The sequence below is a fragment of the Aythya marila genome, assembly GCF_965140915.1.
Source record: "Aythya marila genome assembly, chromosome: 1".
In the NCBI taxonomy this organism is placed as follows: domain Eukaryota; kingdom Metazoa; phylum Chordata; class Aves; order Anseriformes; family Anatidae; genus Aythya; species Aythya marila.
The window spans coordinates 91,374,943-91,497,916 of record NC_139042.1 but is presented as its reverse complement, the minus strand read 5'-3'; the positions used below and the strand labels follow the sequence as shown (position 1 = coordinate 91,497,916).

Below are 122,974 nucleotides of genomic sequence, written 5' to 3'. Positions count from 1 at the left end.
TTTACTGCTCTGGGGCCAAATTTTACTTTGCACCTGCTCCCCAAAATGAGCAAATTTGACAAAATCAGCTTCCTGTGCACACACAAGCTGTCCTCCCTCTGCCCCAACTTCACCCAAGGATGCTGTGTGTGGTTCTCTCTCATGCCACTGCAGAACACAGTGCTAATGGTGCAGAGCAGGAAAAAAATTAGGACTCTGAAGTGGAGGGCTCCTGCCTCAAAATTTGCTTCTAGGCTTATCCTGATGGCTCTCTGGGCCTCTTCTTCAGACTTCATTACTGTGGTAATACTTCCATTTTGCCACCTAGGGAAGACCTGCCTAAGGTAAGCTTGCAAGGGAATCTGATTTCTAATTAATATTGCATTTTAATTTAATAACTAATAGCTTTTGACATGCTAATTTTGAAATGAGCTTTCCCTTGATGAATTTAGAGAAGAGTATTTAAATGATGGTGTAACTCAATTTAAGAGTTCTTCCTTCCCTTTTCTCATCAATTTTTAATTATACCTTGGACCTGTGAGCTCTTCCCCAGGCTGGTGTGATGGACAAACAGAAGTATTTATTGCCTGGAAAATCAAATTAAAAATTTTACAGTCTAGCTCATAACAACTTCACCTGTCCTCTTTAGAATCTCATCCTAAGCAGGAGGATAAGTGAAGAGGAGGAGTAACAACACACAATTACTCTGTTAGGATATGTGTGTAAAGATGTAATTAGTTGGTAAATGCTTGTTTTATGAATGCCTCAGTATGTTTTCTGAAGTGACTTCTAGATATGACAACACACCTACTTCCCTAACAGTTTGTTGGGTGAAAATAGGTGTTTGTTGGGCATATCTGTGAATATGCACTGGATAAAAGGGTTGTCTTATGTCCTGTCTGTACAGTAGGCAACTGAAGGAGTATGGGTGCACGGACCACAGCATACAGCTGTTAACACAGCTTCAGCAGCAGTGGATTACCTCCAGAGCTACAAAATGGGAGTGCTCTGGCTGTGACACAGGTTGGATAAATCACGGTCTCGTTAAGCCTCCACTGCAGGTCACGACAGGTTGCCTGTGTCTGACAATGCAGTCATCTTTCTCACAATGATACCAAAGCCCCTGTACTCCAGTTGTGCATGGGAACATCCCCCCATGGTGTCTTTCCTTTTTCCAAAGTACAGGCAGTGTTCAAATTTTTATCTTTCTCAGCTTCTAATTCCTCTCAGGGTAGTTCAACTTTCCTACCAAAGTCCAAAAACTACTTTGGGGTGTGGCTGCCCTGGGACTCTGCCTTGGACTCTCTCCCATTCATATTGATGGCATAAATGAGAAGGAAATTCCTCATACAAGCCTCTTCTCTCATGGGCTAGGATAATTGCTTTCCATTTTCAGGTAGCAACATCTGGCTGATCTGCAGTAGGTGCTATGACTGCACACTCGGCAGGGCTGGTTAGTATGAAAAAGGGGACTGCTGAGGTTCAGAGGCAGGTAATGCAGACAAGTGGCACCACAAAATGCTGGGGAGTGTGGCAGGTGCTATTGCTTTGGATCTGGATGTTCAAGACCAGTTAAGTAGCTCTGGGGCCTCCCTGGTGGCAGCTGAAGTGCTTCTGTTTTGCAGCTTGGGCCCAAGACTGATGTCCTGAGAAATCGATGAGGTTTGAAGGCCTTCTCCTTGTGCTGCCAGCTGACCTTGTTTCTGCCTGGGGAGACAGAGTGCTGACTGAAAAGTTGTTTGGATTTCAGCAGAGCTGTAAAAGGCTGTAAGATCATTGCAGTATTGCTGGTTAGTTTCTAAATAAGTGTGAGCAACTCAGGAAACATACAAATGATGTGCTGGGGTGAGGGAAAGAAGGCAAGTTTAAGGGTGGCCCAACTGCAGACATGACTGGGTTGAATCACAGAATCACAGAATCACAGAATTTTCTAGGTTGGAAGAGACCTCAAGGTCATCGAGTCCAACCTCCAACCTAACGCTAACAGCCCTCCACTAAACCATATCCCTAAGCTCTACATCTAAGCGTCTTTTGGAGACTTCCAGGGATGGTGACTCCACCACTTCCCTGGGCAGCCTGTTCCAATGCCTCACAACCCTTTCAGTGAAGAAGTTCTTCCTAACATCTAACCTAAAACTCCCCTGGCTCAACTTAAGCCCATTCCCCCTTGTCCTGTCACCAGGCACGTGGGAGAACAGACCAACCCCCACCTCGCTACAGCCTCCCTTGAGGTACCTATAAAGAGCGATAAGGTCGCCCCTGAGCCTCCTCTTCTCCAGGCTGAACAAGCCCAGCTCCCTCAGCCGCTCCTCGTAGGACTTGTTCTCCAGGCCCCTCACCAGCTTTGTCGCCCTTCTCTGCACCCGCTCAAGCACCTCGATGTCCTTCTTGTAGCAAGGGGCCCAAAACTGAACACAGTACTCGAGGTGCGGCCTCACCAGAGCTGAGTACAGGGGGACGATCACCTCCCTAGCCCTGCTGGTCACGCTGTTCCTGATACAAGCCAGGATGCCGTTGGCCTTCTTGGCCACCTGAGCACACTGCTGGCTCATATTCAGCCGACGAATTCCTCTGATCTTCAGAATTAGCTTGCAGTAAAAGACATCCTGTCTACTCTTTCCTCTTCTTTCACTTCCTTCATGTGGTATAGAGGGAGAAGCGCATTTGTTTGCACCATTGGACATCTATCATTATCCTCCCAAACATAATTTGAACTTCTTCTTCTTTACTGAGGTGGATGAGTGTACTTGTAACATCCTCAGCATTTGATCTGTGAATTCAAATGCTGTTCTCCTTATGCCTGCAAGGTGAAGCTGCCTCTGATAACTCAAACTTGCTGCCTTTTTGTAGCATCTTCCCCTGATGAGCTATTTTTGAGAGCTATTCAAAGCAAGCTCCTTGGGAGAAGAGGAAGGCTTGTCACAAGGAGTGCTAGAAAGAGAAACTTTGCCAGGAAAGGAGATTCAAGTTTCTTTGAGTCCCACTAAGTGAAGACTGATATTGAAAAGATTATAATGATTATGGCAGAGAAATAGCATGGTACTCATCCTCCCTTTCAGGCTAGGCAGCATCTCCCTCTCCTTGCTCCAGCTGCTCTGCCCTGGCTTGCTGGCCATTTTTTTTTGTAGAGCTCCTTTCTTAAATTACTTTTCTTTCCTTTTCCCTTCACTTCTCCAGGCTATAACTTTTCCCACACCACCTCGGAGGTATGTCATGTCACGTACCACTTCCACCTTGTCTCTCTGGTTTGTCTTGGAGGTCACTTAGGAGTTCCCCAGCAAGGACACCTGCAGCTCTTCACCAATTACTATCACTTCCCCATACCTTCATAACTCTCTGGTGATGTGTAGGTAGTTCACACAACACTTTATTTTCTGCAGCTGAAAATCAGACAGACATCTGAGGAGGGAATGAGAATGCTCTTGAATAGAGCTGGTACGGAAATGGATTCCCCATACTGCTTTGTAGCTATTAAATTTCAGTCAACAACTCTTTCTCAACAATGTGAAATACAAAGTCAAAGTTATGTTTGTTATCTATAGCTAAAGACTTGTGGCTGACACTAATTTAAAAAGACAAGATGCTTTTTAAAGTTTTAATTTTGAAAAAGGCTTTTTAAAGTGTTAATTTTGAAAAAGAATTCACTTTACTGGATAATAAAAGAATTTTCCCAAATGTCAAAATCTTAAAATTTTTCTTCTATGCTTTTGCAGGTGAATTTGTAAAATCAGTTAAATGAAAACACTTACCTATTGAAAACTGACTCAGTTAAAAATAACTTGCTGACTGTATGCAGAAGTGTTTTAGTGGCCATGACCCAGAGATGACAAAAAGTTAAGAATGACTCCAGCATCAATTTTTAATTGCTTTTATATAAAAATCCATTAATCATAGAGTGAATCCACCGTGTTTTTCTCTCTTGTAGTACAATGGTGCAAAAAGCCATTGCTAAGCTGATATCAACTGGGCCTATCAGTGGCTTCTGGTTTCAATGATATCTTAACCTTAAAACCTCAAAGTCTAGGCAAAGAAATACAAGCACTTTAAGTGCAGAAGCATGACTTCAGTTAGCTATTTAACGGGGCAGACACATTGTGTCTCATTTTTACGGTCATTTGTTTAATGGGAATTGTCCTGGTTTCAGTTAAACCATGACAGAATGATCTGAAAAATGTCCCTAAAGATGATGCCCATTGACAGGATTTGTATTTGCAAGAATGTGGTTCATGGGTGGGCCACCAGACTACATGTTTTGGTGTCACCACTTTGACAAAGTTGACAAGAAAGCATAAAAGTAGACATTTGCTTCTGACTCTTTGAGTAGCTCCTTCTTTACTTTGGGGTAGGGCTTCTTTTAGCACTTGTATAAACCTTAGTTACAGTTAATAAGTAAACCTTTTAATCCCAAACACTGTACAGAATGAATTAGAAGAGCAACTGCAGTCTATCTCACTGGAAGTCCACAAACTTCACTATTTATTTTTCCCAAAACTTTCATTACCTAAGCTGTCAGAGGAAAATGTGAGAAATCCCTACAAACAGGGATTCCTGTTCTAACTCAGTCATTTGAAAAAAATCCCTTAAACTTTTCCCATAGGTAGAAGTTGGTGCTCATCTTGAAGAAGGAGGCTTTCTATAAAAATACCCTCTGATTTTTGTTGCCAGACCTTACTATTGTCCGGATAATGATAAATTTAGACATTGTAATATTCATTCTGCCTGTGAAGCATCTCTTCTGAGTCAGAAGGGGTTTTACATTTTTGGTAACATACCAAATGTGTAAGCTATCTCCTAACATTTCATGGAAATCCCAGAACTGTTCATCCGCCTACAAGCTTCTGTTTTAAATGGTGGTGATAACAAGTCAAAGCCAAGGTATTGTTGTACGGATATCCCTGGCATAATCCTACACTAAGCTGTCTCAGGAGAACCAGCCCAACCTGTTGAATGACTGGATGTTGTAAAAACAAGGGAAGTTTGGCATGGTTTAACTGGTACTAATTTTTGTGCCTACATTGAAGAGTTCTGGGAAGACATCTTCAAGACCATTTGCGCAATTAAATAAAAGTCAAATCAAAAAGTTGGCAAAATGAATATCTAAACCATTTAATGGCATGGTCAGCAGGCAAAACTCAAGTAGAAGAAGAAAAAGTGCTTTCAGCTTCCAGGGTGGCTGCTGTTCTGAGACTGATTCAGCATCAGTCTGCCTGTAGGAGGTAGTAAGTGATTTTCTTCTGTCCTTTTTTGTCTTTTCCCTTCACCTACTAAGCTGTCTTTATTTTGACCTGTGATTATTGTCAGGTTTATTCTTCTTATTTTCTTGCCCTGTCCTGCTGTGGTTGGGGTGATGAGTGAGTCGCTGAGTAGCTGCTCTGCTGCTGGCCAGGGTCAACCCACCGCATGAAATGGAAAGAAATGTTACAGCGGGGCTAGATGTAGAGAATAAAGATGTGCTTTTTCTTGAAATATCATTATTTGGAGGTCACCAAATGGGATCAGCGGGATATGTGGATTAGAGGGAACAAGGGATTTTATGCTCATGCTTTACTGTCACTGCTATCAAATCCTGGGATCCTAGGATCTACCATGATACTCCTGAGCCTTCGTTATCTTAAAGGCTGTCAGGCAATCAGTCAAAACTGGAGAAATAGAATCCAATTACACTGCTGTTTTGTCTCTATCCTAACCAAAACCTGGCACAAGCATTTTATTTTCCTCCTCTCACACCCTTGCCTGCTGTGGATAATTTTCTTTCCTCAACACCGTTCTCTGTCTGCTTGTCTTCTTTCTCTCTGCCCCTGCCCAAAATAGGGCAGTTGATATAATCTTCACATGCAGCAGGAAGATTATAAAACACGGGTTCCCCCGTATAATGGACTTTCCATCAAAACATAAGGGAATTGGGGATATAATTTAGCTGCTTTCCTTCCTTTTTTCCTGCGTATTTGAAAGACTTTCAACAAGAATTGTCCCAGTAGGGCCCCGAAGACTGACATCATGTTTTAGCATTTAGTGTTGTAACAATGGGCCAGGGTTTAATTAACCTCCTAGCCCTTGGGGAGACCTGAAACAGAAGATCCAGTTCCTCACAAAACCACTGCTGCTTCTCCTGCAGTTATTGAGCTCATTAATCTTCTCTGATATTGTACTTAGGCCTACAGCTATATTTTATTTTGGTCAACTTAAAGTGCTAAATATTTTAGAGAGATAATGAAATTCCTTGTCCTGCCTTGCAGAAACCATCATTTAAACAAACCAGTAAGAGAAAAAGAGCTGAGAGGAAAACGAGGAAATGGAAATTCAGGAACAGAAAGAGGGGTCAAATATGTTGACTTCCTGCATTTATTTGTCACCTGTGACATGTGGGTTTGCATTTCAAAACATATAGAGCAGGACAGAAGGGAACAAAGAGAAACTTAACCCTTTAATTGTTCACATTAACCACCACACGATATACATATATAGCACGTCTTAAACCAGCTCCTTACTCTGACACAACCCCATCTTTCAAGTCAGACTTCATCCCTCCTCCAGGAGGAAGAGGTCCCAAAAGTCACAGACACTGCCCGTGAAACATCGAGCCTGACACAAGCCATACAGCATGAGTCATGTTATACTGACGGGACTGCCTGATGGCAGTGACTCTCGGCTGTATAAATCTTTTACTCATCAGTAAGAGCAAATATTACAGCGGAACACTAACAATTGCAGCCATGAAAACTTTTGATGAAGACAATTTTAAATTCTGTATAGCACCCTATAAATACCGCTCAGAGTGAAGAGAAATCAGGGGAAAGTGACCTGGCTTCAAGATCAGCACAGATATACAAAGTAAAAGTAGAAAAAATCAACATCAGCTATTGCTTTTGAAACAGTTAATACTTTAACTGCAGTAAAGGAAAGTTAGCATGAAGAGCACAAAATGCATTTTTCAAAATGACAGGTGAGTCCTTTGTTTGGAGAGGGAGAGGGAACTCATTTTTCCAAGTTTACTTGATCCTGCTGGTGTGTTCTCAGGCACCCTGAGCCCTGGTCCTATAAGCATCCATCTAAGGGAGTCACGGCCCCCCTTCAGACCACACACTGCAGGTGCCCTTGTGTAGAAAGCTGGCTGTTGAGTAAGGAGGGAAGGAAGAGATGGTGCACATTGCTGCTTGTACCAGCCTAAAATACAGACCAAGCTGAGATGCACACAGGTTTGGAAAACAGAAGTCTCTTCTTGGTCTGGAAACGTGTGGAGCTTTTTCATCCATTCAGACAGATGTCTCCTAGATTAATCTATTCCATTACAACACACCTCAACATCAAATCCTTCACAGTAGTGACCTCCTTGGTCACCGAGCCTATTGCTGTAACAGACATGATAATACTCATACTTAGGAGAAGCATTCACAAAAACCCTGGCTGGCTACAAACTGCCCCAAGTTCAGCTTCTCCTCTCACGGATTCATCATTTAAAGGGCTGATATAATTCAGCTCCACTAATTTGATTAGGGAAAGTTTCAGGCACCTGATGCCCAACAACCTGAGACGATGAAGAGAATTTGCTGACTGCTTTGCTAAAGACCACACCAAAGAATGTTTTTGTATGTGAATATAATTCTTTCTTGCCAAGCAAGGTTGAAAAATTGGAGAGGACTGTAGCGTCGTGATGGCCTGGTATGATTTTTTCGGGGGCACAAAACCAATATTCACTTGAAACATGCATGATTTCCAGTAGAGACAGCATTTTGGATGCTGTTGATATAAAGGAAAGTGGAAAAGGAAAAAAAAAATTGCGATTCAAGTGACCTCTCTTTCCCTTTCTGAAAAGCAAAATCCCATCCATTCATTTCAAAATGTAAGGTAAAAGCACAATGTTGTTGAAATTTCAATTTCCAAATGCTTTTTCTCTGTACACTTTGCTGTAAAAGATGTATTTTTTCCCCATCACAGATCAGTCAAATTTACTCTTCAAACGTTTTTTTTGGTGATTAACATTTGAGATTAGAGCCAACAGTTATTTTCTGTAGTCTTCTAGATCTTCTTTTCTATTCTTGTGTCTCTTTTTTTTTTTTTTTTTTTTTTTTTTTTAATGGAGTGCAAGAGAAGGGAAGAGACAAAGTTGTGGGAATAAACCACAAGTGCAGCTGTATTTCACTTCACTTATCAAAAACATCTAGCAAGGCTCAGACATTTCCTTTGGTTTAATGGAAGCATCTATACTGCAACTACAAAAACTAAAGAGGAGCTTTATTATCTGTGAATTTTTGTGGTGATTAAACCTGTAATCCCACTGACCAACCGAATTCAGCTCTAATTTCTGAGAAAGGGGATGAGCACTCTACACTGATGGGCGGTTGTTGGAAGAGATTCCTACTTATTTAACCAAAATTTGCCTGTTTTCATACCTACGTTATGTCTGTGCAGGATCGCCAATTTGACAGATACATGAAGTGAGTTAAAGTTGATTGGAATGAATTCATCATTTTCTAAATGTGCATATAATTGTTTCTTTTCTGTTTCAGTGAATCACATATTTGCCATGTATTTATTAGTGATTCTGCAAAATGATACATAAATGCTGTCATTTTTTAAAGAAGATTGTTGGGTTATGGTGCCATGATACAGCTTGATTCTCAGTACATGCACACACAAGGTAATTACAAAATATTTATGTCCAGCTGCTCACTTAAACATGAAGATCAGATATAACATTTTATTATGCTGTACAAGATTTTTAAAATTTTGGACTTATAAATAATTTTGTATTTGACTGCATGAAGGAAACAAGTCTTGTTATAACTCAAGTGAAACAGAAGTTCTGGGCAAAAGCTGATAAAAATATTCAAAGATTTGGAAATGATCATTAACAAGACAGTGTACTAGAGATAAAACTGACCGTATACACCTGCTGTATGGGACAAAACCTGTTACATGGATGCTGTAATTACTTTTAAAACAACATTACTAGCCAAGCAAACAGAGTTAAGGTTGTGCTGAAAGAAAAACCTAAACAATGTGCCTTCTGTACATACTCAAAGCACCTTTGCACAATGTCACTGTGCAGTACACACTTATGAGTAATACACTGGTATTTATAGCACTACCTTAGATTGCATTTAGCTTTTACACGTGTATGGAGTGTTTTTCATTTTTTTACCCTTTATGGCAGGCTACTTCGTAGCGTGGTCTTCTGTATCGAAATTGCTTCTGTTAAAGATTGGAAGGTGTAAATTCTTTAAGTTTAGGGTTCCTGATTCAGAACTTGCATGCTTCGGAGGTGAACAGTGGCTTTATTAGAAACAAATCAGAAGAGCTGGATCTCAGCGTGCGGTACAGAAAGTCAACTTTATGAGTGCTGAAGTCGAACACAAAGAATGAGACCCAGTGGAGGGGCACTAGGATGTTAACCCTACACATGCAAAAACCTACATTGTAAATACTTATGCTTTAAGGGCCGCATGTGAATGGTCCAACCACCCCGTACCACCAATGTCACCCACTAAACCATGTCCCCAAGCACCACATCCATCCTCTCCTTGAACACCCCCAGGGACGGTGACTCCACCACCTCCCTGGGCAACCCATTCCAATGCCTGACTGCTCTTTCCGAGCAGAAACACCCCCTCATTTCCAACCTAACCCCCTCATGAACCTCAGACCCCATTATCCAGAGAAAAAACCCCCCACCCGGGGTCGCACGGAGCAGCCTCCCCCCCTTCTCGCCGCCCACCGCCCCGCTCCCTGCCGGCCGGGCGGCGGCGGCGGCGCTCCCCGGAAGCGGTAATGCTCCTCGCTGCTCCAGGAAGCGGATGGGCCCTGCGCCTGCCCCTCCGGAGCGGCGGGGAACGAAGGGAAGGGAAAAGGAGGCGAAAGAAGGGGACGGAGAGCACCGGGGGGGAGCCCCGGCGGCAGCCCCCCCCCCCTCCCTCCCCGGCGGCGGCGTCTCCATGGCGGCGGGCGGGCGGGGGAGCCGCGGCTGAGGACGCCGCCCGCTCATGGACCCCGGCGCGGCGGCGGCCGCCGAGGAGGAGGAGGGCGGGGAGAAGCCGCCGGTGATCTACACCATGGAGAACAAGCCCATCGTCACCTGTGAGGGCACCGGCGGTGGTGGTTTGGGGGGTGGTTTGGGGCGGCGGCGGCGGGGGGGCGGCTGTCGGTGGCGCCTTCCTTTCTCCCCCCCCCCCCTCTCCCGCCCCGTGAGGAAAATGGCAGCGGGGAGGGGGCTGTGGGCAACCGGGGGGGTGGTGGCTTTCAAGGGGGGCTGGTGGCACTCAAAAGGGGCTGGTGGCACTCAAAGGGGGCTGGTGGCACACGAGGGGGTCGTCTGGAAGTGGGGGTCGCCCCCCGGTGCAGCGGGGCGGTGGTCGGTAAGAAGAAGTGGTGAGGGGCGTTGGGCGCTGAGGGGCATGGCCGTGAGGGAGGGATGTGGAGGTAGTAGGGCGGTCGGACCCCAGCCCTGGTCTTCAGGCAGGTGTGACAGTGCTTAGGGTGTCAGAGGGAACGAGGCTTCCTCTGCTAATGTTAAATTTAATCTGTAAATACCACGCTTTAGTTTAAGCTCAGTTTATTCAGCACGCCGCAGCGGTGAATTAGCCCTTCCAGGTGTCGCAGGTAGGCAGCCGGGACGCCTGGACCTCGGTCCTGATGGAAAACGTGAGCCCCTGCACTCCCACAGGCGTGCAGGGTGGCACACAAAGTTCACGCCAAAACAGCACGTGAACCACGGCTGCAAGGCTGCAAACGCCACGGGACGGCGAGCGGGATCGGCCAGAGAACTCTGCGCTGGTCAGAAGTAACACTGTCGGTGGCACAAGAAACCAGATGTTTGCGTTTTATCAGCAAAGCCTGCACTGGTGCAACAGACACTTGTTTCACAGTTGTGTGTTGGCTTAGCACAGAGTAAACATTATTTTTTGTGACCGACGATTAACGTCTTCAATATCGGTATTTAGAAAAATATCCAGATATATCCAAAATGTACAGAACTCCGTGTCTGTATACACAGTGTTTTCCTCAGACTCTGTTTCATAAACGTGCTCTTCTTAAACTTTCTCACTGATTTTGGATGCAGTTCCTAATCTGAAGTCAGCGATACCTCTGCTGAATGTGCAGTACTCATCTACTTCAAGACACCTTTGAAAGCCATTTCACTTCAGGTGAAAGATGGAAAAATGTGCATACTGGAAACGAAACGGATAGCTTTGCCATCCTTGTTGGTGTTATGGTACTGCTCAGGCTGTAGTGGAGAGTGTTTTAGGTTTGCTGGTTTTATATTGTATCCAGAATTGGAATTGGCGTGTGTGTGTCTTTTGTTGGAGAGGAGATGAGATGCGTATCAGTCCTTACTGATCCTGTATGATTGGAATATGTAAAATGCCATTCAGCCTGGTGAGGTACATGTAGTTTTACCTCAGGGTTGCTTTTTTTTGGGTGTTAAATGCAGGAAAGAGCTCTGGTCTCTTTGCACAAGGAAATTTTGATAATTCCAAACATTAGATTTCTTCAGTTTCAGTCAAACCCAATGATCTGCTTTTAAAAATAATTATGACTTTAACATATGACTGTATTTTGAGGTTGCAAAATATTATGCACTCATCATCAAACATTATGATGGCAACATATCTGCAAATCAGATGTAAGGTGAATGTTATATATCACGTGTGCACCTTGCTGCTGGACTACAGGCATCATTCCTGGGGCTGTGAACAACCGTGACAGTAGTGTCTTTACTGATGTGGATTGCAATGGATTGGTCCTAGTCAACTGAATTCAGGAAATAAAGCTAATTGGGTAAAAGTGCTCAGAGATGACCTCTCTGGCGAATGTAGTAAGGGTGACTTGCTATCATTTTTAAACTAAAACATTTGCTTTTAATGGTGGGAGTGCATTTTGCTTTAGCTGCTTTAATTTCCTTTCTTCTCTGTCCAGCGAAGATGACTGCTTGGAGACTATGGAATTTCGAGCAAATGCATTCAACATAAACGATTTACTTGAGGGAAAGCTTTTCTGACCATTACAGCGCTGGTGATTTATGAGGAGATGAAGTGTGGCCTTTCAGGAAAGGGATTGTTGACTCAGATTTGGTTTGTTGGAAAATACATTCAAAGCTACAATATTAGAAGCTGCTCAGCCAATACAACTTGTTTTGTTGCCCTGGTTTCACGCAGTTGAAGTTGTCCAGTGTAATTGCTCCCCCCTTAGTTAAAACTAGCCATAATTAAAAATGGTCAAAAGACCGTATAAAGGAGGAGTGAAGGTTAAGTGAGGTTGTGTCTTGGAACAGAAATACTTCCTTTTGCTACAAAACGTAGGTTAATCTCTGTCAGGTAAACATTTGTATCATGAAATGCTCCTATGAACTTTCAGGGTTTCTCAGTTATGGAGATATGAAGAGAAAGATTTGTGTTTGTTTTGTTTTTTTTTTTTTTTGTTTTTTTTGAATGAAAGTTGTTTTCAGTGCTGTGCATACAGTGATGTTTTGTAAACATGTTTTTATCTACTTGGAATAAATTTGAGAGTGCTCTGAAAGGCATGCTTCTGCGAGGAACAAACAGGCCAAGAGTTGTGCTTTCCAGCCTGAGAGTTTGTCTGTGTTGTAAAAGCAATAATTTGCTGCACTGGTACAGTCCTGAACACAGCAACCTATATAAATATATATGGGCTCTGGCCTGTAGAAAAAAAAAAAAAGGTAGCTTCCCTGTGGCTTGTATAATTCATGACAATAGCAAATGCAGTTTTTGACACTACTCTTTCCATAATAATTACGTATTTTTTTTCCTTTGGGATATGTATGGAGCTGCATTGGTTTTGTATTTAAGGTATTTGTATTGCCGAAGAATTTAGATTAATAGAAGTCAGTTCTGCAAACCAACAGCTCCTGAAGGCGTTTTCTCTAAACAAGCAGACAACCTCATTTTCTAAGTGTGGAAAAAGTAGTATGTTCACAGAAAGACTCAGTTCCTCTGTTTTTTTCCCCATTTTCTCCAAGTGGCAGCATCCCTTGTAGTGCCAGGTCGTTCCTGTCAGTTAGATCTGAGTACCACGAAGGCTCCTTGTTCTCACCGTGGCACATAACCTTGCAAACTCTGACGAGTCAGCTTTTAGCTTTCTCACTGCCGTAGAAATACTGTTTTTACCATCGTTAATTGTTTTTTATCTGAAGAGGCAAGTTGATTGTTTGCCTCTGACATCTTGAACTGAGGTGCCTTCTTTGCAATATTGACTTGGCGTAATCTTTAAGACGATGCAGAATGCTTTCCTAGGAAACATAAGCAATGCTGCTTCCTTCTCTTTGGTCATATTTTAAATTTAATTCGAAAAAGTCTTTGGAACATTTACACAGTGTTCATGCAAATATATACCAGCCAAGTGTTCTGATGGGAGAACTTGTTGTTATGTACCTGGCTTGCACTTAAGTTCTTGCACTTTGTCATTTTCCATATAAAGAGCAAGTTGAAGGCTGAAGACAATCCTGCTAAATGAAAGAATTTAATAGGATTTTCCCAGCTTTCTTACCAAGCTGTTCTTTTGCAATTATTGCCATGTAGTTGCTGAGCATTCCTTATCAGCTTGTAGCATCTGTTTTTTTTATATATATATTTATATATAGCATGTGTGTGTATTTGTTCTCAGCTGTCAATACTGCTGGTAGAAAGGACTTGATATATCTCTCCGGAGAGAATAGGGTGCATGGATTTCATCTGATCCACGTGCAGACTGTGCACATTCAAGGCAGATGCGCACAAAAGCAAAACCATCAGCAAAGCCATTGCAGGCCTGCCAGTGGAAAGTGTTTGTAAATATCTACAAGAACAGCATAAAAGGAAAGACTAATACAAGGGAAGGGGATGCGGGGGGAATTTCACATCTCTTTGGAGCGTGAGCAAATGCTTACAGGTAAAGATACTGTTCTGGACTGGAAGAGCTTGGAAGACTGGAAGAGGCAGCGTAGTCTTGTTAGCCTAAACCCCTGTTTAATAAACTTAGTGGGGCAGCAGAAAGTAAAGACACAACGTTTTACTAAAAGGAATTTCTTCTGCAGGCTACTAGTGAATGAGGTAAAATTTTTAGATTTTTGTCTTCGTGTTTCAGCATTTTGCCCTCTTTTGAAAATGAAGCCAGGCCGGGGAGCAGGACGACCTTTCAAAAACCAAACCCACCACCTTAGCACAAACAAAATCTTTCAAAACTTTAGATGGATACAGTTATAATATGCTAATGAATTATGAAAAAAAGATTCATAGCAGAGCTTTTAACCAGTGGAAAAGCGGGATCAGAAAGATTAGCTTTGAACAATAGTTGGGAATAAAAACTAAACAAACCCACTAAATTGTAGTCTTGGCACTGAGCTCTCTTGTAGGTATTCAGAGCCTTTTGTCTCGGCTGACTGGGTTTTGCGTCGGTATCAAAGAAAAATATTTGTCTGCTTCAGTCATCTGACCTCAGGAGTTTTCTTTTTACGCTGCCTGTGTAGTTAGTGGGTTGGGGTAATTTCCTCCAGAGGAAAACATCGGCTGTGGGATGTTCAGATATTGCAGTCACAAAGCCACTCAGCAGCTAAAAAAGTTTGGGATGTGTTAGAAAAAAAAATAATATTGGGGATTTGGGTGGGTTTGGGGCAGGCATCAACTAAAATATTGATGTTTTTGAGGTTTCAGTGTCAGAGAGCTGTCACACAGAGCTTCTCCGGGGAGTCTTGGTGTGGTTGGCAGGACTGTGGGGGCAGAGGGAAGGGGGATGGCTGCACTGAATTCATGTGCCAGAATGCCAGGGAGAAAGACGAGGAGGAAGGAATGGAGAAAACTTCAAACATGGGCCCAATAACATGACGTTTCCATGCATAACTTCGTGTGGTCTTGGAGTGGGGCACTCGGTCAGCTTTGCATTACGCTGCCACCCAAACAAAGGGCGTTCTGGTGCTAGTTGCCCCTCTCTGTTCTTGCTTGATGTCACCTTCAAAGGTTTTCCAAAGGCTTAGGTGTATGGCTGTGATGTGCACTGCAGGGATACGGCCTGTCCCTGGATATATAAAACCAGTGTGTGTTCTTTACTTAGTTGTGTAATGAGGTTTTCCAGCCAGCTTCACAATCCAGACTTGTCTGAGTTAGTTTGGTTCCTCTCGTGCCTGGCCTGGCCATCTGAGCAAAACACCTTGGAGCTCTGTTTGGGGGACGTCAAGTGCTTCTGGGTCATAAAAATTCTTTTAAAATTATGCTCTCTGCCTCATTGTTTGATTTAGGCTTATGGTAAAACCCTTTTCAGCCTTTGCAGTGCTTTATTTGCATGTGATTTCTGGACAGATACCTGTCTGTCTAGATTTGTTTGTGAGCTGTTGAGCTAAGAGGCAAAGGGCATGCCTTCTCGGTTTTGTGGGGTGGCAAGAGGGGACACATACATGCTGTCTCCTTTCTTCCCTTTCTCCAGGAGTGTTTCTGGCAAAGGCATATCATTGGAGCCTCAGTGCTTTCTGTTATTTTGTTAGTTAAAATAAACGTTGCTGCTTCACATACAGAACCATCCCATACTGGGAGTAGCATCAGGAGTTCCTGTGCTTTTTTTCTGTATTTTGGGGGTGAGGAGAGACAGAGAGAAGAGGCTACACATGTGCTTTTTTCTTTTTTAACATCCAGATGGAGAGTGGATTAATTGAGATACACGTACTAGAAAAGCTGACATGGGTACTCCAGAGGGTATGGATTAGCAGGACTTCCTACTCTAATCAATAAAATAAAATAAAAATCCCGTATTCAAATAAAACAGTCAAAGACTTATTAGATTTACTTAAAAAACGGAGAAGTTACAGAGTATATTTTAAAATTGTGTATAAATGTGTAATTATCAATATAAATCTATTAAACCTAATTCGATTTCTTTCTAGAAGATATTTATGAGACAAACTCAAAGAACATAATAAAACTAAAGATGCCCTCATATAATTATCTTAAGTGATAAAGGATTTTATTCCCAAGTCACCATCTCTATTGGGATATTTAGGTCTTGTTTAATTCTGGCAGTGCTCAGAGAAGAAAATCCTCTAAAAAGCTGCTGCATTTTCCTCATGGTAGGATCCCCAAATTACTTTTGTTTCCCATTCCTACCCATCCTTCCTTCTCCTTTTCAGCTGTACCTAATCACACTCTGTGCTCTGGCTGGGAGTACTTTCCCCCCATTACTGACAGTCCTTGGGGTGAGAGCTTTGTGTCAAGACCCATCCGCTGGAGCGAGCTCGCTGTGCTAAAACGGTGCTGAGGCATCCAGCCACGCGGCTCTGTATTCAGTGCGTGTGCTTTTTCTGCTTGCTTGTTTAAAGAACAACAGCAACAACAACAATCTTGAAAGCAGTTCTCCAGCTTTTTGTTCTCCAGACTTGTGGTGGCTGCTGTAATTTTGGATTCCAGGGAGCTCTTACGGTTTTGGAGTGTTTCATTCAAAATTCAGTGAGATGGAAGGGAAAATTCATGCGTGTGGGTTTTGTTTGGTTTTGGTGTGTGTGTTTTTTTTTTTAACATTTAACATTTTTGCAGCAACTACTAATGCTTCAGAGATGTACCCAGAACAGAATGAGACCTCTGCAGTGCTTCATGTCCCTTGAGCCTCGGTCACTTGGCACAACAACCCTCCAAAATAATCCTGATCTTGCAGGACTTTTGTTCTGTTACTCAGGAAGGTTGTGCTTGTGTTGCCTGCTTATTGTGATCTTCTTCCCTTTTCCCCAGAAGCAGGCAGTTCACAAATTACTGTGCATCTTGCCAACAATTATGGTCCTTTCCAAGCTGATCCTACCAACCAGTCCTGGTGTTTGCCCTGTGTCAGTACTGTGCTGGAGTTGCCCGCTGCTAACCTCATTTGTAGGGTTTGATGGAGGGCTCAAATGTGCTGAGGACAGCAGAGACAGGGTAATCTTGCACTGATGATAAAATGCATTCTTACATATATTCTTCATTCCCTCCAAACCAATACAGGAGGAAAAGCTAACTGGCTTGGAATCCAATTTAACTTTTCTTCAGCTGATAATACGATGGAGTCCTCTGTAATAGGAGGGCGCCTCAATATTATCCCTTTTGTAGCTTCTGTGTGTTACAAAAAAATATTTTTACTCCAGATGTTGCATTCCCCAACATTTTGGGGCACATATTAGATGTTTAAGTGCATACAGAAAGAGCACAGGAGCTGTGCTACGCTGTTTTCTCGTCGTCAGGCTGGAAGCTTCATGGACTATCACTTTAATTTGGTCAGCGTGCTGCTGCTAAATCACGGAGCCATATTTCACTTCCTATGGGCAGTAATGAGTTGCAAATCAATAAACAGTTCTCCACGGCCTAGCTCATAGAGATGGTGTAACTGGGTATGAGACAGCATTAGCAATATGACTAATACTTGTTTCGGTATTCATTTTAGACCTTTGTTTATGGTATTATATTAAAGATTTAGTGTGGTACGCTTAATTCAGACAAAGCGAGATGGAAGGGAAGAGTAAAGTGCTTGTTTAGAAACTTTCCAGAGACTTAAGGCTGGAGCACTAATAATAGAGTGTTTATTTGTTTATTTATTTTTAAGCTATTCTAGGAAATTGTATCACTGAATAACAGCTATTTTGGTCAGATGTTAGAAGACCTGGCTTGGCTGATTTTGTCACTTAATCAGGCTTCTTTTTATTATACAACAGGACAGAATTTAAGAATTGGTATTTGTGGGCTGCTAACAGTGTATTATGGTGGGTCCTGTGTTTTGTTCCACCTTGTGTATAAGCAGCTGCTCCAGCGGTGTTGGCATTTAATGCAGTTGTCCAAAGCCCAAGGGATTAAAGCCTGGCCCCAGATCTGCGTGTCCATGTAGGGTCAGCTCCAGGGGTTAACAGCCTTGGGTTAACAGACCTGGTGTTTCTGAGGGCAGCAACAGCAGTGGGCTGCTTCCTACTGGCAGCAGCCTCAGGGTAATGGGGGAGAGGAATCGAACCCAGTAAAGCACTAACTCTGGCTAAGGAGTTGCTTGTTTATTTTTTTTAAAGCTGGACCAGCTTTAAAATATGGGTGATACTGTCTTCCTAAGAGAGCGGTTTTCTCATTGGTATGTGGAAAACTGTAATAGGAAGGTATAACAGCATAGGTATTATCTGCCATGTTAAAGTGTTGTACTACGTTGGGAAAACATGATTTAAAGAAAAAAAGGAAAAAAAAAAACAAAAACACAACGTAGTGTTGGACTCTGGTTTCCTCATAGCAGAAAGAATTACATCTCCTTATTCAAACAAGCTATTGATAGCATAGTTTATTAATCTTTTGTGTAATTTGCACGTGATGATAAACTTATCTCTTTCGTGTTTAGGTGCTGGAGATCAGAATTTATTTACTTCCCTGTATCCTACGCTTTCTCAGCAGCTTCCGAGAGAACCCATGGAATGGAGGAGGTAAATTTACATTTGTTGTACTATTTCAGTGTGTTACTAGACTTGGGAAGGTGTGCGTGTGTGCTCTGAGAAGCTCTTACTGTAAATTGAATCAAATGTGGCAACTGCCTTGGAAAGACGAGGTAAACGTGCACCTTAGGATGATCATTTCAGCACTTCAGCTATGTTGAACTTCCCCTGAAGAAAAATAATAATAGCGCTGTGTTTCTTTTTGTTGTCATTGGTTTGTTTTGGTATGTGCCTTGATATGCTTTGGGTGTTTTGAAAGGGATGTGCTGCTCTTTTTCATGAGGATATAGGTAAAGTTTAAGTGGAACTTGATGAAACTTCATGCAAAACAGACTGGTATGGCACACTGTTCTGGTGGGAGAAAAATATTTTGGGAATTTTCCTATTTGGAATTTTCTACTTTTAGAAACTTTTAGATAGAAGAAATCTCTTAATGAAAGCTGAAAAGCTTCTAGCTCCTCTTCTTGCAAAACGGAGCATCTGTAACATTTCAAGTGATACCACATTTCAGTTAACAAACTGCAGTAAGCACAGTTTTGGGGTTTCCAATACCAGAATGTTTCAGTTCATTCCTCTTCCACAAAATAAATTTTTATTTTTGAAAATGTTCTGCAACTTAGGTCGCGTTCCCTAATTTCAGTTTTTAAACTTTGCAGGTCGTATGGCCGTGCTCCGAAGATGATTCATCTAGAATCTAACTTTGTGCAGTTTAAAGAGGAGCTACTACCCAAAGAGGGGAATAAGGCTCTTCTGACTTTTCCCTTTCTTCATATTTATTGGACAGAATGTTGTGTAAGTATTAGGAAAGCAAAATGAAAAATTGGATCCTCAGACTTAAAGTGAAATTGTTTGGCTTTCTACCTGTCCTCTCTGGTATTTTTCAGTTAATCTTCATGATATTTAAACAATTAAGTTTGCATTGCTTAAGCATGCATACCTGATATATTGGAAGCCTTGTAAACTTCAGTACTTTTTACCATAACCTGTATTTGTAGCGTTGCTTTGTGCGAAGAGGAAAGGCTTTTGAATGACCTGTGTTCAGTACTTTGGCATGAAAAAACCCAAGGTCTAACAGCATTATTGCAGTAGCACAGCACACTTGCCACGTAATGAACAAATGTGGCCCGATTATTTCAGCTATCATCTGTTCATGAGATTAAGTCTTAAAAAATATAAATCTCTATTTTACTTCATTATTTGTGGAAGCAATTAATATACATTAGCAGTCTTAACTGGTGCATTGGGCTTATGTAGCCAAGTTTTGGTATTGCGGGTGCTGCAGAGGTGGCCTCTGTGAGCAGATCGCTGCAGCTGCCCCATGTCAGAGAAGAGCCAGGTCCAGCTGGCTCCAAAAAGTACCCACTGCTTTCCCAAGCCGAGCCTGAGAGAGATGCTCCTTGGGCCTCTGGGAGAGCAGATTTAAGGAAGGGGAAAAAAATCTGCTGTGAGACAGCAGCTGGGAAAGAGGAGTGAGAACATGTGAGACAAACAGCCCCCCAGGTGAGTGCGGCAGGAGGGCAGGAGGTGCTCCAGGCAGGCAGCAGCAGTTCCCCTGCGGGCTGTGCAGGGAGAGGCCCCTGGTGGAGCAGGCTGTCCCCCTGCAGCCCATGGGTCCCACATGGAGCAGATCTCCACGCTGCAGCCCCCCCATGGGTGGAGGAGCCCCCGTGGAGCAGATGGATGTGGCCTGGAGGAGGCTGCGGCCCATGGAGAGCCCCCGCAGGAGCAGGCCCCGGGCCGGAGCTGCAGCCCGTGGGCAGTTTGCTCCTGGGGGATGAAGCTTGAGGAGCTGCTGCCTGTGGGCAGCCCCCGAAGGCTCAGCTGGGGAAGGACGGCATCCCGTGGGAGGGACCCCACGGGGAGCAGGGGCAGGGAGGGACCCTGAGGGAGTGGTGGAGACAAAATGCTAGAGACTGACCACAGCCACCACTGCCCATTCCCCTGTGCTGTGTGAGGGGAAGAAGGAAGGAGTTTTTAATTTGCTTTTAATTTCTCACTATTCTAGTCTGCTAGTGACAAGCAATAAATTATATTAATCTCCCTATGCTGAGTCTGTTTTGCCTGGAACTAATTGGTGAGCCCCTTTTCTTCATATTTTCTCCCCTTGGGGGAGTGAGAGAGCGAAGAGGTAGAGTTTAGCTGCCCATTAGTGTGAAATCACCTCAACTGGGCAGGATTTTGTAAGCCTTAATTCTGTTTCTCTGCAGTTCTGATTCTATTAGCTATATCATTATGCTTTTTCTTTTGTTGGGACAAAATTTGCTGTTTGATCTGGTGATTCACCACTTCTCATCCCAGGACACGGAAGTGTACAAAACTACAGTCAAGGATGACATCACCAAGTGGCAGAATGTTCTCAAAGCTCACAACTCAGTGGACTGGCTAATTGTAGTAGTTGAGAGTGATGCCAAGAAAAAGAACAAAACAAATATCCTTCCCCGAACCTCTATAGTAGATAAAATAAGAAATGACTTCTGCAACAAGCAAAGTGACAGGTAAGGATTCTGTTACTGGCAGTCTACTTAACCTTTAACTAGTGCCTTGATTGAATCGCTAGTGTGATTCCCTATGTAATAGTTTCCTTGCTCATTTAAGGATCTTCTCTGCTTCCATCATTTAAAGCAATAAAGGGAGGACTTTATTTTCAGTTCCTCATGGATTAGTGGTGGTTTGTAATTGGTTTCAAAAACCTTTTGAGAATACTGAGATCTCCTTAGCAGTGTGCTAAGATTTCAGAACTGCACCTTCAGAAATAATCAGCTTAAAACATCTGAAGAAACTGGATTTATTCTAAGGAAAATAATGATCAATATAATATAGAAAACTGTTTCTTGCCTTCATTAAAGTTAACAAAGATAAACAAATGTGAATGTGAAACTAACTTTGATACATAATTTCTTCCTTATTTTGAAACACTGCACTGAATATATTCTATATTTTCATTTTGTTTTAATCTCAAGAGTTAACTTTAAGTAGGAGATCTTCCCCCTAATAATGGGGAATGGCTTAAAAGGGTAGATGAAAGCACTCACTGTACCTTCGTGTGAGCTGGCAGCGATGGCATGTCAGCACGTTATAACACGCTGTACATTGGCAGTATTTTTGTTGTACCTAGACAGTATTTGGCATATTACAAGTTATTTGGGCAAATAGTTCAAAAACTCTGAATCAATTTATTGTTTTCTGTCTACTTGGTTGGCTCGGTTTAATCATTTTGCCATAGGATGTTACTTTTCTAACCAGAAATGGTGTTCTGTTTGGATGGGAGACTTTTCCTGCCTTTCAAGATGTCTTTTCCTTTTCTGATCATTATTATTAAAACTGAGTAAAGAAATGCTCCAAATAAGGCTTATTTATTTGTGAGTTACTGTCATCTGTTAAGTGCTTATTTAGAGAAAAAAAAAAAGGCAATGGAAGTTCTAACACATAGTATATGCAAAACAAATTGACAACCTGCAAGAATACACCATAGAGTTACATTTTAAAGGGCTTGAGGGCTTGGGAAAGGCTGACTATATATGGTCTAATGGATCTTGATTTCTGCCTTGCATAATCCTTGCCAGGAGTAAACATAATTATTGTTCTGCCAATTGTATTTCTCAGTAGGCTTTTTTTTTTTTCCTTTGCTAGCTACAGCATTACTTATGTTTAAGTAATTGGAATAATGTATCCATTATTTGCTTTAAAAAAAGAAAAAAAAAAAAAAAAAAAAAGTAAAGCTTTACAATACTCATTGCATGGAAAACACTTAACTCTTTTCCATAAAATGTAGCACAACCTTAAACATACATGGGAAAGTTTAAGAAACGAACAAAAAAGCAGACCACTCTGCCTCCCTACCCCTCCCAGTTTATTTTTTTCCATTGATTAAGGCTGAATTAAAAGCTCAATTTTATTCACTGCGAATCTGTCAGATGTGCACAGTATTTAACTGCATTTATCTGTGCTTTTTTTTTTAAATGTTTTATACCTCCCTCAAAATAATTTTCATCCATCTCTTTACAGATGTGTGGTACTTTCTGACCCTTTGAAAGACTCTTCCCGCTCTCAGGAATCTTGGAATGCCTTCCTGACCAAACTCAGGACATTGCTTCTCATGTCTTTTACCAAAAACCTAGGCAAGTTTGAAGATGACATGAGGACTTTGAGAGAGAAAAGGACTGAGCCAGGATGGAGTTTCTGCGAGTATTTCATGGTCCAGGTAAGAGTCCCTTTTTCTGGGAAAAAAAAAGTGCTTGAGTCCTAGTTCTAATAATGGCTTGTTGTTGTCCTTCTGGTATTTTTAATGTTCTGCTCATTCTTTGAGTCAGGAGAGCAGGGAAGATAAAGACTGGTATTAAAGCAAGATTTTTCATATTGACATGCCTGAAAAGATTGTGTGCCATGTTATAGGTAACACAAACCTGCTGCAAACAAACTTTTATGAACCTCAACAGTAGCAGATACAAATTAAAACTCTTTCTAGTTGCTGTAGCTCCTCTTGAATTTTGGATAAGCGTCCTATTACTGTGATTGTGAAAAGACAATCTTGTAATTGGTTTTAAATGTGAATATTGCTGTGCTTTCTTTGCTTAGTTCATGATCGGTATGCACTGACGTGATTTTTTGTAGAGAAGTGTCTATTTTATAGTAATCCCAAATAGAGAATGCCCTTGAAATTATTATTTTTTTTGATTTCTAAATATGTCTGCTTAAGCTGATGTAGAGAAAAGCAAGAAACTCTAATTCGATAGAACTGAAAGTCTCGATTACTTTGAATTTTCTAGTCCCTGAACAGTTTCTTTTCCTACACTAATTCTACCACGTGTTCATGTCTCCTCTGATTTCATGTGCTGCCACTTGCACGTGGTACATCTACTTCTCAGACTTTTTCTACCTACAGCTTTGGTTCCCTTTTCTGTGTACAGCTGAGCCTTTATTGATACTGCAGTGGTGTTTTCTCAGTGCAAACAAAGGAGAAGTTATTATGGGAGATGAGCGATCAGCAACTTTTTTTTTTTTTGAAACTTGAACTTTCAGTAGATGTATAAACAGTATCTTGTAGTGAATCACGATCTGGATAGAACTGAATTAACTGGCATAGCTGGATGACTGTAGCTTTCTTTGTGAACCTCATTGTGTGAAGAGGAAATGGTGCATCCACTACAGTGGCAGATTTTCTTTTGTTTGTGATTACTGGAAGGGGAAGAATGTTGGAAAAAGTGCTACTTGAAGATGCAGATGGATAGCTTGTAATGCTGTACACAACTAATTTCAGTAACAGGCTCATTGTCTTGTTTGTGTGTCAAAAGGAAGAACTGGCCTTTGTCTTTGAGATGCTGCAGCAGTTTGAGGATGCGCTAGTGCAGTATGATGAACTGGATGCCTTGTTTTCTCAGTACGTTGTCAACTTTGGGGCTGGTGGTAAGTGTCTTAAAGCAGTAAATATGTGTTAACCGTATTTATTTCTTTGCTATGCCTCTGCTAAAACAGCACAATGCCTTGGTGCCATGTGCGTACAAGGGAGATGGAGATGGTATGTTGCAGTGAAGATTCACTGGGCAGTTTATGCCCCTGTTTTGTGTTGTATGCAAACAGCTTTTTGCTTTCGGGCCTCAGAGATTAAAAACAGTTTTTAATGAAAACCTGCATTTTGCTTTTATTCTATTATCGTTATAAACAGAGCTCTGAAGCTCTGTAATTACCTAAGTATCGATCTGGCTGGGATGCAGTTACCGTTCTCACAGTTCACTGCTGAGTTACTTAATAAAGAGCTTCTAGAACAAATACATCCAGTTTTGCTTCAAATTACATGAGACATTTCTATTCAGTTTTGTAGTGATTAACAATTATGTGCTTAATCTGCACTGTGGAAGACGACCGTCTCTTCACAAAAAATTACTGTGCAAGAAATATCAACTTGTTACTGTTTTAATTAGCCAGAGTGCGTGTTGTTATATAACATCTTTAATCAGGTGTGTGTTACGAATCTGGTGAAAGTGTGGTGCAGGAGTAATTGCAGTGAAATATATTTGTTCTGGCTAAACCTGAAAGTGAGGGCACATCCATCAATGACGGCTGAGTAAGAAATGCTTAGGTGGATAAAGCTTGTTTGTTTTGAACTTCAAGTAGGATTAATCGCTGAGAAATAGATTACAAATTTATTGCCACTATACTAATAGCAAATATGTAATTGAAACAAAATGCACATGGGGTTTGAATGCTCTTAAATTCAGTTGTTGACTTAGCTATGGAATTTCTGTTGTTCTGATTTATTTTTTAACGTTAAGGCATCGTATTTATCATGGATAAGTAATTTAAGAAAGAGTAAGCAAGCTTGTGACCTCGAAGTGGGAGGGTGGAAAAAGGCTTAACAGCAGTGATTGATTCTCGGATGTTAACTTTATTTACTTAGATGGTGCAAACTGGCTGACATTTTTTTGCCAGCCAGTGAGGAGCTGGAATGGTCTAATCCTCCGAAAACCTATAGACATGGAGAAGAGAGAGCTAATTCAGAATCAAGAAGCTACTCTACTGGACTTGCGTAGTTACTTATTTTCTCGCCAGTGCACGTTGTTAATCTTCCTGCAGAGGCCATGGGAGGTTTCCCAGAGAGCACTGGAGCTTCTTCACAACTGTGTGCAAGAGCTCAAGCTATTAGAAGTGAGTCTGTGTAATATATTCCTTTACACAAATGATTTTATCCAATGATGATCTAACGAGATTGCTGAAGTTTAGGTATTGGTCACCGGAATACAGTAAGCACGGGCTGTGAGGTATCAAAATGATGCTGTAATACCAGATTGTATAACAGTGCTAGAACTTAATGTTTCATGACGCAGTTTTCTGTGGTATTAGAAGAGTGACTTTGCTTTCGCGGGCCTGATACTGTGATAGCAAGTTCCATAAGTTATCATGCTGCATTTAAAAACAGAAAATCTGCTTCAGAAATGTTGCCCTTTAAAATGACAACTTCACATGTTGTAAAACTAACTTAAAATTCCCATATATAATGTGCTTTGTGTGTTGTCGTGTTTTTGTTTGTTTGTTTTTGTTTGTTTACTTTTTTTTCTTAATAATACTAAATACAATGTATTGTATTATACAATTATTGTATTATACAATTAATAAATACAACCAGCCTTCTAAATTCCAGAAGGATAATTTCGATGTTAGTGAGATTTGATGCCTTTGGAGAAGTAGTATTTTATCTACAGAACATTTTCCTAACTGTTTTCCTTAGACTTAAATTTCCAGAAAGTTGGAAACTTCAAAGTACTAGTACCTGTTAATCCTCTCTTGCTTCTCTTTCATCCTGGTGACTACATCCAATCCAATTAACATAATCACTGTTAAGTTGTTTAGTCATTTTGGCTTCATGAACTGATTTTCGTGTGCGTGTTATTTGGGAGCTAGTAAAGAGTTGGCCTCTTTTTGCGTGTTTTTTAGAGTTAATTCTTCAAAGAGGCTCCTATGTTGTATCAAGAAAAGTATTTTGCTGGTGTATATTCTTAGCTAACTGGTGTTTATTTCTCAGTCAATTTTTTTGTTCATCTTCAGGTCTCTGTTCCTCCTGGAGCTTTGGACTGTTGGGTATTTTTGAGTTGTTTGGAAGTCTTACAAAGAATAGAAGGCTGCTGTGATAGGGCTCAAATAGATGCAAATGTTTCCCATACAGTTGGTTTATGGAGCTATGCTACTGAGAAGGTGAGCAAACAATGTGTTGTTCTTACGGCATTTCAGTTTTGAAATAAGCCATTTGTTTCTGTGGAACATAAATAAATATTTAGCTTGGAACTTTAACGTGTGGTTCTGCATATTGGTCTATTCTCTTGGGAATGTTCTGGATGAGACATCCAGGTTTATCACCCAGTTGCACCACAGGTGGATGAGGCCTGGGAAGTACTGAACATGTTCACCTCTTTGGAGAAGGGATGGAAAGGAAGAATATTTCATGTCATTAAACTTGGTCTGGCACTTACCCATCTCTCCTCCCCACCAATTCTCCCCTCCCCTGCCAGAAGTTTGATAATGATTGGCTAATTGAACTCCAAAATGAGCTCAGTCCTTCTTGACTAAGAGAAGGAACGTGTTTTTCAGTTACAACAGGAGATGCTGACCGGATCCAGATACCATTACTGTTCTAAATTGAGATTACAGCGATCTGTTTACATAGTTCATTATTTCTTCAGTATGTGACTAAGACACTAATAGCCCTTGAACTTTACTGAAGGTGTTAGCTTTGGTGACTTGGGAAAGAGGCAAATAAATAATAACTTGAAGTTTTTCAGTTGAGCAGCCCTTGTCATAGACAGGGGAAAGTCCGAAAGTTGTAAAATGTCAGTTTCAGTGCTGTTAAGCCCCTTCCCTAATCACATGAATGCCTTTTCAAGTTCCACTTACTCCATTTCTCTAAAAGAGTTAACGTCTAAAACAGTTTAAAAAGTTGTCAGGAAACTCCAGAAACTAATAAAATACTGTACTGTGATCTCGGTGGATGTTTTTGAGGATGAGTGTAAGCTTATCCTTGTTTCTATAGCCTGTAGGATGTTCTCAATTTGGTGTGATCATAGTTTGTGTATGTTTTAGTAAACTTAAGAATCTGCTGCTGATCATAGGATGTCCTTGTCTGAAGTATTACTAAACCACAGAAAGAAAATCTTACCTTAAAATGTGGTGCTTAAAAAAGGGAATGGGGAGGAATCTCAGAATGAAGGAAATAAACAGTCGTTTAAAGTGGTGTTGGGTGTATCAGACACTTCACATGTTGCTGCGTTTCTAAAGAAGATTTGTACCTGGGTTGGAAATGTTGGTGCCATTCATAGCTCTTCTAACCCAAAAGGTAAAGGGAGAAATTATAGAATAACAAATAGTGGTAAAGTGGAACAGACTGAATGAAGTTCAGCAACTAGTGAGGAAAATAAAGTGGAATTTAATGCTTTTGGTTTTCCCTTTAATGACCATCCCCATTCAAAATGTTTTACAGCAATATAACAAGCTGAGAACTTTTCGCCTGGGGGGAAAGCGGTTATTTTGGTAGCTGGTTGAGTTACACTAAATGAGATACCAAATGGCCAACGGTAAACTTCTTTATCACAGGATCCTCTCCTGGCTTCTGGTTGTCACGCATGCCAGCTGCTGTCTGGAAGGAATTTTTATGGTAGTTTTGTCACACTGTTTTAAAACAGATTAGTTGTGCTAATCTCCATTTTCAAGAAGGTTTTCTTTTTGAATACAATACTTGGGGTGAATTTGCAAGCTCATCTATCAGTGTATTGGAAACTGTGCATTTCTTGATTGTATAGTTTTCAAACTTCTGTACTGAAATACAGATTTGGCAGTAACTGCCAAACATCTCAAGCTTTTTTCATGCTTGTAGGGAAAAAGAGGATTTATTCTGATTTGGTTCTCTGCGAGCAGGGCTGTGCATGTCTATGCATGTGTTCCAATGCTGAGTCTGCAACTTATGTTATATACAACTCAGTTCTTCATAAAAATTAATTTCTACCTTAAGTGAGGATCACAGTTACCTTGTTAAAGGTTCTCTATTTTCTTCCTATGAAGCAACTTTATTATAGATTTTATAAGTGGTGTAATACGGCAGCAGTATTTTCCTTGGAAATGTCTTGTGTTGTTGGAATGGTGTGATAGAATAAAAGGCTTTTTGTATTGGTTTTATAACCCACTGAAAACAAGCATCTGGATTCTCTTACAGTTAAAATCTCTGGGTTACCTGTGTGGGCTCGTGTCAGAGAAGGGACCCAATTCAGAAGATCTTAACAGAACTGTTGATCTGTTAGCAGGATTGGGAGCAGAACGCCCTGAAACAGGTATTACCAGGAATATGCATGTGTTTTCTAATAACGGACATTGTCTTTAATGCATGGCATATAAATATATCGATAAGAATAACTTCTGGGTATCCCTATGTTTATATAAACATTGATAGAACGCTATTATATCTTACGAGGATTTATTTTACTGTGTCTAGTACTTGAAATTAACAGTGCATCTTCTTGCTGTTGCAAATGTAAGTTTTTTCCATTAATGGTCCATTTATCAGCATTTAGGTAAATATTCTGGAACAGTACTAGTTTTGGATAAAGTTTTTAATACTTTCACACAAGCATTAAAAATACTTGAAAAAGAAGTGGAAGATTCTTGATCTAATGCAAATAGATAACCTGCAACCTGAACTACAGGGTGGTATTATGGGAGTTGAAGTGATATTATTTGAGTGGCTCAACAATGAAATTTATTTACTGGTTGTGGACTACTTTTCCCTCACAAAGCTATTTCTAAAGGGAAGAAGCTTTCAGAAGTCAAAAAATGCTAGAACAATTAGTACCTTTGAAGTATTAGCTGTCAGGCTGGCACGTTACTTGCTCTTACAGTCACAATATATGTTTCTTAATTCAGCACTGTAGTACCTGTTGTGTTTATTTTAAATGGGGGCTTTATTCTTCTGGAAATGTTGGGACGTATTCGGTCTGGCAAGAACTTTTAAATTGAGCAAGCTACTTCAGAAAAAGAAAATTGTACTTCAAAGGAAAATGGTTACCAAGACCAATGCTTAAGGTATAAAAATGTCTTTAAATTACAGTATACTTCTGTCATACATTTTATAAATCCAGCATTGGAAAGTTGAGAGAATATTAGTCTTGGCAAAATACAGTGGTATTGAAATACAACTGTGCGTGTTGCAAGGTTGAATAAATGGCATGAAATACTGTGTGGAGAAGTTAGCATAGTTACTGTATTGCTGCTTGTCTTCACCAAGCTACACTAAACATCACTCGTGTTAGTGTGTGCAGCACTCATTTTTGTGAGACATCCTTTCTTGATCTTGTTTTAGAATCTAGAGACTCTAAAGTCCCTAGACTCTAAAATAAGAGTCTCTGGGAAGAAACTTATGATCTGTCTTTAAGTGTTGTTGGTGGATATTAAAATAGGCATGTATTTGTAAGTGATGTTTCCTATTCTTTTTTTCCTAAAGCCAATGCATCACAGAGCCCTTATAAGAAACTTAAAGAGGCCTTATCATCTGTAGAAGCTTTTGAAAAACACTACTTAGTAAGTACAGTCTTTGCTTATTTATATTAGGTTGGGATATTTACATTATAAACTGAATAGGGCCCAAAGTTTTAAACCTGAGATGATGGTGTTAGGAACTTGGATCTGTATTTCTGTATTTTTGGCATCAGAAGTCATTGCTTACACTCTGAACACACCAACGCTGATTTGTTTTACAACTGGAGCCCTGTATGGGACCCAGGTTTTAATTATGTAGATTAATATTTACAGTTATGAGGCTGGAGGTTATTTGTGGCTATGTATACTTAGCTATCAGAAAAAGCCAACGTCATGGCTATCCTACTCTGCTGTCTAGAATTATTTGAATCTTCCCCAGAAGAATATTACTGCGTGAATCCAACTTTCCTTCAAATGTTTTAGGCTTGCATCTTGGAATGAGTGTTACATGAATTAAGTTGTTGTTGAATTTCTTATATAAAGTATGGGACATCTGCAGATATTTCAGTTAGAGTTGACACAGTTTGAAACATTACAGTTCTCATTGCACGTTAATTTGTACATTTATTTTCTGACAGCTCCCTTATGGAGGAGCCATTGTAATGATATTTTGGATCTTTTTTTATAAAAGGTTATTAAATAAAACCCCAAACACCTGACTGTCACAAGAGTGTTTGTGGGTTTTTTGCTTGTTTGTTTTCCTTAGAAATTTCAGAGGAAAATGATTTTATAGTTACAGTACTGCCTTTAAAGTTCTCTGGGACAAAGCTGGATGAAAATTAATCATTTTTTTAATGTGAAATGCTACTCCATTTTTTACAAAGTTGTTATTTAAAGCAAGTCTTAACCAATTTGTTCTGAAGATGCCAGATTTCACATACATGCCTTGTTTCTTTGCGTCTTGTTGGATAGGTGGACCAAAACAAAGATTTCTCAGAATTGATGGCTGTGCTTATCTTTTCAGTTCCAACTTGCACCCTAAGATCTCTGCTATATTAAGCAGTATCTTCCTAATTTTAAGAAACCAAGAGGGGTCTGCAGAGGTTGCAAGTGAAAGAACTGCTTATCCTGTTTGTATTTCTGACTGTGCTTTTACACATCAGAAATTCAGATTAGTAGAGATCAGATCTACATAGAAAATCTTTTGCAGTGTTTGTTGCATAAATACATACAATTTACATGTAACTTTGTTTTGTCCATGTATTCAGTGGAGAATGAGGAATTAATTAAAATTTCCATACACAACTAAGATGACTTACTTGCATTTAAAATTTTCATGAGTTTGGAAAGTAAAATGCAGCTCTTCAGAAATGTTGAAAGCAAGAAATGATGAGCTTTTATTACCAGAAAAGGATGGTTTTGTTTCATTCAATGTCTAGTCTTACGTGACAACTTTGGAATCTTTTGTAAGACTGGCAGGTCTTCTACAAACATGTTGTCCTGTACCTTAATTTTGGGTGAATGTTACTTTTCATTTATTTAGTTTGGTGTCCAAAACCTCTCAGTTCACACTGGTTGGTTAAGGAGTGAACCGATCAAGTTTATTGTAATGTGCTGTTTTGTGTTCTTTAATGAGACCAAGAGAATGCATGGGTGATTTTTTTTCTCTCTTTGGGCTCTGGTTAAGAAACATCACAAACAGGTTAAGAAAAGTTTTGGGAAGTCCGTTTTAGGTTGTTTTTCTGCCCCATAGAATAGACACTTTCCTGCAGATACTCTATTTAAAACAAAAAAAAAACAAAACAGGTATTTGAAAGTTCTTAAGTTATCTCTTTTGATGACCAAAGTAGATCTTAATATGCTAACTGAAGGACAATGAGTTGCTGTAGAAGAGGCTGCTGGTTTGTAAATGTGGTAGGAAATGTCTTTATGTCCAGTGATGATTAGATATTGGAGAAATAATTTTGATGGTGCTATACAGCATGTTTTGATACAGGGAAAGACCTTTCTCACAAAATTTGCAGTTATTACAAGCTTAGGGCAAGTTAAGGAAAGTGGCCTGCAGACGTTGTGGCTGCATTAAAATTAAGCTTAAAGATGACTGAGAAACCTCAAGTCAGGATTGTGTAGCTTCAAGCAGAGTTCCTTTAAGGCATGCTTGGGAAAGTAACTATTCCAATTGTAGGTTAGTATTTTGCATTTAACTTGATGGCATTATCTGCAGCTTTAGTGAAAGAATCACGTATTGTACGTAGCTTTATTTATTTTTGAAGTATTAGTTGTGAGTCTTTAGAATAAACTCTAATATTTTGCTAAATGTTACACCGTGATGTATCCTGGAATGATGCATACACTATGCTCTCATGTAATAAGAGCAAAATGGGCTATAGTCCCCAAGAAACAGGTGCTTTCAAAAAACACAGGAGGATACATGTGCATTTTCTTGAGTATTTTCTCTGTTTTTGAATTGTCTCATCTTATTTTTAATATGCTTATTTTCTTCTGCAACTTATAACATGGGTATGTTGCAAACCTCTCAAAAGTGTGTCTTGGGGGCAATAAGAAATCTAAAAAGCGACTTGTTCTGGTAATTTTGTTGTAGTAACTTAGTTACTGGTTATGACTTTATGTGAAATATCAGGTAGCTGCTAAAAATACACAGCTTATAATATCTTCTTGTCTTTTAAACAGGATCTGTCCCATGCCACCATTGAAATGTACACCAATATTGGACGAATTCGCTCAGCTAAGCTTGTTGGAAAGGACTTGGCAGAGTTTTATATGTAAATGAAAGCTTGAATATAATACTTGAGGAAAATAACCTGTATTTCAAAAGGAATTTTAAAAAGTATTTTTATTGCAAACATACCCTAAATTTTGCCCTGTTTATGTTTTTTTTTTTTGGGGGGGGGGAAGGAACAGGGGAAGGCAGGGGAAAGATGAGAACGCTGGCAATCTTTTTATTTTGGACCCTAATTCTCACCTCATTTTAGTACTCGTACCTTAACTTTCCTCTGTTCTTTATCTTGATCTTCTGCTAAGGAGGAAAGGGTTAGGAGGAAGACATAACCTTGCAATTACTGTAGCCTACTTTCTAACATGATTTCTGATTTGCTTCAAAATTTACGTTCTTAAACATACACAGACACACTTATGTACATATATACTTAAAAGCCAGAAAATATGTTCTTTCAAGAGTTACCAGTTTTGTATTTGAAGGTTTTCATTACAAAATGTTTAGTTTCCCCCTCTATGAAACTTTATGATTTCATTCCTAGTTTCTAAATATATTTTCTGTGTTTATCTCTGGCTCTTCACTAGAAGACCCTTCTGTGTTGGTTTTCTGTCTTTAATCTTAAAGAATTTGGGAGTACTGATTGTTTTTTTTTTTGTTTGTTTCTTTGTTTCTCGGGTGCTTTTATCTTTGGGCATGCTTCTCATCCAGGTTCAGTAAACCAGTCTGAACTTCTTGCCAACAACAGATTCTCTTAAATTAAATTTCCTAAGTTAATTAATTTTCACCTGAGGGGATAGCATCAGATTTAAAGACTACCATGGAACTGTTATGCAGTGATAAAATGATACTTCCATTAAGGCATTTTCCTGCTCTAAAATTGTTGAGCAAGCATAATTTTAGTTACCTGTCAGAAGTCTGAAATGGCTTTATCATGAAAATACATTTATGGGAGTTACGTTTGCCTCACTTACTCTGATTTGTGATAGATTTGTGTATGAGGTCTCATTGACATTTTATGTTTAGACTCATTGCAGTTCTGCATGCTTAAATGAAAGGTAGGGCAAGACATTGAGCTAGTACTAGCAAAATGAATAGTTCTGCTGCATTTTGTTCTGCATTCGTATAGTGTATTCCCCATGACCACTTTTTAAAAAAAAATGTTTAGACAGTGGCCACAAAGACACTTGTATCACTCTGTATTCATTTGTTTATTTTTAAAGGAGGAAGAAAGGTCCACAGAAGGCAGAGGTCTATCTTCAAGGAGCACTGAAAACTTACCTGTCTGAGGGCTGGGCACTGCTTGTCACGCATACGAGAAAACAGTTAGCAGAATGTCAGAAACACCTCGGACAAATAGAAAAGTATCCTCTAAAAGACGGAGCAAAAAAATTAAGACTGGATAAAATTGTATTTCTTATCTTTCTGGTTTTGGACCTTTCTTTTTGAACTAGACTTAAACAACATAAATGTCTGTCCTTTTTTGAAAATTGTTAAATCACTTTTAAACAGTCTTATTTTCTTTTCTGCTTCTCTGCATGTGGCATTCAGAAAACCTGAGCTAGGAATATTACAGTCTTCTGCACTTACATGAGCATTTGTGTGTCCTCAGCACTCAGAAGTGCAAGGAATGCCTTATAATGTAACTTAGTATGGTAAGTGGGGCTGTAACAGCTAGCAGCTTCTCGACAGAGTAGATTGGAAAGTAAACAAAAATACTTTGGTTGTTTAATTCTAAATGTGCAGTGTAATGCAACAAGCTGGGTCTTTAACTTTCATGCTTCATTTATCTGTTGTCAAATAATGAACTTTTAATGCTCATTGATCTTTTTAGGTAGGAATTTGGGGGGAGGTTTGCACAAGTTTATAGATCTGTAAAAACTAGAGATTCTGCAATGATCTCAGATGACAGTACATCTTCCATTGTTTCTTTTCTAATGGAAACGTGGTGATGATGAAGGCAGGTCTTATACTAAAAGGGTAGAAAGGCAGTACTTGAACTGTTATTTTCAGTCAAATTTGAGAATGTAATGAAATATACTACCTCCTGTTTCCTTAACTTTGTTAGTTATCTTCAAACAAGCAGTCTTTTAGCTAGTGATAACCACTTAACAGAAGACGAACGCAAAAGCTTTTGCCAAGAAATACTAGATTTTGCCAATCAGCAAGAAGAGAATCAAGGTAAGTCTGGTTTTTAAATACATAAAACTTAAGCTGCTCTAATCTAGTCTTTCCCTAAAAGTAGACTAAAATACTTTTTCTGTTTGGGTTCATTACCTTGTGTATGACTTCAGAAGCAACATGGCTTTTTTTCCTGTAATCTTCAGAACGTTTATAAAACTTTTGAAATAATTAAGGCTATTCAGTGATGAAAGGGTAATTAAAGTTTTCATTTCATTTTGAGGCCACTTTTGTTTCACCTTGCCCATCTGTTTGTCTGCTTTGCTTTTATTTCACCTTACCTATTTGTCTGCTTTGGCAGCTCATAATTTCCCTTGTATTGTTTTTTTCAATTGCTACTTAACTTTGACTCTGCATTGCTGGCATGCAGATGACAGCTCTGTGATGATACTTTGTTTTCTGATGTTAGATTTGTTGCCACCCACTTGCAGTATTTTGACCATACTTGCAGTATTTTGACCATACCACCTTCTATTTTTATACATTCCTTTGCTTCATTAATGTCTTATCTCTGAAATTGGTCAAAATCCACGCTTTCTGTAGATCTAAGACTTCATTTTTATGCAGAAGTTTTTCTTGATGAATAGATATATCATATGCTATTATAGACATGCTTCTTAATTAAGTTTTGGTACTGCCTTCAGTGTCTTTTTTTTTTTTTCTTTTAATCTAAAAAAGTAAAAGACCCTTATCTGATAAAGCTGATGGCTCAAGGCATTAATCTGATTTGTTAGTTTATTAGGCTTGTGTTTGCTCTTTATTTATGCGCTCTGGGAATTTTGCCACTTTGTTACTGTGCTCATCTATGACAATTTATGTAGTATTGAAATGTTAAACTTCCTCTTAGATATTATCTCTTCACTTAGTTGTCTCAATAGCTTAAGGAGTAGTAAAATTGTAGTAGATGAATTATTAGAAAATAAATCCCAGCATGTTAAATCTTATTTCTATGCAAGATAAAATATGAATGTATTGGTTTGTGAAATACTGAATGAAATGAGAAGGATTTCATTGTGAAAAGTTGATCAATTTGATTCTTGGGATTTAAATTTTTGAGGGGGGGAGAATCTGTTGATCTCCAGCAACATACGAAAATAATACAATTCCTGATTTTTTGTTTTGTTTGTTTTGTGCCTTTTCAGGTCAGAAGATTATATTGCCTATGCACTCCTTTGCACAGTTAAAAACTCTGCATTTTGACCCTCCGAATGCTGTTGTCCATGTGGGTGGGAAGTTGTCTATTGAGTTGACTTTGCTGAGCCAAATGCCCATCCCTGTCCAAGTGGATCAGATTGCTATTCATGTTCACTTCAGCATTGAGAAGAATAATTACAGGAAAACAGCTGAGTGGCTCACTAAGCACAAAACCTCCAATGGTGTTATCAGCTTTCCAAATGAGGTGGTAGGATTTCCTTTGTCAAGAAACAACTTGCCAGCACTCGAGCTCTATGAAATGTATGAACGAAGTCCCTCGGATAACTCTTTGAACACAGCGGGAATCATCTGCAAAAACGTGCACATGCTACTACGAAGGCAAGAGAGCAGCAGTTCTCTGGATATGCCCTCAGGGGTGACTTTGGAAGATGGAGCTCACATGTTAAAGTGTCACAACTTGATACTGGAACCAGGGGTCAACAAAATAACGTTCAGTACTCAGGTATGCTTTTATGGTTGAGTGAACATAACGCTCATGGAAGAACTAAAAGCAGTGTTTGAGGAAGAGCAGAGTGCTAGCAAGTGGTACCTGTATTCCTGTTACAGTTTGCCATCCCCCTTGTGGCTGCCTTTTCATTGCTCTAGACCATAATTTCCCTTTAAAGAGGGCTGTTGGTTTTGTGCCAAAATGTACTGGTGACTCTCCTATTAGTAATCGTGAGTCAGCCTTCCAAAACTTAAACATCTTGATTATTGCTGCCAAAAATTAAACTGAGGAATTCATATGCAGGATAATGTGCTGTTCATCCAGTCTGCCTTTGCCGATAAGCTTATTCAGAATAACGTTAAAAATATTTTGATGGGACTGCATTTTCTAGCTTTCAATAAGTGACTGTGTGGTTAAATTTGTTTACTAGCCTGTCCTTCAGTATAGAAGGTGGTAGAATATTTTTTCATTTAGTGGATATAGTAAACATCCTACTTGCAAAAAGTATGACAAAGTTAAGCTCAGCTTCAAATATTGGAATTTAGAAGATGTCAGAATTAAAATTGCCCCATTATTTATCTTAATCATGCAATAAATGAGAAAGGACACAACATAAAGAACATCAGGAGTCTCTGTTTACTCCTGCAAATCTAGTGTCTTGTAGCACCTGCGAAAATAGGATCCCTATCTAAATGCCACCCTCAGAAACTGGCTCGCAGTCCTGTTTCTGCCGTAGAGCATTGTCGGTGAAACTCCTCCAGTTCCTCACTTACACATCCTTCTAAGCCAGATTCATACTTGGAGCAATCCATTTTTCCCTCCTTATTTTCCTCCATCAAGCTAAGTAGTCCGAGTAATTGCTGAAGTATTTAAGGATAGTAGCGCTCATCATCTCTTCACGTTTCGTTACTACTAGCGCTAGATGGCATGGTACCCAAGGCCTGCTGATTTCTACCTAGTAATCCTGGTGGTTTTGGTGTTTTGTTTGTTTATTATTTATTTTTTTTGATGGGGTGGGGATGGGTAATTTTTTTGTGGTGCGTGCATCTCTGTGGTGGGGTGCTGGTTTTCTGTGTGTTCTGTTAATTTGTTTTTAAACGCTTAATTCATTTTGTGACCTCTTACTTTTCTGCTCTGTGGTTCACTGGTTTCTTTACTGTTGTTGCTTAATGAAACGAGGAAAGGCATTTCCCTCCCAGCTTAGCTCTAGCCAGCAAAATGCTAAGCCTTCTCAAAACCAAGGCTTCACCATCTGTTTGAAGTTCCCGAGGTAGGAGCCTCTGGCCTCATTCTGTTCCTTGGTTTATCTCTAAATACCATCTCCCTCACCTCTGTAATTCTTCACAGGGAAATATTTAGTAGAGTTCAATGCTACAGTAATGAACACCAGTGTAGAGAAAGTTTGTGTCAGAAAACACAGAAATTCAGCGTAGCACCTGCATGATTAATGCGAGATAGGGAAAGAGAATGAGGAATGGAACAGCTGCTCCATAGCTGCTTGGCTTTCTGAACAGTATCTGATCTGCATACTGGAAAGGGTATGGATGCTCTGAAGAAAGGAGTTTTGCAGTCATACGTGGTATATATGCCTGCTTCTCTAGATTTGAGCTGTAGTATTTACCATGTTTTTTTTTTAAATCCCTGTGACATTTTTTGTTTCTAATTTTTGTTAGTACAGTAGTGCTTAATTGCACTACTTTTGCAGAACGAGGAATGACACTACTCCTAAGATGCAAAGGGAGAATTATTCTTTCTTTAAATTTCAAACTTATTAATGTTATGTCAATTGATAGTAATCTTCCACATGATCCATTTCAGTGTATTTCCTCCAGCTTTAAGAGATCAGAAAGCATTATTAAAGTTCCTCAGACCAGTGCGTTCATCCCATGTAGAGGTTTTAAGTATGCATGTATTACAAAAGACTTCAATCATGCTTCTCCGTTTGTAAAATAATGAAGGGATAAAATTTAGTGACTGTATTGTCTAAATGCATAGTACTGATTTTCAGCCAGGATTTGCTTTGTAGATAACTGTGTAAATGAGGTTTGAATGTTAAGTCACTGCAGCTTATCCGCATAATTCGTAATCCTACTCTTTAGATTTAATTCTACCCGGCATCAATATGCATTTTATGAGTTACACTTCGTAAAATGGCACATGGAAACATCTCCTATTCCCTAGTGGTAGTAGCTGAGAGCAAACACAATCAAGAATAAATATACTTGCAGATAATAGTGCTACAGCTTTGCTTTTTATAACGTTATGTAAAAACATGTAGAGTCACATTATACAGGGCAAGGGAAGAGTTTGAAATTAAATACGTATTACTTTTCTGTAAGCATTCATGAGCTGGGTGTGGGTGGGTGAAGTCAATAGCTTACACTGAAGGCTTGTATAAATGGTGTAGGATTTTATGAATGTTAGCCAAGTAAGTGCTTTACTACTTGGTAAATATAATTTCAGTGCTTAAATGAATTTTAATGTATGTGGCATGGGGAGGGGAGTAAGGAGAGGAGCAAAAACCATTCCCAAATAACAATTTGACAACGTAGCTACTGTGTTAGCTGTTCTGATTCCTGGTACATGTTATGTTTTCTCTTGACTCAGCCAGCATTCTGCAACTTATATCTTCATGAGGGAAAAGGTGCACCTTTTGTGAAAATCTTGGCACTTGGAGAGTGATTCTGTTGGTTTGTTTGTAATTTACAAATGCTGATAGAAATGAGCTCAAAAAATACTTGTCCTTAGTAGAGGACAAGTTTGTTCTAGAAGTGCTTCCTAAGCTGAAAATGCCAATCATATGTTTTCTTCAAAGGCCAAGGAACCTGGTACGTACACGCTCAGGCAACTGTGCACTTCAGTGGGAAAAGTACAGTTTGTCCTTCTTCACATTTATCCAATTGTGCAGTATGATGTATATTCTCAGGAGCCCCAGCTAAAAGTGGAACCATTGACTGGTAGGTACAAGTGTTACGCTGCAGTTGTTTCATTAAATTCTGTTATACTCTCATTGGAACTAGACTAACTGTTTTGTCTTGATTTTTTTATTTTATTTTCAGAATTATATTGCTTTACTCTTAGTTCTGAGCTAGCAGTCTGAAATTAAATCTCATTTTTCAAACTATCGATCAAGTATGATGTCAGTGATGGCTAGTTTCTCAACAACTAATTTCAGAACTTGGCTCAAATTTGAACATGTAATGCCACTTAGATATTAGGTTTGATTTGAGTTCCCATGTGGATTAGGAGAACTGAATAGTTAATTTTTTTAATTGACTGAACAGATCGGTTAGTTCTGTGATGCTGCAGCCTCTGGTATTTAAGAAGTACATCGTAAGAATTGGGTTTCTCTGCTGGAGACAATATAAAGTTATTAGAATTAATACTGAATTTCATCCATTGGTTTCATGGATGGCTGAGCATTACTTGTTGTAGACTTTATTTTAGTTTATAAGCTGAAGTTAATAGTGATTTTATTTTCAGGCTATTAACTGAGGCAATTGAGTTAATATGCATTTGCACTATCATCTCAGTTACAGGGGTTGCAATATGTGGTGAGGGAAGGACAGGCATATTGGGGAGATGGGAATTACTGAAATTAGCTACTGATGAAATTTGATAGTTCTGATTCAGATATTTGAGTCTGTGGGTGTGCTGGCATTTTTATCTTGATTATTTAAATGTAGCCTGTGTGTATGACTGGCACCATAGATGCAAAAATATAAAGCTGTTTACAACCTGGAGAACTTTGCAAAAAGCTTAGTACATTCTTTGGGATTGTATCTTTTACTGAATTCTGTGCTGCCATAGCTAAGTGTTATATAAGTCAGCTAATCAAAACCTAGGCCAGACACACAGCATGGAGAAACAGGTGGTTTCAATTTGAGTGACCAAACCCACTCTGTTTTGGATGGCTTAACACTGTATAACACAAAACCCCAAACTTTTAAATTACCCAAAAATGTGTGACAAATTGCTTGGATGTGTTACTAGCAAATGTTACGAGTGCATTGTAACCATCTCCTAATGAGTTCTGGAATCTATTAACAATTTCTGCTTTCTTCTTCAGATAGCCTTTTGGCTGGTATTCCACAGAAGGTGAAATTCACAGTGACTACTGGTCATTACAGCATGAAGAATGGGGATGCTCTGCAACTCAGTAACGCTGATGCCATGCCTATTCTGTACCATCCCGAGAGCAAGGCAGTGATCTATTCCAACACCAGGGGTAAGTGATAAAGTAAAAACCTTTAAATAGCGGAAAATTTAGATACCCTGAAGTAAAGCTTTAAGAACAATTACACTGATTTTCAGTAGGTGTTATTAAGATCGATTATAGTGACTTGCAACTCAGTATTTCAGTGCAGAAAAGTCTTAAACTTCCACCCTCAAAGTAGTACTATGAACTTTTCAGCAAGTATAGCTGGATAACTTTTTCTTTCATAGATGAAATTCAGTAGGCATAGAGAAATAGCTGCATCCTTTATGATTTCCAAATGTGTTGTGGTGAGCTTATACTATGTAGGCTGTGCAGACATCACATTTTTATTGGGAAGTAATCTAAGTTTTTACTTAGTGCTCTGTGTAAACGAAACATTTTCTTTAGCCAGTGTACATTTAAACACACGACATCAAAGGTTTTGTTTTTCTCTCCTGAACTTGGATGCTGTTTTGTCTCCTTGGTTGCTCAAATACAAATAACTTTTACGTGAATGAGGAGAATGGTCTTAAGAGACATAACAAAATTAAGGTGAAAATAGGCTAGACAGATGCACCCTGTGTGTAGTGTTAAACATCCATGATGACTGCTGACTAAGAATACTGATGTGTGTGTTTTCAGTAAATTGTAAGTTTGTTTGAGATAAAAATGGAGTATGAGACTAAGCAGGTGCAGTACTGTGTGAAAACTTAAGTGTGTGTCATACAATAGACTCAGGTAGCTCTTTAGCTAATTGGAAGCTTGTTACCAAACCGTCCTCTTAGTTCTTTCTTGAGCATTGGAAGGGACTGACACACAGAAAGTGGTGGTTACTGTCCTGCAGTTTGAGAAGGATACGGCATTGCAATTGATAAGTTGAGAACAGCAGTGGCATTTAAGATGTGTGGATTATAGTTAATATGAGAAGGGTACTAGGGAGCTACATAACATAGTTTCTCCTTGTTTCTGAAAACATGAAGGTCTTGCTAGGAAATGGTTGTGGTACCATGTATTTTTATTAACAGAAACCAGCCTACAAAGCTAACTTTTCTTAATTACAACTTAAAATGAAAGTCAGGAAGGGATGAATGTCTTAAAATCACTTTTCTCCCCATTCTACACAACTACAGAGAAGATCTCAGAATCTTCATTAAAGATTCAGTCTTCTGAAAAGATTACAAGCATCAGTTTGCCAGTGGCTCCTGCATATCATGTGATCGAATTTGAACTAGAAGTCATGTATTTACCATCAGCCACAGAATCTGCAGTGGAGAGAGAAAATGCTACGAATAAAGAAGTTCACAGAAAAAACAAAGAGAAGCAGAAACAGGACAACTGTATGGCTACTGTTGATCAAAAAGTAAGATGACATTTAGCACTTTCATTATGAAATCTTCTTGATCACAGGGGCATGAACTCCACAAAATATGAGTGGTGGTAGCGGCAGGAAAAACTGCCTGCATTTAACTAACTTTCCCTTATAACATTTAGAATGATTTTTGTATTTACATTATAAATGTAAAGAATATATAAGCAGAAATAGACCCTGTTTACTGTGTGCCCAGCTGTTGCCATTGTTTGTACTCTGAGTTTTAATGTTCTGATAGTCTCAGTTTTTATAGGATGAACGATACTTGTGTCTTCAGGAAAGGTAGCATGGTGGTCTTTAAATCCTCCCTTCTGGCTCATGGAAAAGATATTTCTTCCACTTGCAAATCGTATATCCTTGTATGTGAATAGCAGGGTAAAAAGGAATAGCTACAGACTAGCATTACTAAAACGTAATGTGACAAAAGATACTTTTTTGCCCTCTCCTTCCCTGCATATACAAATATGTTCCTAAAAGTACATGCTTTAGAGTTGGAAGAATGGCAGCCTAACTTCAAGACAAACTCATGAGTTAAGTATGCTGCTTAAAGTTGAAACATACTCATTTAATACATTTTCAAATATTTTAAGCTTATATTTTAATAAAGTACTATAAAGATATTTCACTTATAGTTCTTACAGCAATATAATTAATATTGACCTTTTACCAGATTATTGTATTAAGATGCTATTAATATTGTCTCTGTTCTTTATCTTTTCTTTCTTCTATGCTATATCTATGCTATATATCTACTGAATATATGAGTTTCCACAGGAAAAGCTTCTTCAAGATTTCATACCCTGGTCAGGGAAATAAAAAAAAAAAAAAAAAGCAAGAGACAATTTTTCTCAGATTAGCTCTTAACATGCTGATTTTTTTTAATTTTTTCCCCTTCTGAATGCATTAGATGTAGACACTTGCTGAGCAAAGATTTGTTTTGAAATGAGGAGAAACATCAAATCGTTTTATCAAAGACCATTACAAATAAAAACTTTGTTCCCTTTTTCCTTTAGGTAACCATTGATTGTCCTTGGTCAATTTACTCCACTATTATTGCATTAACATTCTGCATACCTTTTAATGCCAAGCATTCCTTACTGTCAGCTGGCAAACGGTAATGTACTCATTAAATATTTATTGTTTCTTCTTAGAAAACAGAGTTGGAGTTTCATAAGTAATATTTATAGCTGGTCTTTTTTTTTTTAATTGGGCTTCTGTTCTGCACAGCTTTGCACCGAATGTTTGCATATTTTCTCTAGTGCTCTGTCATAACAATTTAATCAGTTTTCAGTTATTTCAGTTGTATGGTTTCAGTTACTCTGGAAATAAGACCAAAAGAAAAACCAAGCTAGCTAAATTCCGTGTAGTTATTTGGTTTTATTTAATAAGACAGAGGGTGTTTTACAGCCTCATTTCTACAGGTTAATAAATACTGAAAAAAGACTGCAAGAAAGAAATATACCTGCATTTATGTTTTTGTATGAACTGTGCACTTCGACAGCAATTTTATGGACAAGTACTCTTTTAAGTGTAAATATTCAAATATGGTAGCAAATTGAACAAACTGACATGTTTTTCAGGAAGTATGTTCAAGTCTGCATACAGAATTTGTCAGAACTCAGTTTCCAGCTTTCAGACAACAGCCTAAAAAATTCTGCTGACTGTACAGATTTGCAGCTGGTACCTCTGAACCCTGATTCTCAACAGGTATGGATTCTCTTCGTTTGTGAGCTTGTGGCAGGAGGGTTAGATGAAACTTCTTGCTAGTAATACTAGTGCTTCTAAACACAGTTTTTCTAGTAAGGCTGATAATTGATGTTTGGTCAGATCTTTGTGGTCGTATAAGTAATTCTGATACTTAAAGTTGCTTTGGGAGGCACTTAGATCTGCCAGATTGAATCACACATCTTAGATCTGTCAGATTGAATTGTAAAAGATAAAATAGATTTTTAGGTAAGTTTTCAGACTAGTCCATTTGCTTCTTACAAAAGCAAATATCTCTTTGAAATTTTTCATCCCTGTATGAACATGGCTAAATTGCTCATTGTTGTTGACTAGGAAAAGGATGTGCAGACGTGCTTAATATCTTTATTAAATATGACTTAAGTAAGTGTGAAAAATACTATATTAGTGTTCCCTCTTGAAACGTTGATTCTGACAGTGAAACATTTCTCTGCTTTTAACAATGCACATATAATTAAAAGATTTCATTAGTAGTTATTTTGGTTGCATATATTTTCTGTTTTACTGTATACTAACCAGGTAACCTTGTTTTTATAATCTGTATTAATGCCAGAACGTACAAATGTGTGTATGTGCATGTGTATTTCCATTTCTTTCCCAGAGAAAGGAAAGAGCTAATACTATAAACAATTTCTCTTGCAGGTCATATATAGTAAGCAATCAATATTCTTTGTATGGGAATTGAAGTGGACAAAAGAGCTCCCTCTCTCCTTGCAGTGCCTGTTTTCAGTCAGCTTTTGTCCAGCTACCTCTGAAAAACAGTCTCTTACCCTGAAGCCGTTCACTTACGAGTTCCAAGTGGAAAATTTTTTTGTAAGTACTTGTAAGTATATCATATGTTAACTGAATATGGTTTCCTAATACACGCAAAGGTAAGTTAAGAAATGTGTAAAGAGAAGTTTTAAAACATAATGATTGATACCTACGTAGAGCCATTGGAAATCTAGATAGTTGAATTGCAAAACTGAAGAGAAGGTAAAACCTTATGGTTACCCCTGACATGGGGGAGGGGGAGAGCAACACTTTTGTGAGTTTCTCTGATCTTGTTCCTTGTTTTGGTTTTATTCTGTGTTTTTGTTTTCCCCTCCCTGGGCTTGTGCCTGGAGAACGTCCCTAGATGACTGAGCTACTTTTTCCCTGGTGCCTTCAGACAGCCATCTCTAAAACAAATAGCCATTTTCAAAGATCTTTGCTATTGTAAGCATCTGAATTGTTTTTGTTTCACTTGAGATGAGCTCCTCTAATGAAATATTTAGGGTTTGCTAGGCCATTATCTTAAATGTTTCTTCTTTTCCCTTGTGGACAAATTTCTTACTCCTTTGATCAGCTAGGAAGCTTAAGCCAGGTATTACTTCCCATTAAAGGAATTCTATCAACGTTATTTAATCTCATCTCTAAATTCACTCTTGTTTTATCCTGTTTGATGTTTGGGTAAAAAGTAGCAAAATGAGAAATCTTTCATTGGGTTAAATCCTTTGGTCTGTTTTTAGTGCTAGTACGTTTTCTACCTGCTTATGACAAACTGGCACCAAGGAACAGAGTATTTGTTTACCTACCAACATATCACTAGCATTTTTGGCACTTTTATCAGCATCCTTCCCTGGATCTTTTTTAAGGGAAATAAATGTGTTAAGCAATGGGTTTTTTTTCCTTATTTTTTTGTTGGTAGAAATTTAATTTTGTAGTAATTTAATTAGTTCTTTGAATAAACACTTTTATTCCGGGGATTATGCTGGTAAAAATGATGGAACAGTTCCTCTCTGTTACTTGGAATTTTGTGTGATGTGTCTAGAAAGTGAAAAGTCAAGAATCAAATAAAAGCTTGCTTCAATTACAAGGTTGGTACACATTTAGGAACATTGAAGGTGTGAAGAGTTAAAACATGGAAGTTTTTACTTGCTGCTGGTATCAAAAATAGTTTGAATCAATTTTACTGAGCAATATAATGGAGTGAATATTATTTATAGCTGAATCTTGCATTAAGGAGATGTAATGGGACATGGATGTTAAATGCAAAGTTAAGTTCATACTGCTTCAGTTGTCCAGTTTTGTTTAAATACATGTAAAATGCCTTTTTTTTCTTGATAACACTATTTTTTTTTCCTTACAGACATTGTACCATGTGAAAACCGAGATTTTTCCACCACTGGGGACAGAGTATTGTAAAACGGGCTCCCTCTGCTCTTTAGAGGTGTCCATCACCCGACTTGTTGACCTCTCAGAGGTTGACAGAGATGAAGCGTTAACAGAATCAGATGGGTATTGCACAACAAAACTTATGTATGAAGGTAAGGATATTTTTCTGAGGTATATTGACAAAATTCTCCAGTAGTTTTGTTTCAATAATGTAATCTGCTAGAGTTTCTATGACATATATTCAGGTTTTGTGGGCATGGCTCCCCTGCGTGAAGCAGTTTTCATTTAATTAGGCTGATTGTTGTGGTTTAACCCTGCTAGGCTGCTGAGTAACACACAGCTGTTTGCTCGCTCCCCCCACAGCGGAATAAGGGAGAGAAACAGAAAGGTAAAAGTGAGAAAGCTCATGTTCTGAGATAAAGACAGTTTAATAGGTAAAGCAAAAGCTTCACACAAGCAAAACAAAATAAGGAATCTGTTCACTATTTGCCATCTGCATAGAGACGTGCAGGAAAGCAGGACTTCATCATGTGTCATGGTTACTTGGGAAGACAAGCGACTTAACTCTGAATATACCCCCCCGTCTTCTTTCTTTCCCCAGCTTTTATTGCTGAGCATGACACCACGTGGCATGTGATATCCCTTGTCAGTCTGGGTCAGCTGTCCTGGCTGTGCCCCTCCCAGCTTCTTTTGTGCCCCCAGCCTCCTCACTAGCAGGGCAGCGTGAGAGGCTGAAGAGTCCTTGACTCTTTCAGAGCACTGCTCACCAACACCTAAAACATTGGTGTGTTATCAACACTACTACAATCACAAATCCAAGAACATAGCACCATGTTAGCTACTATGAAGAAGATTAACAGAGCCAACATCAGGACATTAAGAATATTTTGTTTTCCTCTTTATATTCCACTTGAAGACAAATTAAATGTTTTTCAGACTGGATAGATAGTTGTTTGAGGCCCAACTATGATCCTTTTGGCGTAGGGCTGTTTTCTTACTTTGCACAGCTCTTCACACACACAAGCCTGTGAGTTTTTTAAGGTATTACAAAAATACTGACTTTAAAGTGCTCTAAACTATATTAAGGATTCTCTCTTTTTTTTTTTTTTTTTTCAAAGATGATCTTTGTAGTGTTTTCTCTTTTATTTTTGCAGTTGTTGACAACAGTAGTAACTGGGCGGTCTGTGGAAAAAGTTCTGGAGTGATATCTATGCCTGTAGCAGCTCGAGCAACTCACAAAGTCCACATGGAAGTGATGCCTCTGTTTGCTGGATATCTACCCTTTCCTGATGTCAGATTATTTAAATACCTCCCTCATCATTCTGCTCACTCCATGCAACTTGATGCTGGTAAAGTTATCCTGAATACATGGCTCCTTACAGAAATGGTTCTGCTTCTTCCAGTAAAGAGGAAAGCAAAGAAATGTATTGAGCAAGTAGCCTTAGGTGTTGTTCTTACCTTAATTCACAGTTCTGATTTGAATTTATAAGATGCTGCTCTAACAGGAATTTTTAATTCAGGTTCCAACTGTAATCTTTAAGGAGAAATAAAAAATGCATTCTTTTCTTACTTCCTTTAAATATAATTATGCAAATTAGTTATCAGTTTATAGTCAAGTGAAAATGCATTTGATAATGAAAGCTCAAGATTAGAGGGTTGTCTGTTTACTGCACATCTACTGCATCTTTAGATTTGAAAATTAAACCCAGTTTTTGTAAGGACTAAGTAGGAAATAGAAGTGCTGAAAATGTGTGGCATGTAAACCAGATTAGATCAAGAGTTTAAATTACAGCAGTGACCTTGAGTCTTTGTACTGCTGAGTAGCCCCAGAGCTGTAGTTAGAACTCATTCGTGCAAGCAATTTACCATATGTCAGCAGAGCTCCAGGAACTGCTCATGTGCACTCTTCTAGCCTGTGACAGATGTGAGGTAATGCTACTTAAATTTTCTGTGTAAACCAACATAATTCATACTGTTGAGTCTGCTGCTAACCAAAAGCGTGTAGAGCAGAGAAGTTCAGTAACTTGACATGTGGTAAGTTGACTGTGTGTCTCAGCTCTGGAATAATTTTGAGTTATTTAATCGCTTAATAGAATGAAATTGTGGGGTTTTGTTTTATTTAATCGCTTAATAGAATGAAATTGTGGGTTTTTGTTTTACACAGATAGCTGGATCGAAAATGATAACCTATCTGTGGACAAGAATGTGGATGATCAAGCTGACAGCAGCAGCATAAGAAGCAGAGGCAGCTTGCATTCTGCAGCTAGCGGGGAACACAAAGGTTTGCCAATGCCCCGTCTGCAATCTTTTTCATCTGGTCAGGTCTTCAACTGCAGCACGGGTATGCAAATACTTGTCATTCCCAGCAAGGACGACCATGTTCTGGAAGTCAATATCACGTGACAACTTGGTATGAAAACAAGGAAAAACAAAAACCATTAGAAACTGGATATGAAAGCACTTTAAAGGATTATGACCTGATTAGTCTTTGTTGCAACATTTTAACGCTAAGGAGACCTATGGCACTCAACATTTACCGGCCATGGAAGCACCAGACAATTGTATCAATTTAAATGTACAGTGAAGCTTGTGTCAGCTAGTTTATATTGCCACTTCAGTATGTTTTGTGTAAGCTATTGGGTTTTCTCCCTTCAGTCACATCCTGCATCTCAACACAGGGCAACAAAAACAAAAAATCCAAATATTTGGACCACTTTTTTTTTTTTATTTTTGTCTAGCAGCTGATAGCTTTGTTTCATGCTTCCTACATATTTTAGAATTTAGGGTTGGATGACACAATTATCCAAATCTTGGATTTTTATGTAATTTACAGGTTTTTCCACACGTGCCAGAAGTACAACAAAGCATACCACAACTTGTTCATTGACTTAACAGTTGATATTCTGTTTTGTTTTGTTTTTTTTTCTTTCTTTTTTCTCATTGTTAATTCCTGTCATTGCAATCTTATATTAAACTTCCATCGTTTGCATACTTAAATGCATGGAAGAGCTACTGCTATAAACAATCTTAACTGAACAAAATTCCTTAATTTTTTGAGGCTTTCTCCTTCACAGAGTAGACACTGTGATGTCACATATTATATGATTTTATTTTTTTGGGGGGTGGGAGGTGGGACATCCTCTTGCATAGTTCTTACCAAAGAAAGATACTGATAGAATTTAATAATAAATTATTTGGCTTATTGAGTTCCCAGATTAATTTCTTTTATTAGCATTTCTAAGTGGCTTGGTTTTCTGCCCCAATTTTTAAATTGGGGCAAAAATTTCAGTATGATGTGATACTTGAACAGTCAAACTTTCATCACGAAGGCTTAGTGTAATTATTACTGATCAGAGGCCAGACTTCTGCATTCATGAGGGAAGAAAGAGGTTGGTTTGATATAGGAAAGCTTGCAGATGTAGAATAATTGTGAAGCAAAGTTAAAACATGTAACTTAAAGAATTTCATTATTTATATCTTGAAGTGTAAATACAAAAAGTGTTTAAAAAAGAAAGTGTAATTTTTGTGAATGTTGCAAATTCACCTGTGACTGGAAAAATTACAACTCCTTCTGATGTCCTGCTTCTGATATTGAAACTTGTGCATTTAACGTGAGAATGACCTTTTCTACTTGCAGTTCTATAATGGTGCATTGTGATCAGAATCCACAGAGGAAAACTGTCCCATATCAAATATTTGTCAGTAAAGCGAAACATAAATAATAATAAAGAGGAACTGCTCATAGGCGACTTTTTGTTTGTTCTAAACTCAGGTTCTGCAAAATTATAAAGAGGAAGAAAAAATCCCTCTTTCCAAAAGAAATTGCAATTAAGTTGAAGAATGTATAAGAACCCTGCATTGGCCTATTTTTTTTTTTTTAAATGATGTCTAAATAGATGTATAAGGTAGACCTGCTAGCTGAAAACGTTATTGTTATGCATCTTCTTTCTGTGAAGGAATGCCCTTTCTCTGTGGAAATCATACCCTTTAATTCTGGATAAAACCCAAAGCATCATTTAGTGTGAATGACTGCTGGGATTCTTTGACTGGAAAAGGTAACAAGTTAGTGACTTTGACACTGCAGGTATTATAATTAATTCCATTTTCATGGTTTGCTATTAAAATCATTTTTCACATTGTTCTGTAATATACTGTTAGATTAAACACATTGTACTAAGATTGTTTAATGAAATTGTAAGCGTTACAGTTCTAAATATACATGTTTTAAAAAGAAATCCACCTTCTCTGCTGCTGTGCCTCCTTTTAGTCTAGCCAAAGCTACGACAAAATAGTTAAATAAATAGGGGGATTCGCGAGCCTTGCGTCAGGCACGGGCAGGGCTCCCCTTTAGGGCTGCTGCTCTGTGGGGTTCAGCCAGCCTGGCGCTAGCTTACACGCGGGGAAACCAAACTCGCGTGGGCTCCCAACCCTTCAGCCTTGGGGCTGTGCTCCCTGAGGGGGATATCCGGGAGGAGAAAAGGGAGGTGCGGGCTGCGGGCCCGCCTCCATCTTGTGGACCCGCCTCCATCTTGTGGCCCGCCCGCCCCCTCGGCCGCATGCGCGGGCCGCCGGCCATTACACGCGGAGCCCGCCATGAAGTTCGCCTACCGGGTGAGTGCCCGCAGCGGCCGCCCCCCTCCTTCTTTCCCTCCCTCCCTCAGGCCGCTGCGTGCCTCGGCTCTAACCGCTGCCCTCTCCGGCTCCTTCTTTTTCCCTCCTCCTTGCAGTTCTCCGGCCTGCTGGGCACCGTCTACCGCCGCGGCAACCTCAGCTTCACCCGCGATGGCAGCAGCCTCGTCAGCCCCGTGGGGAACAGGATCTCCCTCTTCGACCTGAAGAAGTGAGCCAGCTGCGGTTTGCCTCCGCTTCAGGGGCTTAGCTTTCCTCAGGGCTTCTGTCTTGTACCGTCTATAAACACATAACACGGCCTAGAACATCACCAGCATTTTCCTATGTGGCAGAGTTGGGGCTGGTGCTTGTTAAACTGGGAGTCTGCTCAGGAGCCTCTTGCATCCTTGGTGTCTTATCAAGTAACTGCAGCAACCCCGGAGGGGTTTGCATCAAAATTGTTTCAGCAGCTCTAATGCAGGCGTCAAACCATATTTCATTGATACCAGTGATGACTGACGTTTCCCCATTCTTGCACTCAGTTCGCTGTTTTGTCATTTTATTGCAGTAATAAATGTGAAACGCTCCCGTTAGCTACACGGCACAACATCGTGTGTGTGGGGCTGTCTCCAGATGGAAGTCTTGCCATACTGGTTGATGAAGGTACTTGCACAAACAAGTTATTTCTTTCATTAAAAAAATGAAGTAAAAATACTCTCTGAAAAGTAGGCATTCGACCTTAAATCAGAAGTGCTCTGCATTAAAAATTAAATCAGAATTTTGGCAGAAGGTAACTTAATTTACAGAACTTAGCGTTTTTAAAAGTAGCTATTAAGTTTTATTTTTCTTTATACATCATTGTACTTGCTGTCTTCAAAAGTTTCTGAAGTACTTTTTTTGAATAGGAAGAAAACCCTAAGTGTTCTAGGGTTATGTTTTCTTTGGTGATTGGATAATTTCTATGTTTCTTCTTTTTCTGCCCTCACAGAGGGAGCTGCCTTGCTTGTCAGTTTGGTTGGTAAATCTGTGATACATCAGTTCCATTTTCACAAGCCAGTGCACAGTGTCTCCTTTTCTCCTGATGGCAAGTAAGTAAAATGCATGTACTTCAGAATTAAATAACAGAATTACTCCATGCAGTACTTGTAATTATTAAAACATTCTGATCAATCAGGAAATGATACTTGTTAGTTAACACAGAAGAGATTTTGAGCTGTACCAGGACCACTTTACTGATAAAGTTGAACTGGAAAAAGAAAAGGAAAAGCAAAGCTTGGGAAGGTGCCCGTAACAGATGTTGTCTATGGTGGAACTTTTAGAAACAGAAATTTCTCTGTGAATCTTGCTGTCCTTCCATATTTTAGGGAGGGTTAAAGAGCCCACATGGGGAACGGTCAGTGCTGCAGAGTCACACCAGGGCACTCATGGTGCAGTTCTGGTGCTAACTTGGGTTTGTTGTCTCCTTTGGTAACATAGTGCTTTTTTTCATATCTCATTTTAACTCTATGGTTACTGAGCCAAATTGTGACATGAATGTGAGAGTTGTCAGAAGGGAGAGAGAAAAAAAAAAAGTACAGGCTTCCCTTTTGGTGTCATTTCTCAGTTTGATTAACTTAATGTGATTGTGAATGAGTTTTTGCTTGGAAGTTGCAGTCACAGTTCTGGCTGTTACACTGGCTACAGGGCAACATTAAAAGAAATGTGTAACAGGGATACAGATGCATTGTGTTTGTGAAAGTGACCAACATATGGAGGTGAAGAGAGGTTGAAATAAAACATCTTATTTTGGATGTTTGAACTTTACCTTCCTGTGTGAGAACTAATGAATAAAAGTTTCATTATTCAACTTGACTGTTTTTTTTTCCAAATGTTCTCTGTCTCTTAACATACCTGTTCTCGAAGTTGAGGGATAATAGCTACGTAGAAATAATTTTATTTTTTTTTTTTTGGTTTTGATTCCGAAGTGCTCTGTATTTATCACTTGAGTAACATGGAAACCTTTTTAACATTATAGTGTTTTGTTACATTGCAGTCTGTACTGAAAAAATCATGTACTTTAACAGCTTTGTGTGCAATTCTGCTTTTTTTTTTCCCCTGTATGACAGAAAATTTGTGATTACAAAAGACAATGTTGCTCTTATGTACCATGCTCCTGGAAAGAAACGAGAATTTAATGCATTTGTTCTGGACAAAACATATTATGGTCCATATGATGAAACAACTTGTATTGACTGGACTGATGATTCCAAGTGAGTTGTTAAGCTAAAGCACTGTTCGCCTGCTTCCGTTGTTAACACTGTATGCATGTAACAGTCTACTTTCTTTGCTCTGAAGTATTTACTAGCTTTAAAATTTTATTTATACTTTAACTGAACGCTATATACATATATAGCATAATATATATGCTATAAATACTGTAGCTAAGCAGACTAGAAAGTACGAAATAGACGTGCATTAGGGAATAGCAATTCATTCTTGCTTGAAAATGCCTAGTTATCCATAAAAGAAATGCGTCTTGCAAGTATGAACACTGTTGAGCTTTTGAATATATTTAATCTCATATATCTTTGCTAGAGTTACTAACTTAAGTTTGCAACCCTCATATCTAAAATTGCTGTTTAAGTGGTGACTGTTGTCTTGCCATGCAGAATTTTCTCCGCCCACTGACTAGTCTTGCAAACTAGCTAACTAGCTCAAATTGCCTTTTCTTTTGTAGATGTTTTGCAGTGGGAAGCAAGGACATGTCTACGTGGGTGTTTGGAGCAGAACGATGGGCAAACCTGATCTATTACTCACTTGGAGGACATAAGGATGTAATAGTAGCCTGCTTTTTTGAAGAGAACAGTCTAGATGTATGTACATAATGACACTACATTGTTGAATTTTAATATTAAAAAAGCTGAGGTAGAGTCTTAGCTGTAGATAAAGATGCTGACTTTTTTGATAGCTCAGAATTTTTAAAATATGTGGGTAGTGCCTCAGCTCATCAGCCATGAGTTTACAATTCATTGAATGTTTCAGGAAGTAAATGGTAAAAGGAGAGTAAGTTATTTAAAATCGCTCCCCCCAGAAGTTACAATTTTAAATATGAAGAGAATAATCAGCTGTAACTCGAACTGGTAATAAAATTGCCTTTGGTCTTTCCCACAATATTCTGAAGGCAGTGTAGAGTAAATCACCGCTTTCTCAGGACAATTGAATTTTCCAAACCTAATCATCTGGATTGCTAGAGGGCTAAGTAAAATATAATTCCAGTGATGGAGTGCAGACTTGTTATCCCTTCTGCAATTCTGTAGTCAATTCTAACAGGGTAGCAGATTTCAAAACATCTGTTAAATAATAATCATACGTTTATTTATTCTAGCTGTACACAGTTAGCCAGGATGGAGCTCTTTGTGTGTGGCAGTGTGATACAGAGCTTGATGGTTTGAAGCCCATGCCTCCTAAAGAAGATAGGAAAAAGAACAGAATAAAAGAAGATGAAGAGTTTCTTGAGGAATCTAAGGGTGAAGAAATTCATGGAAAAGCCCATCCAAATGAACAGGAGATTAGAGAGAAAGTTAAATATTCACGTGTTGCAAAGTAAGTGATTTTCAGTTTTCCAAAGGCAGAATTTTTCTGGGAGTCTACCACATTGGTCTTTTTTCACCATTTATTCACTCAGTAATGTAAAACTCTGCTCAGGATTTAGCAATTTACTTTAAATCCCATAATAAATAGTTTCAGTAGAATGTTCGTTGCCTTACCTTGACTGCATGAAAGGTGATACCTTCAGAATAACAGGTCAGTATTATTTGATTAGTGTAAGAAATATGGCATATGTTTTAATATTTGAAATCCCCCCCAAAAAAAAAAAAAAAAAAAAGTAAGGAGATCATCAGTTCATATGTTAACATTCTTCTCTTTTATTGTATGTGGTATCACTGTGGTGTCACTTCTTACAAGATTACTGTAGCAGTTGTAAACATTCAGAAAAAGGAAGGGAAGAGAATTAGCTTTTTACGAACTATATAAAGTACGTTTTTTGTAGTATATAAATATATACATAAAAATTCTAGAAATAGTGCTCTTGAGTTTTATTATAGGATATTTTCAAAATACTTGACCTACATTGCAATGCAACTATAACGTCATACTTTTATTTTGTATTCAGTTTGCTTCTCTTATTTCTTTGATGCCCAGGTATTTTTTCAATAAAGAGGGAGATTTTAATAACCTGACATCTGCAGCTTATCACAAGAAAACACACCTCTTGGTCACCGGTTTTGCTTCTGGAGTCTTTCACCTCCATGAGCTTCCAGATTTCAATCTAATCCATTCCTTGAGGTGAGGTGAATGGGGTTGTGGTTGGTTGATTTGGTTTGGGAATAAGGTCTGTGTTATTTTTTTGTTTTGTTTGTTTTTGGTTGGTTTGGTGTGGTTCTTTGTTTCCTTCTTTGGTTGAGAAAACACCGTCTTTAGTAGTGAAGGAGGAGTATCAGAATAGAAGAATATGCGTAGCAAATACAGTTGATACCTGGAAAAGAAGAAAGGTCTGCATATTGAAAATGATCTATAAATTGTCTCTAGTTTGAAAAATAACAATATTTTTCCATTGCTGTATGATGCTAGCTAAAGAATGCATTATTTCTGTGTATAAAAGAAACAAAAAGCAAACACCAAAAAACAGGTTTACTTTCTTGAATTCAGTTTTACTCTGTTACTAGCAAGTACGTCTTTGTTTGGGATATTGATATTCTGTCTTTATTAGAAATAAGGCAATATTGCCCGTTTAATGTTACTGAGTATAACAAAAGAGACAGTGTATATGCTGCTTCTGATGTTACAGTGATACAGAAGATTCAGTAATCCAAGATCATGCCTGAAAAGAAAAAAACCTCTAGTTTCTCAGATTTGAAATTTTATTACATAAGGCTTGAAAATGTAAATAATAGGTAATTTTCTTTAGTATTTCAGATCAAAGGATAGCTTCTATTTCTATCAACTGTACTGGTGACTGGATTGCCTTTGGATGTTCAGGTTTGTAAATTTTTTTTTTTGGTCTGTGGTCATGAAAAATGAGGAATATCGTGGGCATACAAGTCCAAAGTCTGCCTGTCCTTGAATCCAAATGTTAAAACTTTGCTAATAATTCATAGCCTCATTTCCATAGCGTCTGGCACGTATCCCTCATCAGGTTGTCCTCAGAGTTCTTGTGATTCTGGGATAAGTACAGTATCAAAGATAAAAAATGCAAAATGTAAAACGTAAACATGAAGACAGAGTTCCATCCTAGCATATTTCAGATTTTTGGCTGTTTATCAGCATGCATCTATCCGTTTATTACCAAAAGTGAGTTAATAGCATTGTGGTTGTAGTATGGAGGATGTTAAGCCAAGTAACCTCGAATTTTTAAAAGAAAAATGACTTCTATTAGGACTGATCTATGCATAATGGAACCTGTTTGCATCAACAAATTTATTTTCTTCAGTTTTTAGGTGCAAGTATGTGATTTTTGTCTTGCATTTGCATGTTGTCATCATAGGATTTATAATCCTGGTTAATTCTTCTGTGTCTATAGGTTTGGGTCAGCTCCTGGTATGGGAATGGCAAAGTGAGTCCTATGTGCTGAAGCAGCAGGGTCACTTTAACAGCATGGTTTCGTTAGCATATTCTCCAGATGGACAATACATAGTAACTGGAGGGGAGGATGGAAAAGTAAGTGAGACAGTAGTACTGAAATACGATTTTCAGTTTTAAAAAGATAGAATGGAAATTCAAGCTCTGTAACCATAATTAGTACATATTTCTTTCTTAAAGAAAAAAAGGCAAGGAGACAAAAAGTATGACCTCATTTTATGTTTTGATTTTCCTTTGCACAGCATATGTATTTTGATGTGTTATTATTGGTATCCTCTGCAGATTGCATCACTTAGGTTTTTTAGCAGCTATTCTTTCATATAGTTGCAGTAAGAGGAAAAAAAACTTATTCATCAAATGTTAATGTATGTCCATTTGTGGTAGTTCTGTGGTACATGGAGATGAATAAATTTTCGGTCACCCAACTTCATGCCCTTTTATTAATTGATTTTAATGGGAAATTTACTTCAACTTACTTCTAAAAGTGCAATTCCCAAACAGATTTTTCTGCAATGTACCATTAGAGAAGCTTGCTATTTAAAAGAAAAATGATCTCATAGTATTGAAATGGAAGGCTAGGTGTACAAGATACAGGTACTTGTTTTTTTTTTTTTTTTGGTTGGTTGGTTGGTTTTTGTTTTGTTGAAGAGTGTTTTGTAGATTAATCCAAAAATGACATGGGATTTTGAAGATCAGTCCCCAGAACATTAAAGTGACAAAGTTAGTATCTTGTCACGATCAGGAGCTTTGATGGGGGGAAAAAGAGACCTGCTAGTTCCTAGTTTTAATTTGAAATCAACTTTGTTTCAAAAATGTTTTGATTGTCTTCACTTAGATTTCCTTGTATATTTGCCTTTAGGGGTCTAATGATAAGCTGTGTGGCTCTATATGCCTCACTTGCATACAATTTCTTCCAACTGGATTGAAAGTCCCTTATGCTGTTGCAGAATAGCAGGGCTAACTTTTCTTTATTCTTCTGCTGCCTAATCCTTTCTTTCTGCATGAAGAATAGAGATTATAGGAAGGCTTCTCTCGTCTCTCTTGCAGGTGAAAGTGTGGAACACTTCAAGCAGTTTTTGTTTCGTCACTTTTACAGACCATACGAGCGGCGTAACTGCTGTGACTTTTACTTCCAGTGGCTATGTCATTTTGAGCGCTTCCCTGGATGGAACAGTGCGGGCTTTTGATCTGCACAGGTAACTTACCATAAAGCTTTTGTTTAGCATTTGGTCTTCAGCCCTCACATCCCAAAATGCAGCAAACTACTGATTGCTGGTTTCAAGATCAGGTTACACAAATGTGAGTGTTGCTTTATTGATTCTTGGTTCAGTCTTTGATTCTGACTTGGATAGTAACTAAGGAATCCTGCCATTCCATCCAGTTCCTATGAACAAAATTCTGGAAGGACTTTACTCAGAGAAGCTGGAAATCCAGTAAGATCATTCTATGCCTTTGCTGTTCGAACAGGAGGAAGGCACCTGTCTAACAATGTTTGCCATAGTTACAGTGGTTGAGCCATTAAAATACAACTGTGTACATGACTGGATGTGTAAACAAGCCTGTGTTATCTGAAGAATAGACATACACTATGTAACAGAAGACAGCTCTTCTGTTTTGAGTATTTTGGGCTGTAATTTCTGCAGAATTAGTAATAATTTTTTGAGTCTTGGAATCATGCTGAGGTGTTTGGGTCTCATTTTATACAAACATTTTTTTCCCGTAGGTTGCTTAAAAGACTTAAAGAATTTAATTTTATGTTTAAAAAAATGTGTAAAATGCATGTTTAAAACTACCTGAAATGTTTTTTTGTAATTTATTTTCATTTTTACAACAGATACCGTAATTTCCGTACCTTTACTTCTCCACGACCAAGTCAGTTCTCTTGTTTAGCTGTGGACTCCAGTGGTGAGATTGTGTCAGCTGGTTCCCAGGATTCCTTTGAAATATACATCTGGTCGATGCAGAGTGGAAGGTTGTTAGATGTAAGGACTCACAACGTACTTGAAGTTAACACAGAATACGTCATGGTGATACTAAGTAACTTTGCTATTAGTTGGAGGACTTTAATACGCTTTAATGAAGTGTTTTCTGTTTGTATTTAAGAACTGGAACAAAGCAACACGATTTCCTGAAACTTTTGAGTTATTTCATTGAGCTTATCCTGCATTTTTGTGGGAAATATTCTTCAGAATTTTTGAGTCATGAGCTCTTTCTAGCTGCTGAAGTAACACAAGTATTGCTGAGGTATTACCGTGCTGTGACATGGTAACAGTGTCATTACTAGCTGTTTAGAGATGTTTCATAGAAATGAAGAAATTGTAGGTGCTATCCTAAGATCAATACAGATTCCATGGACGGTTTTGCTATCTTCTATTTCATTTGCTATTTTCAGTTCTTAAGCATTATTGTATATCTGACAGCCAAGTAGATGAACTCAGCAATTTTTACATTTAATTTGGTGCAGGTGGCGAATGCAGAGCATTGATGCTATCTCTCCATATACTTGAGTGGATTTTCAGAGTTTTGGGTTTAGTTCCTTTGCATGATTTCTGTTGAGAGAAGTAGGAGCTCCATGATTGAAAAAATTGTGTTACTCTTATTCACAGTTTTTGTTAGTGTGTTTTCTTAAATGTTTTCAGTTGGAGGGCATCTTGAATTCTCAGTTCAATGACTTGATTTTTCACAGTTGCTCTCCTACTGATAAGAAGGGAAAAGAGAAAATAAATGCTCCCTATGTCTTAGTCTCTCTAGAGTCTGTGCACTATTTGAGTAGTAAGAGTGGTTATAGATGCCTATGCAATGGTAGCACTGCAGTGAATTCAGTTTTTTAACTTCTGAAAATAAAAAGTTGAGAGTCATTGGTATGGATCATTCCACACATCCAAAACTTACCACAAGCATGCGTGGACAACTTAGGTGTAGTTCAGTTGCTACATTTAGGGTTTGATGAATGCAGACTGTATGAACTTCAGTTTCTCTTACCTAATTCCACGTTATCTTTTCTTTTATTAGGTGTTAGCAGGTCATGAGGGCCCCATCAGCAGTTTGGCCTTTAACCCAGTGAAGTGTGTTCTAGCTAGTGGCTCTTGGGATAAAACGGTCAAGTTATGGGATATGTTGGACAGCTGGAGAACTAAGGAGACACTAATGTTGAACTCAGACGGTAATTTTAATTTCATCTTTTATCAAATATAAAAATATTATCAGAAATGATGCAACAACAATAAAAAGCAGAACATGTCAAATACAGAAGTCTTTTTCTTAATGAAAACAAAAAGTTGAGATAGTTCTCTATAGCACTTTAACAGTGCAAGAAATCCTTCTTCTATATAACCATCTCTTTTTATAATTAGCTAAACATTTGTATTTTGTTCAGAGAAGTACTGTCACGCTTGTTAATCTTTAGCTTTTTCTAGTAGTTGCTGAAATGCTAGAAAAATACAGGGTGTGTTTTTCCTGGAAAAACATAGTCTTTTTCTTCAGAAAAAAAAATTGTACCATGTTTTTAACCATTAGTTTAATTCTTTGCAGTTCTTGTTGTTGCTTTCCGTCCCGATGGCAAAGAGCTTGCGGTTGCTTCTCTGAATGGACAGATAACATTTTGGGATCACGAAAATGCAGTGCAAGTTGGCTCAATTGAGGGAAGACATGATCTTCAGATGGGAAGGAAAGAGCTTGATAAAATAACTGCCAAACAGTCAGCCAAGGGGAAGTAAGTAAATGAGATAACAGTTGCTGAGTTGCAACTGCGTAAAAAGTTACGGAAGTATTTCGAAAAGTCATTGGAGTTTTAAATTGTTTATTGTTCATACATTGTAATGTACCAAAAGTAGTTGGTTGTAGTAAAATGGTTTTATATGTGAATGAAGATTCCACTTTTTCAATGGAATTCTTTATTTTTCTGTCTTGACGCTGTAGTTGTCTTTTGGCTTAGATGTGGCAATTAAATTAACTACTTTCTATTTTTCTTTACCAGATCTTTTACTACTCTGTGTTACTCAGCGGATGGTCAGTCTATTCTGGCAGGTGGATTGTCAAAATTTGTCTGTATATATAATGTCAAAGAACAGATTCTTATGAAAAAATTTGAGATCTCATGCAACTTATCTCTAGATGCAATGGAGGTATGTGATTATAGGAGTCAGTCCCCCCCCATCCCACTCCCAAAACTTGGATTTTGGTGCGACATCTAATTTAAATGCCATTCATGAACATTTTGTTAATCATGGGTTCATTTTGTTTTGTGCAGAGGTCTGTAAGGAGAAGTTATTTCTTAGAAAACAAAAATAATTCTTTAAATTTAACTAAAACCTTGCCAGACGGCAGTGTGTCTGTATTAAATCAGCAGAATTTTTAAGCATAATTAAGTCAACTGGCAGTTAACTTAAAATTAATGAGATAATATGAAAGTTCAAGTGACTGATGTTTTGTGCTAAGCTCACTTTCCCTGTGGGTCAGTTGCTTGTGCTGGCAAAGAATAGGAGTTGAGAGCGGGAAAATATCACTGCAATTTACCAAATGCTGTTCCTGAACAGTGCTCAACTCGAAATTAAGTTCCTTTAAAAGTAAAATGAATGATGAAAAACATTGGGAGAAAAAAAAAACCACAAGTAAGACTTGTTAACATCTTCTCACCTGGAGGAATGATGAATGCTAATGTTCATGTCAGGTTATATTTGACTGTGGTTCCAAACTTGTTTCTTTGACAACAATGGCTTACGAAACAGCCTTCGTTTCTGTGCTGCTCCTTATTGTGCCAGCATAGCTTAAAAGGATACCAGGAGTGAAACAGCTGGAAAAGAATCCTGGAGGAGAAGGTGTTTAAAAATTGGGGGTGGGAGGCATTCTAAGCGTAATTTTTTCTAACTGGCTGATTACATGACCATTAATATTAGCACAGTAAGATTATGGAAGCTGAAGGGGAGGAAAAGCAGGACTGCATTTGAGGAAGTGGTGCCCCCTTACGTAAAGTGGTATTTAATAATGTCAAGCCATAGTCTGAACCAAGTTTTGTTGTTGTGAGGCCATAAGAATGAAGCAGCCTGATTCTTACCTGTGGTTGGCCTGCTATTGTGAAATGATTGCACTTCTCCATGAGTTTGTAAGAACTTGTGGAATAAATTACAAAGAAATAATCACTAAATGATTCCTGAATGTTATGGAGCATTTGCGGGATTAACAGGTGTTTGGGAGGAGATGGAGTGCAGTGAATGGAACTTGTGTGTTTTTCCAGGAATACCTAGATCGGAGAAAAATGACGGAATTCGGCAGCATGGCTCTGATTGATGAAGGGGCTGGAGATGAAGATGGTGTTGCTATTCCTCTTCCTGGAGTAAAAAGAGGTATGGCTTTTGGCCTCGCTGTCTTGTTACTAGTCTTGTGTGGATCAGTTTGACTCTAGAGTAGATACCAGCTGTGAAGGCTTTGGATTGTCCAGCTCAGTGTTGTGGTTAACTTGAATGTTCTGTGGCTACAGAGACTTGTTAACGTGAATTCCAGATTCTGCTGAACGTGGAACCCATGAGGCCCAATTTTATTTTTCAGTTGCTTGCTTTTCCTCTGATCTCTAATCACAGCAAAATTCAGTCCTACCACTTCGTTTAGCGTATTCTAACTTGTAAGATCTCTTGGACAGGGACTATCTGTTACTTACCATGTCTTCTAACAATGCCAAGTTTTGACATGTTCCACATTTTTTGGCGTAATGATGACAGCACAGTTGGAGTTGATAGGTAGGCTATGAACATTTGGTGGAGGTATTAAACCACTTCTCAACTTTTCTTGTAGGTGACATGAGTTACCGACGCTTTAAGCCAGAAATAAGAGTGACTTGCCTGCGATTCTCTCCGACAGGTGAGCATTGATGGTGATTTTTTTTTCTTCCATATAAAACAAGCAAAAGAGTAGAACAAAGGAAGAGTAACAGTGAAGTGCAAATGCCTTTGGAGATAGTTTGTTCAGATATTCTGCAATGTTGATGAGTTAGAAGTGTTGTCTCTTGTGCAGTGGGTAATTAGGAAACTTAAGCACATACTACTTTGAACTGGTATTTTTCACAAGCATCGTCATTGCTGACAGGTTCATCAGTGATGCGCTATTTTCTGTCTTAGATCTGGTAAGCAATGAAGAGTCATTTGTTTGTCATTCATTACTCTTGTGCTTCTGTCCTAGAAGACTCAGCTTTGTTCTTAAAAACTGTTGCTTCTTTTCTAGGACGAAGCTGGGCAGCCACCACCACAGAGGGTCTTCTTATCTATTCACTGGACTCTGGGATGATTTTTGATCCTTTTGAGCTAGACATTGATGTCACACCCAGCAATATACGCAAAACACTGCATCAGAAGGAATACGCTATGGCCATCATCATGGCCCTCAAGCTGAATGAAAAGAAGTTAATTCAAGAGGTTATAGAGGCTGTACCTAGTGATGAAGGTAAGTGGGTCTTCCATAAAATTTGACTTGAGCTAATCGTGAGCAGAGATGTGTAAGCCAAATAAGGTGAAGTGTAAAGGGCAAAGTTAATCTCTAAGGAAGAAATAAAGAAGTTAAAATATTCCAGGACTTGAGTCTTTTTACTGTAGCTGAAGACAGTGAGAGAGGAAAGGATGATCTTTGGTAAAACTGTAACATAAGTTAACACCAAAAGGTCTGTGTGGTTTGTTTTTGTTTTTGTTATTTTGTTTTTGTTATTTTGTTTTTGTTATTTTGTTTTTGTTATTTTGTTTTTGTTATTTTGTTTTTGTTATTTTGTTTTTGTTATTTTGTTTTTGTTATTTTGTTTTTGTTATTTTGTTTTTGTTATTTTGTTTTTGTTATTTTGTTTTAAAACAAATCTACTGCATGGTCGCCTAGGGACTTTTGAACATGGAATTTGATCAGGTCCAAATGTATAATGTATAAATGTATAATTCATATAATGTTTTTGGACGTCACTTCTCAGAATGTGCTTGATGTTAGAGGGGTTTAGCAAGTATGCCTGTGTGATGAAGATGGTCAATTGGACACTGGACTGTAGCATCAAGAAAGGAGTCGGCATCTTGAGGGAAGTGATTGGTCTCTTCTGTGAGACCATGTTATGGTGTCCAGTTTTGAGCTCTCCAGTACAAGACAGATATTGATGTTCTGGAGCATCCAGTGGAGGGCTTGGGATGTTACTAGAGAGTCAGAGTACATGACAGCTGAGGGGAAGCTGAGAGAACTGCATTCGTGTAGTCTTCGGAAGAGAGGAGGCCAAGGGAGGATATTTTTACTGTCTTGAAGTGCCTAACAGGATGTTAAAAGGCAGAGCCAGATGTAGAGGTGCACAATGATATGAGAAAAGCATAAACTAATGTAAATACGCACGTTATCAAGGACTGTGATCATGCAAACCAAACAGATTTTAAGTTAACCGATTTCTTTCTTTTAAATACAATAGTGGTTGGAAGGCCAAAGGAGGAGCAACGTGCTTCCCAAGAGGCTGTGCCCTGAAATACAATATTAAATATCAAATAGTTGCCCAAACACTGCTCTCTTCTCCTTCTCCTAATTCTTTCTTCTAGTTTCTGTCATGTTATTCTAAATAGTAATTCAACACTAATGTGTATGTATATATTTGTTTCGTTTTGTTCACTTTTTGTTTTCTTATTTGCACAGTTGAGGTTGTCTGCTCATCACTCCCAGATCTGTACGTGGAGAAGGTGTTGGAGTTCCTGGCCTCTGCCTTTGAGATATCTTGTCACTTAGAATTCTATCTTATTTGGGCTCATAAGTTGCTCATGCTGCATGGACAGAAGTTAAAAACAAGGTGAGCTCTTGTGAAAGTCAAAAAGCTGACAAGCATTATAAAATACTTGTCAGTTTAGGGCTTTCCATTGATAATTACTAGCATTCTGGATAGATGCATACACGATATTTGAAACTACTTTACCAACCAGTGTATATGAGATTTGGAACGCATGATAGGGTTTGTAAGGATAAATTATGTTTTTCGAACATTGAAGGTAAAACTTCCCACAGCTTTCTTAGCCTGTATATGCATAAAGATTTGAAGAATGTTAGTAGGATCTTCTGAACTGTGTTTTAAAACTCCTATAAATGTTAAATGTAACTGAAAGATAATGAGCAGGTACTGACTGCATTTTACAGACTAGCTTGTAATTCAGGCATGTACTGTGGCTTATTTGTGCTTTGCCTTCCTACATTATTCCTCATAACTATGTGTGCCTGCCCTGTGAATTATGTTCAGCCTACCTTTACTCCAGAGTTTATGGACATCTTGGAACAAAACTAGGCAAATGAGGAGGTTGGTAGCAAGTGAGAGGTAGGGAGTTATTTGAGACAGAGTCCTGCAGGTTTAAATAACAGTGCAATGTCTAACTCTTATCTTTGCCTCAGCAGTGGTACTGGTTGAGTGACTGAAATGATGAGAACAAACTTCATGCTTTTGTGTCTGTAGAAGCAGAGTGTTTAAAACAAACTCCTAATTGTTTGGAAAGTACTGTAGTACTTGGAAGAAACTGTGGTCATTACAGGAAGTACAACTAGTTCTTCATGTTGCAGCTGGACATTAGAAAAAAAATTGGCAATAAATTTTGAGTATAATCATTGGCACAATCAAAAGCAAAAAGCTTTTGTTTGTTTCATGTTGACTTTTAAATACAAACATTTTAGGGTAACATGCATGCTTGTTAAAATTTTGAGAATATAGAACAGTTACAGATTGCCACATGGAACTATAGATCGCACTGCAAGTTGTGTATTTTCTGCCTTTAAGGTCACAGAAGCTGCTGCCCGTGATACAGTTCCTTCAGAAAAGTATCCAGCGTCACTTTGAAGATGTTTCCAAGCTGTACGTATTGCTAAATTTAACAGCTTAAATCAAATCCTGCAGTGTGGGGTAATCTGCAGGATGATAGTTCAGTATTTGAAGTTTCAAGACTGTCTTCTCTCAAGCATGTCTTCTTTATTAGTATACTTTAGGAGAAAAAGGAATCTGTTTTCTAACATGTTCCTGTTTATTTTTACAGCTGTGAATGGAATATCTACAATATCAAATATGCGCTGGCCATTTCACAACAGCGAGGCATGAAACGTCTGGCAGAAACATCAGTAGATGAAGAAGAGTCGGAGTCTGACAGTGATTATCTTATGCAAGAAGGTCATAAAGACAGTTTAAGTTCCTAGTGACTCTTCATGGGAGGGAGAAAACTGAAGACAAAGTGAATTTATGCAGTGGTATTCACTGAGACTGAGTGGCCCTCATAGTGGCATAATTTAACTCTTTTTAAACAGTGTGAATGGAGTTTACGTGTGAGTTACAGGAATGGGGAAAATTTAGGATGAAATGCCATCCGTGGTATACTTTGTGTAGCCTTTGGCCATAACACCAATGATGTGCTTGACTGCATTGGTTTAAGTTTTTTTTTTGTTCCTGGTTTCAGATACAAACACGTTTTTGTCTTATCAGTGAAGTTAGAAGAATGGCTTCAAGAAACGGATTCTTTATTAAAAACACATTGTATATAAATCAAGTATCATGCATTATTTGTCATGAAGTCTCCTCAGACTTTGAGGTGGACTCTTTTCTTGACCATGTTTTTATATAATTTTTAACTGGAAGGCTACATGGCACCCAACTTGTTTCATTAAAAAAAAAAAAAAAAAGATTTTTAATACATGTATGTGGTGTTGTTTGATCAGTGTTAAGTGTACCCATTTTTCTTGTTTCTGTAACTTACAAACCTGATGCAGTTCCAAGAATAAGGATAAACGATATATCCCCTAATAATGATTATGGCAACAAAGTTACTGTGCTGTACAACTTCTGCAGGAGTTCAGTTAATCTGTTATACTGTAGTAAAAATATGGTTAGAAATTTTCAACTCAGTGTAACTTAAATTATAAGAGAATGTTACAAATGTTTCTCATAAAAGCCCTTTCTTGTCTTTTTTTTTTTAATATATAAAAGTTTGTATTAACATAAAAATCTGAAACTTCAATTTTCTCTGTCTTTGTGAATTGGCACAGGAATTGCTCAATAATGATGTTGAAGTTCTGAATGCAAAGAACCATATCCATGTTTGTGTTGCTTTCAAGCCATGTACTGACAGGACTTTGTTAGTGAACACACTGCACGAGAAAGATGTGGACCTGTTAGAGCAAGCCCAGAGGTGGGCTACAAAGATGCTCAGAGGGCTGAGGCACCTCTCCTGTGAAGGAAGGCTGAGAGCTGGGGTTGTTCAGCCTGGAGCAGAGAAGACTCCAGGGAGACCTCACTGTGACCTTTACCTAAAGGGGCTTTACAAAGAAGGTGGAGAAGGCCACTCTAGTGGGGTAGATAATAGGGGAATGACCTTAAACTAAAAGAGGATAGATTTAAACTAGATGTTAGGTGGAAAGTCTTCATTATAAGGGTAGTGAGGCACTGGCGCAGGTTGCCAAGAGAAGTGGATGTCCCATCTCTGGAGGTGCTCAAGGCCAGGCTGGATGGGGTCTCGGCCAACCTGCTCTGGTGGGTGGTGTCCATGCCTATGGCAGGGGGGGTGGAATTAGACGATCTTTAAAGTCCATAACAGTTCTTCCTAAGCATTACAAAACACAAAACTTGTGTTTGTCTCCAGACAAACTCTATGAAGCACATCACAGAATAAATTTTCACAATATGTTCTTCCATATCAATAGGGAAAATAACGGAAACTTCATGTCTGGTAGGTCCAAAGTTTGGCATACTCTTGTGCCTGTCAGCACAACTTGCAAGTAGGTCAGATTTTGTCCAATTTGCCCCTGTGGAGTGGGGCTGGGCATTAGAGAAGTGCCTTTTTCTTATCTTCTGTTGCTAGTTGTGACCACATTAGCAAACTTGCATCTTGGTTTAATTACAGCTGATTTTATATTGTGTGTTTCAACAGGAATGTTGTTCTTGTATGTAGTGTGGTTTCTTTAATAAAAGAGAAAAACAACTGTCACCCATAAAAAATAAAGGCTTTATAAAATACTGATTGTAGTTTACCAGGACAAGAAACTGGGGATGAGTGGAAAGCAGTGGTGAAACTTGGCTTGTTAAATGTTTCTTTTATGGTCAAAGAAGAACACCTAGAGCTGGTGATACAACTTTACTTCTCAGATGAAATCGCGTATAGCTTTTAGAAGCTCCTAGAAATAAATTAGGCTGGCTCTATATCACAGAATCATTAAGGTGGGGAAAGACCTTTGAGATCACCTGGTCCAACCATCCCCCTGCCACCACTGTCACCCACTAAACCCTGTCCCTAAGCACCACGTCCAACGTTTCCTTGAACACCCCCAGGGATGGTGACTCCACCACCTCCCTGGGCACATCATTCCAATGCCTGACTGCTCTTTCTGAGAAGAAATGTCTCCGTGTTGGTTCGTTAATGATATTTTTAATAAGGTTTGCAGTCTCGATAGCCTGTTACTGCCGTTGTACTGGCGTGCTTGGGCTGTGCACACCTTGCAGCCAGTTTTCACCTGAAGGATCAATGTGCTCAAAACAAGCCTCGAGCTGTTACTTCTATGCTTGTTTAACTTTCAGCGTGCTGAGGCGGTTGTGCTTCAGCTTTCACCCCTTTTTATTCCAGCGGCAAGGACCACCCGGGCTCCCAAGACGGGCATGGAGGAGAGAAACCGCGAGACGGCGACAGAGCCTCACGGCACCGAGGGTTAAACCTAAAGTGCCTTTTTCCTTCCGTCCCCTCAGGACGGCCCTTCCTCTCCTCCAGAGGGAGCCACCACCACCGCCATCACCACCACCACCACTACCGAGGGCTCCGCAGCCCCGGCTCGCCTCACGCAGCCCGCCCGCTGCCCGCACCCGCGGCCATGTTGGCCGCCTGCGGGCCGCCATTCCGCGCCGCGCTGCGCCGGGCGGCTCCCCCCGGCATCGCCGCCTTCCACAGCTCCTCCCGGTGCCCCCGAGGCGCCCGAGTCGCCGTGGTGAGTACCGGGGGGGCGGCAAGCCTCGGGAGATGCCGGCCCCGGGGGTGAAAGGTGGGTTGTGCAGCGGGGAGGCGGCCCGGAGGGCTTGGGGGGGTGGTGTCAGGGCTGGTGGGGGTGGGATGGCGGCTGCGGAGAGGGGCTGGGGGGTGGGAGGAGGTTGGGGTGGTCGGGTACGGGTGGGGGGTGTAAAACTCCCCGGAGGGTGTTAGGTTTATTTATTTCCCCTAAATGGAAAACAGAATCAAAAATCGGAAAGCGGAAGGGCACTTGTCAGTGTTAGAGCGGTGAAATTGTAGTTTCACGGACACAAAACCACTGACGGAGTGATCTGGTTAACGCCGGGATGTCAGGGCTCTGTGGCAGCAGGGTGATCTGCTGGGCGCGGTGCTCTGAAAGCCCCTTCAAGTCCCATGTCTCTAAATAAGACAGTGTCAGTTGGGTTTCTGTTCGCGTATCTGTTATTAGAAACTCTCAAGTTTCTAAAAACCGAGATAAAGCCAGGAGGGAAGAGAGGAAACGAATACTTTTCAGTTGGATTTTTTTTTCCCCTTAAAAAAAGCAAAACCAAAACCCGCAAGTGTTCATATGTGTGTTTTCAGGAACTGGAGAACCATTTGGATTTTTTGTTCTTGCAATCACTTTTTTTTGTTTTGTTTGTTTTCCTCCCCTTCTTTACTGTCTGAAAGACTCCTTCCACCTGTAGGATAATGGCTGATTGCTTTGTGCTTTTTATTCTTCAGTGTCTCTAAACAAACTGAATGATTAGCATAGTAAAAAGGTATGGTTAATAACGTAGCATAAGTAGATTTAAAATGATTTAGCTATAATGTGGATCCTCAGACAAAATGCAGCAGGTAAAATAGCTTATCGTAAGTACCACTTGAAGTGTTCTTCTCTAACACTTGTATTCGATGTGCATCTGGATGAGGATGTGTTTCACACCAATAAGGACACTTCATAAGTAGACATATAACACTGAAAACTGCCCATTGTATGTGTGATAAAAACACATCTGAGGATATCATGCAAGTTTATAAACTCCGAGGAACAAACACACATACATATTAGTTATCTCTGAGCCCTGTCTGCGGTCGGTAGCTATAAATAGGGAATGCCAGCTCTGCTGTATGTCATGTGGCAATGCCGGGGCTAGTAGTGTGATGTTGACTGGCTTAATAAAGAGCTTGTTGCTAAGTTGTTGGGTTTTTGTTTAGGGTGGTTTTACACTTTTTAAATTCTACAAGGCCTGTGAAAGGTCCTATAGAAACTTTGGTATCACTTGAAATACCTACTTGATTTTCTTATTGCAGGTCCTGTCTGGTTGTGGTGTCTACGATGGCACAGAAATCCATGAGGCCTCAGCGTAAGTTGCTTTACACAACTGTAGGCTCAAAAAAAAAAAAGTCTGCTTTTCATTAGAGCACTGTTGAATTCAGTTCTGCTCTCTGCAGTCAGACTTGCACAGAAAGATGTATGATAGTTTTCCTTCAGAGGCCTGTCACGGGTGTGTGGAGCTGCGGTTTTGTCACAGCATAACTGGGAGCTCAGGCTGCATTCTTGCAGTACTCAGTGACTGTCCAGACGCAGAACAGTGCATATAATGACAGAGAAGTGAATTTGAGAGACATTGTTTTTCCCTCGGAAACAGAAATTCAGAGTTCCAGAATCAATTTCAATAGAGATAATTAAAGGCTTCATTTCATAATCAACATGAGTTTTCATTCCTGGGGCTAAATTTAATACTGTTAATTATTATTACTCAAGTTAAATTACTAACTCTTAGTATTCATTACTAAGAGAAGCTTCACCTAGACTTGGATTAAGTTTATTCATAAATATGTTAATGGTGGGACTCTACTGTAACAGCTGGGGACTTGGAATGAGGAAAAAGTTCATACTGTACCTGGTTGCTTGCACAGGAGCACTGAACAAATATCTTGTCTCTAGCTTGCCTAACTGCCTCCAGACTGACTTTCGGGTCTGAACTTTGGTACAGTTAGGTGGAGGGATTTTGCTGCTTCATATTCTGTATGCGTTGGTGGGATGTGTGTCGAAATCAGATGGGATATTTGCAGCAAGACTTAAGAGCCAGATAAAGCCTCTCCCTCTCTGCTAAGGTTTTCAGCATGTTTTATCTCTGTTTTTGTAGCATACTGGTACACCTTAGTCGTGGGGGAGCTGAGGTTCAGATGTATGCTCCAGATGTTCCTCAAATGCATGTTGTTGACCACAGTAAAGGGCAACCAGCTGAAGCTGAGTCAAGGTAAAGTTTGTTTAATGAGCTTTCTGTGTGTGCTGGGTCTTGGCCTGATACAAACTTAAGTGTTTTTCAGGTGTAGCAGCCTGTAACTGAACATGGAACACTACTGGCTGGTTTTAATAGCTTTATGCTAGCTGGTGTTTTGTTGGAGACATTTTTTTATTAAAAAAAAAAAAAAAGTTGGGGGGGGAGGTTATTATACAGTCTCTGGACCTCTGGTGTGGAGATTATTATATAGTCTCTACATGGCTGTGTTTTCCCAGTGGTGCTATTTTACAAGCATCTATAGCTTCAGTATTGAGTGCTACTGTTTTTCTTTCTTCTTTCCTCTTCTTCTGCCAAAACTTTCTTTATGTTCTTTTCATAGAATGATAGAACCATTGAATGGGTTGGGTTGGAAGGGACCTTAAAGACCACCTGGTTCCACCCCCCTGCCATGGGCAGGGACACCTCCCCCCAGCCCAGGCTGCCCAAAGCCCCATCCAGCCTGGCCTTGAGCACCTCCAGGGATGGGGCACCCACAGCTTCTCTGGGCACCCTGTGCCAGCGCCCCAACACCCTCACAGAAGAATTTCTTCCATACATCTAATCTAAACCTACCCTCTTTCAGTTTAAAGCCATTACCCCTTGTCCTATCGCTACACTCCCTGACAGAGTCCCTCCCCAGCTTATCTGTAGGCCCCCTTTAGGTACTGGAAGGCTGTTGAAAGGTCTCTTGTGCACATGTGCTTAATTTGTCTCATTTTATTTCCACTTCTTCAAGGAATGTTTTAGTGGAATCTGCAAGGATTGCTCGTGGTAAAATCACAAGCCTGGCTAAACTTACTACAGCAGACCATGATGCTGTGATATTCCCTGGTGGATTTGGAGCTGCTAAGAACTTGTGAGTGCCAGATAAATATTAGACTCCTCTTTGATGCACACAGTAAAATCAAGAAATGATAAATGGCCTTATTTACTACATAGGTAACTGCTACTTAATAAGGAAAAGTTCTTTCAAAGAGTTGAAATTATGTGCTTAGTGCTATTTGTGGTGGTTTCCACTCATAATTTTTATTGGCACTATTACATCCTAAATTTTCCCAACAATATTAATGAGAGTTCTAGAGTTGAGTTAATGCACAAGAAGTTCTTTTTCCTAAACCCTGGTGTGACCCTTTGAGGTTGACTGAGGCAAATGAAGGTAAAACTTAATTAGTTCCAGGTGCTTGCTAGCATTATCCTTCTTTGTCTTTGTGACAGCCTACCCAAAAGTTCTCTTGTGCATTAACAACAATAGAACAATGACTAACTCAAAAAAAAAAAAGTCATTTGTTTTCCATGTGGAGCTCAAACAGTCTTGTTATTGACCTGTCATTTTATTGGCTTTGAGAAATCTGTTTTTTGTCTGTTTATTTTTGTTTTGTTTTGTTTTGTTTTGTTTTTTTACTTACGGGTTTTTGTTCCTTGGTAACTTTGCTGTTTTGCTTCTCAGTAATCCTACAGAGCTGATACAGTAATTCTTATTTCCTGATATTTATTTAAAGTAAGGAGCTTTCTGACATGCCAAAGCTTTAGAAGTGAGTCATTTTGGCCAAAGCACTGCTGGCCAACTGCAGCATCGTTCAGTCTTTTTAGAAAGTATTTAAGTTTTGTGCTAACCCTCGAGAGCCAGATCCAGGGCAGATAGGCATCCCTATTTGTAGGTTTGTAATGCAGTATATGTATACATAAATTTCTTATTGTGGCAGATCTACCTTTGCTGTTGATGGGAAAGATTGCAAGGTGAATAGAGAAGTTGAACGTGTCTTGAAAGACTTCCACAAAGCAGGCAAACCTATTGGGTATGTATGTTAACTGGAGAGGGGCATTTGTATGATAGCGTGAGCGTGGAGACCTACTTTGTCTTGTGGAAATGTGCAGCTGTTACTGTTGTAACTAGAAAAAAACATCTTTGGCTTTCTATCAGTGGTAGCTTATTTTTAAAACGTGTTTTTCAAGGTACATGTGTGGGTGTAGGTGTTTGTGAAAGAAGAGGCTAACAAATGTTGAGTGGAAGTTGCCCTGTGATGCCTTTCAGATCTGTAAGACTCTGTCCATTTGAATCTTGTCAATTATGAGCATGTTTTGAAGGAGTGCCATCACAGAATCATTCTTGTAATTCCTTTTGTTGCAGTCTTTGCTGCATTTCACCGGTCTTGGCAGCAAAGGTTCTTTCTGGTGCTGAAGTAACTGTGGGCCACGAAGAAGAGGAAGGTGGCAAGTGGCCTTACGCTGGAACTGCGGGAGCCATTAAAGAGCTGGGAGGAAAGCACTGTGTGAAGGAAGTGACTATATCCTTTCCTGTCCATTTTCATGTTGAGAGACAGTTTTCTAATGTGTCCTTACAGAAATGAATACCTGCAGGATCTGGGCTTTTCTGCTAACACTGTAGCTTAGTGGGAATGCATGGTGTGTAGCGGGTAGCATTTAATATGGTGCATGATTAGACAACAGTGTCTTCTGTACACAGCTGCATAGTTTGGAGTAGTTCTCAGTTGTTGCCACAGAACTCCCTTGGACACCTGATAATGCAGTCAGGCCAGAAATTGCACATAAGACTGGCACGAGTTACAATTAGCCACTTTTCTGTGAGATCTTTCTTCTTTTCATGGAGGCTAAAGCTGTGTTCAGACTGTATTCAGAGGGATTTTACTGCAGTTGGTAAGTTTCATAGGTTTTCTTGTGTTTCTGAGTGCCATTGCTCTTGTAGTGTGTGTATTTCTGGCAAAATAATTCCTAATGTCTCACATTGTAGGTTGCAGCTGTCTTTACAGCTGGGCAGTATAATGTATTTGGAGGTGTTTATTTACGGAGTAGTAGAGTTGTATGGTTTGGTCAGCGATGGTTTATTTTGCAGACAGCATATCTAAGTGAGACGTAGGCTGTGTTTTCCTTAACTTCCTTTCACGAAGCTCATGTGGATACAAAAAACAAGGTGGTGACCACCCCAGCATTTATGTGTGAAACAGAATTACATCATATCTTCGACGGCATTGGGGCCATGGTAAAGAATGTGTTAAAATTAACTGGCAAATAAAGTGTCTGTTTTTAACATGAAAACTTCAGGAATGTTTAAATATAGGGTGTAGTATCCAAAATAACGTGGACCAATGGAAGTATTTTCACCTGCTTGTCCTGTTCGTACTCTAATAGTTGGTTACGTGAAGCTGATTGATTCCCAGCAGCACCATGGGGTTGCCCATGTGCTTCCTGAGAGAAGGGCTGCAGAAGGGCTTGCAGAGAACAGGCAGTCTGTCCCAAGGCGCTGAGCATTGTCTTGAGCTTTTTCAGCTGGAGAGAGCTGTGCAGATGTGTTTGGACACCAGCCATCACTGCACCCTTGTAAAACCCTTCCCATGAGCACAAAACCCGACTGAAGGCACTTTCAGAAACTGAGGGCAGATGTGTTGTAGGGACATAGCAGATGTGGTGGCGGTATATCTAGTGGACAAAGAATGGGAGTCGAGAGGAATTAACTCTGAACTAAAAGCCAAGGGCAGCTGGCAAGGGAACTGACATCTTCCACATGCTAGTGTCAGCTTCGTGTTAATTAAATGGAAGAATAAAACATTCATCTTTTTAAAGAAGCCTGTTACCACTGAGGAGCCATTCTGAATATCAGCATCTTAGCTGTCACGGTACTAGCACTTTGAAAAATTCCTCCATTGGTCCATCGTAGCTAGAAAGGTCTTGAAGGAGAAAATATCCGCTGATGTGACGCACAATTTTTAAGGATAATACCTTTTAATGAAGTAGTTGCATGACTAGCAAACAGGTAGAGGAACAAATCTCAAGTTATCCTCACTTCCCTTGCTTAAGGGTAATAAAGCTTTCTCCAAAGAAGTATTGCTGAATGTCTGAAATAATGATGTATAAATAAATTAATTTCTGCCTTTATGTCATCCTTGTTCCTCATTTTTGCTTGATAACTGCCTCTGATAAGTTACACTGGTTCATACATTCTAGAAGTTTTTCAGTTTTTCAGTTCCCTTTACATCTATGGGACATTTTTTACGTATAGAATCCAGCTGAGTCTCCTTCCTTCCCTTCCACACTACTTGTCACCTTTCTATTCATCAGAAAGCAACATTTCTCAATGCAAATGAAAAGACACCCCTTACCTTGCACTACAGTTTCTGCTGCATGACAGGCATGCTGAAGGGAGCCCATATCTTTCAGGGAGGATTGGGTGTTTCATGAATTAAATCTACAAGCCTTAGGTTGGAGTGTATTAAGTACTGTCTGTGGCTGAAGACTCACTAGGGATGTGGAATGGCAGCTTGTGGGAGAAGAAAGGAATGAAACACCGAGTGGGCATTCTCGGTTTGTTCGGTGAGTGTTCGTGGAAAACGTGTTTGCTTCTGGAGCCTTTTAGCGTGTATTTTGTCAATAAAAATTGTGTTGGGATTTCGAAGAACTGAAGTTGCCCTTCAGAGGCGCTGTTTTCTTGGAGGACTGCATGGAGATCCTTTGTGCAGACCACAAAGTCCAGCGTGGTTACAAAGAAGTCGTGCACAGTTGTCATGATAGCAAAGGTGGTTCAGAAAATGGATTTTGGACATACACTGAAATGGTGTTTTGCTTGTACGTCAAATTCTGTAGGAAATCTTCAGTATCAGGTACTTAAGAGTTAGGATATTTCTTCCATGAACTTTTTTGGTACACAAAAGGTTATCTATAATATCAACTTGGAGAGGCTTAGCGGAATATGCGAGAAGGTCTGAATGTCACAGAAAATCCTCAGGCTTTGTTTGAATCAAAGAGCCTGAAGAATTGCTCACATAAAATTTAATGATGTTTCAAAAAGCCATTACCTTAGCTGCATCTGTAGGAGTTTTAAATTTGGTAACATCAGAAAGTATCACAAAACAGGGGTGGTGTTGGAACCCCCAGAGTATGGGGAGAACAGCTGCTGCCTGCGTACTGTCATCTGCTGTTAAGAGTGATCTAAATCAAGCTCAACTTTTTCTGTTGAGGACTGAGTTAAATCTTCTTATAAGCAACACTTGCCATTATTGGGGTTGCACGTATGTATCTAGGGTTTCTCATGTCAGCAGTTCCTGGTAAATGCAGCTGTAGTGGCATAAACTTCCCTTTATTAGATTCAGGTGTGCTGAGAAAAAGCAGGTATTTTGAAGAAACTGCTACTAGCATATGTAGTTGCAAGTTGCACCAGATAGTGCTGCTTTTTGCCTCTTTCTAGAATCACAAAATATCCTCAGCTGGAAGGGACCCACCAGGATGGCTGAATCCAACTCCTGGCTCCACACAGCACCACCCAAAAATCAGCCTCTATGTCTGAGAGCCTTGTACAAACACTTCTTGAACTCCATCAGGCTCGGTGCCATGACCACTGTCCTGGGGAGCCTGTCCCAGTGCCTGACCCCCCTCTGGGTCCAGAACCTTTCCCTAACCCCCAGTCCCAGCTCCATGCTGTCCCCTTGGGTCCTGTTGTTCTCCCCAGAGAGCAGGGATTGGCAAGATCTCTTCCTGCCTCTGAGGTTCTTTCTTGAACAATGTTACTCAAATAATGAAGACTGCTAATAATCCACTGTATGCTGTTTGAAGCAGATAAAGTGTTGGTCACGTTGACCACTGACTTGGTGACTTCCACGTTGGATTATCACAGTCCTTTATGCTCAGAATCAGGTGTGTTGGCTGAAAAGCTCACCTAATTTGACATACCATCTCATTCATCTGCTGAATAGAAGCAACACAAGATCAAACTGTTCTCCAAAATGGTGATTTCAATTCTGGTTACTGTTGGAGGGCCAGGGTTGTGAGTTCTGATGAGAGCACCTAAGGAACCAGCTCCTCCTCAGTGCCTGTACCATTTCACCAGGCAATTAGAAAAAGTGAGCTACCCGTATGGTGCTGTCGGTGCTGGAAGCTTGGGCATTTGCTGGGGACAGGACATGATGACGTGCATTGGGGAAATCAAAGACAAAATATTATTTTCCAGATATAATCACATTTCAGAATATCTTTCTATCCTTCTTCTTCCAGAGAAAATATTTTTAAATGTGAAAGATTCAGGACCCATTCCTGCCTCCTCTTCATTGGCGAGTTGCTGTAATTCCACAATGTTGTGCAGAGTACTAACCTTTGATACCCACTGTTTGTTTTTTTTTTTTTAAGGTTTTGTATTAATACAAGATTTTTAAACTTTGATGGAAGATGTAAGATTGTTGTCTTGGCTTTCGGCCAGTGTAAATTCGGAGGGAAATTCCTTGTGGGTTTAGAGACTAACAGAGACATTTGTCTGTCGAGTTGGGTTTTTCCTTTCCTTCTGTAGGGCTCTTTGGATCTACTCAGGGGCTTGCTAGTTGAACCAAATGGGTGGAAGTTTGTGATTGATGTGTTTCTGTTAAATGCTTTCAGAAATATGTCAAAAAATGTGCATTCTTTGGGCCCCCACAAGGAGGCGTGCGCTATCTGGCTTACGGATCTTGCGATCTTTGATCTGCAGGAAGTGTTTAATAATTTTGTCTCACTGAAATACAGTGGGAGTTGCCCCACCAGCTTGCACTAGTTTTCGAGTGCCGTGATGGGGTTAGCTTGTGGGGTGAGGAGATGTTACCCATCAGTGGTGTTTCTGCCTGCCCGATTTTACCGTGCTTATGCACAAGAACCATTTTAGGAAACGTTCCCCTGTGGATTGCTGCAATGCTCACAAATTTGATAACCATGCCTTTTTTTTTTTTTTTTTTTTTTTTTTTTTTCCTTCTAAAAGCAGAAATGAGAATAGGGATTGAGACGTTCTTTTCGTTTTTACGCCGTGGTTTGTGGCTGCAGGAGGCGGTTTGGTGAACGCACACAGCGCCAGCAGGGGGCACCTTGGGAACAGCAGCACTTAGCCGGCAGGCACCATACTCCAGCTGCTGCTTCCTAATGGCATTTTTATGTTAACGTTTTGGACCCATAAAGGGAATCAGACAATTACTGCTTCCTGCTTGTTTAACACAAACAAATGGAAGTCCAGTTCCATCATAATGTGTTTGTCCAGCTGTCTTGCAAAGACTCGTTTCTTCGATACCGCGCCTTCTCATTTATCTCCGTGAAAGGATAATATCAAACACACCCGTATGAAGCCACGAAACTTTCCTACGGCACAATTAGCATTGAAAAATGAGAAAAAGTGGATAAAGTGATAAAAATACATAATGTGGTGGTGGTATGTGTTTGTTTTCTATAGTAATGCTTTTATAGGAAGGTGACCTAAACCCAAGGTTTGTTGGAGGTTTTGGAGGGAGTTTTATCAGGCCAAGTAATGCTCCTGGAAGGAAACTTCCTGTTCTTTCAAGGGTCTGTATGTTTGCAAGCTAGCATTATCTTACATGTGTGTATGTGTGTATATATATATATATATATATATATATATATATATATATATATTTAAGAGTGGCAGCTTAGATAATCCTCCATCTGCAAATAATTGAGAGTTTTCAGCATTCCAAGGCTGGAGTGATTGTTTTGACCTGTCTTTTTTCCTCCTTCACATGGCTTTCAGTGGCAGAGACTAGGCTTTTCTGCTGCATGGGTCAGCCTAAGTCCTTGGAAGAAATAAGGAACTGATATTTGGTTATCTTTTCCAAGGTGATTTCAGTGGTGGCCAGGATCTCTGGGGGAAGAGAGAGTGAGAGAGGGGAAAAGAAGGGCCTGAACTTGGACAGTCCCAGAAGCTGAAACAGAAGTTGCAACAACAAGTACATTACCCAAAGCAACATAATTTCCAGCTACATGTTTAAAAAATAATTGCCTTCCACGCATATTTTCAATATTTTTTTCAGTTCATTCAACTGCAGAGCAGCATGCTATGTGAATGAGTGCCCTCAGACTTAGCAGAAATAGCAGTGAAAATTCTGCACTGAAAGTATGACATTCATGTCTTGCTGATGATCTTTAGGGGCCATTTCTCTTGCATCATATGGAACTGGAAGGAAGTCAGTGAAAAGCATTAACCACTAACCTTACTGTACAGTTAGACTACAAGAGGAGTCTACTGACACGCACGGAAAAAGAATAAATAAACTTGCTTTGACAGCCTTTTGTTTGCAAGAATAATTCACAAGGGGTCTATGAAGTAAGTTTTATGGTAGCAGATTTTCAGCCTGTGCTCTTACTGCATGAAATGGGTATGTGCAAGGTATTGCAAGTGAGAGAAGGCGAAATTCCACCTTAAATGTTATTTTTGTGCTCCTTTGTTTTCAAAGCTATCCCTCTAGTTCACAGTGAAACTGGAAAACAGAAGTAGTACATGCTGCTCGTGGTCTGCACGCTGAACTTTAAGACATTTGCTTGTTGTGTCATCGCCCAGCCAGGGAAGGACAAATCAAGGTCTGCCAGTCATTTCAAGCCTTCCCTTTCAGTCTCACAGGAAAGCTGAATGGTGGTAGTATATTGCCACTGGGAATGGCGTTAACTACAGCTGTGGGAAAATATGATAAACAGGGGTGCTAAACATCCCAACCGCCGTTGCAAATCTGAGTCATAAAAAAATAGGGTTACAGGGACAGCTGGAGGTCATCCAGTCTTTGTACCCCCACCCTTTGTTCCTCCTGCCATCATCTGCCTGTGTGCTTACTGTGATTCATGCTAGTTTGCATGGGCAGGGAGAATTGCTTCTGGGGGCGAAAGAAGCCGAGGAGTTAGGGAACTTGGGGCTTCCTCGTGAGCATCAGCCAGCACAGTGCCAGCTCCTGAACGTACAGCTGGGCTGTCCTTCTCCACAGCAGTGAGGCTGCTCTAGCCCTGCATGCCCACATCTATTTACTCAAGTAATTATTTCTTTGCTTGACCAGGAAACTTTTGCATCTCACACAGCATACATTTGTGATTGGAGGTGCACTTTCATTTTGCCTGAAGCACATTTTGAAAAGTGGGTGGCTGCTGAAGTGGCTACTCGATTTTAAAAGTCATTCAGCCCTGGAGATGAGGGCGAGCAGTTCAGACGTCTGGGACTGGTGGACCTGTATGGATCTCACCCTTTGAACTTTCTGACTGCTCAGAGAGCTTAGCAAACTGTAGGAGCAGCTGGAATACAAATGAAGAACTCTGACATGATACCAAGACATTGCTTTCACCAATTGTTTTATTTTTATTTTGTTTGTTGTGTTTTGTTTAAATATATGGAATCTGAGACAAACAGTGGACACAGAGAGACGATCACAGTATGTACAATTCTCATATTAAAATCTTTTCATGAAATGGGACCCCAGCAGCTATACTAAGCTGCTCTATACCCAGGGCAGACGAAGTTACCAGCTGAGAGCCCTGCAGCAGCAGCACAGGCTGCCTGTGGGAATTTTCCCTCTTCCCCTCCCACGGGGAAGGGCCCTTAACTAAAGAAAGTCAAAGGTAACAGTCTCCTTTACCTCAATGGATACCATTTTAAGCACTGCTTTCTTCTGTTCCTTTCCTTGCAAAAACAATCCTATCTTTCCTTTGGAAAGAGGGTGGAACTGTTCCGAATCCAAATGACCCACTGGGTGTCCTTAGGAGCCACTTTGCCCCAGCTGGGGGCTCAGCTTCAAGGGCTGTGTTGCTCTCACCTGGCGGGTGCAACTCACAGCAAATAGAGAAAATGCTGAATTCAGCCTTCTGAGGACTTTGGCTTAGTTAGAAGTGGGTTTTGTAATAATCCATCACTTCCTTCCGCTGTGCTGATGTTTTCTGAACTTTCATCATCTTCCTCTGTCAGCTTCACCCTTCTGATGAAGAAGTAGTTCATTTTTTTAGGAAAAAAAATATTGCTTCCGCTTGTCCGTGACGCTCGGCGCTAAAAATAGAAGCTGAAGTTCCACAGCCTCGAGTTTCATATGGTTTCCATCCTTATGTTTCACAAAGCGAGCCTTTTCCTACTTCCAGTTTTTATCTAACGGAGTAATTGCCCCCTCTCCTGAAGGAGACGAGTTCTTAGGCAAAAGATCTCACTAGGTTGACCGTGTGTCCTTGTAGCTCTGTCAGTCATTAAAACAGAACCATAAAATTCAGGGTAAAATGTTAATACTGTAGCACCAATACTGGTCTCCAAGATCCAGAAGAAAAAGCAGGCTTGCCTCCTGTGAGTTTTGCTGCCTTTGGTTTTCCGGAACACGAGACACAGACACCTACTGCTGGCTCTGTTTTCAGATGTTGGTGTCTCTTTCAGGAGCACTTGTCACGATGACCTTGCAGAGCTCTTCTCTCCAGCAAGGTGCTCCTGTTGAGGACAGCTCCAAAGGGGAGGTAAGCTTCCCCATTTACAAGCGCCAACCCGCCAGTGTGACCAGGAGATGAAAAGAGAGGAGTACGTCCAGATGTGGTACATTGCCAGGGCTTCTTGAGGAAATCTGGCTGTGTCCTGGAAAATGGAAAAACAGAAAGTCTGCATGGAACCAGTGGCTTGACAAGAAATGTGTTTGAAATTTGTGTCAGAGATTTTTATATGAATGCCCTCCTGGAAGATTGCTTATAAAATCATAGATTTTGGCCCATTTTCAAAATCCTTCTTTTTGTGCATATATGTGTTTGTACCATACAGAAAATCCAGCTTTGAGGTACTGTGATAAATTATTTTTTGCCTTGTGTAGAGGAGGCACAGACACTGAGCAACAATTAATACAACTTCCATTTCTGAATGGCTGAGAATATTTGTTCAAAAGTCTGATAGAACAACAACCAAAAAATAAAAATAAATTATAATTCCATACAGTGAGCCTGAGGTAGGTGTTCGATTATCTATATAACAATATAAAAATATAAAATATGAATATTTTATATTTATATAAATATAAAAAAGCCTAGGCCACAGAGACTCAGATGGCAGTAGCACTGTGTAACACTCTTTGTAGTGTGGATTGGCATGAACCACAGAATAGCCTTGCCAAAGCTGGTACCTGCAACCCATGAGGAAGGTAGTACAAAGGCAAAAAGAAAAAGATTTTAAACCCCTGACTTAAGCAGTACAGGGTTTTTTTTCCCCATAGCTGTTCAGGTCAAAGTCCTTCTCTGAGAAGATGTTTTTTTCTATACCAGTTTTTAGGCTACTCCAATTGCTGTGGTATCTCTGGACCTGCAGGCAGTGGCTTTCAAAGTGTTGAACTCTTGTCACCAGTGTGAGTTTCTCCTCCCCCTCCCTCTGGAAGGAGTATGATGTATTAATGTGTAAAGAACAAGTTAATGTTTGGAGTCCTCAGTAATGCTTTGAAGTAACTATCAGGTGATAGCAAGTCTCCTGGTGTGTCTTGACCTCTGCCAGGCCTATGCACTTCCCTTTGTCCCGGAAATAAACTTAAAACCAGGTTTCTATTAGCCCAGAGGGAATCTCCCACAACACGGTGACAGTAAAGTGACAGTAAAATCAGTCTCTTTAAGATAAATAGGAGAAAAAAAATCAACCCAGCAAATAAATGAATAGAAATGGAGCAAAGGTGAAACAGATCAAAATTATTCCAGTTTTATATAAAAAAATTAAATATCTGCTGATCTGGTTATAATAACTGCACAGCGTGAGAACTATTTCTGCACAGAGCAGCCTTTTTGCTCTCAGCAGGTCTTTTAACTTTTCTAACTCTCTTCCAAAATAGCAACTAATATAGAACAAATTATTTTCCTGCCTTTCTTAAGAAATTGCCAAAAATAAAAAAAAAGCCTGTGTGCTATGCCTTTTTTTTTTTTTTTTTTTTTTTTTTTTTTTTAGCTTTAAAAAATAATGTTGACAACAGGAAATATTTTTTTCTTTTTGCAAAAACGTATGTTTTGAAAGTTAGGCTTTTGTTCTTTCTGCCATCCACCCCCTTCCCCCCCGCAAAAAAAAAAAATCCAGCAGTAAAAAAGCCTTCAGATGTGTAAGGTTTGTGATTCAGTTTATCTTACTATAGCAAAGCTGAAACACTCTCCCTTCTCCTAATCTTTTTATTTATTCATTTATAGAAATAAGTTTTCATGGTGAGCAATTATTTCCATTGCGGAAAAGTTGTCAGAGAGTTTTCAATGAAGCCAAATATATATAAAATTATCTCCTTTAAATATAGGCATATTTATGCTCACCTGATTTGCATTTAATTTTGAAAAGGTTTCATTAAAAATTTTGACCCTTGACAATCTGATATTTCTCATGGAAGGTAACAGCTAGAGGCATTCTAGCTCCTGTTCTATTTGCTCTTACGATGTTCTCACGTAGTGTTGTGTCACTGAAGGCATACGCCACCATCTTATATGTAACTTCGTGTTCTATGAAGGCCTCTAAGCCATTGAGAGGAGTTACATTAGGTCTAAAAAAGACATTTCCTCTAACTTTTAAAATTGTTTATGGCCCATGAGGTATAAAGCTGAAAGTTTCTGCATGATAATGATGAAACACTTCAACAGTTCTCTTCCTCAGTTTCCATTTGAGTTTATTGCCACCCAATCTTGTTGCAACATCTTACTGTGACTGAACATACTACATTAACTTTAATATAATGATTGCCATGTAATTGGTTATATCTTTCAGCTACGCTAAGCAAAATACAAATTACAGCCGTTAATTTTTATATGAGAAAGCGTTACAGGTTTGATGACACCAATTTAAGACTTTGAGAGCTAGTATGAATAATTTGACTTACAAGCAGGATTTTTTATGGGAGATTTCCTTGACCATGGCAAGTCAGGGCTGGATGGCACTTCTGTATTGTACGTACTCAAGAAGTGTTTGTAATTGACCTTACTATTGTTACTTCTCTGTAATGATTAAACCTAGACTTTAGCATATGCCTTGTATTTTAGAATTGCTGTCAGATGACGTCTACTTAAATTTTCCTGAAGGACATTATGTAGTCATCATTCTTGTATTTTTAGCATACTTATTACTCTGTTTACTGAAAAATTCCCCCAGATCTAGTAGTTCATTTATACCAAGGTAATTTACAAAGGTCTTATCTCCCAGCATGGAGTGGCTTCTATGTTACTTGTGTTTTATTGATTTTATGATGCTCTTAATGGTGGCTAGCTTTATGGACTGGGGACCACTGGCACTTCAGTATTCCTTTTTCTGTGGTCTAGGTCTGTGTTGGTGGTAAAGGTAATTTTTCCCTGTCTGAACAGCTGGATCTAAGTTTGTGTTTTGCTAGAAGCATCTTGGACTTTCTCTATTCAACACAGTTTATCAATCTACCAAATTCGAATTCAAACTAATAAATTTAATTAATTTAATCAAAGATAATCACTCAGACACTTAGCACATTAAGGACTGTTGCCTTACCATGAGGGGAATGTGTCTCCACAGTGCTAGATCGATCTGGGGAAAAAACAAAACAAAACAAAACACAAAAATTAGTTATTTGTTTAACCTTAGGAAAAAGGTCGTCAATAATTGATCTGAGGGTTAGCAGTTTTTCTGAGAAGAATATATTTAACAAATAAATTGAAAGTTTAAGTGTGATTACAGAAATAAATCAGAAGAAAAGATGTTTTACTGCTCCCAAAAAACGAGATAATGAAAACACTTTGGTTCTGCATTTTCAAAAAAGAAAAAAAAAATCAATTTTGAAAACTGCATAACATTTCACTTTTAGATTTGCTGAACAAAAGTATATCACTTTACATTTCAAAAGCATTTGTCTCTTGAGAATTATGTGATTTAAAACAAAGATAAAGAGGGTGTAAATGTCTTGAAAAACAAATCTTTTCTGTTTTAAGCTGAATGAAATGTGTGTCATTGACTATAATGAAAATTTCCAGCCAATTTGTACAAACAACCTGAACAAATTATGATTTCTTTTGACTTTTATCCCCTTTTTATTTTATTTTTTTCAGTCAGTCAACTGGTCAAACCAAATAGCCGAGCATTCCACTAGCCATGCTCATAAGTGATTCAAACATGTTAGCTCAGCTGTTTGGCATTATTCGAGTGGGGGTTATGGTCTTGGTCATTTTCCTAGGGAAGAAAAATAATATTCTCACTTCATGAGTTCAGCCTTGCAAAGGCAAGGCAAAAGGCAATTAGCAACTGGCTTCCTGTCATCTGAAAGGGTATTGGCCTGGACTTTGAATTGCCAGTGGTGAAGCTAATCCTGCTTCACGGACCCAAGTACAAACAACGAAATGAACTCCCCCATCCCCCTGGGAACAAGGTGGATCCAGAACAGTACAGCACCCCAAGTAGCCAAATGCTTAAAAGTCTAGAGACCTCATTAATATCTCCTGGAAAGGGAGGGGGAAGAGCCAGGTGGCTTGCCCTCAGGAGTCCTGCTAATTCTGTGGATATGCTGTACTGAAGCAAAGATGCATTTATTCTTCTCCAGTCATATTCTTCCAGATAAAGCAAGGAACAGCGTGAAACTGCATGAAGATTTGGTTTAAAAATTGAACTCATCTAACAATGGCCATTATGTGTGGCTTGTCTGCAAGAAATGCTTCCCTCAACAACTTCACTGTGAACTAAACAAAAATCTTACCCGATACATTGAGATGAATTCTAGATTTCTGTGTTGGCGTGGGATGATTCCCAGACTGCTTAGAGATGCAGGAATATACAGCTGCATCCTCTAGCTGGACATTGGAGAGCTTAAGGGAAAAGTTGCCGTGCTTCACCTGATCCAAAAACAGACTGGTTCTGCCACTGTAATTTGCATTCTGGAACGTTGGCTTATCTTCCCCATTGTGAAAAAAATGCACTATGGTAGACTCTATCTGCCAGTAGAGCATCAAATGGGAAACATCCAGTTCACTGGGAGAGGTGGTGGCGCAAGGCAAAATGACACTTTCTCCAACAAACGCATGGCACGTTGTGTCTGGTTGACCTGGAATAAAAACAGACAACTTCCTCAGCACACAGCAAAGCTAGGGACACCAACTTTCCTATACTTTGCCTTCCTCACGTTGTTATTGCCTCTTTTCCCAGCCTTTTCCTCCCTTTTCTTCTGCCAGTGTCCTCCTGCTCCCAGCTGGACAGGAGGCAGCACGTGCTATGTAGGGACTGGGGGCTATGTGTGCTCAGTGCCCAGCAGGACAGATGATGCTGCATGCAAATTGCACCCACTTCATCAGCTGCTTGAACTTGTCTCCTCAGCTGGTGATTTTTCTCCTCAGCGTCTATGAATATTTTATAATATTTTATATTATAAAAAAATATATATTTTATATACTATAATTTTCTATATTGAATAATCAGATAAATTAAGCAGTCAGTTCAAAAGGGCAGGAAGGGATGTGGGGATGTGAAGACAGATGTGATTAAACAACTTTTGGTTTTGGAGGAAGTCTGGCTGAAGAAAAAAGGAGAAGCATGAAAAAGGTGTTGCTGTTGTCAAGAGAAAAGTCCTGGAGGAGTTGGATCTCCCCCGGCTCCCCTTGCCGCCTATCCCGTCATGGCTCCAGACTCGTAAATAAGGTGGAGAGTCCCCCTGGAAGGAGCCTGACCTCGTGAAGATGGCCTGACAGAACAGGGCTCCTTTGTGCAACTGCGTCTGGGTGCACTCAAGGCTCCTGCTAATGCTTGTGTCTGGGCTTCTCGTACTCTTTGGGATATTCTCCCAGCAGCCCCAAAAGGCCTGCCATTCTCCCTCTAGCTCCTTTTCCAAGGCCTCAAGGAAATGGACTATTAGTCCCTGGGTATGCTCTATACATGTGGCCTGTGTGTGTCTGGCAGAAACGTTACCGATCAATTCCAGCAAATGCAAAAACCGCTGTGAACATATCCTGCTGGTGAGCAAACGGGCAGGGAGAGCGGGAGGCCAGGTTTCTATGCATTTCTACCTGGTTTATTGATTTGTTTCTTGTTTGTTTGTTTTTAAAGAATAAAGGAAAGAGTTAAAGCGTGGACAACTAGGTATTTTCAGCACAGAATGAAATTAACGCTTTGACCAAACCTGTTTCACAAAACGATGTTATAAATTAAAACACAGATGAATTAATTTGGATGGGAAACTTTCATCCCCAGCAGGGAGCAAAAACAAAAGCAGCATGAGTTTGGGATTGTGCCAGAGAGAAAAACTACATTTCACTGTGAAACAGCTCAATCTGTTTTCATGGCCAAAATTCTGAGAAGCATAAGGGGCAATTATTCAGACTAAATATAGAAATAAAATGTTCTTGGTGGCACCGTAGCCATTTCAGTGTTGTAGGCCTGTAAGCCCGCCAGATCTGTGCATGTATTGGGCTAAAGACCAAAGAGAGCCCCAGTTCCCTCTTGAGGTCTCTGATACCGGCCAGGGTTCAGCTGGTTGCATGCTGAGGGCTACGTTTCCATATTTATCAGTGTCTGGTTTGAGGCTTGTTTGTTCTCACATTGTGTCCTTCCAGACAGACATAAAAGCAGAAGGAAAAGTATCGTACGGATCACTAAATCACTGTGCTGAGTGTCTTCTATTAAAATTTTTTCAACATACATCTGCTTTCCTTAGGTTTGCAGATTTTTCAGCTGAAAATCCCAGTTCAAACCTGCCCCACAGTTTACATATAAACCTTTAGCTAAAAAAAAAAAACAACATAGGGACCAGAATTTCAGCAACATCCAAATCATTGTCTTATTATTTTATTTATAATCAAGTCCAGCACCCGCTGCATTGCATGCTTACTGCTAGAGGATGTATGACCCTGCATGCCCCAGGGAGGTCACCTCAGCCCTGCAATTAGCAATTAGTGCTGTACCCTGGCACAGCTGGAGGGCCACCACCAGGTGAGGAAGGGTGAGGAAGCAGCATGAGCCCCATCCCTCAGCACTTGGGGCCCCAGGGGGCTGAGCAAGGCTGTGCTCGGTGGTCTCTCCAAGGCAAAGCCAGGTCTGAAAGAGGGTTATTGCTGGCCGTGGTTGGCTACAGAGGGAGGATGAGTGCGTCTGGAGCTGCTGCAGGTGTTTTGTAAGCCCAGGAAAAAGCAAACCTCCTGAGGGGCTTTCTGGTGGGGTGAATCCCATCCACAGGATGCTATTAGGAGTGCTAGCAGTGTACTTAGTTGCACATAGGTGAAGAAAAGACAATCCCAAAGTTAGTGAAACTTGTTGCTCTATTTGGGAAAACAGACAAGCTTTTTTTAACGAGGGAAAGAGGAGAAAAGAGTGCCTGTCCTATCTCTGGATTGTGCTCACTTCTAAACTTGATAGTGGCTTTGTAAGTGCATCAGTTTTCTTTTTGTCTCTGAAGTCTTTTTCTGAAAACTGAGGACAGCAGTGTTCAGCACACCTAAGCCTAGCATAATTCTTCCTTTCCTGCATGAGGTGTTATACAGGTTTCTTAACACTAGGGATGAGTCTGTAAACACCCATGGGGTCCAACCCACCCTGCCCTAAGAGGAGGCTCTGGTGGAGTTGCCTGGAGCAAGAACAGGTGATTGAAATCTGGCTGTAATGAGTTAATTAACAGAGCCTCCAGGCTCATGAGGCCTTTCATAGATGGGCAGACTTCTGAACACAAGCTGAATATGAAAGCCAGCCTTGAGAAGGAGGCTGAAGTTATGCTTGAGGCTGATGAGGTGATGTTTTGCTAAGCTTCTGACACAGTCCTTGATACAGCAGAAGGCGTGGAAGTAAATTTTCCTGACCAGGAGACTGAAGCACTCATTCAGTGAGCCCCAGGAATGGTGGCAGCTTGCTGCTGGGATGTGTGGAGCAGGGTGAGCAGCACTCATCTATCTACCTGGAAAGCTCGGTGCGTGTGGCCTTGTGCAGTCTCTACACTGGCAAAAATGTGTGTCAGCACACAGCTTGCGCTTGCAGATGTGGGACTTGAACATAAGGTGAGACTTGGTTTTATTTCATGTTTTTGTTGTTTTAAAAGCAACTTGTAGTTTTAAACTTGCTGGCACAAGATTCAAGATTATCAAGGTGAAATTAAGAGTGGTAACTTGGCCAATTCTTAGGATTTCCATGATGAACAAATACTGCTGCCTTGATATTCAAAGTGTGGTACAGGAAAGCTCCTAAAGATATGGCTTTTTTGTTGTTCTCTCTTCCCCCCCTCCTGAAGGTGATCTGTGGCAACAATCTCTTTTTTTTTTTTTTTTTTTTTCCTCAAAAAAAAAAAAAAAAAAAAAAGTTTTCTCAATTGTGTATTGGTTGCACCAGAGGAATGTGAGATGCCAGGAGGAGATCCAGGGTTTATGCCTTGTGGAAAAGGGCCTGGGAGTGGAAGGCTCTTGAATCTCTCTCTCTCTCTTCCCTACCCACCTCCAAGTTCACTCTGGTAATGCTAGTGTAGTTTTGATGCTAGACAAAGAAAGTCACAGAAATAAAGTGATAAGCAGAAAAATGTTCTGGTGTTAGAAGTGTGGCAATGAGAAAACTTCTGTGTTTTGTTTAGTGAGTATTTATGGATTCAAACTGAAAGGTGTTAGCCTGACAAGGTAATCCTGTATGATTCCTTACAGGATAATGTCTCACCTATATGCCAAATTATTTGAAGAAGGGTAGGGGGCTGTTTGCAATCCTAATTGCTTGCTCAGAAACACTAAATTTGAACTTCCTTATTTAAAGGGGAAAAATGAGTCAAAAGTTAAGCACTTCAATGGCTCAAAGTGTTTACAGGTGCACTCATCTACTGAAAGACCATCCTGAGTTGCAATAGACTTTCACACAGTTCTACAGAAACATATGAAAGTTTTTCCCCTAAAAATGCTAGCTGTGCTTGTAGAAGAGAGGGAGAGACCACTTCCAGATGACGTGTAACCTTCTGGGCCACTACAACACATGGTAAAAGTGGGACATTTCTGAACAAATGAAGGAGTCTTGACCCTGCACAGAGGTCTTAATGTTGCTAAACTTAAGCTTCAAATACAGAAATTACAGGGAGTTGCCCCTGTAGCTTGTGGAAGACTCCCTTACCAGCACATACTAGCATATCTCTTTAATAGGGAAGGTCATGATATATAATGTCAGAAGCCCAACTGTGCTAGAATTTGGCAGTGCATATGCAAAGATTCAAGGGGAGAAACGGTTGGTTGGCTCCAGTCCTTTTACTTAACTGGATATCCCTGTAGAAAGCCATTTATGAGCTTGGATGAGGAATAAAAATGATACAAGACATCTGGGATTGTGAAGAAGGAGATTCCAAGCCATCCTTAATATTACAGAAATGGTGGAGTGCTCTAACGATGTGGTCAGGATGAACTTTATAGGTGGAGATTTGTGAGCCTGAAACACCTAAACCTCATAAACACCTATTTCAGATAAACCGTATCTCGGAGTTATTGCCTGCACTAGTAAACCTTGCACTGTGATGAAATAAATCCAAAGTAAACCATAGCACATACTTGTTCTGCTCAAAGATTCCCAGTGGATCATTAGCATAATTGCAGTTTGAGTATTTATGTGTAAATATTTCCACAACTCTTAGAGATGTATTATAGTGTATTTACCTCTGGGTAGAGATGCAAACAGCAAGCAGGCAACCATCCAGAGAGTCTTCCTAATAAAACGAGAGAAATAGAAATGCTGAAAACTTTGTTGGAATGCTAAGAGATCAATGACCTTTTTTTTTTTTTTTTTTTTTTTTTTCCCTTTGGCATAATTTATGCTCTGTTTCACAAATTCCTCATCTGCGAAGAAAATTTAGATGCAGAACTGGATGGCTTAAAATCCCTGTCTTGCTTTGTTGTCTCGTTTTGGTATATGTTGTAAATCCTGCCTGCAGATCTGAGCTTTCTCAGTGGTCATAATGGGATGGGGCTTCAGTCATAAGCACAAGAACCACAGCACCCTCTCATGTGGGCAAAGTTAACTGGATATACATAGCCATAGTTTACTCCTTAGATTATTCTCTATTGGTAATTAGGCAAAATTCTCTCTGCCTACAAACTTCAGCTGCTTTGCAATATGAGAAAAAACATAGCTTACCATTTCATTTTTGTGGCTTCCCACCTCTTAGGAACCTTTCCACGTCACTAACTTCACCAAGCTCACCAGCTGCTCCTTTTGTCTCTGCAAAAGAGTGAAACATGCTCTAATTTTTGTTGCCATAAGCATTTCTCTAGAAGGGAATAGGATATTTAGTAGTGCTTGGTTTTCTGTGGTTCATTCTTTTCTTCTTTCACTCTGTGTAGACAATACTAGGAATTTATTTTCACATGTAGGGTGGATATGAGTCATAAACCATGCAGTGACCTGCCCTGAGCTTTCAGCCCACTGTATAGGATTCTTGTTCTGTAGCCGGGGAGATCAAAGAAGATGGTGAAACCTAGTGGGTATCGTAATGATCAAGAGCACTAAATGCTGTACCTCAGACTCTATCAAATACGGCCCAAGCAGCATATCTACCAACAAAACGCAGTTGTACCCGATAAGCCTGTAGGGGAAATACTGATTAAAAGAACTTCTTCTTTGAGGAGGCTGTTAAATCAGGTACTTTCTCAAAGAAGGGGGAAAAAAAAAGGCAAGGAAGAAAAGGAGTGTCATTTTTGGCTTCCTCTCCCCATCTTCTCAGCACCTTGTAGTTTAAGGAATACGAATATCTGATTGATGTTTCCTCCCTAGTGTTTACTCCAGAGATAATATGGTGAAAGTAGTGGCTTGGCCAAGGTTCTTTTCCCTTTTCACTGAGTCAGCTCTGTGAGGGAATGGTGACAGAGCTGTTCTTGTGCCTGTTACTTCTGGTGAAATCTAGTGAATCTTCTAGTGGAAAGTGTCCATACCCAAGGCAGGAGGGTTGGAGTTAGATGATCTGCAAGGTCCCTTCCAACCCAAACCATTCTGTGACTATGAAGTGGTGCTTCCTGGGGTAAGCAAGATCCCAAATGCAACCCTGAGGGAACCCACTAGTCCCACAAAGGCTGAAATGTGTGTGATCATGCTCTAAAATCTAATCTCAAGAGCTGGATTTATGTGCTTCTCTCTCATTTGTCATGACAAAGCTCTGGTTTCATTTACCAGCTGTTTCCTGATACACAGCACAACCCATCTGGCACCTTCTTGTAGAGAGCTGAAGATGAGCATCAGCTGGGATTCCTTCCCTGGCCCTAGATCCTGAACTATGAAGGGCTGAGCTTGGGCTGTGACATTCTGATGGAAGTCTTATATTCTGGAAAGCTCAAGGCATCTCCCAGGCAGGTCAATACAACTCTTGTTGTATTGGCGGTTAGCTTAGAGTTAAGCTCAGTGTGCACAACTGATGTTTGAGAGCTGGCACAAGGCTGCTGGTGCACTGCTCCGTGGTGGTTTGAGAAGAGCAAGCAGGTGATGTGTATTGGCTGACACAACTGGTGCAGAGAAGGATTTTGTTCAGAAGTTTCACCATGAAACACTTGGCTGTATGACTTTTTCTTCAACGATTAAAAAAAATGTGCCTTGCATGCTTTTGATGGCCTTTTCCTGTGGTTGCCTCCATCTCCATTGTACTGGTTATTATTTCAAGCAAGGATATGCATTTATGCAAAGTGAGCTTATTCCATATGTGTTTCCTTCCTTTAGAAAATTAAACTGATACACTGATGGTATCCTCCCTCTCAGCTTTGTAAGGATGTTCTGTTCTACATAAGGCTGCCCAAAAAAATATGATCAGCAAACTTATCCTGTGCCCAGGACGAGAACAAGGTGATCATGCAGGGACCAGGGCTCCATGCCAATTTGCTGCTCTGCAGCAGCAAGGTCTCTTGCTGGGCTGAAGGAGGACAGCTGGGTGGCTGATGCTTTGCAGCTGTGCTCTGCAGTGGTCCTGCAGCTGTGCCCTTGCTCTCAGTTGGCAACAGGGTGTCCTTATGATATCTCTTATATAAAAGAGGGCAAAACTTAGTATATGTGGCCAGCTAGGAGGTCTGTGTAAAGGTATGGCAGCAGCAGACGGGAATGACCCTAAAGTCAGAGCCCCTGGAAGTGATGTAGTTTCACTAGAATTGATGTAGGCTTTTTTTATTTATTTTTATTTTTATTTTTTTTTTAATTAGCCCTTTTCTAACAGTTTTGATTCTGATTCAAGAGCCAAATGAAGACTGTTGTTCCAGCCAAGCCAGCTTGTTTTGCTTCACTGGCTTTGGCTGCTTTACTCACACAGAGTCCCCGTGGGGTTTCTGCTTCCCACAAATGTCTGTACAAAAGCCTTGGTTGAAAGAGAAGTGGGATCAGACCTGAAATACCAAACTACATTGGGCTTGCATGTGAATGTTGGTCTTTCTTTTCACCCACGTGCTTTTGTTACTTCCCTATTGAAGTTTAGGCTTGTGCATAAAGAAGGAGCAAGGAAGGTCTTGTTCTGTGTATCTGGCTTCTTGTCTCTAACTACAGGAATGTTTCAGACTGTTCCTGCTGAAGCACCTGACCCTTAATTTACCTCAATATACTGCTGTTTATTTGAAATAATATTTATTTCTGGATTGAGCTGAAGCTGCTTGAAATGGAAATGTCTATGCTGAACCTTCACCAGGATTGTTCTTGGTATGCTAAAGAGGAGATCCAGTCAGTGCAGTTCAGCTGGTGTAAGGTGTTTCAGTTACTGTATGGAGCAGCATCTGAAGTGATTAGTTTGTTTGCTCTTTCATATCTATTTGTTTTATTTTTAAGCACGGGCTTATATCAAATGGAGGTATAATAAACTAATATATATATATATTTGTTTTATGACTCTCTTTTCAGATTTAAGGCAATCCATTTACTATTTATTTTAATCTGACAAAGGAATTATTTAGGCATGTTTCTTTTGAGAGGCTAAAACAGTTAACTGAGTAAGACTTTTCAATGAAAAATAATTTCCAGGAGAATGAATACCTCTTTTTAACATCCTAACTTGCCTGAAGTAACTAAGGCATGTGAAGTGATTAAAGCATATGATTAAATTGCAAAACTTGGAACTTCTTGGCACCATCTTTGTCATGACGTAAACGTTAGATGGGTGTGAGGCCATTTACTGAACATGTTCTCTCAGCCTGCAATAAAATTAAATCAACCAAATAGGAAAATAAAATGTTCCATGTGCCCACAGACTAGTACGGCTTTGTCACAAAGAAAACTGATTCAAGCTGTTTTCCTCCACCAGGAGGAGGGGAAGGATACTCAGTGCTGCGGGGGGGGGGGGGGGGGGGGAGTAACATTTAAACTCCCTGTAAAATAAGGAAATTATATTTTGCAGGAGTGCTCTGTTAACCCTGGAAATAGCATTGCTGCAGTGTGTTAGGGATGCTCCTCTGTGAACAACTCTGCTAGTCAGGACAGCTGGGAGAGCAGGAGGGGAAAATGCCTTGGGTAGAAAATCTGTGCGTGAGTCAAGGGCCTGTGCTGTGTGCAGATGGCTTTCCTTTTCTCTATTGCCTCAAGTCTTTCCGTGGATTCTGTGGGCAGCTGTTTCATCAGAGACCAGCAGTGATGAGTGACACAGCTGGAGTGTGACCCACCTGTGATCGTACCATGGGGCAGCAGCTCTGGTGGCTGAGCAGTCAGGCTATGCTACCAAGAAAAAAAAAAAATAAAAGCAGCTGGCTTTGGCTGTGAAAGATCCTGCTGCAGAGAGTGGCCAGTTTGGGATCTAGAGCAGAAAGGATGTTTGACCTGGGAGGGAGGGCTGGCTGAGGAAGATGCTGGAACCCTTCCCACGCTGAGGAGGTACCTCTGCGGTGCTTGCTGGGTATGACACCAGTTTAAAAGCTTCTGTGGGCTATGTGGGTGCAACATTTGCATGTTATATTAAAGGGACCAGTCTGTTTGGCATCTTTTCCACTTGGTTCTTGAACACCTAGTGCTGGCTGAGTAGCACAGGTAATTCTGCTGGGCATGGAATAAATGGTGGTACAGGCTGGGGCGGGCGCCAGCTAGAGGAGATGCCAGCAGTTCTGGAATAGTTGGCCAAAAGCACTTAGCAGATGAATGGAAGCCACTCTGCCAAGAAGGAAATATCTCCTTATGCATCTGGCAAAGTTTTTGCAGCTTAGTCACTGATGGTTTCTTCTGGTTTTTATCCTATGTGCCTTTGGCTTTCAAAAATAAACCTATGCTAACTGGCTGCTGCTACTCATGGTTGGCGGGGGGGGGGCGGGGGGGGGGGGACGGGGGACATCATTCTCCCTGTCTTTGAGAAATCCTGAGAGCACGCTGAGCTGAGAAATGTCACCTTGCTGTTCCTCATACACACCCAGGCAATCTTCTGTCGCTTCTTTAAACGTTCTATCTATGTAACCATGCGGTCCTTTTACCTTTGCTAGTAGAAAGCTGATGAGTGAGTTTACGAGCAGAAATCGTGATCTGTCCTCTTGAATAAAGTTCTTGTGATGCAACAGCCTGTACTGAAACTGCGTGATTATTTCTGATCTTATCTGAAAGAAACCTATAAACAAAATGAGGCATCGTTTAGACAGCTGTCCGATAATTAGTCCAAGGAAAGAGTTCAGGGACATGATAGCGTGCATCAAAATATGACCATAGCTTTCTACTTTAAGGTGTTAGCTGTTGAAGTAAATTACCTTGATTTAGAAGTAATTTTCTAGGGATTTGTGAACAATGGCAAGTAGCATTTATGTGATTTACTGTTGGTGTAATTCACCCTCTCTGCTCGAGGCAGTGGGGGGAAAAAAGTGGCCTTTGCTACCTGGGGGAACGTCCTGACCTTCATGCTATAAAATGTGCTGTGGTGGCAGCCAAGTTCTGGAGGAAGATCTCGGTCTTCAGGTGCACCATAGGAAACTTTGTGCGCTTATAAGACTGAAGGCTGGCCTGGTTTTAAAGTTAGTTTGCTTTTGTAAGGTTTATGGCTGTTACAGCTATCCAAACTTGTCCTTATCTGCTTCTCTCTAAAGCATAGTGTACTCTGTCCCTGCTTCCTTTCTTTTCCCTGCCTGTGCCCCAGTCACGCCACCTATTTGCAGAGGTGGCACGTGGTGGGTGGGGAGCTGGCTTTGGGCTTGCCTACGTTTTCCTGTGCTGCTGGAATTTCTCATTGCCTGTTTTAACGATTATCGTGAGCAACAGTCAGGCTCTGGAGGCTGGAAGATTGTTGTCAATTTTATTATGTACTCTGAAATGTTATTCCTTCTCAGGCTTAAAGAATAAAAGAGTGACTGTGTATGATTCATTCCAAGTAGAGAGCTGTACCCCATACAGAACCTTACAGCAGAAGCTTCCATCTCTTCTTCCAACTTTGTATAAATAGTTATGGTGCACATATTTAAACATGTGTGTATATGTATGTCCATGTATACAAAATAAAATGTGGGGGGAAACAGGAGATAAAGTTTACATCTGATCTAAGTGTGCGGGATTGAAACTTTCAAACACATTACCAAAATTTTGAAAGAAAATAACAAAACTCTGGGTGTGCCTGGCCAAAAAAAGATCACTTACAAGTTAGCACACTTTGTCTGAGTATTCCAATTTCTAGACTTTAGTTTTAATTTCAGAATAATGTTTCTAATAGCTCTCAGACTAAAGTTGTTTGCGGCTTTGCAAAATGGGAAGGGTTCAGGTGACCCAGTGGGACTGATGCTAAATGTGGCATGTTTCATTTCAAGTTTCGGAAGGAAGGAAGCACGCTCCTGGTATGCAAGTCAGTAGATATCAACACTGATCAAATGATGCTACAGCTTTGCGGTTATTGGGGACTTTCAGGTTATGTTTGGCCTGACTGAATTCTCAGGGAATTAAGATCCATGTAATCCGTATTTCCAGCACTCATTTCTGGGGAATTTGGTGTCTGCCATCTGCTTGCTTCCCTGGGGTGAAGGTCAATCCAGGGACCAGAAGGATGTCTGTACAGGGATCTATGAGGCATTTTATATCACTGGCTGTGTGGTCCTGTATGTAGTTTTGCAAGGTAATTGTTGGTGACGTTTAGTAGTAGGCATGCATCCTGTTCTCTTAAAACCTGTTTTGTCCTTTATGTAACATAACTTTTGTGCTAGATTTAGCAATGAGTTTTGCAAGAGAACACCAGTGCTCTGCTGAATGGCAAGGCACCACCTTTCATTTGTCTTTTCCGGGCAAAGGCTCTTGACTTAGGGGGAGTCATTTCTGTGCTCCAGCCCCTGAAGAAGTGTTCCCAGCCCTGCCTGTCCCTGTTTTGCACACTGTAAGCCCCGCTGGGATTCTGAATGCTGCAGGTTTGAATCTGAAAGGTCAGGAAGCACAGCCTAAGCAGCATGTGGTGTGTCCCACCCTTTGCCTGGCCTTGTGCTCGCTGGGTGAGACTTAATCCCTGTGACTGGTGATGTGTGGTGGTCTCATGCCCTTTTATGAAACTTCTGAAGAGAAACCAAAAAGTTATTGTTCCTTTTTGTAATGCTTTTCTGACAGCTCCCCCCAAAGTTCCTCTTTCTCTCAATTCCTTTTTGCTCTTCTGAGAGTTTCCACTGCTCTTTATTTAACAGTTCCAACAAAATGATTTTCTCTTTTGATGAATAAATTATTCTTAGGAAGAATAAAGAACTGTTCTTCCAAGAGATTGCAGTTACTCAAGAGAGGCTGAGGTGTGTGGTTTTTTGTTTACTTTGTGTTTTTGAAAACCTTAGCTTTTAAGAGCTACATCAGAAGTGATGATGCATAGAGGTGAATGTTCCTTCAGCTGACTAAATATTGTGTATTTTTTCTTGTTTTGAAGACAGTTCCTGTCCAAATATCTTGTTCTAGTACTCTCTGGCTGATGTCTTATTTTACTTTTTTTTTTGTTTGTTTTTTTTAATTTACTTGAAAGATAGAGGTATTGTGGAATACAATGTCAACACAGAATAAGAATCTTAATTCTTTATTTTTGACTGTGTGACTCTTTTTTTTTTCTGTCATCTGCTTAAACTGACCCTTATAACAGTGGCATTGCCTGATTCGGGATCACTGTTCAATGACAAAACAGCTAAGGTGATGCTTAGATTCACCTATATGACAAGTCATGAAGTTATGAGTAAGATAACTGATGTCAATAAAACTATTAATTGGATTAATACAACATGGATTGATACTGGTATTTCCAGACTGGATGACATGAAGCTAGTTGTGAAAGTGAGACTTCCTTTTGAAGAAAGAGATGATCCAATTTGTATTAGTAGCACTGCTTAGGACCTGACAGCTCAAATTCTACGAAAGTAACTCTTACTGTTTTCAAGTTTTTGCTGGTCATAAGCTGAGGAGAAACATTTATAGGCTGTGTTGCGGTAGGAGAGAAGGAGGTGAAATCAGCTTATCTCCCTACCGTTCATATCAAGTACTTGATTGCTTTTTTTTTTTTTTTTTTGACAGTGTGCCAAATGATATGAATCCCTCCATATAGCTCCTCATAAAACAGAGTCAAGAAGATCCAAGATATATTGAAATATGGGGTTATTGCACACTGAGGGGGAGAGGCTGACAGGTATTTCTCCTCACTCTTCAATGTCTGCATCACAGTCTTCCCCTTCCACTGTAGTTTTGATTTGTTTTTACAAGACTTTGAGCAACCTGGATTAGAGGCTTTCCATGTGAAATATTTTTCTCATCAAAGGAGTGGTCATCTAATGTTGCTGTTAGTCCGTTACTTTTAGAAACATTCCTACTCTTAAGTATCTACATCAGGTTAAAAATTTCTGCAGTTTGCAGCTCCGTCGCTCAATGGGCTGAGCTCCATTTTTTCTGCATCTATACTGAAAAACTCAGAATTGTTTGAACTCATCCTTTCTAAGTAAGCCCCTGTAGATGGTTGGGGATGCCTCACTACATGCACATGCACAGAGCTGGTGCAGGCTTCTTGGAAAAGCAGGTGGAGGAGAGTGCTGCTGCTGGACATCAGGGACAGGACAAAGCAGGGCAAGCATCCTGTAAACAGATGGGAAGCAGGGCACTGCCTTTTGTTACTGAGGGACAGCCACTGCTGGAGGAGCAGCTGCTTCCCAGCCAGTCACCAGCCCCCTGGACCAGTGGGGTTCTTGGTGATTTAAGCAAGATCACGTTTTGGACAGCTTGAGGCGCAGGCACTGATGCAGGCGTATAGTCTGACCTCAGCACTCTGCCTAGCCTACGACATGTCTCATCAGTCCTTAATTTCTTCCGTTGCTTACCAGCTGATAAGTCTCTTACAGCTCATGAATGCAATTCATTTTATCTTTGTTTTCCATCTCCTCTGCATGGCATTGTGACAGAGTGCAACTGAAGAGCCATAAAACTTAGAGAGGATGTAACCTGACAAGAGCCAAGTTGCCAAAGAACAATATTGAACTTCTTATACTGTAAAGCACTATTGCAAAAAAGCTTTTTTTTAAACAGTCAACATTTAGTGTATTAATTTCATAGATATCTGTGGTGCTAGCCTTAGCTATGTCTTGCTCAATACATTATATATTTACGAGTTTTTTTTCCCTCTTCTTTAGTCAGCAATTATCTTTCACACCAAGACAGGATTATAAAACCCCCTCAGTAAATGTCATCAGTCCCAAGAAGGAAAGAGGAAAAATCCCTCACTTTTAACTTTCAAATTCATATAGTGGATAAAGCCTGGTCACAGGGCATAGGGAGAAAGGGAAATTCTGAGGGACTTTCCTAGGAAGCAGAAGGGAAACTATTTCAGGCTCGAGAGTCTGCTTTGTGCTAATGGTCTAGTCAATAGAATGTCTTTAATCTTTGTTTGATGTCTTGTCTAGGAGGAAGTGCAACACTTAGCTCCAGAGAATTTCCAGTCTCCTAAACTACTTTCCAATTTGGTACAGTGAGAGCTGGGAAAATCCTGCCCTTTAAGTGCTTATATTTGTTGGCAGCTGTTGCCAGCAACAGGCACAGGGTTTAAGAAGGCTACAAGTTGGTTTCCTGAAGTGAGTTCTCTCTCCTCTTGGCAGTTTTTAATTCATGTGTTGGAGAAACCACCTTTCTTCAAGACATGATGATATTAGTTTATATATACGTGTGTGTATAAATATATATACACACACACACACAATTCCACACAGATACAGTAGGTAACTTTTTCTGTCAGACCTCTTACTAGACAGTGGATCACCTTCCTGAATTGTGAGCCTACCATACACTAGATCCAGTTTCTAATCGGTGAGAGGAGGAAGAAAGTTGTAGAACAGAAGTTCAGAAGATAGCGAAACTTCAAAAATCTTTGCAGCAAAACTGTGAGCATCAGAGGTAAAAGAGACTAATTGGAAACTATTGCATCCACACATTAGGCATGGAAGCATAGGAAATGGTGCTTCTGAAAAATGAAATCTCAGAACACCACGGGAGGAGAAAAAGAAACTGAGGTTAGCTAAGGTCATTGTAACACTTCGTGGCCCTTCTCAAGAACGTGGCGTTAACTTGCAACTGAACTGGCAAAGCTCAGTGCTGGGCACCTCTTGGAGGGTTTGAGAACCCAGAGAGTGAACTCAATGATAGTGGTCTCAGAAGGGGTCTTCTGAGCAGTGGGAACGACCTGAATCGCATCCTGGATTACTTTCCTGAACTGCAAAGTACAACTTGAATAGTTGCTTCTAAGTTTGTTCAATATCATAATTTTTTTTTATAGTCCCAGAACAAATTTCAGGATCAATCAAAGGTGTTAATTAACTCAGTGATATCAGAGTCACTGAACCCAGGGGAGCTCATATTGGCCTGAGCTGTTGCCTTCAAGAACGTTGCTCTGTTAAAGCAACAGAGAAAGTGTGTGGGTTTTATTTGTTGACTTTATTTTATTTCTTAATTGTTGGCAATAGACCTGCAGCTGCAATTTATTTGAAAACTGTTTTGGGGAGGTAGAAACTGTTTATAGAACAGATTTCCCTTAGAGTACTCTACACCAAGTACCCAGTACCACCTTCATCTTAAGAAAGTATCTTGGATATTCCTGCATGTTCTGGTGACAACTTTTCTTACACAAAGTGTAACAGGTAAGTGCAGTGAAAGCAAATAACTTAAAACAAAAACAAAACTATTCTCTTTTCTAGGAGATTCTCCACCTTCTACATAGTTGCACAGTGAAATACACAAAGCACTTGTAGAGTGTAAACTTTGTTCTAATGAAAACATTAAGTTCTAGTGATTCAAGGACTCTTGAACCAACAACAAAAACTAAGTTGACAGTTGCAAAATATTGCAGGCTTTAAAAAAACAAAACAACAACAACAAAAAAAACCAACAGCATTACCTACCCTGCCCCTGTTGTGACAGTATTTATGAATATTTTACTTTCAGTCAAAGCAGAAATGTACACAGCCTTTTGAACCAAGTTTTTTTTGGTATCAAAGCTGAATGTTTCTAGTTAAATGGTTCTGGTACAAATGTAAGGATATTGATGTCTGATTAACTTCTGTCCATCAGAGAGAAATAAAAATAAGGTTTCAAACAAGAGACCTTAAAAATACCTGTGAACACTTTGTGCTTGTTTTGCTAAGCTGTAATTTTTCCAAGTGAAGAACAATCCCATAATGAATTAATGGGCATCTCAACATTATTCTACGTTGTATATTGTATGTTCTTCCCAAGTTATTTTGCCCAGATGTTGGAGAGGAATGTGGACTACTGGCTTGAGAACTGAGGTAGATGTATATTATATATATATATATATATATATATATATATATATGTATATATGTGTCTGAAAGAAATATCCTTAACAGTCAGTTTATGTGACTAGGGAAAAGGTGCAATGGGGTCATAAGCACTTCGTGCAAGCCATATACTCTGGAATTTTTTCTCAATCTTTTTAAAGCTTTCAGACTTTGTTAATGTTTGGTTCAGATCTAGTTCAGCCAAATCCTTTTACAATCTAAAACCAGCATCTCTCAAGTATTGTAAACATCGTCAGATATTGTCTCATTCCTGTCCTCAAAGTCCTTTTGTCAGTCATCAATGTAATAGTATTACAGTCCCCCCCCTCTCCCCACCCTAAATCCCTAATCATGACCACACAAGAAGGTGCTGGGTTCTTTCCTAAGAAGCAAGGTTGGGGTTTGGAAGGAAAGAGGAGCTCCTTCCTTTCAAAGCACATTGAAAGACCATTTATATTTCTTTCCTGCAGATATTTTTATTCAGATCCTTGATACAGGAAGGAAGTGGCATCCTCCTCCTTCTCTAATAACAGCACTCTTTTCTTCCGATGGCCATGTGTGGGTACAACCAACTTTCAGAAGTTGCCTGGTCTCTTCTATAAGAAGATGTGGGAAACCTACTGAAAGTGGTTTCACTTTCATAAGCGATGTGTATGTCCTGATGTATGCGTGTGCCTGTTTTCTTCTTTCTGTGGTGGCTCAGTGTTCTGACATTCCTACGAAAGACTGTGCAGGACTTCAGCAGAGTTCCTGAGTTCCTTGTGAGTGATTTTTAGGTGAGGGCTGTACCTTGTCTGGAGTGCTGCTTTTCTAGAATTGAGAGAGAACTGTTCTCGAATATATGTTTTTTGTTTGTTTTCAAATAAAACAATAATGCAAAACCACGGGGGGGGGGGGGGGGGGGGCGGGGGGAGGAAGACTGCTTTGCAGTGGAAGGGTCTCTTCCTCTGGGGAAAACAGATGAGCAGAGTAGGATAGAAGTCATAGTCTCTTGTGTCATCATGTTTTCTACTGCAACACCTGTGACTTCATTTCCCTATTGCAAATCAGCACTGGCAATACTGTAAGCCCTGATATTCACAGGGCACAATTGTCCTACCAGCTTCCCTGCCCTACAACTCCCTACCCCCAACTTTAATTTTCTGCTCCATGGAACACCTTGCTGTTGGCTTATGCAGTAACTGATAACAGGTTAGATTCATGTACTCCTAAACAGTGACCTTAACAAACAGCCCTATGACATTTAAGGCAGTGAGATATCAGGCTTCAGGCTTTTGGGCCCAAACTCTGTCAGATCCAGTTTCCGTTTTGAAGCAGTAACTTTTGCTGTGCTTTGGAGAAGTAATGCCTCAGACAAGTTTGGAGCCGTTACAAGCCAACAGAAACCAGCATCCCAAGCTCTGAAGAAACCACCACTCAACTGCTGGACTTGCCTTCATGGTTTCTTTTCTTCCCCAGTAGCATGGAGTTGATTGAACTGCCAGAGATAGTGGTATAGTTTAGCTTTGGACTTGTCTATGGACTACAAAGGATGCTGGGGAGGAGGGTAAAGAATTAGAAGGGTACTTTCCTTGATTGCATAAGGAAAAACATACCAAGGTTGAGAAAATAAGTTATGAACTATTCATTGCATCTTCAAACCATTAGCTGGTACTGATCTTTCTGGATTGTGAGAGCAGAAGAGACTAAAAAATAAGTCAGTCTTTGAACTTACTAATTAGAAGATGAGAATCCAATGTGCAAATTAATTACAGGGCTTATATCCCCAATATAGGTTTGCAACTGAAAGTTGCTCCTAAGTAAGGGTAGAGATATTTTTAAAGCAGTCTTCAGTTTACTCTTCTATGATAATATAGCTCAGTGATAATGGAGCTCTTTTAGCAAATTGTTTCATTTTCTCAAAAGGAACTTACTTCAGTTGTGGTGATATAACCCTTTCACCAGTTACCGTGTTTAATACTACAGAGCATAACACTTGTCATCTGAAAGTAAGCCACAGCTGAAAGCAACGAGATGGTGTCAAATATATGAACGCTACCCAGATGTCTTGTCTGCTACCATCAGATGCTATTACAACACAACTGGGTTATCTTGAGTGATGTGGTGGAGAGCAATTTAGATGTGGCTCTGGACCCAAACAAAGTGCCTTAGCAATGAGTAACAGGATTAACTTCATACAACTGTGCAATAAAGGCAGCCCGTTGGCCAGGTAGCCAGGCTTGACCTATGCTGTAGAGCAGTGCACAGGTAGCTGCTGTAGGGTCTCTCTTTCATCCACCAAACTTAACTCTTCACAGCGTCAGAGATACTGAACAGAACTATCCTGTGTTTTTGCAGTTTTAAATGTGAGGTTAAGTAGTAACTTGTAAAGAAAGAGGCAGTTGGTGCAAACCCACAAGCTTTCATACTGTGAAAGACCAGCCTGGCCTCTCTGTGGTTCTGCACTTTCATTGTGGGAAACCCCCTGTGAAAGTTTAGGTAAAGTTAAACTTAAAGTATGTTTCCAACCAGCCCCATACTGGAATCGGAGGGTATAAACAACACATCCCAAACAAGGCCTGCAATCTTATGCATTAGCACTGACCTACATTCTGATCTCTAGACCTCACCTTTCATCACTGAAGAGGTAAATTCTGTGATTATATTATCAACCTCAGCAGACAAGAATTACAGATACAGACAAATATCTTTGCAATCAATTAATTGATCTAAAGCATAATAATCTCAAATCTTGTAGGAATATATATATATTTGTAACAGGGCTCTTAATGAGCCCCCAGTTCTGCAAACAGCAGTATCTGAAGCTGCGGCATTTAGCTTCATTAACATTGGTGAGAAGTCTTAACAGTGCTCTAGCTGAAGCATCCCTTGTGTGGCATCCCTGCCTCCCACCACACACACATCTCCTTTGAATGCCTACTCTTTCCCTTCCACTGGCTACCACCCTGTGAAATACTTTCTGGTGGTGTTTCACAGCAGGTTTCCCCCTCACCCCTAGGATGATCCAGGCCCAGTAGATTCTTTTGCAGGGGCTAAACAGGCTGTAACTCCCCTGGGTGGTGATGTAGAAGCTCTGGGTAGCCAGAGGAGCAGGTTTGGTGCCTACAGAAGCATAACAAAGATACAAGCTCTTCTGTACGGTATCAGGTGCCAGTGGCATGTCTGTTTTGGCACCCTTCAAGCTCTAGCCTGGAGTTGTGCACAAGCAATGAGGCTTTGCATCACCCAGATAATAACTATGCTTTGGAAATCCAGGAATGTGTGGGTTGGAGCATTACAGTTGTTACGAGGTCTGCGCCACAGATTCTGGAAACATTATTAAGTATATGTAACCCAAAACTGAGCAGGTAGCTATGATTTTGTAGTTTGAGGGCCAGCCTTCTCAAGTGTTTCTCTGCATGTGTATCCCAAAGCCATGACTTTAAAAACAAAACAACAGTGGACACCCCTGGTATTTCTTAAAGGTTGTGCATGCTCAGGATTTTCTGACAGTCTCTGCCTCAGTGTTCTCATGAGGTGAATGTTGTGTCCAAATCAGATGACTGAAATGTAAATATTTTGTTTATATTTACAATATATGTGCTGAGGACGGCAACCATCAATGAACAGCCGTGCTTTCTGTAAGTGAGAGCAAAACAAGTAAAATACTGGTCAAAAGGATGACTCTTGTTCTTCTAAGAGATTGTCTTGGTTGTCTTCAGGTTTCTCTAAAAGCTTCTGCTACTCTTGTGAAAAGGACTAAATTCCTTTATTTGCTCCTTGCAAAAGATTTATTTATTTAAAATCATAGGCCAAATAATAACAGTGTTTATCTACATGCTGAAACCAGAATCTAGAGGCAGGCCCATAGCTGGGTAGGGTCTCTGACACCTTGTAGTAAGCTGTGAATACTTTGATATGATTGAAGGCTTGTCCAGTCTTGTACATCTCAAAGTACTTGTGAGTGTTTTGGGGTTACAGTCAAATCCTCCTAAAATACAGTGCTATTCAATGTACAGCTGCTACTGCTAGGGTAAACAACTGCTTTTCTGTTTTGTCATCAGATTTTAGGACAGTAGACCCTTCTAGGGAGATGTCTAACAAAGCTGTAGCCAAGAGTAATTTTGTTATTTTAAAATATTACTTGGCTTAATAGCGACAGATGTAGCAACTAAATGAGTCTCCCTACTTCTGCTGGGAAAAGAGATGCTTCCTGAAACACTCATTTGCCACAGCTGGGCTTCCTGAGCAAATGACCTATCCTGCCATTTGCTGCTTCACAAAAATCCATTGTATGGAGGTGGCCAAAACCAAAGTTCTGGGTATTCCTGGCAATGTAAGGCATGAAATAACTCCTAGACATAACTGAACTTGTAGTCAGAAGTTCACAGAAAATGATTTGAAAAGAAGTTCCATTTGTATTTGCTTCCTAGTAAAAAGCTGAAGCATTCAGCAAGAACTTGAGTTGATTAGTCTCTGATGAGAAGAATGTGGAAACTGCCTACTGCTTACCCAAGGTGTGGTCTTTAATTTAATCTGGGAAAGTGGGGAGAAGAGTGTTTAATAGGTTGCACAGTGAGTCCTACTACATGCCTAACTCTCACAGGAACGGGGATGTGAGGTCTTTGATATGAAAGTACAAAGTTGTGATTGATTAGATATGACATTGTACTCAGTTTACTGGCAACTGCTATCCATCTAAAGGACTGGTTATGTTGCTAGCAAATAAAATACTTTGTTCAGATCTTTAGAGCTCTTTAAAATAGCACTAGATGTTACGGCTGCCCTTTTTGTATACACAAATGTTTGTGATATGTGACAATGTCTCGGAACAAGCACTTCATCCCCCTTGTTAATGTGTTTGTTAAGAGCAAAGTAGCAGTTGTTAGGTCTGATCAGTACTGTGCCCTCTGCTTTAACTAGTAACTGTTAAACAAAGTGCAAGGTTATGAGATTAAACAGGAAAAATCATTCATAGAAAGCAAAGTATGTAAACTTCAGATGCCCTAGTTTTGAAGCACTTCCTCTGAGCACTCATGGGTATCTTTGGATGCGAGTGGGCTGATCTCATGCCTGCAGTTCAAAGCCCTTGCACCCCTGTCCCACCAGATGGGATCTGAAGAGGCTTATTATTTATGTATCTTACAATACCCCAGATTTTGAGGATCTCAGAGCTGACCTTGACATATCTGGGACTGTTTATGTAGAGGACTGAACTAAGTGCTATATGTTGGTCCTTTGTAACCCTTCATTCAAGCTGTAAACAGTCATTTGGGAGATGAAGTTGAGGAGGCAGCTGGAAGAGGATTGTGGACTCTTTAAAGCAGCTCTAAAGTAGAAGCCAGAGCTTATAGGAACTGAGGAAACACCGTTTCTAGCAGTAGTTCAGGGCAGGCAAAATGTGTGAGTACAACCTTGCAGACTTATAGCTTTCCTGACTATCCACCTGGGATGAAATACTTGTCCTGGCCTAAATGGGGTAAGTCACAAGGTGCCTCTGAACTGCACCTTTCTGGTAGTGAGCTGCGGGTGGATTCAGCCATGGCTTGCGTTACCTCAGCTGGGCCCTTGGAGTTGCTCTCCTCCTAAAATCTCCTGTACCACAAACTACATGGAGGGTTGGAGCTGAAGTAGCACTATAACATCCAATGGAGATGACCCTTGACAGACAGAATTTCTGGTTTATGCCTCTTTCAATGCGGAAGAGGAATAAGGAGAAGGGAAACAAAATGATAAAACTGAAATCGAGCCTACCCTAACTTAAATCCTTCTCTCCCCTCTGAAGTGTGGAAGGGACCTGTAGCTGGGGTGAGGTACGCACTGCCAGCCAGTGTGAGCCAGCCAAGTTGCGTGTCACTTTTGCATCTGAATCCAGAAGTTCAACTTCATCTGTGAAACCACTGTTCAGAAGATACCTGTAAATTCACATGGTGGTTTCATACCATGACTGTCATCAAACTTGCGGCTGTACTGAGGTCATCAAAGGGTGAAATGAATTGTGTAGAGGCTGAGTGGAGGATAGTCTTTGAGGACAAAAGTGTGTTTCCCATGAGGAAATTGGTTTCCTCAGACTGATGGGCCATACAACCCTCTAGCATTTTAATTAGGTGTTTTTGCTCTTGATTTGAGAACATTAGGACTTCATCTAGGGTGTGGCACAACCAGATCCTAGTGCCATAAAATGACTGTGTACTCAGCAAGGCATTGCTGCGCTCTTTGGACTTAGCAGACCCTAACTGTGGGCCCAAGAGTTTCTATAGTTAGATCTCCCCGGAATATGCTTACTGGGTGGATGGTTCTAGTATAAATTAATTTACTCTTTGCTGCTTCCATTCTTAGTGAGGAGGGAAGAAACATGGGATAAGGCAGTACAATTAGTCCTGCAGTAAGGGGACCTACATGAGTTTTAATCACTGATTAAATGTTGACCTCTCACTCTCTAGCTTGGCCCACCTATTTCACAGACTGTTTTGCAGGGGAACCTTTTTCAGGGAAACTTTCTAGCTTTAAAATTATTGGTTTTGCCTCTCCCAGTGGAGGAATTGGGAAAATAAGAGATGCACGACAATATGGGTACCCCCAGGGAGCTTTCATCCTTGTCCTCTTAATTGCATGTTGTTGCAGTCTGTCCTGTAAGGAAAGGGTCTTTCCTCATCTCAAGGGAAGGAAAAAACAAACAAACAATCTATGGAAAAGAATATAAATTTTGCTATAGGAGCCAGTAGCAGCTCTAACAGCTTCTACTCTATAGATTACAACACAAAGAGGCTTCTAATTCCTTCTGGGTCATGTCTTTATGACACTGTCTTTTAAAATCTCTTGGAAATACAACTCCAATGTACTTGCTGTGGGATGTGCAGATGTCTGAGCCAGTGTTTGTCATTGCTGTGCATTTTGGTAACAGATCAGTGTGTGGCAGCACATTGTTAGTGTGTGTGTGTGTGTGTGTTCAGACTGTGCCAAACACTGAGCTGCCCCGGGCAGCTGGCTGCACACTGCTAACTAGCTGTAATCATGTCAGCTGCAAGGAAAACTTAGCTTCCAGCCCAGGTAGATGGAAACATTAATATGTGTGGCTGAGAGGAGTGCATGGGAGTGAAATAGCCAGAGGTTTGCCCTTGCTCTGGGTATGTGGTAGAGCTGGAAGAGCAGCGACACTCCCTGTCACCATCTCCTCTCACCTCTGGGATTTCACAAATGCTTCTGGGCATCTTTGCCCTGCCTACCCTAAACGTGTGTATCTGGCAGGGGATGCGGGGAGAGGAAATGTGAAGGTTAGGCAAATTCCTTCATCGTGGCTAGTTAAGAGAGATGCCCTTCCCTTGATAATGAAGTGCATTGATGTTATAGGAAAATGTCACTGCTTGGGAAGGAAGAGTTCACAGTAACTGCAAGATATGTATGTTCTGGGTGCAGCTCAATGTTTGCATTGTCTGTCTGCTGTAACAGGGAAGGAAATGACAGTGCCAACTCTGGCAAAGTTGAGTAGTAAAAACATGCTGGTTCTGCTGATCAAGACAATAGTCAATTTGCATGCTCTGATTTCCTACAGACCCTGAATATCTAGTCTTTAAAGAGAACAAACTTAGTTCAACCTGGGCTGATTCAGCAAGGGAGATCTGGGGAGTTCTGGATGCTCTTCCATTTCCTGAGGTCAAAATAATATAATCCTCTCTTCTCAGATATGATGGCAAGAATCAGCTTGGCTCTAGTTCTAATAACATGAGCCATGTCTAAGCCATGGTTACAACTGACGCTATTCTGGCAAGGCTGCTGAGAAAGGAGCTGAAAGCAAGTTTGCTGCTACAGAAAACCGTTGGTTCGTAATTTAAGCACATGGCAATACATAACACAGGAAACTCAGATGTTAGGAAATGACATCTGGGAAGCCAGAGGTGAAGAGATTATACTGCTCCTTCAAACACAGTTGAGTAATAGATTTGGACTTTGAAACTAAAAAACTCTATTCATAAACTGGGGTGGGGCAATCAAGCAAACAACTGTCTCCTGAATCTCACTATGCCTAGTTCTTTAACAGTTTTGCAGGGAAATGGGAAGTGAAACAAAATAATACAGAAAAGTGAAACGTTATATATGTACAAGGAGGCATGGGAGGAAAAAATCTTCATGCAAATTGAAGCTGTAGAAATAATTTAAAGTTTTAAAAAATATAGTATCCTCTAGTTGAAGTAACTTACTAGTGTTCTGCATCCTCCCCTCCGTTCATAAAAGCTGACACTTTCAACTACACCAGGCAAAAGTGAATTACAGCAGTCCCTTCACTCTTCATTTATAAAACAGAAGGGGATCTGGAGTGGAACTATGTTAAACTGCAGTGACTGACATGAAAATACTTGAAATACATCCTTGCAAATGACATGAAGTCAAGTTGCTATTTAGATCTGCATTTACAAGTTTTGATGTTAGCTCTTAAGGCCTCTAGATCTGCATAGGTGACTTCCCCCTAATATCTGCTAGGAGATGGACATTGTGACAGTGGCTGAACTGAAGCAGCACCTGCTGCTAAAGCTCTCATTAAGATGTAGTTAGAGAAGCTGCAGTAGGTTGAGCTTTTCTGGTGTATATGTGGGAATGTTTTGCTGTGGTTGCTTCAAAAGCAAAAACAAAGAGTGGTAACCCACAGACGGGAATAAAAAAACCCTATGGCTTTTAGAGGGTTAGTTCTGGGATGTTAGGAAATCCTAACTGAAATTAGAGTGCGGTCACATCCCTTGTAAGGAGTTGCATAACTTAACACGCGTGAAACCAAATCAAGTCTTCCATGCCTGGAGCTTGTCTAGCCTGGAGTCCTTGAGCTACCTATGTATGCATGTATTGTTCTTAAATTGCTTGTGCTGGAGAAAGGCAGGTTTGTTCTGAGCAATTTGTGCTCCTGGGGATTGAAAGGCACACTGACACTTCTGCAGTTTAAGGCTTATAGGTGTTCATACTAAATCTGTTTCAAATTGTGATTTTTTTTTTCTCTGCCTTCCTTTCTTTCTCACTCATTCGGCATCCTGAAACAGATAATGACTCAGGGATACATACTTCCTTCCTTCAGTCTTACTAGGGCACTTGCTTGAAGACCATGTCCTACTACCAGCAATTTTATTACATTTGATTAGTAACTAGCATAGGAACTGACTGATAGAAAAGTCTGGTGGTTGGAATTAAGAGAGTTTAGAAAGAAGCAGAGGCAGAGAAAATCGAGTGAAAGGAATATGAGAAAACAACCAAATCTGGAGTTAGCTTCAGCCATAAAATAGGACTCACTTCAGTGATGCTGCAGTTATGATTAAGATGCACCTGAAGATGCAGAGCTACTTTACTAGATATAGAGAGATTAGGGGTAGACATGAGTTGAAATCATCAAAGTCTCCAAGGATCAGATTGCTCTGAAAAAATCTGACTGCGTGTACCTCTGCATCATATACTTATATCATAGAATCATTAAGGTTGGAAAAGACCTCCAAGATCTTCTGGTCCAACCATCCCCCTACCACCAATGCCACCTGCTAAACCATGTCCCTAAGCACCAAGTCCAACCTTTCCTTGAACACCCCTAGGGATGGTGATGCCACCACTTCCCTGGGCAACTGCGCTGGGTCTGTCTGGAATGGAGTCACCTTTCCCTGCATTCGTAGCTAGAACAGCACTGGTATCACTCCAGTGTTGTGTCTATTGCTGCACAATACTGGCACTGCACCAGGACTCCCTCTAAGCCCCCAAGAGCCAGCAGGCTGGGGGTGGGCAAGTGATGGGGAGGGGACATCACCAGGGCAGCTGACCTAAACCAACCAAAGGGATATTCCATACCATGTGGGGTCACACAGCAATACAAAGGGGGGCTGTCATGGGGAAGGGGTCTGTCCTCCCAAACAACCCTTATGCATTTTGAGGCCTTCCTTCCCAGGACGTGGCCAAACATCACTCGTTGATGGGAAGTAGAGAATGACTTTTTTTTTTTCCCTTTCTCTCTGTGCTTCTGCATGGCCTTTTGTTTTTGTTTGTTCTTCCCTTTCCCTTTAATTAAATCATACTGATCTCAAACCTTGAGCTGTTTGTGTCGTATTTGCTCCCCCTTCCTCTTTGAGAGAGTGGCTGTGGTGGAACTTGGCTGATCACCTGAGTAAAACCACCACAGCAACCCCTTCCAATGCCTGACCCCTCTTTCTGAGAAGAAGTGTCTCCTAATTTACAACCTGAATCTCCCATGGTGCAACCTCAGGCCATTCCCTCTAGTCCTATCACTAGTTATCTGTGAGAAGAGGCTGACCCCAGCTCCCCACAACTTCATTTCAGGCAGTTGTAGAGAGCAATGAGGTTTCCCCTGAGCCGCCTCTTCTCCAGACTAAACAACCTCAGCCGCTTGTGTGTCAGGCCCTTCACCAGCTCTGTAGCCCTTCTCTGGACACGCTCCAGGGCCTCGATGTCATTCTTGTACTGTGGGGCCCAAAACTGAACGCAGTACTCAAGGTACGGCCTCACCAGAGCAGAGTACAGGGGCACAATCATCTCCCTGCTCCTGCTGGCAACACTATTCCTGATACAAGCCAGGATGCCATTGGCCTCCTTGGCCACCTGGGCACACTGCCAGCTCATGTTCAGGCAAGCATTGACCAACACTCCCCAGGTGATTTTCCTCTGCACAGCTTTTGAGCCACTCTGCCCCAAGGCACATGCTTCAGAAAACGGTTGATGATCAATGAGATATTTCACTGACGAGGTATTCGTTAAATGAGTGAATATATTTAGTGGACTGAATAAGAAAAGTACCTCATTGTTCAGTGGATAATTTCTATTTTTTCCCCTCCTCCCCTTGTTTCTCTCACCTGTTAAAGGAAAGATCTCTCTGCTGATATATGACTGCAGCGTCCCAGCTGTCTGAATTGGACTGCCACCTTCTATGTATGTGTAGGAGTGTTTGGCCCCTGCAGGGAGAGCTGGCTCTATGGGCTCCTCTTGCTGAGCGGGAGGAGAAGGCTGTAAAACATTTCAGAAGAGGAATGAGATTGTGGGTGAGAGGCAGAAACAATTTTGACCTTTTCAAAGGATTCTTAAATACCAACTGGCATAGGAGTCTTCCTTAAAATTGCTAATACTTCCTCCCCCCAGCTTCACTGAAGCTTTGGATATTGGTGGTTCAGAAACAGTGGGTACTGTTGCAGTCTTGGTGAACTGGAGAAAGCAAAGATTTTCTGCTGCTTCCTTCTTGTCTCAAACAAGCAAGGGTTTGGAAATCAAGAGTCGAGGAACAAAGAGGAGGCAGGAATCAAAAGAGGAAACTTATGGCAGGGAAGGGAAATTAGTGGGAGAGAAAATAAAATCATGTTATTCTAACTGAGTTGAATTTTAGACAACAGAAAAGCTGTATGCTGTAGAAACCTTCTACAACGGGAAAAAGCCAACAAGCATCCTAAAGAGTTGGCTGTGCTGGTGTGTACGGTTGTTGGTGTTTGTAGTGGTTGCCTTTTTTTAAAAAAAAAAATTATATTTTTATTATTTCCCCCCAGTCATCTCTGGCTGTTTTCTTTTTCTTCCTGTAGGAGTAAAACGTTCTTCTCCTCCCCTTCCCCCCAACCTCTCTGTAGTGGCTTCTCTGGCAGATGAAGCATCAAGAAGAAGGTAGCTTCCACTAGATCAGTATTATACATCCATGTGACTTTAATTTAGGGCCTTCATAATTGGAAACAGCATGTTGGAGGCTTTCCCGTTCTCTGCGTTATACAGCTGAATATTCTGGTGGTCTTGTTTGCATTACAACAATGGAGCTTTAAGATAAAACACTCCCACCACCTCTTCTCACCTTTTACAAATAGCTCATTAGTTTCTGCAGAGGAAAAATCTGTGCTGATCTTTGCCTTTACATAACTTACAGTTTTATTATCCAGTTAAACTCAAAACAATAGCAAGCTTTTCGACTTGGTGCAGATTAAAATCTGTCATTGTGTGGTTTCACTGTGCCCTCAGGATTCAGTTTCAGTCAACTGGTGAAATACTTCTGTCAATTTAGTCCTCACAAGAAGAAAATTATCTGTCATGAGCTGGTTCTTAAGGGGCCTGAATTCCATGTTCACACAGGAAAAATTTGGCTTCATGACTTTACTTGCTTTGCATTTTTTCCGTGTGTGTCTTCTACCTTCTTCTCTCCCTGCATTACCTTGGGGAGTACAGTTTCTTCTGGAGAAGGAACAAGTTATCAGGAGTAGAAATAGATTTTAATGGGGAAAAAGATGTTTAAAATGCCCTCCCGTATGGCTGCGATGTGCACCTGTGGTTTTTTATTATTATTCATTTAATCTAATAAAGCTTTCATCAAAGCTCAACTGCAACAAGTTCTGAAACCTGCCCGTACTGTAGTATCTTATATTTTTCCAAAGCCTATAAATGCTTGTCACAAAAAATATAATCTCTTATGACCTGGGCAAATCCTTTATCTAGTAGTGGCTTGCCCACTTTCTTGTCCTCTTGCTCTCATATGTGATTTCTTCACCAGCTGCAAACAGAGACCTTATGCTGCATATTTGTGTGGCATTGACTTTATGCTTGTGTGTGTGCACCTCGGTGTAATGGGACTCCTTTCACTCCTTACATGAAGCTATTTAGGTTCTATTACACGCTGTCAGCGTGTAAACAATGACTATTCAGAACCTGAAAAGTTACATGAGATTTCATTTTTGGTGTGACTAATATGCTGAAACTTTTGCCTGAGCCTTTTCTCTTTCTTGGCTCACGTTTTGAGGTGGTGTATGTGTTCATTTTCTGAACTTTACTAAACTGAAATTCAGCATTCAGTCTCTTCTGCTGGTATGCCACTTCAATGAGTAAAGAACACCAAAAGACAAAGAATGCCATTAAAAGCAAAACTGCACTCCATGCCTAAATTAGTTCAAGATCTTTTTGGAGTGTTAGGTGAAAGCTATGAAAGCTGCCTTTTGTTTTTCCAGTAGCGTTATGCTCACTTTTCATCACTGCAGTCTGTAAGTGCACCCTGACCGGCTAAAGGGAATGGAACTGCAGAGCAGGAAAGTTTAAACTAGGAGCCTTTCAATCTATATCCTTCCTTTCCTGCAAGCTGCCATTTACGGGGGGATGGGGGAGCAAAAAAAAAGCCACCACCAAGAACAACAGGCAATTGTCTTTTCCTCTTTTCCCACACCCACATTATCTGAAGCAATTGTAAAAGTCATGAGCCAAAAAGACAGTCAAAATACTGAAGTTTTAGCACTTTCTAATACAAGACAGAAAACTTGATGTCTTACCTATGAAGAATTTCAACAAATTCAGGCAGGATATCGAGAAAGTACAGTCTATTGCTCCGAGGAGCCTCTGCTTTAAATGAGGAAGTGCTGAAGTGAGGCAGGATATGAAGCAATGACTCAGATATCTAAGGCTGTATTTCTTGACTAGCTGAGGAGCAAAAGGAATTACTGAGGGCACTCACTATGGTATGCCCCAGATGACGTAAAACTTGCTAGCTACCACTTTACCCATAGTAAAAGCTCAAGAGCATTGTTTTACATTTTGTCTTTTCCTCGCTTACCTCAAGCCTTGTACTCCCCAGAAGAAGAAAACATTCCTGAAGATCATAAACTTAAAGATACTACACAGACATAGGGTCCGTAAAATATGACATGGATCTCAAATGTAGTGATTTATCTTCTGAAGGTCAACCTGCAGCCTTTTAGTGGTGTGGAGTTGTCCTGGGATTTATTTCTTAAAAATACAGGGAGTGCATGATAGGAAAACACTGGGTGGTTTGTGTTTAATGACACGTTTTGTGATTATTTATTTTTTTGTTAATATCCCCAAACTTTAGGTGTTTATGCTGGTATATTCTAGTATTGCAGTCCTTTCTGAAAGAGCTGTCTACCTCTTGTCCTATAAAATACACCTCTACCAAGAAGGCTTTCTTAGCAAGAATGTGTCAACAGAAGATGTTCAAGTAAGGCTATTGGTAATGCCTCAGAAGCAGCTCTTGTAACTTGTAACAGCAGCTCTTGTAACTCTTGTAACTCAAACAGGCATTTGAGACTTTGCTTGATTCTTTCCATTAGGAAAAGAAAATGTCCTGTATTGTTATTTGTTGTTTATTTTGTATGTGTTTTAAAAATAAAGCATACAAAAAAACAAAAACAAAAAACAAAAAAAAAAACAGGTTTTCGTACAGTGCATTTTAACTGACATCCATATATTTAGTGCCCTGTACGCCTGAACATGGAGGCTATCACTCAGTTTCCAAACATGTCTTTTTCATTTCTATAGTACAAAAACAAAAAAACAGACCACCCTCTCTCTGCCTCCTACTCTGAAGTAGAGCATTTTTAAACTTTTCTGTTTTTTTTTTTTTTTTTTTTTTTTTTTCTTTCTTTTTGGCTTCAGCCAAACCTGGTAGAATCCCATCTATTCTTTGAGAGAGCTCTTGCTCGCATCTTGCTGGGGTGTCAACTTGGATGGGGGTAGCTGGTGTGCTCTGCTATGTTATTTCATAATGGATTTTTTCTTTCTGTACATTTGCTAGCACAGCTATCACTTCACTGAGGTTTTGTTGCACATTGTTGCATAACTGCAATTCAACACTTATTTGCTTTAATTTCTGAAGTGTATTAGGTTCTGTTCAGCTGTCTTCTCTGCAAGTTTCTGGGTAGTCCCTCTGGCATTGAATGTAGTCTTTCTGACATCTCCCTTTGTTTTAAAAAGCATTTGCATGACAAGGTTGTGTGTGTGCATATACCTATAATGCACTGCTAGTCTTGAACTTCACACTGGAGAAATAAGCCATAAGAGGCATACCAGATGATTTAAAATGATTAGCATTCTAGACACTGCTCTCCTTCTTCTCAAATCCTCCATTGCTTGGACTACAAAAAGAGTTAACTATTTAGTCATATTGTATGAATTTAAAAATTGGTATATGACACTAACCTCCAAAGCAATTTTTTGTACAAGTTTGATTTTTTTTTTTTTCCAGTTAAGCCAGAATTTAATTGAAGAAATTATAGGAAGTCATGCTTCATTATACCAGAAAACCAAACAACAAAATAAAAAACAAAGTCAACCAAACAAAAAAATGCCATACTATGTATGAGTTCTGAGAAGTAACACTTGATAAGTAAGTCAGCTTTGTGATAATATTTCAGCAATATAATGTTTCTCACTCAAATTATGTTGTAGTGGAATTGCTCATTCTCTCCTGAGATACTGATGATTCTGAGTATTGCTGAAGGCATTTCACTTTTCAAAAACTTTGAATGCCTGATGCAACTCACAGTAGCAAAGAGCCAAGAGGGCACAGCGGAAAATCCTTCTGAGTCAATACAAGTTACTCTTATGCACTGAAGCACAGTACTGGAAGAATTCTGAGAGTAAAATCCTGATGAAGCACAAAAGCATCTATGATTGCACTAACATCACGAGAAAGATGTACTTTTTTTTCATGTTCTTCTGAAGGCTTATTTCATCATAGGAAAACACTCCAAAAGCTGCTCTTATATCAAACAAAGCAGAAATCTTGTCTACATTAACAAAGCTATTGAAATAATTTGCGTGTGAAGTCCAATTCCAAGTAAAAGAAAATCACTTCAAAACTAAGTTCAAGATTTCAAAGGTGTATCCATAGTGTTTCATAAATTGTTTCCTGTCTTATGTGATTAGGACAGTTCTCTGAGGTATTAGGTAACCGAACATAACTTTAAAACATCAGCTGAAGCGAATCTTCAGTGCATCTAGAGATCTGAATAGTCTTTTGCAGTATGTATCCTATCGAGTCCTATGTCAATAAATACTCCAAATTTTTCTTGGGTTTGGTCTTTGGAGAAATGCACTGATGTTGTGATTAAGCCTCTTCTAGCACAAAAGTCCTAAGAACTGAAAGGCTACTGTATTTCAGCACTGTTCCTCAGTATCCTCCGTCTCTTCTATTCCATCATTTTCTCACTCTATTACTCTGTTCATGTCTTGCATAAGCAGGCAGTGGATCTGGATTACTAATACTTTTTTTTTTCCCAAAACTGCTCAGTGCATAAAAATACAGGAGTCACAGATGGATACCTTCCAGTGCTTTGAAACAAAGGTCCCATGGGAGGGCATGGACACATCTATTACTCAGTTTGTTTTTCAGTGATTAAGACAAATTATACTGATCTGTGATGAGTGCGCAGCAGGTTAAACCATGCCAAAATATACAATGTTCTTTCAAGAACACTAATCCCTGTGACAAAATTAATGAATTGATGTACTGTGATTGTTTGGTGCTACACTGAGTGTAGTTTAGTATGAAACAAAAAGGGGAGTGGGCAATAGCATAAAACTGGTTTATAATTATTTATCTTGATAGGGAAAAGACTGAAATATAGGATGGGGATATTGAAATAAATGTTTTTAACCTTCCCTTCCTCTTTCTTCAATGTACTCCTGTTAAACTTTGCATGGATTTGAGTCGCTGGAAGGAGATTCCTGTTGCTGTGATTATAAAATTTGTTAATGTTCTCTCAAAAGCCAAGTGTAACTCTCTCTCCAAAAAAAAAAAACAACACATGCCAGGATTGATGATATTGAAAGGAACCTCTGTAGTTCATCTGGTCTAACTTCCTTGCTCAGGGAGGACCACCTACAACCTGTTGTATCGTGTCTAGACAGCTTTTGAATATATCTAGCGGAAGGAAACTCCACAACCTATCTGGGTAACCTGTGCTAGCACTCAGTCATCTGCATGGTAAAGAAGTGCTTCCTGATGTTCAGGTGGAGCCTCCCGTGTTTCAGTTTGTGCCCATTGCTTCTTGTGCTAACACTGGGCACCACTGAAAACAGCCTGGCTCTGCATTCATTGCACTTTCCCTTCACATGTTTATGGACATTAATGAGACCTATGCTGAGCCTCATCTTTTCCACCCTGAACAGTCCCAGTGCTCTCAGCTTCTCTTAATAGGAGACACGCTCCAGTCCCTTTGTCATTTTCATGGTGGCATCTCTCCAGTATGTCCATGTCTTTCTTGTTGTGGAGGGCCCAGAACTAGATGCAATTTTACAGGTATGGCCTCACCAGGGCTGAGTAGAGGAGAAGGATCACTTCCCTTGACCTGCTGGCAGCCTCTGTATATACTGGTGCCTAGGGTTGTTCCTCCCCAGGTGCAGGACTTTGCAGTTCACTTTGAACTTCATGAGATTCCTGTCAGCCCATTTCTCCTGCTTGTTGAGGTCACACCATTCTTCCCAGTTTAGTTCCCTCAACCAACGTGCTGAGGGTGCATGCTGCCCCGTTATCCAGATCATTAATGTAAATGTTGAAAAAGGCTGGAGACAGTACTGACCCCTGGGGTACTCTGCTTGTCACTGGCCTCCAACTGGACTTTATGCCACTGATCATGACCCCAGGGGCCTGGCTAATCAGATAGTTTTCAGTCCACTTCATTTTTTTATTCATTTTGTTCATACACGAACAGCCTGTCTATAAGGTTCTTATGGGAAATAGTGTTTAAATTCCTACTGTAGTCAAGGCAAATATTTTCCATTGTTCTCCCCTTCTCCACCAGACCAGTCGTTTTGTTGCAGAACATTATCAGGTTGGCCAGGCTCCACTGCCACATGGTGAATTCTTGTTCACTACTACAGGTGACTCCTGTCCTTCACATGCCTGGGATTAGCTGCTCCATCACCTGCCAAAGGATGGAGGTGAGACTGACTGGCCTGTAGATCCCTTTTTGCCCTTCCTGAAGATAGAAATGACATTTGCTTTTCTTCAGTCCTTAGGCCACTTTCCCAACCACTATGACTAATCAAGGATTATTAAGAATGGCCTTGTAATGACATCAGACAGCTCTGTCAGCGCTCATGTGTCACAGGGCCCATGTTTTGCTTAGGTATGACATTATATTTTTCCACCAAGGATACATATTCCTTGCTCTAATTTTTTCCTGTGGAATCTGGAACCTGGGTTTCTTGAAGGCTGGCCTTGCTAGTAAAGGTTGAGGCAAAAAAGGCATGTTCAATACCTCAGCCTTTTACATGTCCCGTGTAACCAGGTCTCCTATCTCCTTCAGCAGTGGGGCCCATGTTCTCCCTACCCTTGCTGTTGTTAGTGATGTGCCTACAGAAACTCTTCCTGTTGTCTTTGGTATCCGTTTCTAGATTCAATTTCAGATAGTTTTTGGCCTTTCTAACTTTTTCTAACTAATCCCTGCATACTTGAACAATTTCTTGTCTTCCTTGTAGGAGGCTCCTTGTTCATCCATGCAGGCCTCCTGGCTTTTCTGCCTGACTTTGTTGGAATGGACTAAGTACAGAACACAAGTACGGTCATAGAATTATTCAGGTTGGAAGAGACATCTAGGATCACCTAATCCAACCTTTAAGCTAGTAGTAAAGTCTACCACTAAACCATGCTACCAAGTTCTAAATCTACATGTTTTTTTGAAGACCTTCAGTGATGGTGACTCAACCACTTCCCTGGGCAGTCTATTCCAATGCTGCACAACCCTGTAAGTAAAGAAATTTATCCTAATATCCAAACTAAATGTCCCCGGCACAACTTGAGGCCATTTTCCCTTGTCTTATCTTTAGGTGCTTGGGAGAAGAGCCCAATCCCCACCACCCTACAACTTCCTTTAAGGTAGTTGTAAAAAACAGTAAGACCTCAATTGAACCTTTTTTTTCTCCAAATCAAAGAACCCTCAGTCACTCTTTGTAAGACTTGTTTTCTAGACCCTTCACCATCTTCTTCACCCTTCTTTGGACATGCTCCATTACCTTGATGTTCTTGTAGTGAGGGGCACAGAACTGAACACAGTATTTAAGATGTTGCCCATACTGCATGCATTGGTGTAGATGTGCTTCAGTTGGGCTAGTGATCCTGCCACTTTTTTTTTTTTTTTTTTTCCCAGGGAGAAGCCCTAATTCATGCATGACCGTTACCAGGCAGTTTTGTGACTTCTAACCAGTCAATGTCCCTTGTGCCCTTGCTGCCACATGACTCTCCGTTTCCTACCTCTACAGGAGCAGTAGATTGATGGACTTTGCTAGCACACCATCCTGTAACTATTGTTATACCACCCCCAGGCTTGTCTCTGTCAAGTCTGTTTTTATTCCTTTCCCCTTCAAATCTAGTTTAAAGCCCTGTCAATGAGCCCTGCTAACTGCTGAGCAAAGATTCCCTTTCCCCCTTAGAGACAGGTGAACCACATCCATTGCCAGCAGGCCTGGTGTCTTGTAAAACAACCCATGATTAAAAAAAAAAAAAAGTTTTAGCTGTGACACCAGGCTTGGAGCCAAATACTGATTTGTTGGCTCTTCCTGTTCCTCACCTCACCAGTCCCTGCAACTGGAGGCACAGAGGAAAATTCCACCTGCATTCCTGACCTCTTAACTAGCTGTCCCGAGGCCCTGAAGTCTCTTTTGATAGCCCTTGGACTTTGTCTTGAAGCTTCATCACCGCCTACCTGAAAAATCAATAACGGGTAATAGTCTGAGGGCTGAACCAGGGAAGGAAGCTCTCTCTTCACATCCCTAATCCAGGCCCCAGTAATGATGAGACAAGTTTTGAAGCTGGCATCAAATCTTTAAGCTGATTCATGCACTAAAGATCACTGCCTAATGCTCTGTTGGTTTTCAGTTTCTGGGGATGCTCAGTTCAGTGCCTAGAAATGTTCATCTGGTCAGTAGCTTTTTTGTGCTGCTTTTAGATTGTATAAACTTTTTTTTTCTCCTTCTCTTCTCCAGTTGCTGTATTCTTTATGTTTGCTAAAAGGCTTTCAGTGGAAGTGAAATATGGTCTCCTATTCCATAGAATACAGAAATCCACTTTTTGTTTTGTAAAAAAACAAAACAAAACAAAAACAAAAAAACTTATGAACACATCTGTTACTTTGAACACTGTAAATCAAATGCTTTTCAAAGTCAAAGCTAGACTATTTTCACCACTTATAGGTGAATGGGTGGAAAAAGTGAGAATTTATATTACTTAATCTGCAGTATTTGGAATATAAACTTGGATTTAACTATGTATTGCTTTAGTCTGGATAAGGAAGTTTCTTTCAGTTCTGTGTAAGCGTGTTGTAACCTTTTGATGTTCCTCTTCTAACTTTATTTTTCCCCTTCTCTTCTTTTTATAGTCAGAATGGCTTGTGACCTTGCTGGCATAGAACTCCCCCAAAAAATGAGTCATAAATTTTTGTCTGTTATGCATAACTAATCATTAAAACTGATAACCTTACCTGGTGTTATCAATAAAATGGATTTTTCCTCCTCCCACCCCCCTTTTTTATCAGATGAACTAAATAATACAAACAGTCTTAATCAGGCTCACACCAGAAGGAAAGTACAAACTTTGTCAATATAAGTGGAAGACAGCAAAGTTATTTTTTTGGGTGAGGCTGTATAGATTTATTCTGTCTTCAGTCCAGGTGGACTATTTGTATCAGTCTGGTGAGCACAGATCTATGTACTTTAACTGGTATTTTGGGTTTGGCTATAGACTGAATCTTTCCATCCTGTGAGAAGCATTCCTAGTTGCAATGAGTTTCACTTGTTTCTACTTGTTTTGAGGTAACATGGTCCATTCATGCTGTGTGGCTAGGACTCTTAATCTAGAGTAAGGGAATACTTGGGTATGAAGAAATGAGCACATGTGTTGGCTTTTGAATCATTTGATCAACTGCTGAACCACTTTCATAGTGCAACTAGAGCAGCACAAATTGAAGAAACATGTTTGCTTGCAAAAGAAGAGGTGACAGGCAGCAGCGCTGCTGTCCAAGTTGAGAAACATTAAGTCCTGGCAATTGCAGACATTTGGCAAGAAGCACACATACATGGCTGAGACCTAATGACCTGAATGTGCAAGCAGAAATGGGAACAAAAAAAATCAGCTCGACTGTGAGAAAAGAATGAGAGCAAAGTTGACATTTTGCTACTTCTGTCAGTTTGATCCCCTAAGGGACAAAGCTTCCAGGCTGACTGCTAAGCCGCTTGTTCCTCTCTGAGATCACTTCTCTTTTATCACAAAACCTTGATGTGGGTGTCTGCCCATGTGCCCAGGATCTCAGACACTCATCAGTTCATGCTTTTTCTGCAAGAGTTTTCACGGCTTTATTTGCCACGAGGCTTCTGTGGGCTTTCCTGGGGAAAAGCAGGAAGCACAGGGAGGTGTTGAAGGCGTATGTTGCTCCAGGCATCTACTCTCTCCTACCCACTCAAGTGAGGCATGGCCTCGCCTGCCTGGCTGGGCAGGGCAGGGGCTGCGTGGGCTGGCGGTGACGCCTCACCCGCTGATGTGTGCATCACATTCCAGCCAGCTAATTTACAAGTGTAATAACACTTTTGTGGATGTAACTGGATTTCTCTCTGGCCTTTCTAACTGTATAAGCCAAGCGTTGAATGCCCATGCTGTGCTCTCCATCAGAGGAGAGAGAAATGTACTTTGGAGATTCAGCGTAGTCACATTAATGCCATTTGCAATCCTTATGGGCAGTTAGTTCATTGTTAATTGGAGGAGTGTCTTTCACTTAGATATGACAGAGAAACCATGAGATCCAACAGCAAAGCCCCATGCTACTTGGTTTATGCAACACTAGGTATGCCACGTGGTGTCTTGTGTGAGTTTTCCCAACCCAAAGCATACGTTTCTAATCAGAAGCAACTGGTTGCACACAATAACACAACCCTCTGCACATGACACTCTTCCTATTGGGTCTGTAGTGTGCATGTATTCAGTTTGACACTTTTACCATGGAAGAGGAACTACCTGGGGTGTTCCTATTGTTCAGGTCTTAGGCTGCTTTCCAGGAACACGTCAGCTTCCATCTTTTTTCTGCCATACCTGATGGTCTGTGACTGCACATGGACCCTAGGACTTGCATGGCACCCTTGAATTATGCAACTGCTGACAGCCAGAGTGGCTTGAGTGCTCCCCAGCCTTGCTTCTATTTGTGCTAGGCAGGGTGAAATGAACCACAGTACTTTTCTTAAGGAGCACTCATGTCTTTCTCCTTTGATCTCTCTGACAGCTTGGTTCACACCTTCTCTAGAGTGGAGATACCTCCCTGGATTGACTGAACCGTTAGTGTGTGGCGAGACAAAGTGGTCTAACTTTGCTCCTTGCTCAGTGCAACTACTAAGGTGTCCATGATGGGAGTGCTTCCCTTCTCCATAGGGTGCACCAGCCCCTGGAGCAAAGGAGCTCTGGTTTCTGATCTCAGAGAAACTTGAGCATTGCAGAATATAGTGCTGCAGCTCCATCAGTTCTTGATCTTTACAGAGGGCTTTTTGTTACTAGAAGGCTATACTCTCTAAATATTAACAACAATTGAAGGGCCAATTTTGCAGATGGTATGTGCAGTCCTCTACCCTTGACCTATCAGAAATTGGTCTAGCAGTGGGGAAATTGCTCACTTCAGCAGCAGCTGCTATGCTGCAAGTGTCCAAAGGCCCTTATAGCCCAGCATCCTCTCTGTGAGTGTGACCCAGACAGAGAGCAGGGTGAGCTCTCTTTGTGACTGGGGAAGCCTAAAGTAATATTTGTCCAGAGCTTGCCCTGGCCTTTGCCTAGGAGTGCTGTCAATTTTAGCTACTTTTCAAGAGAGGAAGCACATTTTTTTTCTTAGTGTGAAAGTTCAGGCAGGCTCAGATAACTACCTCTTTAATTAATTTGTTGGCATTCTGCCAACACACAGGGAGCAGCATCCAAAAAAGGACAGAAAAGAACGTGTGATCTTGGCAATGAACAGCAACACCACCTTTGACTTGTTCTAGGGAAGAGGTGTGGGATGGGAGTAAAATACAAATATTTCCTCCCTGAAAAGTAAGAAGTCTGAACAAAGCAGTGACATTGGGATAACGTTTGCATTCTGTCTGTGTCAGTTCTGCCACTCAGACA

The 122,974-nt window shown here is 40.2% G+C and overlaps 3 protein-coding genes and 1 gene segment (V, D, J or C); 3 read left to right on the top strand and 1 right to left on the bottom strand.

Annotated features, from left to right (window-relative positions):
* The first annotated feature begins 9,796 nt into the window (after window positions 1-9,796).
* Window positions 9,797-49,552, top strand: TRAPPC10 (trafficking protein particle complex subunit 10). The gene is made up of 23 exons (XM_082766488.1): window positions 9,797-10,053; window positions 18,289-18,370; window positions 19,036-19,171; window positions 20,678-20,874; window positions 22,385-22,580; window positions 23,671-23,782; window positions 24,774-25,021; window positions 25,919-26,065; window positions 28,074-28,188; window positions 29,355-29,431; window positions 32,021-32,112; window positions 33,287-33,427; window positions 34,132-34,244; window positions 35,387-35,901; window positions 38,702-38,843; window positions 39,956-40,114; window positions 41,215-41,444; window positions 42,467-42,567; window positions 43,034-43,160; window positions 43,839-44,009; window positions 45,307-45,484; window positions 46,487-46,681; window positions 47,497-49,552. Exons 1-23 carry the CDS (start codon window positions 9,960-9,962, stop codon window positions 47,733-47,735), a joined length of 3,807 nt encoding a protein of 1,268 aa, XP_082622614.1. The 5' UTR covers window positions 9,797-9,959; the 3' UTR covers window positions 47,736-49,552.
* Window positions 49,553-49,905: 353 nt separating this feature from the next.
* On the top strand, window positions 49,906-66,448 carry PWP2 (PWP2 small subunit processome component). The gene is made up of 21 exons (XM_082784478.1): window positions 49,906-49,943; window positions 50,060-50,172; window positions 50,509-50,603; window positions 50,929-51,028; window positions 52,046-52,189; window positions 52,657-52,792; window positions 53,305-53,522; window positions 54,123-54,266; window positions 54,889-54,959; window positions 55,501-55,637; window positions 56,607-56,755; window positions 57,394-57,541; window positions 58,572-58,722; window positions 59,091-59,271; window positions 59,536-59,683; window positions 60,793-60,901; window positions 61,347-61,412; window positions 61,773-61,991; window positions 63,195-63,345; window positions 64,315-64,389; window positions 64,568-66,448. Exons 1-21 carry the CDS (start codon window positions 49,926-49,928, stop codon window positions 64,722-64,724), a joined length of 2,730 nt encoding a protein of 909 aa, XP_082640604.1. The 5' UTR covers window positions 49,906-49,925; the 3' UTR covers window positions 64,725-66,448.
* An 843-nt stretch (window positions 66,449-67,291) lies between these two features.
* On the top strand, window positions 67,292-73,679 carry GATD3 (glutamine amidotransferase class 1 domain containing 3). Its single transcript, XM_082764273.1, has 7 exons — window positions 67,292-67,493; window positions 68,807-68,859; window positions 69,646-69,759; window positions 70,520-70,639; window positions 71,487-71,579; window positions 71,912-72,068; window positions 72,686-73,679. Exons 1-7 carry the CDS (start codon window positions 67,380-67,382, stop codon window positions 72,812-72,814), a joined length of 780 nt encoding a protein of 259 aa, XP_082620399.1. The 5' UTR covers window positions 67,292-67,379; the 3' UTR covers window positions 72,815-73,679.
* Window positions 73,680-78,859: 5,180 nt separating this feature from the next.
* LOC309876870 (T cell receptor beta variable 2-like) lies at window positions 78,860-113,481 on the bottom strand. The segment is given in 7 exons: window positions 113,373-113,481; window positions 110,943-111,093; window positions 89,567-89,650; window positions 89,089-89,138; window positions 84,195-84,539; window positions 83,000-83,035; window positions 78,860-80,119 (listed from the first exon to the last, which is right to left on the bottom strand).
* Window positions 113,482-122,974: the final 9,493 nt, after the last annotated feature.

Excerpts from the sequence above, each read along its gene's own strand:
- TRAPPC10 (XM_082766488.1), top strand. The coding sequence starts at position 9,960 with ATGGACCCCGGCGCGGCGGCGGCCGCCGAGGAGGAGGAGGGCGGGGAG. Across the intron at positions 26,066-28,073 it reads GGAGCTATGCTACTGAGAAG|TTAAAATCTCTGGGTTACCT; the intron begins GTGAGCAAACAA and ends ATTCTCTTACAG. Across the intron at positions 35,902-38,701 it reads AAATAACGTTCAGTACTCAG|GCCAAGGAACCTGGTACGTA; the intron begins GTATGCTTTTAT and ends TTTTCTTCAAAG.
- PWP2 (XM_082784478.1), top strand. Across the intron at positions 53,523-54,122 it reads AAATATTCACGTGTTGCAAA|GTATTTTTTCAATAAAGAGG; the intron begins GTAAGTGATTTT and ends TTTGATGCCCAG. Across the intron at positions 55,638-56,606 it reads CTGGAGGGGAGGATGGAAAA|GTGAAAGTGTGGAACACTTC; the intron begins GTAAGTGAGACA and ends TCTCTCTTGCAG.
- GATD3 (XM_082764273.1), top strand. The coding sequence starts at position 67,380 with ATGTTGGCCGCCTGCGGGCCGCCATTCCGCGCCGCGCTGCGCCGGGCG. Across the intron at positions 69,760-70,519 it reads CCAGCTGAAGCTGAGTCAAG|GAATGTTTTAGTGGAATCTG; the intron begins GTAAAGTTTGTT and ends CACTTCTTCAAG. Across the intron at positions 72,069-72,685 it reads ACTGTGTGAAGGAAGTGACT|GAAGCTCATGTGGATACAAA; the intron begins ATATCCTTTCCT and ends ACTTCCTTTCAC.